This window comes from Mobula birostris, chromosome X (assembly GCF_030028105.1).
Source record: "Mobula birostris isolate sMobBir1 chromosome X, sMobBir1.hap1, whole genome shotgun sequence".
Lineage (NCBI taxonomy): Eukaryota > Metazoa > Chordata > Chondrichthyes > Myliobatiformes > Myliobatidae > Mobula > Mobula birostris.
This window is the reverse complement of record NC_092402.1, coordinates 36332000-36476178: the sequence shown is the minus strand read 5'-3', so window position 1 is coordinate 36476178 and position 144179 is coordinate 36332000. Positions and strand designations below refer to the sequence as shown.

The following is a 144179-nucleotide window of genomic DNA, read 5'->3' as shown; positions in this document are numbered from 1 at the left end:
GATACAGTAATAAATACTACTTCGTTATCAGAGAAAATAATTAAGTGATATAACTCTGCTGATGTTAGTTTACTTGTTTTCTTTGTTGCTGAAACTAACGGGATTTAGAGAGAGTTTACAGCACCTAAATAGGCCCTACAGCCTACTATGTCCGTGGTGACTCCTGTTTACATTAACTCCATTTACACTTTTCCTGCTAGCAACTGGGATATAATCTCAGACCACCTCACCGACCCCCCCCCCCCCCCCCACGGTAGCTCAAAATGACAACTCAATTATGCTGCTGGAAAATCAGACTAAAGCAGCAAGAATAAAGAGTTGGCGATGTAAACGGTAACTCTCAGGGATGTCCTGAAGCACTTCACAGACAATGAAGGAATTGTTCACTGCCGTTCTGCCCTCTATGCAGAACAAAATTTCACAAGCATCAATATGCCAATGGCTAGATATTGGTGAGAAAATCTATCGTGCCACACCATGTTTCTATGTCTCTGCTCTGATGATTTAAAATGTCCAGAGACCAAGGTTAGTTTCGTGTTTGCAAATGTGCTCTACACATACGAATTTCTATATTTGTCCGCACCGACCAATCTTGAGCCAAAGTGTGGTCTTGAGCCAAATTCATCACCCCAACAAATGAAATCCCCCTTTCACCTCCTCACCAACCCCGACAGTTGTTTTTCAATTTTATGCTTAAAAATAGAAGCCTAATCTGCTCATATCCTGCTTATGGACTGTTTATCCCATTCCCAACAAGAAAGAGGCGATGCAGCTTCCACATTAGACTGGAAACAGTCACTTCCCACAAGCCGTCAGGCTGATCAATGCCTCCACCTATTCACCCACCACACCACACCACACCCCACCACACCACACCACACCCCACCACCACTATATCCATGTCAGCTACTCCTCTCCAGAGCTCCTCATCACCCTTTACCCTCCCATTGCACTGCCACTTTACAGTTACTTATACATTGTTTTATATGAATGTTTTGATATTTATATTTATTGTGTTTTTATACTTTTTTTATGTTATGCTGCATTGGATCCAGTGTAACAATCACTTTGTTCTCCTTTACACTGGTGTACTGAAGAATGACGATAAATGATCTCGAATCTTGCTTCCTTCACATCTTCCTTCAACCTTTCTTTATTCCAGGGATCAACCTAGTGAATCTTCTATACACTCCCTCCGACATAACTATATCCAGGCAGCACCGACAGCAGAGATAAATCTCTCATGAAACTCGACCTCGGCAGTCAGGATTGGATCAGCATCACTGGCGCTCTGAGGTAGAATCTCTGGCGTCGGTGCTACCTGGAGACAGTTACACTGGAGGCAGTGTAGAGAAGGTTCACTAGGTTAATTCCTGGAATGAAGAAGGGTTGAAGGAAGGTGTGATGGAAGCGTGAGCAGATTAGGATTCAATCATTAGAGCATAGAATTGATCTTAAAATATAACGTAGAATCAGGAAATAGGAGAGTAGAAAAGTGATGCTGAGGTCAAAAATGGATCAGCCATGCTCTGATTTATTTATTTATATAGAGATACAGTGTGGAGTAGGCCCTTCCGGCCCAACAAGCAGTGCCAAATCCACCTATTTAACACTAGCCTATTTACAGGGCAATTTACAATGACCAATAGGACAGCACAGTAGTGTAGTGGACAGCACAACACTTTACAATACCAGCGACCCGGGCTCAATTCCTGCCGCTGCCTGTAAGGAGTTTGTATGTTCTCCCCATGACTGCGTGGGTTTCCTCCAGGTGCTCCGGTTTCCTCCCACAGTCCAAAGACATACTGGTTGGTAGATTAATTGGTCATTGTAAATTGTTCTGTGATTAGGCTCGGGGTAAATCGGGGGATTGCTGGGTGGTGCAGCTTGAAAGGCCGGAAGGGTCTATTCCGCGCTGTATCTCAATAAATAAATAAAAATTAACCTATAAACCAATAAGTCTTTGGAATGTGGGAGGAAACCAGAGCACCCGGAGGAAACCCATGCGGTCACAGGGAGAATGTACAAACTCTTTATAAGTAAAGCCAGAATTGAACTGAGAACTCTGACACCCCGTGTTGTTATAGTGTTGCACTAATTGCTATGCTACGGTAGCACCAATGGCTGAACAAGCTCGATTGGTCAAATGGCTGACTCCAGCTTCTGATTCTAATGACCTTACACATCTCCAGCTGCAGCGGCTTGAACTCTGGGATTTGGAGCCTGAGTGGTAGCTACACTGTAAGTGCAGAGAAGTAGTTACACTAGACCTTAAGAGTGTACAGACAAAACTGCCAGGGAACTGCAATGGGAACTGCCAGACAAACTGGGAGGTGCAAGCAGCTAGTACAGGAATGTCTTCATATGTTTTTGGACTGTGGGAGGAAACCAGAGCACCCAGAGGAAACCCACACGATCATGGGGAGAACATACAAACTCCTTACAGCCAACAGCGGGAATCGAACCATGATCTTACAGCTGGTGTGGTAAAGTGTCGCACTAACTGCTAAGCTACTGCACCATCTCAAGTCACGTTGATAGTCATATGCACAAATGCACGTGTTCAAGGGAACAATAATAAAATTACTGCAGCAGCATCACAGGCAGAAAGCAATAGAGACACAGCATTTACAAGAAAAACATAAATGAAACATAAATTATAAAAAAATACAAGAACACACAGAGAACAAAAGAAAGTGCATTGTAGTGCAAAGTGGTCAAAGTGATCACAGTGTTGGTAGTGATTAGAGTTGTGCAGGTAGATTCAAGAACAATAGCTGGAGTGTGACCTGATCCCAGGAATAATATACACCATCCTAGTTCCAGGATCAAGGATGGATTCTTGCACAGCACGCTGAATGAGACTGTGATAAAACAGAAGTTTTGGTCCGTATCCTATCCAACGACACAGGAGGAAACAGGAAGAAGACCTGGGGGTAGATTTAAGAGAACTGGGAAAAGGATTTAAAATAAGGACCTCATTGTCAGAAATCTCAAGATGAAAAAAAATGGCATATATTTACAAATAGAAAGATAGAGCAAATTAATGATTGGTAGAGGCATGGCTCAGGAGGAAGGGCATCAGATTTCTGGGGCAGGAGAGACTTCTTTAAATTGGGTATGTTAACCCTCAATAGACCTGGGGCAATATTTTTGCAAGGGGGTTGTGTGATTGATGGAGAGGGTTTAATCTAGTTTAGCTCAGGCAAGGGAACTCAGGGTGAATTCAGGAGGGAGAGAAACAAAATAAGTAGAAATTCGAAAAGTGCTTCATAGCATAATTGTTGTAGCGTAATAACAAAACAAAACAAACCTAATAGCACTCAACATTAGCACCATAAAAGTTGTATTAATGAGACAAATAGAAATAAATAGGCAAAAGTAATCAGGTAATTTGACATTGTCTATTAAAGTTATGTAACTTAATCTGAAACCAGGTACTTAAATCACAATAAAGGAAACCATAATGGTATGTGGGGTGAGTTGACTGTGGTTGAATGGGAAACTATGATCAACTCACAGATCAATAGTGAAACTAACTCAGCTTGGACCCTGATGAACAGAAAGAGATTCTGAGAGTCCAAAGGAAAGGATAGATCCCCAAAAGTCCCAGAACAAGTTCAGTGATTGTATTCATCTGAATTTAGAGAAAACAGTCTTGAGAGAGATGTTATATTTACATGATTTAATTTGTTAATTTGTGTATTTAATTTTTAAAAGCTGTTAAGTGTTTGTGATTACTAGACCACCATTTTAGTGTTGTGAAAGTGAAATTAATTTAGTTTTCTCCCTAGACTAGAAGCCACCTACCTAAGCTATTATCTCAATTGGCTTTCCAAAATGCTGGGTATTTCCAGCAATTTGTTTCTGGAACTCAAAATAAAATATCATAATATCAGAGTGTTAGGTTTCCTAGTGTATTAAATGAACATTGCATCTGGCATTAACAGCAAATCAGAAGTCCCCATTCACAACAATCACAACATAAGAATTTGCGACCATGGCTTTACTTCCTTTAACATCTGACATGTGCTTCACAGCCACTGTTGCTTGCATGCTTGCAAGATGTGTGAGAAATGGGTCACGCTGATAGTGATCTGACTTTTGTGGAGAAGAGGTCGGATGAGGGAAGAGGGTGCAAAGCAAGGTTGGAGGAAGGGGGAATATGAATAGAAAGGGGGTAGTATTGACAGAAAGTTCTCCTGGTTGAGGTCCCCTATTGTTGCAGGCTAAATATGCCTCATAGCCATAAGTACCATGAGCAGTTGCACCACTGAGACCACAGTACCAGTTCACAGAGGTTTTGACCTGCATGACTTCTGAGGACGATAGCTGACACATGAAAATATTATTCCAAGTAATATAAAGTTTAGCATGATATCCTTGTTGAATGGAGTGATTTTTAACCAGAGACCATAAGTCATGATCATTAACACCAATTTCAGTTGGTAAGTAATTAATGTGTGAAAATTAAAGAGTGAAAGAGAGGCAAGAGTGGATATTGGATCACTGGAAAGTTACACTGAAGAGGTAGTAATGGGAGACAAAGAAATGGCAGGCAAACTTACCAAGTATTTTGCATCAGTCTTCACTGTGGAAGACACTAGCAGAGCGTCAGGGGGCAGAAGTGAGTGTAGTTGCAATTACTAATGAGAATGTGCTTGGGAAGCTGAAAGGTCTAAAGGTAGAACTGAAAGGAGAAGGTAGGCCAAATGGACTACACTCCAGGGTTGTGTCTGTGATCGAAGTCACCAGAGAGACATTGAAGCTGGTGATATAGAAGTCTTTATTTGTCATAACAAGTGAGCATCATTCTGGAAACACACTCGGTAGTGTCTCACAACCTCAAAAGTTCATCACATTTTTATATCCTAAGATCAATAGGTGATGCCATACAGTTTCAATACTTACAATGACATCATTTACTTTAGTGGTTCCTTTGAATTGCACATTTACAGTGGGAGACATGTCTGACTGTTCAAATATCTTTACTATTTCCCTGAATTTATTTACAACGGTGCAAATTACTTAACCCCATAGTTGACTGGCTTGATGCAAGCAAATTAATACACCTAATTGTTTTAATGATTGGCTCATACATATGCAAACATCTCAGGGTAACCATTTTGCAAATCAAATCTCTTAGTCTGTGGGCTTTTAACCTTAGTTTACTGAATGCAATTTACAATAAAAACTGAAGACTGGCTCTTGCTTGAATTAATATCTGCTATATTCACATAACTGCAGAATACTCCCTAAAACCCAGGGTTCTAAAAGAGATAGCTCAATGGGAAAGTGAAGGCATTAGTAACAATCTTTCAAGAATCACTAGATTCAAAAATTCAAAAATCAGAGGTAAGGGTCTTGGGAGTCCTTGTGCAGGATTCCCTAAACGTTAACTTGCAGGATGAGCTGGTGATGAGGAAGGCAAATGCAATATTAACATTCATTTCGAGAAGTGTAGAATATAAAAGTAAGGATGTAATGCTGAGGCTTTACAAAGCACTGGTGAGGCCGTATTTGCAGTATTGTGAGCAGTTGTGGGCCCTTTATCTGAGAAAAGATATGCTGGCATTGGAGAGGGTCCAGAGGAGATTCAGGAGAATGATTCCGGGAATTAGAGGGTTAACGTAAGAGGAGAATTTGATAGCTCTGGGCCGGTACTTGCTGGAGTTTAGAAGAGTGAGAGGGGATCTCATTGAAAACTATCAAACATTGAATGGCCTATACAGAGACGATGTGGTGAGGATGTTTCCAATAGTGTGTGAGTCTAGGACTAGAGGGCACAGCCTCATAATGGAGTGATGTCCATTTAGAACAGAGACGAAGAGGAATTTCTTTAGCCAGAGGGTAACAGACCTGTGGAATTCATTGCCACCAGCATCTGTGGAGGCCAGGTCACTGAGTATATTTAAAGCCAAAGTTGATAGGTTCTTGATTTGTAAGGGTGTCAAAGGTTACGGGGAGAAGAATGAGGTTGAGCGGAATTATAAATCAGCCAAGATGTAATGGTGCAGCATATTTAATGGACCAAATGGCCTAATTCTTCTCCTATGTCTTATAGAGTGCTGTGTACATGATGACAGCTTTACATCCTGCAACATCAGAAGAGGATGAATTGTGAACAAGCTCAAATTCCAAATTTTAGGATGGAAATGAACAAATTATGTACACAATATGCTCAGAATTTCATTTTCTGCACTACCACCATATAAAAATGGGAACAGCTTCTAAACTAAGAATTCATAAGATGTCTAGAACATCAAGGTCAGCTAAATGGCCTACTGAGTTTGATGCTGGTGCTGCTCACCTGGTTCCATTCCCCATGGACTTTTTTTTTATTTTCAGAAAGTGATTATCACCACTGACTTATTTTCATTTTCCAGCACCCACAGTATTTGCATTTCTTTGTCACCTCACCTCAACAGGAAAACATTTTCTTATGTTCCTGTCTGAAATCTTCAGACTGTGCATAGGGTTCTAACTACCCATTACAGGAAATACTATCAGTCTAGTGGTTAAAGGTTGCAAAGGCAGACAAGAATTGGTGCAGCTACAAACGGTCAGAATGATGGATACATCACAGCTGTATGTTTAAGATCAGCTACTGGAAAGGGACAATGTTTCTGTGTGGTAAAACAATGCAAGATACTGTATCTTGGTATGTCATATTCGGAAAGAGATCACAAGAAAACCACCGTCATTGCTAAAATTATGGGAACTGCAAGCATTAGGATGGTGGAGATAAAAGTATTTTTGCTTTCATTTCTCTCCACTGCTAAAATAAACATAATGAAAGTCCCTTGCAAACAGCTTCGGACATATTGTATGAAAATCCTCCTGACTCCCACGCGTCGGCACAGTAGTAAAATGCTTAATGCCATGCTTTACAGTGCCAGTTCTAAAACCAGGATTTAATCCCCACCAACACACATCAAAGTTGCTGGTGAGCACAGCAGGCCAGGCAGCATCTCTAGGAAGAGGTACAGTCGACGTTTCAGGCCGAGACCCTTTGTCAGGACTAACTGAAGGAAGAGCTAGTAAGAGATTTGAAAATGGGAGGGGGAGGGGTAGATCCAAAATGATAGAAGAAGACAAGAGGGGGAGGGATGGATTGCCTTTCTCCCCGGACCTCCTGTCCCATGATCCTCTCATATCCCCTTTGCCAATCACCTGTCCAGCTCTAGGCTCCATCCCTCCCCCTCCTGTCTTCTCCTATCATTTTGGATCTCCCCCTCCCCCTCTCACTTTCAAATCTCTTACTAGCTCTTCCTTCAGTTAGTCCTGATGAAGGGTCTTGGCCTGAAACGTCGACTGTACCTCTTCCTAGAGATGCTGCCTGGCCTGCTGCGTTCACCACCAACTTTGATGTGTGTTGCTTGAATTTCCAGCATCTGCAGAATTCCTCGTGTTTACGTTTTTAATTCCCACCACTGCCTTTAAGGAGTCTATACGTTCTCCCCATGTCCACGTGAGTTTCCTTCAGTTGTTCCAGTTTCCTCCCACATTCCAAAAGATGTACGATTAGGATTAGTGAGGCGTGGGCATGCGAGGTTGGTGACAGAAGTGTGGCGACACTTGCAGGCATCCCAGAACAGTCCTCGCTGAATTGATTAGATGCAAATGACACATTTCACTGTCTGTTTTGATGTACATGTGACAATTAAGGTTAATTGATTTTAACCGAATCCTGTTGCTGCTTTCACTAAATAAACCAGGGGTCATTGTGCCTGCCAGTGAGAGCACTTTGACTTTGGTGGATGTATATAAAAATTAAGTGTGTGAACAGACCAATGATGCCATGGATTTGCTGCATCAGCGTTTCTAGAGACTGTTGTGCAATGTTCCAGAAAGCGACCTCCCTTAGCACTCCCCAGTAAAAATATTGCTGATTTCTTCATATGCACTATTTCTATATTGAACGGAAAATGCAATTATGCAAGGTTTGTAGTTTATCTAATTTCTCCTTGTATGTTTAGTCTCATGTGACTTACAGTTTTCCCATTTCAAATGTTGCAACTCCTCTAATTAGGCTACTTTGAAATGTATATACAGTTCTCAGTCTGAATATGGCCAACTTGGATAATTACTGTCCATCCCATGACAGATAGTTCACAAATTTTTCTCCATTTAGTTTCAGATTTGCAATTGGATGCTTGAAATTTGGAACATCTGAATTGCAGAAAATACTGTATTTAGCATTGGAAATGAGAAAGCTCCTGATGTCTGCAAACTTTATTAATTCTTCAAAATCAAAGTCAAAGTCAAATTTATTCTCCTGTACACCAGTATATGTATGTGCAGATGCAATAAAAAACTTAACTGCAGCAGCATCAAAGGCACACACAGCATCATATAAGCAACATTCACAAAAATACTCATAGATTAAATATATTTTATACAAGGAGGAACAACATTGGAACAAAAAGAAACAATTCTTAAAGAGCAATCCTGTTAAAGGCACAAGTTTTGATCACAGAATTTTATTCATATTCTCCAAAATTGAGAAATTACGTGGATTTGAATTTATAACTTCAGGTTGGTATTGTGGAAGATCATGTTGATAAATAGTTTCTACATAAATAAGACCATAGGACTGTAAGATAAAGGAGCAGAATTAGGCCACTTGGCCCATCAAGTCCGCTCTACCATTCCATTATGGCAGATATATTATCCCTCTTAACCCCATTCTTCTGCCTTCTCCTTGTAACCTTTGATGCCCTGACAAACAGAGAACCTATCAACCTCTCCCTTAAATATACTCCATGACTTAGCCTCCGCAGCCATCTATGGCAATAAATTCCATTAATTCACCACCATCTGGCTAAAGAAATTCCATCTCAACTCTGTTCTAAATGGACGTCACTCTATTCCGAGGCTGTGCTGTCTGGTCCTGGAACTCACTGTAGGAAATATCCATATCGATTCTATCTTGTCCTTTCAATATTCGATAGGTTTCAATGAGATCGCCCTGCAATTTTCTAAACTCCAGTGAGTACAGACACAGAGCCATCAATTGCTCCTCATATGTTAACCCTTTCATTCCTGGAATTATCTCCTGAACCTCCTCTGGGTCCTCTCCAATGGCAGCACATCTTAAGGAGCCCAAAGCTACTCACAATACACCAAGTACATTCTGAACAATGCATTATAAAGCCTCAGCATCACATCTTTGTTTTTACATTCTAGTCCTCTTGAAATTAATGCAAGCATTGCATTTGCCTTTCTTTCCAATGGCTCCATCTGCAAGTTAACCTTTAAGGGAGTCCTGCATGAGGACTCCCAACTCCCTTTGCACCTCTGATTTTTGAATTTTCTTGCTGTTTAGAAAATAGTCTATGCCTTTATTCCTTCTACCACAGCGCATGACCAATCACTCCCTACACTATATTCCACCTGTCACTTCTTTGCCCATTCTCCCAATCTGTCCAAGTTCTTCTGCAGATTCCTTGTTTCCTCAAGACTACCTGCCCCTTAAACTACCTTTGTATCATTTGCACACTTGGTCACAATGCCATCAATTCTGCCATCCAAAATCATTGACATGTAATGTGAAAAGAAGCGGTCTCAACACTGACCCATGCGGGACGCCACTAGTTACCAGCAGCCAATCAGAAAAGACTCAACCAGAAAAGGCTCCCTTTTTTCCCACTCTTTGCCTCCTACCAGACAGCCACTGCTTTATCCATGTAATACCATAGGTTCTTATCTTGTTAAGCAGCCTCATGTGCGGCACCTTATCGAAGGCCTTCTGAAAATCCATCTGGCCCAGGTGACTTATCTACCTTTAGACCTTCCAGCTTCCCAAGCACCTTCTCCTTAGTAATAGCAACTGCACTCACTTTTTTCCCTGACACCTTTGAATTTCTGGGATACTACTAGTGTCTTCCACAGTGAAGGCTAACGCATGATACTCAATAAGTTTGTCCGCCGTTCCTTTGTCTCGTATTACTCTCTCTCTCAAGCATTATTTTCCAGTGTTCCAATATCCACTCTCACCTCTGTTTTACTCTTTATATATCTGAAAAAAACTTTTGGTATCCTCTTTTATATTATTGGTTACCTTATTGTATATACTATAGAGAGTGTGCAGAGGAGATTTACAAGGATGTTGCCTGGATTGGAGGGTGTACCTTGTGAGAATAAATTGAGTGTTCTTGGCCTTTTCTCCTTGGAGCAACGGGGGATGAGACGTGACCTGATAGAGTTGTATAAGATGATGAGGGGCATTGATCATGTGGATAGCCAGAGGCTTTTTCCCAGGGCTGAAATGGCTAACAAAAGGGAGCATAGTTTTAAGGTGCTTGGAAATAGGTACCGAGGGGATGTCAGGGGTAAGTTATTCACACAGAGAGTGGTGGATGCATGGAAAGCACTGCTGGTGCCGGTGGTGGAAGCAGATACAATAGGGTCTTTTAAGAGCCTCTTAGATAGGTACATGGAGCTTAGAAAAATAGAGGGCTATGTGTTAGGGAAATTCTAGGCAGTTTCTGGAGTAGGTTATATGGTCGGCACAACATTGTGAGGGCCTGTAACGTGCTGTAGATGTTCTATGTTCTATGTTACCTTCATATTTCATCTTTTCTCTCCTTATGACTTTTTTAGTTGCCTTCTGTTGGTTTTTAGAAGATTTTCAATCCTCTAACTTCCAACTATTTTTTGCTCTATTATATGCCCTCTCTTTTGCTTTTATGCTGTCTTTGACTTCCCTTGTCAGACATGGTTGCCTCATTCTCCCTTTAGAATACTTCTTCATCTTTGGGATGTATCTATCCTGCACCTTCTGAACTGCCCCCAGAAACACTAGCCATTACTGTTCTGCCATCATCCCTATAACGTACCCTTCCATTCAACTTTGGCCAATCAACTATTCTGCTAAATTGCCTCACACTTCTCACTGTCCCATGCTGTTGAACCATCTCCCCTTCCTCCAATAGAATGTTATAAGAAGCCCTTAGATGCCACTGCAGGTAATAATGTAATTCTTGAAGTATCATCATCATTACAAAATCAATAATGTGGCAGATAATATTTTATTGGAGGCTCTTACAAGAGATAATATAATTAACACCTAATTTTGCTTTGAGATACTGCTTAAGTGATAAATATTGATGAGGATATAGAGTCAAAGAGTCAGAGGAATGCAGCATGGAAGCAAGCCCTTCAGTGCTACATTTAATAGCTTAAACCTGGGCTGAATCTGCAGCAGTCTGAAGGGGGTATAGGGGCAATTGGTTTTAGTGGCAACGTGGGGAAAAGTATGCGATAAAGCATATACTAGTGAGGTTTAGGCATAAGTTCCATGTTTATACCTAAAAGAATGCCAGGGGAATAGGTTTGGTGGGAAGGTTGTCAGGAAATGTAGAGGAGGCTTGACCCAAACGCACTGCAGCAGAGATGATTTAGCAGTGAGCAATAATTTTAATACGTTTGTAGTAAACTGTAAAGTAACAAGCATGAGGGGCCACAAAACAAGAGAGAACAGATACTTAACACAGCAAGGCAACAAGGTAACTGAAGGCTAGAAGCAAATGTTTGAGGCGGGCTGTTTTGATGAGTGAACAAGGGTTATGGATGAGAGGTGGGTTTAAATAGGCTGCAGGTGATGAGTTGGAAATGAGTGCCAGGTGACTAGTATTGGCTGGGTGGAGACTAGGAGGTGCCTGCCTAACACAGGTTGGTGGTAATTGGAGAAGAGAAGACATCTATGCCCATTATCCAAGGATCTAATTTCCTGTGAGTGTGTTCAGGATGTAAGTGGGATATTTATAGGCTTACCAGCTATTAATGAGCCTCTTTCATATGCACAAGTGTGAAGGATAGAGAAGGAGATTTATTAAAGCTGTCTAAAGCTCATGTATTATTGCTGCATCCATGAAATCGTGTATGTTTCCTCAATCCTTTATGAACACTAAGTCTAAATAAAGCCAACTTCAAAAGTATGAGATGGGAGTTGGCTATGGCGGATTGGGAAACTACATTACAAGGCACGTCAGTAAACAAATTATGGGTAGCTTTTAGAGAAGTGATACATAGTTTCAATAAAGACATATCCTCTTAAGGTACAAAAAACATGAAAACGACACTGAGAAATGATAAAAATGCAAGTAAAAAGAACATAAACACTTGCACAGAAATGTAAAGAGGAAATTACCAGTAAATGTTAATACAGGACCCATACAGACTGAGAAAGAAGAAATTATATTGGGTATAAATTGGCAGAGAAATTAAAGGTTGTTCCTGGTTTCATGAAGAGAAAGCAAAAGATCTCATGAAAATTGTCATGTGATTGAGAGAAATTAATAGGACATGATGACATGCATCACAAGGTTTGACAAATGTAGTTGTGGATATTGTGGCATTGCCATCAAAATTTAATAGCTTCAATAAAAGTTCTTGCGGAATTAACAAATATAATCCTGCTACTTAAATTCAAAAGCAGAGTGAAGTGAAGAACTACATGCCAGGATAGTGTTAGAGTCCAATGTAAAATATGTGATAACAGGACACTTTGTAAATATCAACAAGATAGGCAACTTTAACATGATTTACAGAAAGGGAATTGCGTTTGATTAAATTAAAAAAAATTAAGGATGTATGTACCTAGTAGAAATGATAAGAACATTCAAACAGATGTAGTGTATTTGGGTTGTCAAAAAATTACCACACAAAACAATATTAAACAAAATTAAAGCACATGGAATTGGGGTTAATACAACAGTGTGGTCTGAGGATTGGTCAATAGGCGGAGAAAATAGAATTGGAATAAGACACAAGGTATTCTGCAGATGCTGGATATCTTAAGCAATAGACACAAAATGTGGAGGCAGTAGTACTGATCTTTCAAAAATCACAAGATTCTAGAATGGTTCCAGAGGACTGAAAAATTGCGAAGGGAGGAAAGCAGAAAAGAGGAAAATATAGGACAGTTAGCCTGACTTCAGTGTAGGGAAGATGTTGGAGTCCATTTTTCTTTGAGGAAATAACAGGCAAGAGAGTCAGTGGATGTTGTTTACTTGGCAATTTGGCACACATGAGACTGCTAAACAAGAGCCCATGGTATTACAGAAAAGACATCAGCATGGATAGAAGATTGGCTGATTGGCAGAAGGCAAAGAATGGGAATAAAGGGCACTATTTCTGTTTGACTGCCAGTGATTAGTGGTGTTCCCCAGGAGTCGGTGTTGGGACCGCTTCTTTTCAAGTTATATGTCAACGATTTGGATGATGGAATTGATTACTTTGTGGTGAACCTTTCAGACAATACAAATATAAATGGAGGAGCGGGTAGTGTTGAGGAAGCAGGGAGGCCGCAGAAGCACTGAGGTAGATTGGGAGAAAGACAAAAAACTGGCAGATGGAATATAGTGCAGGGAAGTGTATGGTCATACAGTTTGGTAGAAGGAATAAAGGCACAGACACTTTTCCAAGCAGGGAGAAAATTCAAAACTGAGAGGTACAAAGGGACCTGGGAGTCCTCATGCAGGATTCACCAAAAGTTAACTTGCAGGTTGAATCGGTGATACAGAAGACAAGTGCATTGTAGCATTCATTTCAAGAGGACGAAAATACAAAAGCAAGGATGTAATGCTGAGGCTTTATAAGGCATTGGTCAGACCACACTTGAAGTATTGTGAGCAGTTTTTGGCCCCCTATCTAATAAAAGATGTGCTGGCATTGGAGCGAGTCCAGAGGAGGTTCATGATGATGGTTCTAGGAATGAAAGGGCTAATATATGAGGAGAGTGTGATGGCTCTGGGCCTGTACTTGCTGGTGTTTAGAAGAATGAGGGGGACCACATTGAAACCTATTGAATATTGAAAGACCAAGAGAGAGTGAATGTGGAGAGGATGTTTCCGATAGTGGAGGAGTCTAGGACTAGAGGACGTATCCCTAGAATAGAGGGACATCCATTTAGAACAGAGATGAGGAGTAATTTCTTGAGCCAGAAGGTAATGAATCTGTGGGATTCATTGTGACAGACTGCTGTTGACACCGAGTCATTGAGTATATTTAGGACAAAGATTGATAGTTTCTTGATTAGTTTGGATATAAAAGGTTATGAAGAGAAGGCAGGAGAATGGTGTTGAGAGGGACAATAAATCAGCCATGATAGAATAGTGGAGCTGTCTTGATGGGCTGAATGGCATACTTTTGCTCCTGTGTTTTATGGTCTTTTGGTCTTAAATTTCTGGAAGACCTCAGCAGGTAAGGCAGCATCTATGGAGGGAAAAGAACAGTCGAAGCTTCGGACCAAGATTCTTCATCAGGACTGGAAAGGAATCGGGGGAGGGGGCGGGGTGGAAACAAGAATAAGAAGGTGGGGGAGGGGAAGGAGTACAAACTGGGCAGGTCACAAACAAGAGAAAACCTGCAGATGCTGGAAATCCAAGCAACACACACAAAATGCTGTAGGAACTCAGCGGACCAGGCAGTATCCATAGGAAAGAGTACTGTCGACATTTTGGGCTGAGACCCTTCATCAGGACTGTACTCTTTCCCATAGATGCTGCCTGGTCTGCTGAGTTCCTCCAGCATTATGTGTGTGTTCCAAGCTGGCAGGTGATCGGTTAGACCACATGAGGAAATGGTGAGTGGGTGTGGGTCGGGTGATGCAGTGAGAAGCTGGAAGTGAGTAGGTGGAAGAGATAGAGGGCTGAGGAAGGAGGAATCCAGTAGGAGAAGACGGTGTAGTAAAGGGAAGTTGATGGGTAACTGAAGGGAGGTGATTGGCAGGACGTGAGTGCTGGGAAGGAGAAAGATGAGAGGGCCACCAGAATGTGGGAAGAAAACAAAAAAATGGGGAAAGGGAAAAAAGAGGGGAGTGGTTTCCAGAAGTCAGAGAAATTGATGTTCATATCATCAGGTTGGAGGCTACCCAGATAGAATATGAAGTATTGTTTCTCCAGTCTGTGTTTGGCTCAATAGTGGCAATAAAGGAGGCCATGAACAGACACGTTGGTGGACAAATGGGAAGTTGAATTGAAGTGAATGGCAACTGGGAGATTCTGCCTTTTGTGGCAGACAGGGTGAAGGTGCTCAATAAAGCATCTTCATAAACCAATCATTTTCAGATTGTAATTCCGTGACTATAGGGGTGCAACAGGGAGCAGTGCTGGGACCATCGATACAAATAACTTGGACGAAGGAACCAAGTGGTAATGTATTCAAGTTTGATGATGCTAAATTAATTGAAAATGTGTTGGTGTTCAGAGGTGTCTGTTTATCAGGTACAGCAAAGAATTAGAAAGGCAAATTATATAAAGGCTTTTATTGTAACAAGGTAAGTACAGGAATAAAAGTGCCTTATTGCATAATGCTGGGTCCAGCCGAGACTTGACTCAGAATATCATGCACGTGTCTGGTCTCCCTTCATAAGGAAGTCCTATTACAATGAAGAGAGAGCAATGAAGATTCACTTGACAGATTCTTGAGATGGCAATTTGTTCTGTAAGGAGAGTTTCAGTACGTTGGCCTCAATTCTCTTGAGCTTAGAAGAAAATTAGTTATTCTATTGAAATATACAGAATTCTTACTGGACTTCACAGGATTTATGCAAGGATGATATTTTTCTTGGCTGGGGTATCAGAGTCCCAAAATAAGAGGTTAACCATTCAGAACTAAAGTGAGAAGAAAGGTCTTCACCCAGTTGGTAGTGAATCTTTAGAATTCTCTAACCAGAAAAGCTGTGGAGGTTCAATTATTGAGTATATTCAAGATAAAAACCAATAGTGTTTTTGATACTAAGGGATAAAGGGGGATGAGGATAGTTCACAAAAATGCTGAGGTTAAAATCCCATTCATGATCTTATTGAATGCTAGAGGGGGATAAGTGGCTCCTGCCTTCGGTTCATTAGAAAGGAAGTAGGAAGAAGTAAATCAGAAATTGACCTGAACAGCACCAAGGATGAGAGTGAAAAAGTGAGATGAGATTTGACAGATATGTGCAATAACACAATGTGGCTAGTCAAAACAAACAGATTTTTATCCTAATATTAGCTAAAGGGAACTGATTTAAGGAGATTGGCAAAAGAACCAGAGACAACCTGAGGTAAAAGTTCTTCAAAAAATGAACAGTTAGAATTTAAATTCAATTGACTGTGTTGGAAATGAATGCACCATTGGATAAATAACTGAGGGAAATATAAGGTAGATGTATGAGAAGAGTTGGAATTGGGGCAACCAGAATTGCTCCTTAGCAGAATAGGAACAGGTTTGATGGGTGCAATAGACTCCCATGGAAATGTGCTCCTCTGCGACTTTACTCTGTGATTGTGATTGGGACTTCACTTACACCATTTATTGGCATAACACAACCAAACTCTGCAAAGTCTACAAAGTTCATTTGAAAACCTGACAGGATGTGGCTGTGGGAACCTGAGTCGACAATGCAGAGAAGTGGAGGTGTTGAAAGTATTGAATTGCCTTAGGTTATTGTCGCTGACATTTTAAGATCAATCTGGTTAGAATTTTGGCTTGAAAATATAACTGAATCCATGATTTTGGGTTAACGACACCTTGCACCTAAATCGTATTTTTTTAATATTGACAATCTTCCATGATGTTTCAAAGCGGGAAGTGAAACCACTAATTTCCAAGTGGATTGCTTGAGGATATATTTATTTCCTGGTGAATTTATAATGGGAATGTTCTTCCTTCCTATTAGAGCCAAAGTTTGACTTAGGCTAATTTGCCGAAATTGTACTATCTCTGGATAACTAAACAAAGGATGACTTTTTAATGGTTCAACACTTTACTTTATGCTCTTAATAAAAATTAAATGTTTTAAAAATAAGAAATCCTCTTTGCAAGTCATCCTTAAGTTGAAATCAGAAAACAATATACAGTAAAGCTTCAATAATCCTCTTTGGAATTCTTAATGATCAAAAACTGCGATGCTGTGGCCATTACCAAGGTTTGGCTGTCACAAGAGCAGGAGTGACTGTTTGATGTTCTGGCTTTAGATGTTTCAAAAGGGCCATGGAGGGAGGTAAAAGTGGGTGGGAGGAGTGGTACCATTCATCAGTAAGAGTATCACAACTGCTGAAAGGGAGAACATCATGGAGGGGTCATCTATTGTGGCAGTGTAGGTGGAAGTCAGCAACAGTTCAAAGTGGAAGTTCAAAGGAAATTTATTGTCGAAGTACATGTATGTCAACACACATAACCCTGAAATTTGTTATCTTGCAGGCATCTTCAATATATCTATAATAGAATAATAACCATAACACATCATCACATTTGATTTGGCCGATGACGGTGGTGTCGTCAGCAAACTTGAATATGGCGTTGGAGCTGTGCTTAGCCACACAGTCATAAGTGTAAAGTGAGTAGAGCAGGGGGCTAAGCACACAGTCCTGTGGTGCAACTGTGCTGATGGAGATTATGAAGGAGATGTTGTTGCCAATCTGAACTTACTGGAGTCTACAAGTGAGGAAATTGAGGATCCGATTGCATAGCAATGTATTGATGCCAAGGTCTTGATGTTTACTGATTAGTTTTGAGCGGATAATAGCATTGAATGCCAGGCTGTAGTCAGTGAAGACCATCCTGATGTATGTACCTTTGCTGTCCAGATGTTCCAGGGTTGAGTAAAGAGCCAAAGAGATGACGTCTGCTGTGGACCTGTTGCGCCGGTAGGCAACTTGGAGCTGATCCAAGTCACATCTCAGGAGGAGCTGATATGTTTCATCACTAACCTCTCAAAACACTTCATCACTGTGGATATAAGTGCTATGAGATGATAGTCATTGAGGCAGGTTACCACGTTCTTCTTAGGCACCGTTGTAATTGAAGCGACCTTGAAGCAGTTGAGTACCTTAGATTGCTGAAGAGAGTGGTTAAAGATGTCAGTGAACACTCCAGCCAGCTGTTCAGCACAGGTCTTTATTACTTGGTCAGGTACCTCATCTGGGCTGGATGCTTTCCGTGGGTTCACCCTCATGTAGGATGCTCTCACGTCGACCTCAGAAACTGAAATCACATGGTCATCGGGGGTTGTGGGAGATTGTGATGGTTCCTCCATTTTTGACAGTCAAAGTGAGCATTAAAGGCATTGAGCTTATCTGGAAGTGAAGTCCTGTTGTCACCTATGCCACTTGGTTTTATTTTATAAGAGGTAATGGCAAACAAGCCCTGCCACAGCTGTCACGCATTCTTCGTTGATTCAAGATTTGCCATGTTGCCTGTGAGATGGCTTTCTGGAGGTCGTACCTGGACCTCTTGTATCTTACTTGGTCACCAGACTTGAATGACTCTGATCTGGACTTCAGCAGGTTGCAGATCTCATGGTTCAAAGGTTTCAAAGGTATATTTAATGTCAGATTCATGTATACAATATACATCCTGAAATTCTTTTTCTTTTTCATCCAGGGCTTCTGGTTGGGGAAGACTCTGAATGACTTTGTGGGGACACACTCACCTACAACTGTTTTTATAAAGTCCGTGCCAACAGTGGCGTATTCATTCAGATCCACAGATGAGTCCTCGAACATGGCCCTGTCCACTGACTCGAAGCAATCCTGCAGCCACTCCTCTAACTCCAGTGACCACCCCTTTGTTGTCCTAGTCTCTGGAGCTTTGCTCTTTAGCCTCTACCTGTATACAGGTAGGAGGAAGACAACCAAGTGCTCAAATTTACTGAAATGCATTCTGAGTGTGGAATGGTAGGCAGTCCTTATCTTAGCATAACAGTGGTCTAGTATGTTGGGACCTCTAATGCTACAGATTATATGCTCATGGTAATTGGGTAGGGATTCCTTTAAACAAGCCTGGTTGAAGTCATTGACTTTGATTTGAAATGCGTCAGGGTGGATTGTTTCTTGTTTGGAGATTGCATCATGTCGTATCTGAAGCACTTGATTATAGTAGACCTCCTTTGATATTGGGGCTATTTTGTAACTACCGAGATGCCAAAGAACAGATTGGGAAGCAGATTTTGGAAAAGTGAAAATATAACATGTTTATTGTCATGGGTGACTTCAACTTCCATAATATTGATTGGTGCCTCCTTAATACAAAAGGTTTAGATGCAGCAGAATATCCAGGAAGGATGCCTGTCACAGTATGTTGACAAGCCAACTTGAAGGGAGGCCATGTTGGATCCAGTGATGAACCTGGTCAGCTGATAGATCTCTTGATGCGCGAGCATTTTGTACCTTTACTATAGCCTTGACCAAGGATAGGAGCAGGTGATATGGTAAAGTATTTATTTTTGGGAAGGTTAATTTTGTTGGTATTAGACAGCAACTCGAGACTATAAAATGGGATCAAATGTTCTCAGAGAAATACAAAACAGAAATGTGGAGGTTGCTTAGGAAGCACTTGCATGGGTTCTGGATAGGTTTGTCCCATTGAAACAAGGAGAGGAACCTTGGCGAACAAGGGATCATGGACATTTAGTCAAGAGGATAAAAGAAGTATACCTAAGGTTTCAAAAATAAAAATCAGACAGGGCTCTTGAGAATTATAAGGTTAGCTAGGAATGAGCTTACAAAGGACTTAGGTGAGCTACACACAAAAAATGCTCAAGGAACTCAACAGGTCAGTCAGCATCTATGGAAATGAGTAAATAGTCAATGTTTTGGGTCAAGACCCTTCTTCAGGACTAGAAAGGAAGAGGGAAGATGCCAGAATAAAATGGAGGGGGATGGGGAAGGAAGACCAGCTAGAAGATAGGTGAGCCCAGGTGGGTAGGAAAGGTAAAGGGTTGGAGAAGAAGGACTCTGATAGGAGAGGGGAGTGAGTTATGGGAGAAAGGGAAGAAGGAGGGGCACCAGGAGGAGGTGATAGGCAAGTGAGGGGAAGCATATCAGAACAGGAAGGGGCTTGAAAAGGACATGAGAACTCCTCAGTGAGTAGGATTAGCAAAAACCCCAAGTGAAGAACAGGAGGATGACTAGACTGAGGGTAGAACTGCTTAGGGGTAAAGGGGAAACATATGTATGGAGGTGGAGAAAGTAGTGGAGGCCATTAATGAATACTTTGTCTCGGTGTCCACCAGTGAGAGAGACCTTAACAAATGTGAGGTCAGCATAGAACAGACTAATGTACTGCAGCCTGTGTTGAGTAAGAAAGAAGCAATGTTGGAGTTTTGGTAAATAATAGGATAGATAAGATCCCAGCTGGTGGTGTACTGGCATCCACATCAGACTTTGAGGCAAGTGGTCTCGGGTTTGAATCCAGCCGCTCTGTGCTGCATTGAGCATGGAGCTAGCAACTCGGCTTCATAAAAAACAGACAAAAATGTGAAAGAAATAACAAGGTTGCCACCCAATGCGCCACAATAGATAAAGTACAGCAGTAACAGATAAGTCCCTGGGGCCGGACGGAATGTACCCCAGATTATGAGAGAAAGTGAGGGAAGAGATTGCTGGGGTGTTGACAATGATTTTTGCGTCCTTCCTGACCACAGGAGTTGTACCAGATGGTTGGTGGATGGGAAGTTTTGTTCCATTGTTCATAAATAGAGATAATCCTAGGAATTATAGACTAGCACTGAGTCTTGCATCAGTGGTGGGTAAACTAATGAATAGGGTTCTGAGAGACAGGATTTATGAGCATTTGGAGAAGCATAGTCTTATTAGAGATAGTCAACATGGGTTTCTGAGAGGCAGGTTGTGCCTCGTGAGCATGATTGAGTTTTTCGAGGAGGCAACAAAGCACCCCTGTAACCTTTGACCCCCTTACTAATCAACAACCAATCAGCCTCTGTTTTAAATATACCCATTGACTTAGCCTCCACAGCTGTCTGCGGCAATGAAAGGTCGCACAACATCAAAGTTCAAAGTTCAAAGTAAATTTGTTATCCAAGTACATATATATCACCATATACTACCCTGAGATTTGTTTTCTTGCAAGCATACTCAGTAAATCCAAGAAACACAATGAAATTAATGAAAGACCACACCTAACAGGATGGAAAACAACCAATGTGCAAACGACAACAAACTGTGCAAATATGAAAGAAAAAATAATATTAATAATAAATAAATAAGCAACAAATATCAAGTATATGAGATGAAGAGTCCTTGAAAGAAAGTCCATAGGTTGTGGGAACAGTTCAGTGATGGGGCGAGTGAAGTTGAGTGAAGTTATCCCCATCAGTTCAAGAGCCTGATGGTTGATGGGTAATAATTGTCTCTGAACTTGGTAGTGCAGTTCCAGAGTCTCCATCAGTGAGAAGAGAGCATGGCCTGGGTGGTGGGGATCCTTGACGATAAATGCTGCTGTCCTGTGACAATGCTCCATACAGATGTGCTCAATGGTGAGGAAAGCTTTACCCATGATAGACTGGGCCACAAGCACTACATTTTATTTAGGATTTTCTTTTCAAGGGCATTGGTGTTTCCATACCAGGCTGTGATGCAGCCAGTCAATGTACTCTCCACCGCACATCTATAGAAGTGTGTCAAAATTTTAGATGTCATGCCAAATCTTTGCAAGCTTCTAAGGAAGTAGAGGCCCTGCCATGCTTTCTTTGTAACATTGAACATCGTGGGCCAAATGGCCCATTCAGAACGGTACTGTTCTTTGTTCTATGTTCTTTGTAATCAGATTTGTTCATTGTCCAAAGTGTGGGCCCAGGGGCCCATAGTACAAGCTTAGAGCATAGCCAGAGTTGGAATACAGAATGCAACTTGGGCTGGGGATGGGAGTGTGGGCTGAGAGTATGACTGGAGTTGAATTATGGGTCAGGATTGTAGGAGTCCTGAACATGGGGAGCTTTGCAGCTAATGCTGGGGTCCAGAGTACCTGTATATTTCCAGCTTCCTTTAAACTGAATGGGTTGAGTAGAAATTTCATTATACTGCGTAACATGTAAAAACAAAGTGAAATAAAAGTATGATTGTGTATAATAAGAGTAACATGCAATAGTCCGGAAAATCTGCTGATCTGCTACTCATGGGTATCTAGTTATTGGAGTTTTACTGTAAATCAAAATGTGCAAAAATTGAATATACAGTACTAATATTTGAGTTTGTGGAAAATGGTATCCCTACTCAATACCTAGTGTCTGGGGGTATAGTTCAAGGAAAGAACACTTAACTGCAGATAAAGCACAGAGCGTCATAGGAAGTCCGAGATGCAGCACAGAGCATCATAGGAAGTCATTCCTGCCTGTGGCCATCAAACTTTACAACTCCTCCCTTGGAGGGTCAGACACCCTGAGCCGATAGGCTGGTCCTGGACTTATTTCATAATTTACTGGCATAATTTACATATTAGTATTTAATTATTTATGGTTCTATTACTATTTATTATTTATGGCGCAACTGTAACGAAAACCAATTTCCCCCGGGATCAATAAAGTATTACTATGACTACTATGACTATGACTATAAAGAAATTCCTGATGGTATCCATCTAATAGCCTTAGCATGAACGTTGGCATAGACTTATGGGGTTGTTTCAATACTGTATGTTCTGTCTAACATGGCAGATGTCACATCTCCAGACAGAACAGTCCACATTGTCCTTGTGTTAAATGTTTGGAAAGAGCTTGAAAAACTGGAGGCAGAATTTCTAGCCCATGTGCATTAGACCCAAGGAGAATCATTATCTGGTTCTAAATAATCATTTTCGTGCAGTCTTGACCTGAAAGGGCAGCTATCCTTTTATCGCCACAGATGCTGCTGAATCCCACCAGTATTTTCTTTTAAAGCTCCAGACTTCAGTATCTACAGTCTCCTCTGTCTCCAGAATAATTGTTCTTTTTCACTTATTATTTCAGTCATGAAAAGCTATGTGTGCTGTTGTGGAATGGTACGCCTATTTCCTATCTTCTTTTGTCGATCACTTAAAGGGCAAGCATAATTGGCAAATACCAGAGTTTTGATCTAATTCACACAGAAATTTTACTGTATATTGTTTTCTAATAAGAATGAATTATGGAAATTGAATCTCATTGAGAGTGTCCACTCTTAATTGAGAGGACCCACCAAATGTTTGATTGAATATGATCTATGTAGCTTGTTTTATTCATGTTTAAATGGGTAAATACATTCATTTGACATTGCGGGGGAGAAATAAAGTGATCTTCTACTTTAACTTATGAAGAATAAACTTTAACGAAGTTCAGTTTGGTTTAAAAAGAACATTTTTACCTCTTAAATGTAAATCTTACATAGTTTGTACAATTTTCTTTAATAATGTTTTGTTTCAATTGAAACTCCACAGAAGAAAATTTCTGGCATTACCTTTCTAAGTAAACAATGCTTTTATATAAGGCGTTGCAATTTTTTTTTGGTGCAAAGAATGCCCAGAATGCTTCTGATTGAAAGAGCTCAATAAATAGGCAGAGACAGGGGAAAACCTCAACATTAAAACCTGAGCATTCACAGAAAGAAGGAAATGAAACAGTCTGGCTGCAAAATGGCAGAAATTCAGAAGTTACTTCAAGATATCCCAGCAGATAAACAAGTTTTGGTGGAAAACTACACAAAACTCCAGCAAGTAGCAGAACACTGTGAAAATAACTATGTAGAGGTATGTGAATTCATTTGATGTACGTGCAACAATAACTGTCTTAACTATAGCTGCAATACATTCTCAATAACATTGTTCAACTGCTCACTCAAAACGATAGCTTACACTTCTGTGTGAACTTTGCTATATAGCCTGACCACTATGCAGTTCTCTGAAAAATATTATTAATTACTCTACTCATTACAACACTTTTTATCACTTCTGGCTCAATGTTTGAAATTCTGTTCTCACATACTCTAAACTGACAAAATACAAAGTAATATTTCAGGCACATATTTGAAAGATAAAATCTGAATGAAAAATTGACAGTTATCTCTTCATTTATTTATTGAACAGCATCAGAAATGATTTACTCACTCACAGAATTGGAAGTGTATTTGTCAAGCTCTGCTATGAGAATTTTAAACAGTGGTCACAGACTTGCGTACTAATCTACCTTCCTTTGCACTGGAGTGCTCTGGGTGCAAGGCTGGCAGTAGAACACACTTCTAGTTTCCGTGAAGTTGTGTGCTCTGCATTTCAATACCTGTAGCTAATGAATGCACATGACAATTTATTCAATGCTCATTGGATTATAACAGCTGACAAAAGTGCCTAGAGTTTTAAAAGTTTGTGGATTCGGATGAAGTAAATGATTAAGAAGTAAATGATTAAGTACTAAACGATTACTGCTGTCAATTTTGAAGTAATGGTACTACATATAATGGTTAGATTGCATTACTGTATAAGTCAGTTAAGTCTAGTACTGGAATTGCTCTTTCAATATTCATATTTTAATGGCATCTTCTCCCATTGAAATATTTTTAAGAACCCAGTAGGGCATAAATTATTGAAATTGTGGCCAAACACATAACTTCCTCACTTCTAACAATGCTGTCAGGAAGCTGAGGTTGCCAGAGAAATTTTAATTAATGTGTATAACAATGCAGAGCTAAGCTGGGAAACAGAGTTCTTCAAAATTTTGCATTAATTTTGAAACGCTGCCTACATCATTTTTTTAAACAGACTTTGACGTGACCAGAGATGAACTCTTGCTGAGTCCTTGAAAATCAGCATGAGAGCAGAAGTCATAAACTGCCTTCCCCATTATTTTATCAACTTTTGGACATCCCACTTCAGGATGAAAGTGGTAGAAGTGCAAATGCTGACATTTCTGGTACATGTCAATCAAATGGGTGGTATTTTAGAACTAATGAAGTTAAAAAGCAGAATTTATTCATGACATTTAATTCCTCATACATCTTGGATGTGCTACAGTTTTGGAAAAATAATTTTCATGTAATGAATAAGATTTTTCTTTTTGTTGATTTATTACACTGAAAAAGTTTTTTTTTCAAAAGTGTTGCTTCCTAGGAACTTTTTTTTTGTTTATGATAGACTGCTTGAAGTTGAACGCAAATATAATTTCAGACTACTTGGATCATGTAGGAATTTGGCGAAACAAAAAAATTAACTTTTATTGAATATAATGTGTTTAATTGCATCACAGTGCTGCCGCTTTGCAATAGTTCTACTAAGCTAAAAAGGTTTTGTTGATGATTTTGATCTGTACTTAATGTCTGAGGCTCCTCACTTAAGTGTCCAACAATAACCACCTAGCAGTCATGGATTCCAGTTGCCCTGATACTGTTTCTCCATGACTGTAATGTCCTGGTGAAACCTTTCACCATGCTTGTCGCTGACGGCACCAGGATTTGCAGGGAAGAAATCTAAATGGGAATGCAGATAATGAATCTTTAATGACATGTTGCACTTCATGGTCTTGTATGCTTGAAGCATGTTGTCAACCAGCTGCACATAGTTTGGTGCTCTGTAGTTGCCAAGAAAATTTTCAACATCTTTGAATGCCTTCCATGTGATTTTCTCTGGTCGCACTAGAAGTTCTTTGAATTGCTTGTCATTGATCACCTGTTTGATTTGTGGACCAACAACAATGCCTTCCTTAATCTTGACATCAGTAATTCTGGGAAATATCTGTCTCAAAAATCAAAACCTTTCATGGAAATTTATAGCCTTTCTAAAGCCTCTCCTGCCATGCAGCATTTGCCTTTCTAAGCATGCCCAGGAAGTCCTGGACAAGATAGAAGGCTTTTCATCTTACATTGCGGACACTATTTTATTTGACTTAAATTATGAATTGAAATAACAAATTCAGGTGATTTTCAAAAAAATGATGCGTGAAAGGGAAACTTCACAGTGATTTTTCATGATCAGCAGCCCAAAACCCATAAGGGAAAGGGACATCCAAAAGTAATCAGAAAGCAAAATCTATGTTATTGGGTGCTAACTTTAATGTGATCAAATTATGAAATAGTAAAAAGAAATGATGAAAATACTCACCAGACCAAATGTGTAAGAGAAGCATGATTAATGTTTCAGATCTATGAACTTTCATTAGAACTAGTTAAAATTGAAGATAGAGGTGCTAAGAAAGGAGAGGACAGAAAGGATGGTCTGTGATAGGACAGACTGCAGGAGAAATCAAATGTCAGAAACAGTGACAGTGCGAGGCAAAAAAATGCGGAAGTAGAGCCGACAAAATAACAAAAGGTGTGTTCAGGGGTGGTATAATTCAAACAGCATCATTAATTTATTACATAATAAAATATAAGAATATTGAAATCTCAAATGAAAACGGGACTTGAAAAAGAAAATTTATTTTCAATGTAAAAATATATACTGAAGAAGAACACACTACAATGTTCTTTACATTCTTAATGTTATTTGGTCTATACGTTCAGTGTGTCGTTGGTTCTGTACACAATAGTGTTTATATACCTTTCCTTCTGGTACATAGCACCGTTGCCACTTATATAGCCTCCTGGGTGAGACAACCCTTATTCCTTTTCCATGTTACTCTGCAATGTCAAGTAGTGGAAAGAAGCTACACTCTGGTCCTTCCACATAGACCCTTTGCATTGGCTGCACCAAGATTCAGTGCATCCCTCAGCGCTCCTTGACAGACATAGTAGATCGAGAAGACCTACAATTTTTGGGTAGACCAAAGGGCATCTTTTACCGTATTGATGATCTTCCAGCAGCACTTGTCATCCATCTCTATGTGTCACTGCAAACAGCCATAAATCAGAAAGCCTTTTATGCAGACTGAGTCTTTTTTGCAGTCTCTTATGCAAATGAACTGTGACGAGGACTCTCCCATCCTTCTTGAGATCCTCTGAGGAAGCCATCATTCTGCAAAGAGGCGGGCAATTGTCTCCACCCCATCACTGCTGTCCTGAGAACAGCGTGCATTGGGAGTGAGATTCCGCTGTACAGGAAGGATTTGACAAGGAAGGTTTCTCTCATGACCAGCCAAGTAAGGTTTTAGTGCTTGTTGGTGAGATCTGGTGATGAGGCTTTCTGCCAGATGGTTTGGACAGTTTACACAGGGAACTACCCTACAAGATCCGTCGAGTCTTTGTTCTGCGGTACCTAGAATATGTTCCATGTTGTTTATTGCCTGGTGGACTTGTGGACAAAAGTACGTGTCCAGAAGAACTTTTCCATAGGTAACGCAGCAATGTTCAGCTGACTGGGACATTGTGCTGCAAGGTTCCCAAGTCTGTCCTTCAAAAGACTGGAATGAACCTCAGGACATAGTGGAAATTGGCACCCACATACTTTGGTTCCAAATAAGCCTGATGCAGCCACACAACAAGGGGGGGGGGTCATCAGGGTGAGAGTAATGCTGGGTATACCTTTGCTCCAACTGTGAATCTTTTGGTAGAAGAGCTATGAGCATGTCTCATCCTGGTTTACAGAACAGACTCTGGATCGTAAGTCCCTAAGACATAGGAACAGAATTAGGCCATTTGGCCTATTGAGTCTGCTTTGCCATTCCATCATGGATGATTTATTATGCCTCTCAAGCCCATTCTCCTGTCTTCTCTCCATAACCTTTGACACCCTGACTAATCAAGAACCTATTAATACCCACTTTAATACCCAGTGACTTGGCCTACACCATCAGAAGCAATGAACTCCACAGATTCACTACCCTCTAGCTAAAGAAATACTTCTTCATCTCTGTTCTAAGTGGATATCCCTGTATTCTGAGGGTGTGCCCTCTGGTCCTAGATTCACCCATTATAGGAAATATCCTACCCACATCCACTCTACCTAGGCCTTTCAAAATTTGATAGATTTTGTTATGAGATCTCATTGAAACCTATTGGAATATGATCTTGTAAGAATTTGAGACACATAATGTAGTATGGTGGCTCTTTACATTTCGGAGCAACTCCCTCACATCCACACCTCTTGACTGAAGAGGGAAAAGCTGCTACAAGTATGCCTGGAGTTAGCAGAATTCTCTCTAGCTGTCTTACTTTCTGAACGCCTTTCAGGGTGAAGAACCACTTGATGTTCTGCCTGGTTGCTTTCTGCCAGTGCATCTGGGAATCAAACTGGGGCTTCATGCTTTCCCAAACTTCGTAGTTCCTTTTTAGTTCCTTGATATTCTTTGGTGTCAGCAGCTTCGCATTCAATTTCTAGATCCCCCTGCCAGCCTTCAGGTTCTCCTGCAGGTGACAGGAAGCCTAGAGGAGGTTGTTGTCAGAGAAGAACATTCCACAACATTTGTGAATCTAACCGTGACTGTCTTTGATACAAAGAGGAAGTTGGACTGCATTGAATCACCTGGTCATAATGAGGTGGGTTGTGGTGTGCTTCACTTGCAGGGCTGCTGAAGGCATTGCACATCTTTGCATCTTTGTCTGCTTCCATCACAGATGGAAATGACTATCTGAAGATGTTGAGTTCAAATGTAGATTCATTGAACATAGTCATCAAGTCTGTGTTGACTTTCTCCAATTTTGAGGAGACCAAATGAGATGATTGCTTTGATGTATCAAAATCAATATAAATCATTTAGTTGTCAAACAACTGGGGACTGAATCATGAAAGGGAACTATATTCTGTGATGGAATTTAGAAAATTGATCCAATCCAGATGCTTGAGACCTCTATTGACATACTTGAAAGAGTCTGACCCTGCCTACATTACTACCTGGAATCCAAGATGTTTATCCTTTACTAGATATGTGCCTTCCTTAGGTTTTCATAGTTATTGATTGCCTTCATCTCTGCTTGTCACTGCTGATATCCCCAGACATCCTAATTTATCTCTTTGTTACTCCTTCCTCCAAGAATCCTTGAACTAGCTGTTCACCCACAATCATCTTCCAGAACCGCCATGACCGTGTCAGAGCACTAACATGCACAACCAATCACCTCCAAAGTCAGCACCTCTTCTTCCACTGCCTTCGTAAGGGATTCTCTGACTCCATCAGCTCCAACGGGAACGTGCTGTATTAAAGTTTGGTTGTCCGCATTAATTACACTTTTTAAAAGAGATGAATGCTGCTCGATCCGTAGGATCTATTGGGCAGGAGTTTGCAACTTTGTCATTGGCCTTTCAGTGGTATACTTCATTCCAAAGTTATATGTGAATAAAATGCTAAACTATTGAAATGTGTGGTGCATTACAAAATAGTTAAGCTTGAGTGAAACCACAAAAATGAGGTTTAAGTAGTAGCTTGGTTTGCACATCGCAACTTGCCAGTTCTGCAATATGCATCTTTCTTTAATTTCTAGTTGGTTTTAAATATACATTATGAGAATTGCTGTACACTTTTTTTAATATTGTTCCTATAAAAGTTCACTTTTGTAGGGAGAAAGTGCCTTGTGGTGGCTTGTATTTTATACCAGAACAACTTGTCTTAACTATGTCATTATCAATAGATAAATTATCCACTTTACATGCTTTGACATATTGCTTAGCAGAAAATAATCCTATTCTAATTGTTTCATTTGAATTTGAAAATGGATTACAAAATTAAATACATTTCTGAAAATTGCATTGTTGCTGCAGGAACTTAAATAGAGTTGGAATACTGAACAGCTAAAAGGATTCTGTTATCTTGTCATATCTTAATGAACTCATTCCTTTGTTACATTATATAACCTGTTATCATATTGCCAAAAATTAGAGAAATGCTTTAATTGTATGAGCCATTATAACAGCTGCTATATACAATTGTAAAAAGAATGAAAAAATTAAGAATTGGTTTACTAGATTTGCTCCATTGACAGTGTGTTAATTGTTAATTTTTGCATTGTGCGCCAGGGATATGTTTAAATGTTAAACTGAAGCAAGAAGTGTAATAACAAAATTAATTTCAGCATTCTAAATCAATGTAATGTACCTTTCCTACATATTTAATGGAGGTAATTTAAGGTAGTCAATAATTTCTTAAAGTGAACAGATAAGTCATGGGGCATAAAATCATTATTTTGGAGCAGTTCAGTTAACTGTGGACACACGGTCTTCATCTTCTCCAACTTCTCAAAATGTGTCAATTGCCTCACAAAAACAGGCCCTTTGGCCCACTAAGCTTGAGCTGACCATTTTTACACTGATCTTACTCTAATCCACTTCCTTCTCCCCACATTCTCATCAACTCCCCCCTAGATTCCACACACAGGGGCAAGTTACAGTAGTCAACTAACTAGCATATCTATGGGATGTGTGAGGAAACTGGAACACCTAAAGAAAGTCCAGACCATGACAGAAAGATTTGCAAATTACAAACAGACAGCAGCAGAGGTCAGGATTGAACCCAAGTCACACTGGCACCAGCTCCATGAGCTGCACCAATGGACCCTCTTTTCCTGATTGAGGGATTGGATAATCAAACATTGTCCAGATGCACTGCTGCCAAATGTTTTGGTAGTTACACAAAACAAGCCTGGATAACTCACCCTCTTACTTATGTAACCAGTACAACCAGCCACTTTCCCACCTCCTTCCCACACCAGCCCATTGTCCAACCTGACTGGCCCTCACGGAATGACTTGAATTATAATGAGAACTGACAGTCTATGAATTTAAGTACTCTGTAGATGTACAAGAAGTTGTGATGAAAGCAATTTCATTTCTGCTTAAGGTACCAGAGATTCTATCATTGTAGAGGAGGTCATTTGGCCCATTTTAGCTAAATGTGAAAATGCTGATGTTTCAGCACTAAATTAAAATTTATCCTCCTATCCTATTTGCTCCCCACAACCTCTCTCTGCTTCAAATGTTTATCCTATTTTATTCCGAGAGAGAGAGAGAGATCTGTCTCAGCTATTATCCCCTGACTTCAAAGACTTCCCCTGACATTACCAAATTCCCTACTATTCATATCGTGGTGGTATCCATTGGCCAGAAACCAAACTGGAGTAGTCATTTTGGGTAACGTGATAGCATAGCCATTAACATAACACTATAACAGTGTCAGTGACCTGGGTTCAATTCCCGACACTATCTTAAGGAATTTGTGCATTCTCCCCATGACTGTGTAGGTTTCCTCTGGGTGCTCTGGTTTCCTCCCACATTCCAAAAACATACAGGTTAGTCAGTTAATTAGTCACATGGTTAATTAGTCACATTAGTCATAAAAAAAAGAGGCTGAGAATTCTGTGGTGAATAACCTACCTCTTAATTCCTCAAAGCCTCTCCACTACCCACAACATTTCAAGTCAGGCGTGTGGCACAGTACTCTCCACTTACCTGAATGAATACAGCTTCAACAACTCTCAAGAAGCTGGACACCATACAGAAGACAGCAGCCTGCTTGCTAAGCACCCATCCACAATCACTCTCCACTACCGATGCATAGTAGCAGTAATTTGTACCAGCCACAGCATGCACTGAAACAACCCATCAAGACTCCTTTGAAGCACGTTTGGAACTCACAACCTCTGCCAGCAAGAAGGACAAGGGCAGTAAAAGCATGGGGAATGCCCCCCTCCCCCAGACACACAGCACCCTGACTTGGAAATATATCTTAGTTCCTTCACCATTACTGATTCAAAAATTCTGGAACTTCCTCCCTAACAATATTGTGGGTCTACCTCAAGAACTGCAGTAACTCAAGAAGGCAGCTCATGATCATCTTCTCAAGGGCAATTAGGGATGAGCAATTAAATGCCAACTCAGCTTACAAAATCACTATCCCTTGAACAAATTATAAACAAAAAGCGTCTTGAAATGGAGATGCGTTACCATCTCTTTCCTCTTTTCAGGTACAGGTTTAGACTGATGACAACTGGATCTGCAAGAGAAGGGAATTGCTTGAATGGGAAAAGGGCTAGATCCGTTGAGAGGATTAGGAGGAGACATTATTGAGCTGGTTAATAAAGCAGCAAAGAGAGGGGATAAGATACAGAATTTGATAGAATTTAAAAGCCAGCTCGAATCAAGGATATGTAGTTGCAAAAATAGGATTTTGACATAGTAACTTGTCTGGTTCTGACCTGTCCTGTTGTGATTGACTAACTGAAAAAGGCATAGTTGTATTTCTTTAAGAACATAGAACAGTTCGGCACAGAACAGGCCCTTTGGCCCACAATGTTGTGCTGACCTTTTAACTTACTCTAAGATCAATTGAACCCTTCGCTCCCCCATAGCCCTCCATTTTCCGTTCATTCATCCATGGCCTATATGAGTCTCTTAAATGTCCTTAATGTATTTGCTTCTACTGCCACCCTTAGCAACATGTTCATTGCACCAACCACTCTCTGTGTAGTAAAAAAATACCATCCTCTGATATCCCCCCTATACTTCCCTCCAGTCACCTTAAAATTATGTACCCTTATAGTAGCCATTTCCATCCTGGAAAAATGTCTCTGGCTGTCCACTCTATCCATGCCTCTCATCCTCTTGTACATCCCTATCAAGTCACCTCACATTTTTCTTCACTCCAATATTTGTAGGAAAATGTTACAATGGATTCCCTACCAAAAAGTGGAGAATTAAGCAAGATACTTTATCTCACTTAAACCACTTCGTCAACCATGTTAGACATTCTTCAGATCATGGGGTTAGGTAGAAGGGTAGAGCTCAGTCAACATGGCTTCCTACTTGTGTTTTGAGCTCAGTCTGCATATCACGGGAAATTGTTGCAATTATAACAAAGTTAGGAACAGAGCAGTTTATGGTGTGCAGTAGAATGGAGCTATAATTGCATTTTCAAATGCGGAAAAAGTAATTTTCCATGCAGTCTGCTCAAATGAACTAATTAAAAGGAAAATGTTGCTATATTTTCTGTATAGTTGTACTAGTTGTATTTCAAATGGTACATATTGCAATAATAAAATCAGACTATGATTGCTTAATTTTAATATTCTCACAAATAAACAAATTACAATTTTCCATGATTTCTTTAGAAACATTTTAAAATAAAAATGGTGCAGCACAGTACAATAACATGTCTCAACATTTGGAGTGAACATCATAAAATCAGTCCAAAGTATGTTTATAGGGGAAGCCCTAAATGAATTTATTTCTCTTACAGTCTCAAGACAAGGCTCAAGCTCTTCAGGAGACCAAGGCCTATGCCACCCAATCTCTTGCAGGTGTGGTGTATCAAATCAATACACTGGCTGAGAAGGTGCTCAGACTACTTGACTTACAGGCTTCTGAAATCTCCCAGATGGAATCTTCTATCAACTGCATATCTCAGGTGAAAATTAATCTTCATTTGTTTGCCTTTCCAGTTTTGAAAACTGGAAACTCTCTCTCTCTCTCTCTCTCTCTCTCGCGCTCTCTCTCTCTCTGCCTCTGACTGTCTGTCTGCCTCTTTCTCTCTGTGTCTGTATGTCTGTCTCTGTCTGTATGTATACCTGCCTGTCTGTTTTTCTTTGTCTCTTCGTGTATGCTTTTCTCTGTCTGCTCTCTCTCTCTCTCTCTATTTCTCTGTCTGTCTGTATGTCTCTCTCTCTCTCTCTGTCTGCCTTTCTCTCTGTCTGTATGTCTGTTTGTCTGTCTGTCCCTCTCAGGAAACCTGGCAATGATATGAAATTTGCTTCAATGCTCATTGCTCATTGCAACCTTGAGGAACTAACATTTTTCATTTCAATGGCAAGTTTGCAGAACTTCAAATAAAATCCTTAAGGTTCTGGAAATGTTAACTAAAATTACAATTAAAAAATCCATATTCATAATGTAACCTGCAGAATGTTTTGGTTTTGTGTGTAAATTGCTACTTTTGATATACTCTAAAACTTCTTTATCAGCCCACTTTGAATTTTCTGCTTACCTGTTAAATCTTCCTTTAATATTTGCTGTTACCAACCATTGTCCTTATACTTTCCAATCATGTGGCTTTCTGTCAAAGTAGTGTTAAACAGTTTTCCAGAGATTAATGAATCGTATGAGTGAGGTATTCTGTTCATTGAAAAACAAAGTACTACAGCGAACAAATTTCTGCTCCATGCCATTCTAAAGTTCCATTTCAGAAAAAATGTTGTAAGGTAATATTTTCATTTAGCTGATTTAAAAAATGACTTGCATTTAGATATCACCTTCAACGAATATCATATACACTTTATAGACAATGAAGTACTTTCAAGAGTCCAGATGCAATATGCTGCAGATGTTGGAAATCTAAACTAAAATACTGGAAATATTCCACAGTGCAGCCCATATTTTTGGAGAGACAAACAGGGCTAACTTATTAGATCAATGACACCTCATCAAAGTCTGATAACCTGAAGCACCAATTTTCTTTCTTCAATATGTTGCCTGATCTGAGTATTTCCAGTATTTTCTATTTCATTTTTAAAGTGTGTTCACAATTGTAATAGATATACAGTATAATATTGATTCTAAAGCAATGTCACATACTGACCCTAAACAAAATTAATTTGTGTACAATAATTTCTCAATAGCAATGTGCTAAGACAAGATAATCAGTTGACTAAAGAAAAAGTATTAGCCAAGACATCAGCAATTCAATATTGTAAATCCATCAGAGATTAAGGACATTTAATTCAAAAGACTGGGGTCTAGAAGTTCATCCTTGATCAGTAGCAGCAAGACGTAACAGCATCTCTAAAATCCATACTTAGTGATTTTGGGCAAACTTTTCCAACAGTGTAATGCCACCTTACTGTAGTGATTTTCTCAGGTCTCTGGAGCAGGACTTCATCCCACAACCTTCCAGCTCTGAGGTGAAGCTGCTCCACCTTTAGGTCAAAAGTATAGCACTGTGGAATGGATATTTAGTTAACCAAATTCACTTTCAGTAAGATATGCAATTTTGTTGTCATGCTTTTAAAAACGAAAATAGACAAATTTGGCACAAGGTTCTTTCGGTATTCCTCAAACAGTTGAAAATACTCTGCTGTAATTAAGCACAAGATCCAGAACTTGTTCATGAACATCACAAAGAGGATGGTGTTAACAAAGTTTGTGGCACTGCTGGAGAGTAACAGCTTTGTGAATAAGACCCTTGAGTTTCCTTCCAAATACATACGCCTTACATAGGACAATGGGCTGAAATCCTTTTCCCAGCTCAATCTCTTTAGTGGAAAAAAAAACAGTTATTTGTGACACTGCCTCGAAATGCTGTGCATGTTGACTGGAAATCCACTTCTGTCCCAGTTTTAGAAATGCAAGATGTCCTAATTGCCTCTGTTTGTCACTGTTGCTTTGTCTACTTCCTCACAATTCATGAGAGACAGAAACTGGTGGGAGGAAATCTTACACACAACAGATAATTTCCATTTAAAAATCATTGTATGTGTTAATAAATGAACCCTTATAAAGATCTTACCTTGGTGTGCTTTTGAGTCAGTGTGAGTATGAATGGCACAGAGGTGCAGTCAGTAAGAGCTGTGGCCTCACAGTGCCATTGACCTAGTTCAATCCTGGAGTATGGGCATCCTTCCTGTGACTGGGTGGTTTTCTTCCCACATCTGAAAAACGTGTGTGTTGATAAGTTAATTGACAAGAATAAATAGCTCCTGGTGTCTCACTGTGTGGTAGAATCTGGTTGGAATTGATAGGAATGTGAGAAAAGTGAAATAGATAAGGGTAAGATTAGTGCAACTATCAATGCTCCAGTGGTAGGTCCAGACTGCTGTACCTCTCCATTGAGTATCAATTGTGTTTTTATAACAGCACACAATGCTCAAATCGCACAGCAAGACTGTCAGAAAATGGATGAGAAAGAGTTAAGGTTTTGAATGCACAAGCTTTAAATATTTCCTCTTTCATCAGTTTTTGCAGCTTTATAAGAATACTTAAGCCACATCTGGAGCATTGCATTCAATTCTGGTCACCCCATTGTAAGAAAGGTGTGGAGGGTTTGGGAAGGCTGGAAGGCTGCTGAAGAGGTTTACCACAGAGCTGCCTGATTTAGAGAGCATGAATTATTATATAAGGAGAGGTTGTACAAACTTGAGCTGTTTTCTCTGGAGCAGCGGAGGCTGAACTAAGACCTGATTGAAGTTCATAAGATTATGAGGACATTCAGTAGATATAGTAGACAGCCAGGGTTGAAATGTCTAAGACCAGAGGGTTTTAAGTGAGAGGAGGGTAAGTTCAAAGGAAATCTGTGGGGCAAGTATTTTACACAAAGAGTGACAAGTGCCTGAAGTGTGTTGCCAGGGAAAGCAAATACAGTAGAGGCATTGAAATGCTCTTAGACACATGAACGTCAGTGTATGGAGGAGTATGGACATTGTGGAGGCAGAAAGGAACAATTTACTGTGATGTTTAATTACTATTTTCATTAGTTCAACACAGCATTATGGGCCAAATGGCCTGTTCAGACACTGTTCTTTTAGGTGCAGATTTTTTAAAAAAGTTTCCTTCTTTCCCGAGTATGTGCACTTCCTTTCAAACGGTTTAGTACAGAAACTACTGCACTTTGATGCAGTTATTCAACATCGTAAGTGGCGAGCATTGTGCAACCTGCTCCATTTACAAAAAAAAGTTGAACTTAGAGCATAGATAATATTAAAAGGGAATTGGTAGTGTTATATGTGTGTTTGTGTGGGTGTTCAAAGGTTGCAATTCTTGGCTTTATTTCCTTTTTCTCGAAGCTGTAAAGGTCGCTGGAAGACAAAAGGGAGAGAAATATAGTAGTGATTTGTATATAAGATTTAGTCTGCAGCCAGGATGAAGGGCAGCTCCGGTGCAGCTATTGCCAAAAGATGGATGTAACAATCACCTAATGGGAAACTCCAGCGTTATTGCTATTATGTTGAGGGTCTTTAATGATTGATACCACCTTCTTGAGGCACTGCCTCTTGTAGATGTCCTCGATGGCATGGAGGGTTGTACCCGTGATGGAACTGGCTGTGTCTACAACCCTCTGCAGCCTCTTGCAATCCTGTGCATTCGAGGTTCCATACCAAACTGTGATGCAGCTTGTCAGAATGCTCTCCACTGTACACCTGCAAGAGTCTTTGGTGACATACCAAATCCCCTCAAACTCCAAATGAAGTAGAGCTGCTTGTGTGCCTTCTGTATGAATGCATCAATGTGTGGCCTTGGATAGATCCTCTGCGATGTTGACCCTCTGGTACTTGAAGCTTTGTTGTGGGTCAAAAGCTGACATACTTACCCAAGTCCCATTCATTTCTATAGATCACCTACTTTCATTTAAAAGGTAAGTGAACCTAAGTGGCTTGTTTTTAACCCATTTTTAAAAGTCATATTAACACTTTTTTATTAATTTGTTAGGTTAAATTGGTCCCAAATATATTATATATTTCATCGGTTGTGGACACAGCTCAGCACATTAAGGAAACAAACTTTCCCTCCATGGACTCTGTCTACACTCCCCGCTGCCTCAGTAGAGCAGTCAGCATAATCCACACACCCCGAGCGTTATCTCTTCTCATCCTCCCCCGTCGGGCAGAAGATACAAAAGCCTAAAATCACACCTCACCAGGCTTCTTTCCCACTTTTATGAGTCTACTGAATAGTCCCTAACTACAATCATAAATCAATTTACCATATTTTAAAATATATCGCAACCATTTTTTAATATAATCATCAAAGACAGTAAAAGCTAACTTCTTTAAAATTAATCAGCAGTTCATTTTGAGGGTCTACACTTGGCAGCTAATAGACAAAACTTAATAAAATGCTCTAGCTTGTATTGAACATCTTGCAGGGAAACATGCATTATTGATTGTGTTGAAAAGCATTGGTTATAAACACCACACAAAAGCATTAATCAAATAATCAAAGCATAAAATGATATTGTGTTATTACATGTGCATAATAAAGAGCTTCAGTTCCCAATGGGCAACGTGAGGGGTTCACCCGGAATTGGAAGTTACAATGGTGACCCGCCAGCAGTTCAGTAATAAAAAGATTCTAGCGTAAACCCACAAAGTTTGTCTTTAGTAAGAACAAACATAAACAGATATGATCCAATAAATGTAGATTTAGAAATTGTACAGTGAAATGCTTGGAAGTCCTGTCTGATGCAATTTCAATTTTAAAATAAAATATAATTACTAGCGAGAACTACAGACTAATTGTGAATTGTGTGTTTAAAGTTTCCTTTTCAAGATCCATACATGCACCTGTAGCCCCCCTGGCCACCCTCAGGGTCACTCGGCTCGCTGTCGTCTAGGGAAACAGCCTCGGCCCCGCCAAACTGGGTAATTAGTTTGTGTGGATGCTGTGTGAGGTACCCCACCCCGCCCAAATAACAGACAATACACCAGATGCAATTAAATGATTTACAGTTTATAGATATTACTGGAACTATATAATTAAAAGAGAATAAAATATAAAAGGGAAATAAAAGGCGCCACACTTATCAAAGTTCAATCTCTTCGTGCACAAAACCCGTTGGAGCTCAAGGACCTTCTTCTTCACGCTGCGACCCCTTGGACCACCTCGACCGGCCGCCTGGGACCAACAAAGGTGGTCGACCAGACGCTCCACACGAATCCGTCTCCGTCTCCTTGCCGAACGTCCCGCTCGGGGTCCGACCCCGTTAGTGAACTCACAGCACCTCGTCCATCCTCTGTCTCGCTCTCCCGCCTTCTGCCCCCAAAACCCCTTCGCAAACAGTATCTTCAAATACACCAAGACCATAACAACTATCCCAATTGGTTAATAGCACTTTCTTATCACCCTCTAAACCACAACAAGCTGCTAGCGCAAACTTTCTCAGCGTTTAAGGCAACAAAGCCGCATTCCCCAGATTAACATAACAAAGACGCCATTTTAATTAGCCTCCGCAGTAACAGAAAAATCGAAACCCCCTTACACATCCAATGCATGAATGTATGAAGAACCAGGAGCATGTATTGTAATGTGTAATAGACTTCTAGACACTACTTTGGTCCATTTCAGGATGAGAACCAGACACCATCCCATTGCCGCATATGTAGCCCGTTTTATCGTTGCTTGAAAGGATGCTATGTGAGCAGTCCTGTGTGATCTGGAGCAGTGGATTCAAATTCATGTAAAATAATCATCCTTCATGATGGCTCACTTGGGATCTCTACTCCCATCCTACCCTACCTTAGCTGTTCGTGCTTGCCATCTCCCTGAACTGCACATTCATATCATTCAAATCAAAGTGTCCCAATGCAATAGCAATGCCACTGTGATCTCTTTTCCCAGAAACTCTCCCCCCGCACCCTGCAATCAATGGACCAGACCCATCTGTTTTTTTTGTGTCCTTTACGATGGTATAACATGCATGAAAAGGTCCTTTCACTACATTGCTGGTGTGCAGGCTGCACAGTCATGCAAGAGGGCATGGGTCTCATGCAGCATAGCATTTTGCAGCATTGCACCTTGAAGCATATTGCTGGCTCACTGTGCACCATTGTTTAAATACGTTTTCTCTGTTGCCAAACAATTTCAAGGTCATAGAGATATCAGCAGTAATTTAGGATAGAAACTGTTTGTTTTCTTGAAAATGATAGAATCAACAAACACATTAGACGTAGGTCATAAGACATAGAAGTAGAATTAGATTGCATCTGTTCTGCCATCTGATCATGGGTGATTTACTTTCCCTCTCCACACCATGCTCCTGCCTTCTCACTGTAACCTTTGACACCCTTACCTAGCAAAATCTGCTTTAAATATTCCCAATGACCTGACCTCCGCGGCCATCTACGGCAACGAATTCCACAGATTCAGCATCCTCTGGCTAAAGAAATTCCTCCTTACCTCTGTTCTACTTGGATGTTCTTGTATTCTGAAGCTGTGCCCCCTGGTCCTAAACCCTCCCAACTTTTGAAGCATTCTCTCCATGCTTGCTCTATCTAGGCCTTTCATTCTCTTTTGGCTATCCGCTCTATTTAGGCTCTATACAAATGAAGTTCATTTGGTCCTTCAAGCTGATTTCCTACTAGGTAGTGTTACATTTGATAGCTCCTTGTAATTTTTTGCAGCCTTGCTGATAATATAACCATTTAACACAGGGTTTCTAAGTTCCAGAGATCCTAGATATTTGAAATCATGATTTACATTGTGTATTAAAGATAAGAGATTTTTTTTTTACCTTGCTAAACAATTAACATAGCTTGATTGTCTTAATTTTTTTCTCTTTAATACACACAGAGGGTGGAAATGCACAAGGAAAAGGTAGCTCGCCGAGAGATTGGAACATTTACTACTATTAAGACCACACCAAAGATTAACAAAATTATACCTCCTTCAAATCCTATACAACGTGTAAAGTACACTAGGAAACCTATTGTTTACACGCTTCTGGATGACATTGGCCATGGGGTTAAGGTAAGAAAACTGATTCAGCTTATTTTAGGAATAAAAATCTGCCTGAATTTTTATATGAGTTATTGCAGAGCATGAAAAATTTGATATTATATATTTGCTTCCTAATCAAAGTGTAGGAAAATATCTAGTTTAGATAAAAATCTATTCCTATCAATTCAGTCAAACCTTCCATAAGGGTTTTTATTATCTAATAGCTTGAATCAAGCATGGTAAATGAAAGAGCAACGTGAAAGTTGATTGCTTAAAAGCAAAATTATCAGAAAATTATTGTGAAGTGTCTTTAAATTAAGACAGTCAATGAGACAGAAACCATGGAGCACTTATGAGACAATTAAACACACTGAACGCATATTTGCTTGACTATTTCAAAGCTAAAATTATATACGAATATGTGAATAATATCATTATTTTACTGCAGCAAATAACATTCAGCAAAATCTCCCTCTGTCCATATTAGTAGTTTAATGCAACCTAATATTTCTGGGACATCCATAGTTAAGCATAGCACATGATTAACAGATATGGCTAATTTGCTTGTTCAATGACTGCGGTTTCTAAATTTTAACATAATTAGCAGACAATAAAGGAAATCCAATCCACACTGAACTGTCTATAAAGAATGTATCTCCTTCCTCAAGGGTACGGATAGTTAGGCAAATTATTATATTGCAATATCAACTTACTTGCATCTTCTAGTTTTAGCAAAAATGTTGACTGAATACTGAACTGTAATATTTTCTCCTTTATTTTATTTTAAATTCAGTGAGCATCACTGTCAAAGCCAACATTTATTTTCAGTCTTACAAAGTAAACTTGCTTTCAGGTATTACAGACTCTGACACCTGTCTTCTCACTTAAGTGCCCATGATGTTTAATATTCATTGGATTAATAGCCAAGGCATTCTTCATTTGAGTAAAATTTGGTAAATTGGTAAAAGAAAAATTGCATTGAACTAATAAATGCAGAAGCCCCTACAAAGAACTGTGAGAACAGCTGAGAGGATCATAGGGATCTCTCTACCATCCATCGGGGATATTTATCGGTAGTGCTGCATACGCAGGGCCCTTAGCATTATCAAGGATCCCATCCATTCATCCAGCATCCTCTTTGACTTCCTACCATCAGACAGGAGACTACGATGCATAAAAATAAGAGCGGCCAGGATGAGAAACAGTTTCTTCCCCAGGCCATCTGCCGCATCGTATTCGAAGTGTCACTGGTTAATCTGTTCCGTACCTTACAATATTTAATATTAATGCACTTCAGTTTGTTATTTACTCTATCTGTGATTTATCTGTAGACATTATCCTTACCTTCATAAGTTATTGTGTGTTATGTGTACTACTGTGCTTTACAACCTGGTTCGAAGAAACATTGTCTCATTTCTATATACATTACATGGTTATATACCTATACACATGTATATAGTTAAATGACAATAAGCTTGACTTGACTTGAAAACACTCATTAGGTCAGGCAGCATCTGTGGAAAGAAAAACAGAATTAATACATCTGGCTCAAGACCCTTCAACAGAACTCCATTGATTTTGATAAAAATGTAACTTTTGAGGTACTTTGTCAACCAAATTTTTATTGAAATATGTATGAGATAAAAAAAGGAAAAATCCACCCACTTTGGCATTGTTCTTAAGAAAGTAAGTCCAGTACTTTGGATGAATTGGAGTTGGAATGAGTATAATTAACCAAGTCATTTGTCATCTTGAAGTTTCACATTCCTCCTTATTTAAAAAACAGAAATTTACAAATTCTTTGCTCCCTGGAAAGCCATATTAAATAATGTATGATGGGCCAGTGAATATCTCTCAAGGGTTCACCTTTGATATATTTACAGTGCACTAGGTCCAGGCATTATCAATTATAGGATCAGTCCTACTCCTGCAGTTGAATTGAATTGAATTGACTTTATTACTTACATCCTTAAAATACATGAGGAGTAAAAATCTTTACATTACGTCTCTGTTCAAATGTACAATTATAGTAATTTATAACAAATATTATGTACAACAGGATAGTCAATATAACATGGAAATACAGCTGTGTCAGCATGAATTAATCAGTCTGATGGCCTGGTGGAAGAAGCTGTCCCAGAGCCTGTTGGTCCTGGCTTTCATGCTGCGGTACCGTTTCCCGGATGGTAGCTGCTGGAACAGTTTGTGGTTGGAATGATCCTTCGAGCCCTTTTTACACACCTGTCTTTGTAAATGTCCTGAATAGTGGGAAGTTCACGTCTACAGATGCACTGGGCTGACCGCACCACTCTCTGCAGAGTCCTGCGATTAAAGGAAGTACAGTTCCCATACCAGGCAGTGATACAGCCAGTCAGGATGCTCTCAGTCGTGCCCCTATAGAAAGTTCATAGAATGTGGGGGCCCATACCAAACTTCTTCTACCGTCTGAGGTGAAAGAGGCGCTGTTGTGCCTTTTTCACCACACAGCTGGTATGTACAGATCACGCGAGATCCTTGGTAATATTTATGCTGAAGAACTTAAAGCTGTTCACCCTCTCAGCCCCAGATCCATTGATATCTATAGGGGTTGGCCTGACTCCATTCCTCCTGTAGTCCACAACCAGCTCCTTTGTTTTTGTGACATTGAGGGAGAGGTTGTTTTCTTGACACCACTGTGTCAGGGTGATGACTTCTTCTCTGTAAGCTGCCTCAATATTATTTGAGATTAAACCAATCAGTGTAGTGTCATCAGCAAATTAAGCAGGTCTCACATATACTGTGAAGGCTCATTTCTACATGAGTGTCATGAGCATTTTGCTCATATATGAGAATTGCTGAAGTAATGCCCATATGTGCTTTATATATAGTTGATGCCACAGCACATGTCCAGGTGCTTCTTTGATTTGTGTGTCAGACAAATGGAATCCATGCAGTATGCCCTCAAAATTCAATTATGCTTCACACAAAAATGTAATATCTGCACATAATGCATGTGCTGATATGTTTGAAGGATTTGATCCCACCACTGACACATCTTCCTCTCCACATCGCTCTATTATTCACTATTCCATCCTCACCCGCCACTTCCCGTCCCATGGCATCTTCCACTGTAGCTGGAGGAAACACAGCTCTAGTCTATTCACCACTTCCAATCCCACCCAGGATCCGAAACCATCTTTTCAGGTGACACAGTGATTAAATCATAAGACATAAGACATAGAAGCATAATTAGGCCATTTGGCCCATCAAGACTGCTCCGCCATTCAATCATGGCTGATCCTTTTATTTCCCCTCCTCAGCCCCACAATGCTTGATGCTGTGTCCAATTAAAAACTATCAATCTCTGCCTTAAATGCACTCAATGACCTGGCCTCCATAGCTGCCTGTGGTAACAAATTCCACAAATTCATCACCCCTGGGCTAAAGAAATTTCTCTGCATCTCTGTTTTAAATGGACGCCCCCTCTATTCTGTGGCTGTGCCTTCTTGTCCTAGACTCCCCCACCATGGTAAACATCCCTTCCACATCTACTCTGTCTAGGCCTTTCAACATTCGAAAGTCTTCAATGAGATTCCCCCCTCATTCTCCTAAATTCCAGCGAGTACAGACCCAGAGCCATCAAATGTTCCTCGTATGATAACCCCTTCATTCCTGGATCATCCTTGTGAATCTCCTCTGAACACTCTCCAAGACCAGCACATCTTTTCTTAGAGGAGGAGCCCAAAACTGTTCACAATACTTAAGGTGAGGCCTCACCAGTGCCTTATAAAGCCTCAGCATCACATCGCTGCTCTTATATTCTAGACGTCTTGAAATGAATGTGAACATCGAATTTGCCTTCCTCACCACCGACTCTACATGCAAGTTAATTTTTAGGGTATTCTGCACAAGGGCTCCTAAGTCCCTTTGCATCTCTGGTTTTTGGATTTTCTCCCTGTTTAGGAAATAGTCTGCATATTTATTTCTTCTACCAAAGTGCATCACCATGCATTTTCCAACATTGTGTTTCGTTTGCCACTTTCTTGCCCATTCTTCTAATCTGTCTAAATCCTTCTTCATCCTACCCGATTCCTCAACACTACCTGCCCCTCCACCAATCTTCATATCATCTGCAAACTTGGCAACAAAGCCATCTATTCCATCATCTAAGTCATTGATATACAGCATAAAAAGAAGTGGTCCCAACATGGACCCCTGCGGAACACCACTAGTCACTGGCAGCCAACCAGAAAGGGATCCTTTTATTCCCGCTCGCTGCCTCCTACCAATCAGCCAATGCTCTAACCATGTTAGTAACTTCCCTGTAATGCCATGGGCTCTTAACTTGGTAAGCTGCCTCATGTGTGGCACCTTGTCAAAGGCCTTCTGAAAGTCCAAGTACACAACATCCACTGCACCCCCTTTATCTATCTTACTTCTAATCTCCTCAAAGAATTCCAACAGGTTTGTCAGGCAAGATTTTCCCTTAAGGAAACCATGCAGACTTTGTCCTATCTTGTCCTGCATCATCAAGTACTCCATAACCTCATCCTTAACAATTGACTCCAATATCTTCCCTACTACTGAGGTGAGGCTAACTGGTCCCTAATTTCCTTTCTGCTGCCTTCCTCCTTTCTTAAGGGGTGGAGTGACATTTGCAGTTTTCCAGACCTCTGACACCATGCCAGAGTCCAATGATTCTTGAAAGATCATTACTAATGCCACCACAATCTCTAACATTACCTTTGATTCTCCTGTACTTTCTCAAATTTGGTATAATGTATTTGTTGCTCAAGACATGGTCCCATTTTTCACATGGAGGGTGGTGAGTATATGAAATGAGCTGCCAGAGGAAATAGTTGAGGCAGGTACAATAGTATAATTTAAGGAGCATGTGGATAGGTTCATGTAGGGGCAGGGCTTGGAGAGGTCTGGGCTGATTGCAGGAAGCTAGGACTAGATGGGTCGGTGCCATGGTCGACGTGAACTTGTTGGGCCAAAGGCCTTGTGTCTGTGCTGTATTGCTCTGCGACTCTAGCTACATTGGAAAACCAAAAGTAGATTGGGAGACTACTTCACTGAACTCCTCCAGTCTGCCACAAGGCCACTGTAAGCCTAAGCTTTAATTCTCCATTCCACTCCCACCCTGAACTCTCTGTCTTTGGCTTCCTCATTGCTCTGACTATCCACCCTGTTTTTACCTCTCATTATTTTTGATACTTCTGTCAGCCTCCTTTGATCCAGGTAAAGCAAGCCCAGCATATTCAATCTCTCCCTTCAACTAAAGTCTCCCAATCCAGACAACATCTACTTTCTCTCCAGCACGATCACATCCTTCCTAAAGTGTTGTAACCAGATTTGCACATAATATTCCAGCGTTTGTCAAGGCATAAACTAACATCCCAACTTTTATGGATGGTTCTTGACCTGAAATGTTAACTCTTTTCCTTACCTTAAATGATAATCACCTTTCTTTGCTTTGCATGTCCAGCATCTCGAGTTTTTTTTTTGTTCCAATTTTGGAGGTGGGATGGGGTGGGCTTATTGTTGGGCTTGTAGCAAACAGGCCACAGTACAGTAAAGAAAGTATGGGCCTGAAAGGTTAGGACCCACAGGACCTCGAGCAAGTTGGTAAATTGGATCCAATATTGGCTTGGCAACGGAAGACAGAAGGTGATGGTGGAGGCCTCTTTAGAGGATTGAAACCTGTGATCAGTAGTGTTTCAGTGAGATTGATGTTTGTAAAATACTGTTTATAATATATATGAATGATTTGGATGTGGATGTATGAGGCATGATCAGTAAGTTCACAGATGACAGCAAGGTTGGTAGAATTGACAGTGTGGCTGATAGTCTTAGATTACAGGGTGATGTCTATGTGTCGATGAAATGGATTGAGAAATGCCAAATGGAACTTAATCCTGATGAATGTATGACATATTTTGGGAATATGACTGAGGTTGGGATGGAAGTCATGAAAAGTAAAGTCCTAGTGAGTATTGAAACATGTAAGGCCAAAGATCCTTGACAGTGGTTGTGCTGAAATTAACATGGTTATATAAGCACATATAACACTGGGATTCATTAGATAAGACACTGAACACAAAAACAGGAAGATTATGTGCCAACTTTATAAAATATTGGTTAAACCTCAACTGGAGTACTGCATGCAGTTATGGTCATCACAATATAGGGTGGCTATGATAACGCTGAAGATGATGCAGATGAGATTCACCAGGACGTTGCCTCTGATGGAGTGCTTCAGTTATGAGGAGAGACTGGAGAGGCTGCGTTTGTTAATCCCCAAAGCAAAGAAGTTTAAGATGAGACATGATTGAGGTATATAAAATTATGAGGGGTATATATAGGGTAGACTGCAGGAAACTTTTCCCCATAGGAGAGGTAGATAAGACTATCAGACATACAGTAGCTTTTGGGAAAGGGTGAGAGAATCAAAGAGGATCTGAGTGGGATTTTTTTCACTAAGTGAGTGATGAGTACCTGGAATGCACTGCCTGAGAGATTAGTGGAAGCAAAGACACTGACTGTATCTAAGAAAAGTCTAGACAAGCACCTAAATTGTCTCGGAGTAGAAGTTTACAGGAAGGTGGGATGAAAGGAATGGGTGTCCATTTGTTGGCATGGGTGTGGTGGGCCAAATAGCTTGTTTCCTTGCTCTATGGCTCTGTAAATAAACAGCAATTATTAGCACAAATGTATGAATCCATCCAATAAAATCAGATTAATTTTGACAGAATAATGGAATGTGAAGGTTAACTCCATGTAAATTATGGGCATGGAATGAATTTTAACCATTCAGTGAGATTACCAGGCCTGATTGACAGGGGCAATTACCTAGCCACCTGGAATCTGACTGGGAATTACTTTCACATTGTGTTACCTTATTGCCTTTCAAATAATACTTGGATTTGATATTATAATTTATAGAAAAACCATTACACAGAAACTTTAACTAGAAGAGCACAGAGGCATCAGTTTCACTTATTAATTAAAATAAACAGTTGAAGGGATTTCCTCAATTGAAACTTCCTCTGAGTTATATATTTTACTCTCATTTTGCCTACTTAGGAAAGCAGTAATAATTCAAGACTGGGAACTCTAACACGTAAGAATAGACAAGGAAGTATACCAACGTGCCCAACTGTACCTTCTCAAGGAACGATTGGGTAAGTGTGAATTATAAAGCAGGATACTTGTTAACATTTGGGAGAGTTAAACGTGGAGAAATCGTCTTTCTGCAATTTCATGCAATGGATTCAAAGACCTGCAACATTGAATGAAGTAACTAGGGAAGCAGAGGACGGAGAGGACCTCTTCCACCAGCAGGGTTTAAAGTCAAAGTCAAAGTCAAATTATTATCACAGTACATATATGTTCCCATATACTACTTTGAGGTATTTACAGGAAAATAAAGAAATACGAAAGAATTTATGAAAAACCATACATATACAAAGACTGACAGAAAACCAATGTGCAAAAGACAAGGAAAATGTACTAATAAAAAATAAATAATATTTAGAAAACGATTTGTAGAGTCCTTGAAAGTAAAGCTGTCGGTTGTGTAATCAGTTCAGAGCTGAGGGTAATAACTGTTCCTGAACCTGGTAAATCTTTTGTACCTCCTGTCCAATGGTAGTAATGAGAAAAGAGCATGGCCTAGATGGTGGGGGTGCTAATGCTAATTATGCTAATTTCTTCTGGCAAAACTCCTTGTAAATGTACTCAATGGTGGGGAGGGCTTTGCCTGTGTTGGACTGGGCTGTATTCACCACTTTCTGCAGACTTTTCCATTCCTGGGCACTGGTGTTTCCATATCAGGCTACGATGCAACCAGTTAGGATAGTCTCCACTGTGCATCTATGAAAATCTGTTGAAGTTTTCGGTAATATGCCGAACCTATGCAAACTTCTAAACAAGGAGAGGTGCTATCGTGACTCCTTTTACAGGATTACCTGTGGGCTTCTCACCTCTGCCACTCTGCTTTATGTAGGACTGATGGTAGTGCAGTAGGAAAAGCAGGAAATCAGTTGGCTTTATTAACTCAATCATCATTTAGACACATCTTGGCACTGAATGGGCAGAAGAATTGACAAAGTTTGGGTGCTCGCTTCAGAGGCAAAGCAATAAATGCAGGCAATAAATGTGTTTTCCAATTGTTTCTTCTTTTTCTGCTGGATTTCTGTCCAGAGTAGTAGAATGTGCGTATGCCTAGATTTCTGTCTTCAAACCCTTGAAGTGGAAATTGTTCCAATAACAAAATTTGGCAAATGTACTTCAAAATATAATCATGGAATTTTACAGGGATGAAACTTTATATATATACAATAGTTATCTCAGGACAGATGTTAACAGGATATTTTCTTGCGATATTTAATGGAAATATACGATAGCTTGAATGGAATAAATTTCAGAACATGTTTCCGTTCATGGTAGTTATAGAACAGACAACAGACATTTAAGGTAAAACAAACAAGATGTTAGAAGAACTCAGGGGGTCAGGCAGCATGTGTGAAGGGAACTGGAAAATCAATGATTTGGGTTGGCTCTTTCATCAGTTTAGACAAAGGCCCTCGATATGAAACATAGAACACCTATTTCCCTTCAGAGATGCTACCTGACCCACTGAGTTCCTCCAGCAGCTTGTTAGTTGCTCCAGGTTCCAGGATTTTGACAACAGATATTGCAAGGACAGCAATCTGTAATTGGCAACAGATCCAGAGCAGAGATGCGGAGAATTTTCTTTCAAGCATGGAATCGTTATGATCTGGGTTACACTCTCTAAAGAAATGGATGCAAATGCAATAGCAACTTCCAGCAGTTAATTAGTTGTAAATGAGAAAATTAAGAAATAATACAGAGTTACTAAGAAAGGGGATTGACTACCTGGACTGCTTTTTAAAGACTCAATGTACATTTGATGGGCTCTTCCTTTCCTGTAATAATCAACTAGAATAAACTAGACTCCTCTTTAAACTAAAGGAGGTTATGCCGGTATGGATGAGAAAGTCTTTCTTTAACTTTTTATCCTGCATGCTCATCATCATGAACAACAGTTAGCAAAAGTTAAGGAATTACACACAGCAGGAAGAACCACCACTCCTCTGCCCCTTACATACAGTATTCATATAAAGCAGAGGCTTTCAAATAGGATTCAAAGTACACTTGGCAGAGCAAGTTTGTTTCTACATCCAACTCATTCGATATGCTCTCAGAACGAGATCCCCATTTTGATGTTGTAAGCTAATGCCAGCAGATACCAATTTGAAGCTGTCCACATCTGTTCAACCAGCAAAGAAAAAAGTTTGTCACTAGTCTCAGTCCAAGCTTAAAGCTTTTATCGCCTACTGTACTGTTGCATTCTTAATTTCCATTTATTATGTTCTGTACTTATAAGTCTTTCTGCTTCTGCCATTTTCAGAAGACGCGGTAAGGTCCCTGCAGTGGTTCAGCCTCCCGTTGCCCCAAGTGCATACAACAGTCCTGTGACTTGCTCTCCATCACCAGATGGATCTCAGATGCTTGGGTAAGCGCAGTCAGAGCAATTATAAAACTTGGGGAGTTTAAAGGTGAAAATGGAAATTCTCATGATTATATTTCCCTTTCTTCTTTGCTCTTTCCTGCTTTTCGGAAGGAGTGATCCAAGTAGAAACAGGTGTAGCTCCAGAGCCAGTGAGGTGGGAGTGCTTCCTCCTCCACCAGCACCACCCTCCACACCAGCCCCACCTGCCCCAGTAATATATGAACCAGGTCAGTATTGGTACATGTGTACACTTTGGAATCATTGTAAGTGGATGCATTGGACTATTATATATTAACCAATCTGTTGTTTGTAATTTAGCTTCAAAATTGCAGTCTTGTTTTCTGCTGTTCTAAGAATGTACAAATTTACTTTAAGTATGAATTTAATTTAAAAATATGTACATCAACAAAGTTGAACTTAAGGCATTATAGTGGAACTGAATGCATCAATATTACTTGTTCTGGAAAGTATGTAGGAATTAAAATTGTCAGCTTTTTGAGGGTTTGAATGCTATTGGTCATAATTAAAAATGAAGACAAGGGAATCAAATTAGATTAAGTTGTGCAAAAAAGAAATAAGTTAGAAAGAGATGTGATTGAAGCAAATGATATAAAGATTTCCAATGATAATGAGGTGTCCCTTGAGCGATAGAAAAATTAATTGATGGATATGTATAATTATTGTCTAGTAGACGGGAGTAATGAACTGAGTTCTGTGAACAAGTGTGCCAAAATTCATATGTATTTAAAAATGAAATTTCAAAGTGGGCTTAATGTGGATTAAGTCATTTTCTGGGGTTTAACCCTACTTTATCAATGTGACATATTAAATTTTTAAAATTAATCCAGCATACAGGAATAGCTTTTGCAACTATTCATTTTAATTTTAACAGGTCAATGTTTTTATTTAAATGAACTATAAAAGCTAGTGCCACTGAACAGAGCCCCCATGTGGCTTATACAGTTAGAAGCCTTATACCGTAAAATGAAACTGCAGGATATTATTTGCAAATGTCTCATGTGCTGACTTGAAATCTATGGCTCTGCTAACTTAAGCTTGAACCAGTTTCAGATAAAGGAGGTAGTGGGGATAATTTCAATGTGATAGCAGCAGTGGAAAGAAAATTACATGGCACATGTAAATGGCAAAGTATGAGATAGCTCCTGTTTAATATCAAGTGATAAAATAACAAGTTTAATTGTCAGTATAACTCTGAGAGGATTTTAAACCATTATGTTCTGTATTGATTTTGGAATAGGTACCCAAAGATGTGCTTACGATCTGAATTTTGCTGCAATAGAATGTAATTGCTAGAGAATGTTATTGTCCTTAACTAACACAAGACTAATTTGCTTAAACCTGCATAGAGTGGGATTAATTGTAGTTATTATGTTTTGAAGATGGACTTGGCTTCCCGAGCAAACCAGTTCTGTCCTCAATGGGACTGCCCCCTCCTGCTCCTCCACCCGAGGTTCTCATTGAGGACTCTCTCCCTCCTCCTCCCCCCTTAATATCTGATGCTCCTTCATCAGGTAAGGAATCTTCAGGTTTACCTTATATTCACTCACATAAAATAATGTTATTTAAACTAATCTGAGGGAATGTTTAAAATGTCAAGTTCAAATTCAAGTTTCCATACATGAATGCCCATTAAGACAGTCAAATGAAGCAGCATTAATCCAGGGCTAAGGTGCAAAACACAGTATCAACAGTCATACACAACACAAGATACATATAACACATAAAAGATATCAGTAAAATAGAGTCATACAAAAAAAAAGACCAAATCCCTGAGTCCACAAATGTTTCAGCAGTCTGCAGTCAAACACAATACAGCTTGTCTTCTGCCGAGTGAACACTGGGGGCAGCACTGACTCCAGCATGGACGCTGCGCCACACCACCTCTGGCAGTCTGGTGGAGCACCCGACTCTGACATCTCCTCCTGGGCAGTTGCAAACAGGTAACACCATAGCTCAAAGCCTAATCCTCGCTATGACTGAGGCCACACAGCTACCCCGTTCTCCGCCCCCCACCATTCACCAATAAACCAATGAATTGGACGCAGTATCCCACACCACCAATGTCCAGTAGGGTCTTACAATCACAAAAAGAGCGACTAAGATGATCACTCAGTGTTAGACTGCACACCGCCTTCATGCACTGACACCTCGCTGTCGTTGGCAGCATCACGGTCCAGACCAAGTCCAGCTCCTTCAGTTTTTCTGCCAATGAGCAACTTGCTGATGGGGTAGACCTCTTATCGTTCAGAACGGTATTGTGATCATAAAAAATATGTTTAAAAAAGACAATAACATCTTTGGTTGGCCCCATAGAAGCCGTTGTGTCCAAGCGCGCCACCATCTTACCGGAAGTAAGATTCTATGTGTGAAACCAAGAAAATATAATTTGATTCTGCTATGGGTTTGACATGCTTCTCTGGGTTTGAAAAACAGCATGAAACTTTCAAGCAGTCAATAAGATGTTAAATAGATATTTGGTTTGTCCATCCATTACTTGAACCACCCCATATAGAACATAGAACATAGAACAGTACAGTACAGGAACAGGCCCTTCAACCCACAATGTTGTGCCAAACCAAATAAATTAGTAATCAAATGGGCAACTTTATGCCTACACAATGTCCATATCCCTTCATTTCCCTCACATTCATCTGCCTATCTAAACATCTCTTAAAAGTCCCTCATGTATCTGCCTCTACCTCCACCCCAGGCAGTGTGTTCCAGGAACCCACTACTCTCTGTGTAAAAAAAACTTGCCCCTTGTATCTCCTTTGAAATGATCCCCTCTCACCTTAAATGCACACCCTCTGGCATTAGACATTGCTACCCTGAGAAAAAGATACTGTCTGTCTACTCTATCTATGTCTCTCATAATCTTATAAACCTCTATCAGATCTCCCCTCAGCCTTCACCACTCTAGAGAAAACAACCCAAGTTTGTCCAACCTCTCGTTATGGCTCATGCCCTCTAATCCAGGCAGCCGAAGCCTCAACATCCCTCCTATAATGGGGCTACCAGAATGGTATGCAATACTCTAAATGCGGCCTAACTAGAGTTTTAAAAAGCTGCAGCATAACTTTTGAACTCAATAACTTGACTAAATAAGGCAAGCATGCCACATGTCTTCTTCACCACCCTATTAACTTGTGTAACCACTTTCAGGGAGTTATGAACTTGGGCCCCAAAATCTCTCTGGTCATCAACACTTCTCAGGGTCTTGCCTGTAACAGTGTACTGTCTCTTTACACTTGACCTACCAAGGTGCAATACTTCAAATTGGGCTGGGCTAAACTCCAGTTGCCATTTCTCCACCCATATCCATGTCTCTCTGTGTTTTCTTGTGTTTCTCTGCACCTCTCTGTTAAGAGGCAGCTTTCACCATCTTTTATGTCTCAAAATTGTGCAGCAAGAGTCTATTAACAGCTCACTGTCTGTCTCTATTGTAATGATATTAATAGCCCTGTGCTTGGTTATCCAGACTGTCATTCCACTCTTTGATCTGCTGAGATGTCAATGGGAGAAAGAAGACATTTTTGACTGGGCAGGCTGATGTGATGTATTCCATGATCTGTGACTTATGGACACAACTAGACTGTGGATTCATCTTGCATTTTCCACTTGTGGAGCAGATGGCCCCATCACTCATTGGCTGAATGGTTCCTGATGACTGTCTTTGGAGGAGAGGATGTCAAAGCCAGGAACCTCTGTTGTAGGGTCAGTGATGAGGTATATGTCAGTCATTGAGTTGGAGATGGAGCAAGAACACATGGAAAGCCACTTATTCCAAAGCTATTGCAGTCTATGGAAAGTAAAGTAATCGAAATCTGTACCCAACATTGACTACAACAAATAAATATCATGCTCAAAATGTCAGAAACAACTCCAGATAAAACCAACAGAATTTTTCTAACAAATTACACATTTAGTGAGATATAGTTATGTCATGAGATCAATCCCAGTCATTTACAGGATGTATAATTGGTGGAGTAATTACCTGGTCATGTCTAAGCTTGTCAGAAATTCTCAAGACACCAGAATGAACTTGTTTTTGTGAAACTTGCTGAGCATGTGTACAGATTGGAGTGCCAGCTCTGAGGCATCTCCACACCCCATACAGAACAAGTGAAAACACAAACATTATAAAGGATAGATAAAAGCAGTGAATTAACAACCAACTGCATTATTCAGAATACTGTGTTAGAGTTCTAAAATGCCAATGGAAAACATTGTAATTGATTTTTGTGGATGGTACATGTTGATGGATTTATTTCCTGCTCTTCTCTCTCTGCTTCAGCCTGTCAGCACCATCTTATGTGGCAGGGCCCTCGGCAAGGCCATAATGCGGCAGCTTCTGCAAGCCTCAGGTGCAGGCACTCTTCAAGCTTTCCTTCTATACGGTATCCATTTGTAAATGGTACTCCTCTCTCCTCCCCACTCTCACGTAAGATCTCTTCTGCTTTGTGAATTTTAAAATTCCACTTCATGCAGTTTAATCTGATTCAGTTGCTCTCGTGACTTACAAGGGCTTTTGCATGTCTCTACCACTCCCTTAGTCTGCTCCCCAGAACCTGTCCTTTCTCCTTTATTGCCGTCTATTCCACAGATCCCCCTGACTGGCTTTGTTGCACGCTTTCAGGAGAATAGTAAGTTTCTGAATTCTTTGCTTGCATACCTCTTGACTAGGTGAATTCCAAACACATTTCAAAGTTGTCATTTGTCATTATAAACTCAATAATTAAATGTAAATAAAATCAATAAAGGCAACCGTGAACTTACTAATTATATCTAATATATCAAGACAGAGAGCTACCTTGGTAGGCCTATTTGTTGGTAACTCTTAAATGTCCCTGATATGACTAGATACATTCAGGAGTTAATTAGGATGAACAATAAATATTGGCTTTCTTGTGACATTCACATTCTATAAATGAATCAAGAAGTATATTAGCAATATCAAAAGAACAAATATATTAATGGTTTTATAACTCGGTAAACTGTTAAATGGTCACCATGCCCAGGACATTAGTTATTAGATTGAGTGTTCAATTCAATCCAAATTTCAGCTGGTAGAGGCAAAGGAATTATTCAGCTCATCATTTTCTAAATTCACAGGCAGGTTAGTAAAAGCAATATTTGATCCACAGTGAAACTGACTTTACACATTTATGTTAGGAATAGATTTTCTTCCTTCAAAAGGTTTTTGATGTGTTACTTTGTTGGACTCGATCTTGTTGGCTGTTGCCAATTTGTTCTGAATGGACCCGTCAGCATTTGTCTATTTAAGCAGTTATTGGATCTTGGACTTCCAAACATGGAATATCAAAAGGCACAACTCCAGAACTTAGTCTGCTGCTAGAGAGTTTCCAGATGAAGAGGTGACTCCTACTACCATTCCCCAGCATTATACCAAACGATTACCTCCAGGGCTTAAAGCCAGATTAGATTTCAATGGGTTTGGAGAATGATAGTTTAGGAGATGAAGACGAAAGTAGATTAGCTGTTTTACAAATTATTTCATTTTACATCCATGTCTTTATAAATGTAGTTATTAATGATTATTTGTAAGTGGTTTTGTAATACTTTAGTTACTGAATTTCTACACTCTTAATAGCATACACTTATCTCAGCTACATTCAGAAATGATTGAAATATACTCACAGAACTTACACTTGTCAAAACTGGATTGGGGGTGATGCTGGCATTCAAAGTTTTCATAGAGCACAGAACAGCACAGGAACAGGCCATTCAGCCCACAATGTTGTGCTGAACCAGCTATAAGGCAAATCAAAAACACCCAAAACAGTAATGTCTCCTACATAGACCATGCGATATGCCTCCATCTTCCTCACATTCATGTGCCTATCTACACAACTCTCAAAAGTCTCTCATGTACTTGCCTCTACCACCATACCAGGCAGCACATTCTGGGCATCTCTGAGTAAAAAAAGTTACCCCTCACATCTCCCTTGCACCTACCCCTCTCAGCTTCAATACATGCCCTCTGGTATTAGACATGTCTACCCTGGAAAACAGATACTCCCTATCGACTCTAGCTATGCCTCTCATAATCTTATAAACCCCTTCAGCCTCCGGCACTTCAGAGAAAACAACCCAAGTTTATCAGATGAAGAGACGAAGCAGGATACCACATGCCCTTTAAATCAGGCAGCATCCTGGTAAACCTCTTCTGCACCCTCTCCAAAGCCTCAATATCCTTCCTATAGTGGGGGCAATCAGAAATGTATGCAATACTCCAGATTTGGCCTAACCAGAGTTTTATAAGGTTGCAACATAACCTCCTGTCTTTTGAGCTCAATGCTTCAACTAATAAAAGCTACCATTCCATAAGTCTTCTTAAACCCCTTATCGACCTGTGTAGCCACTTTCAAGGAGCAATAAGCTTGGATCCCAAGTGTCTCTGCTCAGCAACACTGTGAAGGATCTTGCCCTTAACAGTGTACTGTCTCCTCGCACTTGCCCTACTGAGGTGCAACACCTCACATTTATCTGGGTTAAACTCCATCTGACATTTCTTTGCCCATATCTGCAACTGATTTATGTTGTACCGTATTCTTTGCCAGTCTTCTACACTATCCACAATTCCACCAATCTTGGTATCATCTGCAAATTTACTAACACACTCATCTACATTTTCATTCAGGTCATTTATGTACATTACTATCAGCAGAGGTCCCAGTTCAGATCCCTGCGCAACTCCACTAATTACAGACCTTCAGCTCGAATAAGTCTTTGAGATAGTGAGATTGGCGTTCTGCATTCAACCAGATATGCGCGGCCATGGGAATAATGTGAGTGTGACTCTGGGCAGAGGCATTGGGTCAGCAAGACCAGGACCATTGCTTACAAATGATTCACCAAGACCCCATTAGTGAGTGTAAAACTAGTGGAAAAGGAACAAAAATAAAAACATTTCTGAAGTGTTCTTCAACTGAAATGAGCAATGGATTTGCACAGATGAATTTATTTCATTACCTGAGTTTCATACTGTTCTAATAGTCAATGTAAAAAAATTCAGTTCAATCAGCTCCTTTTGAAGCCCCATTTTTTTTCTTACCAATGTAAAACTCGTTAAACATATGTTTAGAACATAGAACATAGAACATTTAACATTACAGTACAGTACAGGCTCTTTGGCCCATGCTGTTGTGCCAATCTTTAAAAATACTCTAAGATCAATCTAAACCTTCCTTTCTTCATTTTTTCAAACAAGCATTTGCCTATCTGAGAGTTCCTTAAATGCCCCTAATGTATCTGTCATTTCTCTAAAGTTGCAGATGAGCTCCCAAATAATAAATACAAGCAGCATAACTGTTTATATATAAACACAAGAAATTCTGCAGATGCTAGGATCAGGAGGTTCACAAAAATAATTCCAGTATTGAATGGCTTGCCATATAAAGAGTGTTTGATGGCTCTGTGCCTGTATTCACGAGAATTCAGAAGAATGAGAGGTGTCCTAATTGAAACCTATTGAATGGTGAAAGACCTCAACAAAGTGGATGTGGATAGGATGTTTCCTATGGTGGGAGAGTCTAAGACCAGGGGACACAGCCTCAGAATAGAGGGGTGTCCTTTTAGAATGGAGATGAGGAGGAGTTTCTTTAGCCAGAGAGTGCTGAATCTATGAAATTTTTGCCACAGGAAGCTGTGGAGGCCAAGTCTTTATGTATATTTAAGGCAGAGGTTGATAAATTCTTGATTGGTCAGGGCACGAAGGGATATGGGGAGAAGGCAGGAGATTGGGGCTGAGAGGAAAATTAGATTAGCCATGATGAAATGGTGGAGCAGACTCAATGGGCCAAATGGCCTAACTCTGCTCCTATATCTTATAGTCTTATATGCTTGACCTGCTGAGTAACTCCAGCAGTTTGTTAATGTAGGATTGTTAAAATGTAAGGCGTAGCCAACTGCAGGCTTTCGTCTCAATCAAACACCCTTCCAACTTAGAAATTGCCCTCCCTCATTGGTAGGTCTCTCCGAATCATAGAAGCAGAGGAAGTAGCTGTAGGAGTAGGCCATTCAGCCCTTCAGGCTTCCTCTGCTATTCACCTTGATCGTGGCTGAGGTTTAGGGGGTGCAATTGCATAGTAAGGATTTCGAACCCTGCTGCTCATTATTCTCTTGTTTACTGTGATTTGGTTTAAATGCTGTAAGAACAAACTTCTGCAATGCTCAAGCTTACCAACAATTATTCCACGTTCTGATTTTGATCTTTTGCTTTCAGTCACTGAGTGTCCACCCCCACCTCCTCCTCCTGACTACATGCTTGACTTCGAAGAATGTCCACCCCCACCTCCTCCTATAGACTACTTAGATGACCATCACTTGATCCCACCCAACTACATCGAGAAAGGTAATGCTGGGTTTTTGTTTAGTTTCCATAACATTCATTTTCTTCTAAATGCAGAACCAGAACCAGAATCAGGTTTATTATCACCAGCATGTGATGTGAAATTTGTTAACTTAGCAGCAGCAGTTCAATGCAATACTTAATCTAGCAGAGAGAAAAAATAACAAATAAAATTAAACATAATAATAATAAATAAACAAGTAAATCAATTATGTATATTGAATAGATTTTTAAAAAGTGCAAAAAACAGAAATGCTGTATATCAAAACGAAAAGTGAGGTAGTGTCCAAAGCTTCAATATCCATTTGGGAATCGGATGGCAGAGGGGAAGAAGCTGTTCCTGAATCGCTGAGTGTGTGCCTTCAGGCTTCTGTACCTCCTACCTGAATAAAGGGCATGCCCTGGGTGCTAGAGGTCCTTAAAAATGGATGCTGCCTTTCTGAGACACCGCTCCCTGAGGATGTCCTGAGTACTTTGTAGGCTAGTACCCAAGGTGGAGCTGACTGGATTTACAACCCTCTGCAGCTTCTCTTGGTCCTGTGCAGTAGCCCCCCATACCAGACAGTGATGCAGCCTGTCAGAATGTTCTCCATGGTACAACTATAGAAGCTTTTGAGTATATTTGTTGACGTGCCAAATCTCTTCAAACTCCTAATGAAGTATAGCCGCTGTCTTGCCTTCTTTATAATGGCATCGATATGTTGGGACTAGGTTAGATCCTCAGAGATCTTGACACCCAGGAACTTGAAACTGCTCACTCTCTCCACTTCTGATCCCTCTATGAGGATTGGTATGTGTTCCTTCGTCTTACCCTTCCTGAAGTCCACAATCAGCTCTTTCGTCTTACTGACGTTGAGTGCCAGGTTGTTGCTGCCTCACCATTCCACTAGTTGGCATATCTCACTCCTGTATGGCCTCTTGTCACCACCTGAGATTCTACCAACAATAGTTGTATCGTCAGCAGATTTATAAATGGTATTTGAGCTATGCCCAGCCGCACAGTCATGCGTATATAGAGAGTAGAGCAGTGGGCTAAGTACACACCCCTGAGGTGCTAATGATATTTTACATCACAATTGCTGTATTTGTAAAGTGAATTAACAATTAGCAAGATTAATCTAGAGCAGAGGTTTCTGACCTTTTTTATGCCATGGACCCCTATCATTAACCATCATGTCGGTGGACCCCAGGTTGGGAAGCTCTGATCTAGTGTTTGACCAGTGGTAAATAAGTACTGTAGTAGATAATTGATGATCTATTTCATTTATATTCATATTTCCATAAGTATAAACTCTAGTCGTTCAACAGTAATGCAAGCTGAAAGTGTTTATTAAGGGCTAGGTAATTAGATTTAAATGTTGTTGGTTTGGAGGCCACTTTCAAGTAAAGCCCCACAGAATGCATATGGACCTGGTGCAGTGTTGACTTAAAATGTTTCACTGGACTGGCTGTTACCTTTTATTTTTGCTTTATCATCATTCCTTCCCCCAGCCCACTTCTCTCCCCATTCCCCAAAACCTTCACATCCCTGGCTTCTTAAACTTAATGCTCTTCTATTTTTCACTGAGTGCCTTTGAAATTTACATCAATTTAACTTCTTCCCAGAAAAATGTTATTGATGTCTCTTTATGTGTTCCCATTAGCTATAGTACACTTCTGCTTATCCTTGCCTGAATCCGCTTTGTAAAATTAAAGTTAGTTATAAAAACTATCTCCTATCTATTTTGCCTGTCTGATTAATACAGAGTTTATACTAATAACATACCTTTCTCTGCCATAGAATAATACATTAGAACGCAAAAACAAACTGGATTCAGGCAAGACAGTATCAGCAGTAAAGCTTTTTTTCTGTGTTAGTGTAGGTATCTTTTGTGCAGATATTTCTGCTTCAATTTACCCTGGCTGGTTTCTTGAATCAATACTTTGTGTCACACAACACTTAAATATTCTTCTGCTTTCCCCCATCACCCCAACCCCCACCTCTCTCCACACCTCAGTTGTTGCACTCTTTGCCTACAAAAAGAGCTGTGAAGAAGATTTGACGTTTGAAGAAGGAGAAATTATCTATGTCATCAAAAAGAATGAAAATGGATGGTATGAAGGTGTCATCAATGGTATAACTGGTTACTTTCCTGCAAACTATGTACAATTGATCAACTAACACAGTGAGCCACAGGAAGGCCTTGTAAGAATCACCAGCAATTGGTGGAATTAGTCATGTAAAACAATCCATCTGTTTAGTTTATCCATGTAACCTTTCCCCTAGAAGGAGCATTAGTGTTCTTTATATTTTATGGGCAAGGTTGATGCCTCTTATATTTTTTAGCTGACTGATGTCTATAAATTACAAATGCCACTTAGCACAATGAAGCTTGTTTGCTTGCTGTTCCATTCTCAATGTTTCTGTTTTCCAAGCATGAGATAACCTTTGAATGGTGCAGAGTGATTATAAACTCTAAGCCAATAGCAACCTCACAATAACTAGGACATTAATCTGAACTATACTTTCTCTTTTAAGGACAAAGTGACAGTGTGTGATACCACCTGTTTATTCTATATCTATAAAGTCAGGTCTGTAAAAGGTTAAAAGAGAACGCTGAGTCACATGCTCCTATAAAATACACTGAAGAAATGAAGATCTTTGTCTTTTAGTATATACAGTGGATTCCGGTTAATCGGGGCAACTGCTTATTTGGGCCAACTCTTAAACACCAAAAAGTAATTGAGTAATTGTCATTTGTGTGGCCATTAGAAACTACAACATGCTTAGAGTGAGCAGTTTTTAAATAGTGTCAGTTGTGTGTATTTGTGTTCAAAAAGCAGTCATTTTTGTCACTGATAGTTGGTGAGAAATAAGCAGTAAGACAATTCAGAACTGTTTTACTTACTGAAGTTTCAAGCATTCAGGCTTGGAGATGACAGAAACAGCCAGGAGTGAAAATGAAACTATTTCACTGCTTCAACAAGTTAGGACCTATGAAGAATTTGAAGGTATTGACAATCATCTACATACAATGTTATTGATGATTGCATCCTCCAAATCTTCATTTTCATTTGTTACTCAGTTAAACATTAGTTTGTCTTTTTGATACATTTTTAACTATTTCCATGCAACTTAGTCTGATTGGGGCAGTCACTTAATTGGGCAAAATGTAATGGTTCCGATATATTGTATCCCAATTAACTGGAATCCATTGTAATTTGAAATGATAGAATGGGCCATTAGATCCTGGATATTCTAAATACAGTAGTTTGAGTTTGTAAAGGCTGAATGAAGTAACATTATCATTGCAACCCAAAGTGGAAATGATTGGAAATTCTTTTGTCAATCATGCTTGGTTGACAAGAGCTGTAAGCAACCAAGTCTCATTTTATTCACGTAATTTATATGTTACTATTCTGCACTTATCATAACTTTCTGGAGAAGTTACCCTGCTTTTACTGTATTAGGAGGAGATGGTGATATTTCTGAATAAATTGGCTTTGCTCTTTATGATTTCTGTGAGCCTTACTCTTCACCTATCCTCCAGCTAATTGACTGGCATATTTTTGTCATCAAATGTTCCACATAATGAAAATATATTCAATGGTGATATTAGTGATAAATCAAGGTTAAGTATTCCTGTATAGTTCTTCACCATATGAAGTTTTTTGTATCTAGCACATATTAAAGAAAACAAGGTACTTGCACTTATGTAATGCCTTTCACACCTTCAAGATGTTCAAAGCACTTTAAATCCAGCAATCTGCTTTTTGAAGTGTAGTTATCGTTGCAATGCAAGAACCAGAACATTTGCATACTCCATGATTGCAAAAATAACAGAAAGATCAAACCAGATAGCTTGTTATATTGAAGTTGGTAGATAATACATATTGGTCTATGTGCCAGTATTCTGCTGTTGCTATTAAATTTAAGATTTACTGTTGTTTTACAACATTTGTGTCCAGGGAGAACTCCCCAGCAATTTATAACAATGGTATAAGGTCTACTTTTATCTGAGCGGGCTCAATAAACTTGTTAACCCGGTGTAGCAATCGTCAACAACATGCTAGATATTTCTATCTAAGCTATGTGTTTAGTTCTTAGAAATGTGACTTGAACCTAAAAAGCCTTGAATTTCTGAATGAAAAGAACTGAACTTGTTCCACTGAAAGCACAACTTTGATGTGTGTGAATCAGTGTAGAGGTGCATTAGTTTTATCAAGGGAACGTATGTCACCAACAAAGTAGAATGATTTCAGTAAGGGTTAATTCAAGGAAGATCTTAGTACTGATGTAGATTTGTAGCAGTAAGTCTACAGTCTGCGACACATAATGGTAACTTTCAATGGTTAAAAAGTGGAGGCTTTCATTATCCTTGATGTGTATAAGAACAAGGAAATATTATCCAAAAATATTCAATGTTATTTAGCGTACCAGATATTAAGAGTAGCGAATACAAAAAGTTACAACAATCACATTCTTATATTGAAATACAAAATTATCTAAGTACACATGCTAATTGTTAATCTATCATGATTATTTTACTAAATTTATAACTTTTAATATGCTCTTTAATTAATAAATAAATATTCAAAAATACTCTATTGCAATATCTGTCAGTTTTAATGCATTGCCAGTATTGGGTAAAGTGTGACTGGCTTTAATACTCTTATTAACCAGAGGTGAGCTTTACCTAATGGTTGTTGAAGAGATGGTGCATTCCATTACTGTTAATGTTATGGCTGTTTCAATGATACAATGTTTTCTACATTTTATCTTCAATATCTAGGTTTCCTTTCAGTTAACAGTTTTTTCTCATATTTGTACATTTACTGTGAATTTAATGCTATTGTTATTGAGCAGTCAATAGAAGAATACTTCATCTGGGTTGCATTCAGTGGCACCATGATCATGTGTCAGAATGGAATTGATAGGGTAATTCTCTGTCACTCATATCTCGACATTGTTCACCACTGTAAGTGAATGGTTTTATTTTATGAAAAAAATCCTGGCATGAGATCCATCCATTTTTACATATATCCCATCGCAGTCTAATTTTGCTTTATTTTAAAGTGGACTGTAGACAGTGGTGTCGTTGTTTGATTCACTTTCTGGCCTGCCTTGGATGGCCCAGGCTCTGAAAGCAATGGCCCCTCCGCCCTGAATTCTCCAACTGACAGATTGTCTAAGCCGCTGACCTGCAGGGGGCCCTTGAATGAATGGCAGTTGGCCCACTGTGAAATGACCCTTCATGACGCCCTTTTTGATGCACTTCATTGCCTGGGCCTCTGTGTGCTTTGCACATCGCTCTGTTTGGTTCCTAGTGGCTGACAGGGTGCAACAATTGCCAACAAACACTTCTGTGTTTCTGTTAGGAGAAAGATATATTTCTTTATAATACAAACTAAAATGTGAATCATCTTTCTTTCCATATTTTTGGCTACTTTTACTTTTCTGTCTTACTGTTCACCTGGTGAAACGGAATGTAATTTTTAAAAATGCGGAACTAAGACAAGGCCAACAGTTACTGTTGGCATTCTTCCTGTGATTGAATACTGAATACTGCTGCAGAAGATTCATTGTTTTAACTTAAAGGTTAATCTTTGCTAGCCAAAATAATGTTTACCAGAATATCTTATTGTCATATCAAATAATTACAAGCTGAAAATAGTCAACTATAATTTCTGTATAGTAAAATTATTTTTTTTTATATTTGGTTGACTCACTGAAAAATTACTTTGTATCTTTTTATATAACATTTGCAAAATATTCTTTTCTGAACATGTAATTAGATCAATGAGTTATTGCTTATTTATGGTATGCTTTAAAAATAATTGTGACAAATGAAATTAAGGGGAGATTTAATGCTGGTGCATAGAGGAGTAATATGGTGAATACTGAGGTCCTATTTCCCTTAGAAGAGAGACATTTAACCAGGAGCCTTAACCTCAAGTGAGTTGGCGAAAGGATTAGTGAGGAGTAGAGAAAAAGATATTTTATTTAACAAGTGATAAGAGAATGCAAGTTAATGCCTGGAAGTGTGGTGAGGGCAGTCACTCTCACCACACTTGGAAAGTATCAGGAACAAGAGGTGTGAAATGAGACTAAGCTTGTGGAATAACATGGACTCAATGGATTGAAAGGCATCTTTCTGGACTATTATATATTATGTATATTACATAGCCCTCTCCTTGCAGGCTTATGTGTGGAGTTATGGCTGGGTGGAACTAGGATACTTGAGTCCTTCAGTAATCGTTAGAACTTCAAGGTTGCAAGTACTATATGTAGATGATTTTTTTCTATGTGTGCGATTAATGTGGCCCTTCAAAGTGGTCAGAGCTAAATACCTGTGCATATCCCTGTGTCTGTCAAAGGGGTAAAGGCTTCAACAATACAGCTTCTAAGGTTTTCTTTTCTGCTGAGCTAATGGATTTATTGTAACATTTTAATGGTGGCAAAGATTCATATCTTTAAGAACTTGAAATAAAATAAATGCTGTGATTTTGCCAATACAGTTTACAATGTCTATCTTTATATTACACACAACGGCTGGTATAGGGCAACACACACCAAATCCTGGAGGAACTCAGCAGGTCATGTAGAATAACATGAAGAAATGGAATAAAGAATCAACGTAGGCCAAGACCCTTCATCAGGACACAGTTTTCTTCTGTCCTGTAAATTTTATGATTCTATGAACATACTCGACAGAAATTTTTAGAACTAATGGTGTTTCTCAGAATCAGAATCAGAAACAGAATCAAAATTAGGTCTAATATCATTACATCTGTCGTGAAATTTGTTGCTTTTTTAAATTCAATTAAATAAGTAGTGCAAAATGAGAGCCAAAAATAGTGAGAGTGTTCATTGTCCATTTAGAAATCTGATGGCGGAGGGGAAGAAGCTGTTGCTAAAACACTGTGTGTGTGCCTTCAGGCTCCTGTGTTTCCACCCTTCACGGTAACAAGGCAAAGAGGGAAAGTCCTGGGTGATGGGGGTCCTTAGTGATGGATGCCACCCTTTTGAGGCATTGTAAACAACAATAACAACAACTACAGGGTGTCCCAAAGAACTTCCCAGGAATATAATCAATATTAAGTCAGATCATACTTGCTTGTGAGCAGTAATTCATTGGCGACCAGCTGGTAAGTCTCAAGTCTTCGTCACTCTTCTGACTTCTATACACATGCATGTATACGAGCTTGAGATTGAATTGTGATTCATCTGATCCCATTGTTCTGCTGCTGAGCTCAGTACCAAGGCTAATGGTGGATCACTGATCTCCCAAGCTGAAGGCCCAGACCCATTTAGATCTAGGCCTTCAGTTTTATATCAGGGATAGTTAAAAATGCAGCAAGGCTCCAATTATTTATTGATCTGAAGTTAAAAGGTAAGTGAAGCAAAATGGTTTATCTATTTTGCATTTTTTTATTGTGGTAGATACTTGTTTTAGTGAAGCCTTTTTACTTCCTCTTTCAAGATAAACTGACAGTTGCAGTTCTAATAATTTCCTGACAGTGGCAGTGCAGAGCTATTATAAATCTCAGAGCCGCCATTATAAAGAAAAACTAGAAACTAGAATGCATTTTGTTTTGTTTATTTTGTCATAAAATTAAGTTGAAAGGTTAATTATATATTATACGAACAGTCATTGACCAATCTTCTAATAAACTATCTGTAGTTCTTAGATGTGATATTTCCAATTTATACTAGGAGCTTATAAGAGGTAATTTTGGATATTAAAACACAGATTAAAACTGTTTTACTAAAATAAATGATAATGCATTGAACAAAAATAATTTGAATGAAGAATAGAATTTGTTTGGATCATTTGTCATAAAACCTTGTTAAACTTTAAGTTTTAATACATCGAGTTTACTCCCTCATTACCTCTGCATTCCAAAACCGAGTTCACATTTTAGATTAGATTAGATCAGATTAGATTAGATTCAACTTTATTGTCATTGTGCTGAATACAGATACAAAGCCAATGAAATGCATTTAGCATCTGACCAGAAATGCAAAGAATAGTGTTATTTACAAAATAACTGTGAATAAAAAAAGTGCTACAGCACACAAATGTAAAAGTACTGAGACAGAATAATATGGGTGCAATACTGCTCAGCGCTGTGATGTGAGGTTCAGCAGTGCCACAGCCTCAGGGAAGAAGCTCTTCCTGAGCCTGCTGGTGCGGGAGCGGAGGCTCCTGTAGCGCCTACCGGATGGGAGGAGAGTAAAAAGTCCATGGTTAGGGTGAGATGCATCCCTGATAATGCTTTTCGCCCTGCCCAGGCTGCGTTTACACCAGACTGTAGCCAAGGAATTACTTCTCCTTCTTGGGGAGTTCTTCAGGGCTCTTTCCAGTTTAGTTCTGAGGACCGGACTCTTACGTGAGTCATGATATTTGAGGTGTTAGCTCCATGTCTCAGAAACATACATGGGGGTAGCAATCATTGTTATTTTGTTTATTATGAGTTTTGTGCAGGCTTTTAGGACATGATCTTCAAACCAATTTTTCTTCAGATGGCCAATTGGCTGTGCTGAAAGAGAATGTCATTATGATTTTTTTTGTCAAATACGCTTATCAGAAAACTGCAGTCCAGTAAATAAGAATACAGCTGTTTGAACTTTCAAAGGCAGAAATGCTTGAACTTTAAATTTTCTGATATTCCAAAGATTTTCTAATCAAACAGTCTATTAATATGTTGCTAACCATCTCATTGATAATGACAAGAACACTTCATAATCATAAATCAATCAGAAAATGCTGGAAGTTTTGATAGGTTAGATATGATCAGTAGAAAGAGAAACAGAATCACCAATCTGACATGTTGATTCCCATTTCTGTGCCGATGCTATTTAACCTCCTGAGTACTCTCAGTATTTTATGGATTTAATTTTAGATTTCCAGCATCTGCAGTATTTGACTTTTGCATTACTTTATAGTTATGGACCAACGGACTCCTTGCCTTTTCCCTTCATGCTTCTTGACCCTCTGTGTGGTGAATCGGGGCATCATTTATTCCAGTTCCTACCTCTGCCTCCTACGGGAGTCATTGGACTGAGACTAATGTTAGATGGAGTATAGAACATTATATTCTCCTTTTGAATGGCCACAATGTCAGAAACAAAAGGTACAGAAAAGCATGAACTGAATGTTTTGGATGACCCACAGGAGAAAACAAGAGTTGTTATCCTTTCAAATTCATGTTTCCAATCGAAACACGCAGGTTCGCCCAACAACAGTAATGCAATTGCATTGCATGTTTGTCTTTCTTAAAACAGCACAGACCATCAAATAGATCACATGTTGAACATACCTTTCTATAGTTTAAACCATCCTACCGTGAGCTGTTAACCAATGGAACGTTTACCCTGAGAATCTCACTTTCGTCTTTGAGTTCTGGAGTGAACAGAACTTCTAGAGCACAGTGGTGATGGATATTTAAATTAACCAGCTGTTAACATAGAGGCCTGAACTAACAATGCAGAGAGGTGGTTCGAATTCCATCAGGGCAGCTGTGAAATTTTAAGCTCAGTCAATAATCTTGCATTAGGTAAAGCACCTAAAGGCCAGAAGGGCCTGTTCCACGCAGTATCTCTAAATAAAAGTAAAAATAAAAAATAACTTTCCTCTGGGCCATGAAGGTCCTTCAGTGGAGAAAACCTGCCCTCCTTAACTGACCTGATTTTATGCTACTCCAGATCCATACCATGTGGCTGAGAGTTAAAATATCCTCTGAAGCACACACTCAACTGTTCATCATCACCTTCTGAGGTGCAATCAGTGATGAGCTATAAACGTTGGCCTTGCTAGCAATACCTAGATCACAAAAAGTGAACAATTCAAATAAAACACCATGGCTCCAGTCTTGACATTGCTTTTTTGTCCAATATATGAGTAAAAAAAAATCATAAGCTGTAGACAAAAAGAGAAAGAGGCAGCAAAGCCTCTTGAGAATAAAGAGACAGTAGCAATTGAGGATCAGGCAGACTCAAGCCTCCTTTATATTGCAATGCACAATGTCATCAAAATATGTAGGAATAAAGCACTGGTGAAGCTGCAGTCAGGGTTTCACATTGCTTTTTTATGTTGTTTTTTCTTAAGTCTCCTTTTAAGAAGAATAAGATCCAGATAAACAATTCGCCCTAAAACGGCGGAGGCGTAGATGAGACCTCCATGCATAGCTCCAGCTACCCCATTGGAAAAGACATCCTGACCTGCAAGAAAGTAAGGCAAGATAAGTGGATGATCACAGTTCTTGAAATAAAGGAATCAGAACCTGAGAAACTACTCGTGATGATTTTGAAATTTGCATCACTTATTTTTAGAACATCTAAATTCTTAAACATGTATAACCATTGAGGTTGCTATGGATGAATTTTGACAGGACATAACTATTGTTTCTTAATTATTTTATGAGTTTGAACACAACAGGTAAATAATTAGGGCCTGAACCACACAATTAATTGGAAGTTTGACTCTTCTTAACAATCACCATGAAATCAATAATTTTATGAAATTGAAAGAGAAAGAACTGGGGATATTCAACATTTGCAACTTACTCTTTGATCTGATGAAACTAGTTTGTCTCAGCTGCAAGAAAAGTTTAGTGAATACGTTCAAAACTTTTACCAGATCTGAGACAGGTAGTTTTATTTATCTATGCATGGGATATCTAGTCTTGGCAAGTATTACTTGAATGGGACAGAAGGTACAAAAAGGCAAATATAAGCAGCAAAATTGAGTGGGGTTCATCTACCTCACAGTCCTGGGTGGCTCTAGTGCACTGAGTTCTGAGACACAAATAACTCACGTTATTTTCTCATTATGGAACAACAGTTGTGCCATTCCTGAGATTTAAAAAAAAACTATATTGTGCAAGCTGTGATGGTCATAGTAATAAAGGGAAGCAGCCATAGAACAAAGGTCAAATCTGATATTCAGTCTGTACACAGTATATAGGGACAGTATACAGTAACTAGGGACAGTATACAGACAGGCAAGTGGATAGTGGGTCTGGGCAGAGAAAATTGCACTATCCCATTAATGCAGTTTGAAGGATTGCAGGGTGGTCAGTGCTGCCAATGGCCCATGAGGCCTTTTCACTGCCAATATTGGTGGCTCCAAACACAGAAAGATCTGCATTGGAGAAGGAGAGTACTTATAATAATAAGATATAGGAGAATCATTAGGTAATTCGGGTTTGTTGGCCCATTGAGTTTGTTCTGTGATACATTCATGGCAGATTTTTTAACCCCATTTTCCTGCCTTCTCTCCATAATCCTTAATTCCTCTACCAATCAAGAACCTATCAATCTCTGCCTTAAATACATCAAAGACGGCCTCCCCAACCCTCTGTGGCAATGAATTCTGAAGAAATTCAGTTTTACAAGGACACCCCTTTATTCTGAGGCTATGCCCTTGGATGCTACACTCTCCTACTAATGGAAGTATCTTCTCCACATCCACTCTGTTCAGGCCTTTCTGTATCCAGTAGATTTCAAATGAGATCCCTCTTTATCCTTCTGAACTCTATCGAGTTATAGGCCTAGAGTAATCAAATGCTCCTCGAATATTAATCCTTTCATTCCTGAGATTATTTTTCTAAAGCTCCCCTGGACTCTCTCTAGGGCCTGCACATCCTTCCCAAGATACCAGACCCAGAGTTACTCACAATACTCCAAGGTGATCTGACCAATACCTCATGAAACATCAATAATACATCCTTACTTTTATATTCTAGTTCATAATCTTGTAAGTTCATTTTCAATTTTGTGTATGCAAACACAGGGAGACATGTAACCAACACTCTTTCTTGACTAGCATAGACTCAGTGGAATACTCACCAGTGAGGTAAAGGTTTTTCACGCAAGTTTTTGCTCTGATAGAGGCTAAAACTTCAGGTGTGTACCGAGCGAGGTCCTAGTTGATACCATACATCTCCCCACGAGGAGCAGCCAAATAGTATTGATTAGTGAGTGGAGTTGCAGCTTTGAAGTATTCAATCTAGAATTTGCACATATACATATTAAATAATTAAATCTCACTGGTATGACTGCATTGGCTTTCATTACCAGACAACTTTGTTAAAAAATGTCACATTACCATCATATTGGTGAGCAGATATGACCATAATGTGACATTATGGTGCTGCTGCTAGTAGAGCTCCTTCTTCTCAGCTCAAGTGAACCAGATTTAGTCCGATATCTGGTGCTCACAGCATCCTAGTAAACCTCTTCTGAATCATCTCAAAGTCTCCACATCCTTCCTACAATGGGGTGGCCAGAACTGCATGCAATACTCCAAGTGCAGTTTTATATAAATACATCATGACTTCCCAATTCTCAGACCCTATGCCTCTAGTAATGAAGGTAAGCAGAGAGGGCTGAGATGCTCAGTCAGTGGTATGGTGGCTAGGTTAATGGACAATCATCCAGGAGTCATAGGCCAATGGCAGACATGAGTTTGCTCCCTGACAATTCAAAGTCAAAATTGAGCTTATTGTCATTTGCAGCTGGGCCATTTAAAATTAGAGCCATTAAATGAATCTAGATCAACTTTAAAACAACCAGATTATTGTGCTATCCCATCCATTTCACTAATATCCTGGCCTGGTCTATATGTGTCTCTACACCCTCTGACATGATGGGGCCTTTATTGCAGTGGTCCTCAATCACCAGGCCACGGACTGGTACCGGGCCGCGAGGAAACGATATGAGTCAGCTGCACCTTTCCTCATTCCCTGTCACACACTGTTGAACTTGAACATAGGGTTGCCAACTGTCCCGTATTTTCAGGGACATCCCATATATTGGGCTAAATTGGTTTGTCCCATACGGGACCACCCTTGTCCCGTATTTCCCCCGCTAAGGTAGAGCGTTCCTATGAAACAGTTCATGCCAAAATGGTGTAAAGAGAAGAAGCAATTACCATTAATTTATATGGGAAAAATTTTTGAGCGTTCCCAGACCCAAAAAATAACCTACCGAATCATACCAAATAACACATAAAATCGAAAATAAATAACACTAACATATAGTAAAAGCAGGAATGATATGATAAATACACAGCCTATATAAAGTAGAAATAACGTATGTACAGTGTAATTGGGAAGATTAAGCCAAAACCGATTTGTGGGGAAAAAAATCACACACATGCGCACAGCACGCATGCGCACAGAAGTGCCCGTGCAAGGCTTCATGGTCATGGTAGTCCTTCTCGGGGTAAACCCAACTGTCCCGTATTTGACTGCTACTTTTGTCCTTTATTTGGGAGTGAGAAGGATGGCAACCCTAACTGTAACAGACATGTTGGGGTGAGTTTAACCCTACTTGAATACCACCTCCCCCCACCCGGTCCGCAAGAATATTGTCAACATTAAACTGGTCCGCTGTGCAAAAAAGGTTGGGGACCCCTGCTTTATTGCACCCTAAATGTTGCAGTAAGGCATTCAATTCATCAGGTGATGAACAATTAATACTGGCCTTGCCAGCAACAAGTTAAAGAAAAAGCATCATAGTTATACCTTATCCTTCAACTGTGGAAATAAATCTATGGCCCAGTCTAATAGTTTCCTGGCAATGTCCATCTTCCATTTTTCATAATCTGCTCCTCTATTTTTTACTCTTTTGTCCTTCCATTCCTCGAACCACTCATAGCGAGCTATGGTCAGAATTGTCATGCACGAATTTCCTGACAACCAGAAACATGTGCAGTTATTCTCAGCAAACACAGGACATTTTGCAAAGGCTGGAAATCCAGAGTAAGACACAAAAAATGCTGGAAGAATTCAGCAGGTCAGGCAGCATCTATGGACAGGAATAAAAAGCCAACATTTTGGACTGATATCCTTCATCAGTACCCTGGAAGGGCCTTGGCCCGAAATGTCAGCTTTTTATTCCTCTCCATTGATGCTGCCCGATCTGCTGAATCCCTACAGTATTTGTTGTGTGTTACATTTGTTCTCCAGATAGCGTGTAAAGACCAAACATTAAAACCTGTCACTATCATCTGAAGCAATTCCATCCATTACTGCCCATTTAATCAAAAGTCAAGCCTACATGTGTTCATCTGCATTGTTAGTGTGAGAAAATCTCTCACCCTTGAATGCGTGTCTGAAGTAACATTCAGTCACCTTTAGAACTGGGAGGGAATAAGATATAAATAGAAAGATAATATAATGCTAAATAGTGCCAGTACATAACGAATGCTGGGATGTCCAAAAATGTCAACACTTTTTGGTGCCTGCACTTAAATGACAATTATATCAGATCTGTTTAAATCTTCTTGTGCTGTTACTTTATTACAAATGTTGTGGCTTCATTTGCAACACCTTTGTAATAAAATAGCCCAATTAACAACATAAATACTTGTAAATAATTGCTATTGCAAAGCATAACTCAGGAACGACAAAGGTGGGAGCTTGAACATTTGAGTACTCCAGAAATTATAGGTGGTTTTAATCCATATAAAAAGAAAGAAAATGAGTGAAAACAAAGAAAGATTCCTTACCACAGGAGAATTATAATGGTGAACAAAGAAATGGAAGAGCAATTAAACAAAAATTGTCCAAAAACATCAAAAAGGCACAAGTAAATTGATAGAAATGTTGGAGAACAGGGTTAAATTAAAAGGAGGAATTAAAGGAAATTACAAAGAGTAAATATGATAGGATCAACTTTATTCACCAAATATATCTACATGTATTAGGAATTTGTTGTGGTGTGTTAGTGCAGCATGCAACAAAAAACAACTTTCAACAATAAAGAATTAAGGTATATAAAACATAAAGATAGAGGTTAAAGTGCAGATAAAACATACATAAAACATACATAAATAAAAAAGAGCTAGAGGAATTAACAGGGCTGAAAGGCAATACACTGCCAGGGCCTGATAGTTTGCATCCTGGAGAACTGACAGAGGTAGCCATGGATGCATATTGTCATCTCCCAAAAACTGGAGGGTGGCAGATGTAACGGTAACATTAAAACAGAGAGAACACTTGGCACTTCAGGCAGGGAACATGCTGGAGTCTATTATGAAAGATTCGATAACAGATCATTAAGAAAATATAAATTAGATTAGATGAAATGATCAGGGATTTATGAAAGCCAGATAGTGTTTAACCATCCAATGGATGTTTTGAGAATATTACTGTTAGAATTAATATAAAAGAATGACTGTGTATAGTACATTGGAATTTTCAGAAGGCCTTGCATTAAGTCTCACATGAGCAGAGAGTGTGCAAAATTAAAGTACATGAGATTATGGATAGTATACTTGTATGAATTAATGAACTGGTTGACAGATAGAAAACAGAGACTAATAATAAATGGTAATTTTTGGGGGTAGGCAAGCAGTGAGCAGTGCAGTATCAGAGCAAGTGTACTTAATATTCTTAAGTTTGCCAACAGTACGATATTGGGTGGGATAGTAAATACCAAGGGAGATGCAAGGAGGCTTTAAGATGATTTAGATATTTTGAGTAAGTGGGCAGATGTAGTAAAACATGAATAAATGTGAAATTCCTGACATGGTTAAAAAAACAGAAATACTGAATATTGTTTAAATAGTGATAGATTGGGAAATGTTGACATTATTGTACAACAGTCATTGAGAGTAAACATGTCAGTGCAGCTGATTGCATTAAGAAGGCAGTGGTATAGTATATTGGTTTTCATTGCAAGGAGCACGGATGTTTTACTAAAATTATAGAGGACTGTGGTGAGAGCACATCTGGAGTATTGTGTGAAGTTTTGGTCTGCTACCCGAAAAAGTGTTACACTTATCATAGAGGGAGTGTAGTAAAGGCTTACCATACTGATTTCTGGGTTGGCAGGACCGTCACATGAGGGAAGATTAGCCTAACTAAGTCAATATTCTTTAGAATTTTCAAAGGTTCAAAGATTCACTTATTGTCAAAGTATACAACTCTGAAACTCTTCTTCTCTGGATAGCCACGAAACCAGGAAAGAGAAGAACAGCAGCACGATCATCAACCCCAAATCCCTCCTCCCTGCATAAAAGTCAAACAAAAATGGAACAGGCACATCGACCCCCAAATCTCCCTCCTGGTGAATACAAAAGAACGAGAAAGATCAGGCTAAAACCACAGAATATAAAAAAACTATCAGTCTGAAAGAAAAAGTCTATAGTCCATGTCCACATCCAAAATGCAGAAAGACTGGGTAACATTCCCTGGACACAGTGGCAGGCCTTTCCCTTTCTGTAGCAGAGTGATCCCACCAGCGAATGAAAAGCAGTCTCCTCTCTCCGGCAGCAGAGTGATCCCACCAGCGAATGAAAAGCAGTCTCCTCTCTCCGGCAGCAGAGTGATCCCACCAGCAAATGAAAAGCAGTCTCCTCTCTCTGGCAGCAGAGTGATCTCATCAGCGAAAGAAAAGCAGTCTCCTCTCTCCGGCAGCAGAGTGATCCCACCAGTGACCAAAAGTCAGGCAGCCAGCGCTCACTATCGGCATTTGTCTCAATGTTTCAATCTTTCTCGTCGTTTTAATCAGCGAACAGTGGAAGCTTGAATCAGTAAAATGGAGTTGAACATCGGCTCACAACCTTCTCGCCATGAGGTTCGCACACGCTACCTCTGCCTCCGGGAATCCTCTCGGAGACTGCAGAGCGCTGGAACACCCAAAGGATCTCCAAACTGCAAATCACAGACTCCAACAGTTCCAGAGTCACATTCAAAATGATAAGCAAATGTAAAAGATGTGAAAGGAGTTAAATATATGGTTTCATGATCTATCCAGAAGATGTTAACTGAAAGAGCATTGTATGCCGGCGCCATCTTGATCGGAAGAATGAGAGATGTAATGGAAATATACAAAATTCGTTCAGGCCTGAAAAGTTGGATGCTGAGCAGATGCTTCCCCTAGCTGGAAGCGTCTCAAACCAGGCATCATAGTCTCAGCTTATGAGGTCAGTCATTTAGGACTGAGATGACAAAACTTCCGTTCACTAAGAGAATGGATTTCTCTATGACAAAAGGCGATGAATACTAAATCACAGAATTTATTTAAAAGTGTGATGAACAGACAGTATCAAGGGGTATGGAGGGACTGTAGTATTATGGTATTGAGATAAGAGAAATGTAAATCAAAATGCAGGTATCAAAATCCTATTGTGAATGCTAATGCTAATGACTGAAAATCATAGGGTGCTTTATAATAGCAGCAGGCTAACAAATATCTGGTGATAGTATTTGTTCCCAGAACTTCTGGAGAATATTTAATACGCCTGTCTTCATTTTGTTTTTATTTTGCTTTTTGCTTTTTGGATATGGCCAGCACTTACTGTCCATATCAATTGCTCTCTTTAAACTTGTAAACTCCTCTCATGAAGATACTCCCATATTGCTACAGGGAGGGAAATTCAGAATCAGAATCAGGTTTTTTAATCACCAGCCTGGGTTGTGAAATTTGTTAACTTAGCAGCAGCAGTACAATGCAATACATGGTAATATAGAAAGAAAAAAAGTAATAAATAAATAACCAAGTAAGTCAATTACAGTAAATATATATATATATATATATATGTGTGTGTGTGTGTGTGTGTGTGTGTGTGTGTATGTATATAGTTAAATTAAAAAATAGTGCCATCCGATTCCTAAATGGATATTGAACCCATGAGCACTACCTCACTTTTTTAATATATATTATATCTGCTTCTGTCCCTCCTACCTGATGGTAACAATGAGTAAAGGGCAGGCCCTGGGTGATGTGGGTCCTTAATAATGAATGTCACTTTTGTGAGACACTGGTCCTTGAAGAAGGCTTGGATACTATGGAGGCTAGTATCCAAGATGGAGCTGACTAATTTTACAGCTTTCTATAGCTTATTTTGGTCCTGTGCAGTGGTGCGCCCCCCCTCCACTCCCCCTGTATACCAGACAGTGATGCAGCCTGTCAGAATGCACTCCACGGTACATTTATAGAAGTTTTCGAGTATTTTAGGAGACAAACCAAATCTTCTCAAACTCCTAATGAAGAATAGCTACTGTCTTGCTTTCTTTATAGCTGCATTGATATGTTGGGATAAGGTTAGATCCTCAGAGATCTTGACACCCAGGAACTTGATATTGCTCACTCTCTCCACTTCTATTCCCTCTATGAGGATTGGTTCCTGTTCCCTTGTCCTCCCCTTCCTGAAGTCCACAATCAGCTCTTTGGTCTTACTGATGTTGAGTGCCAGGTTGTTGCTACAACACCACTCAACTAGCTGGTCTATCTCACTCCTGTACGCCCTCTCGTCACCACCTGAGATTCTACCAACAATGGTTGTATCATCAGCAAATTTATAGATGGTATTTGAGCTATGCCTAGCCACACAGCCATGGTTATAGAGAGAGCTGTGGGCCAAGCATACATCCCTGAGGTGCGTCAGTGTTGATTGTCAGCAAGGAGGAGATATTATTAGTAATCTGCACAGATTGTGGTCTTCCCGTTAGGAAGACGAGGATCCACTTGCAGCGGGAGGTACAGAGGCCCAGGCTCTGTAGCACATCAATCAGGATTGTGGGAATGATGGTATTAAATGCTGAGCTATGATCAATGAACAGCATCCTGACATAGGTGTCTGTGTTGTCCAGGTGGTCTAAATCCATGTGGAGAGGCATTGAAATTGTGTCTGCCATAGACCTATTGTGGCAACAGGCAGATTGCAATGGGTTCAGGTCCTTGCTGAGGTAGGAGTTCATTCTAGCTATGACCAACCTTCAAAGCCTTTCATCACCGTAGATGTGAGTGCTATTGGGCGATAGCCATTAAGACTGCTCACACTACTCTTCTTGGGCACTGGTATAAGTGTCACCCTTTTGAAACTGGTGGGAACTTCCAATCATAGCAGTGAGAGGTTGAAAATGTCCTTGAATACATCTGCCCCTTGGTTAGCTCAAGTTTTCAGAGCCTTCCCTGGTACTCCATTGGGTCCTGCCGCTTTGTGAGGGTTCACCCTCCTGAAAGACAGCCTGACATTGGTCTCCGAGACAGAGATCACAGGGTCACCAGGTGCAGCAGGGATCTTCACAACTTAGTTATATTCTCCCTTAGAAGATGTTAAGCTCATCTCGTAGTGAAGCATCACTGCTGTTCATGCTATTGAGCTTCGCTTTGTAGGAAGTAATGTCCTACAAACCCTAGCAGAGTTGTTATGCATCTAATGTTGCCTCCAACCTTGCTCAGAATTGTTTCTTCACTCTTGGAATAGCCTTCCACAAGTCATACCTGGTTTTCTTGTACAGACCTGAGCCACCAGACTTAAATGCCACACATCTAGCCCTCGGCAGTTGACAAACCTCTTGATTCATCCACGGCTTTTGGTTTGGGAACATACAGCAAGTTTTCACAGACACACACTCACCCACACAGGTTATAATGAAGTCAATTCAAAACAGGCTTTAAGCACTCCTTCTTCATCCTCAGTCTTCATTCTCTGCCTATACTCAGGGAGCAGAAGAAAGCCAGGTGATCAGACTTTCTGAAGTGTTGGCGTGGAATAGCACGGTAGGCATTTTTGTTGATGGTGAAACAGTGGTCCAGTGTGTGCTTCCTCTAATACTACAAGTGATGATAATTATTTAGTGACTTTTTCAAGCTAGCCTGGTTAAAATCCCCCAGAATGATGGTGAAGGCATCCTGCTTTGTGCATGTTGATCACACCACTCATATCATCCAGAGCCCATTTGATATTGGCCTCAGGTGGAATGTACATCACTACCAAGATGATCGCTCAAATCTCCCATGGAAGGTAAAATGGCTGACACTTCATTGCGAGATGTTCCAGATCTGGTGAGCAGAATTGGGAAATCACTGACACAATTGTGCACCAAGAGGAATTTCTCATGAGGCATACACCTTCACCTCTACTCTTCAGAGACCTGACAGTCCTATCCTAATTGTGTATAGTGAACCCATCAATCTGAGTTGTTGCATCTGGTATGGAAGGGGTTAACCAAGATTCCATAAAACAAAGGCCACACATGGTCCTAATTTTAGACGTAAAATTCATGGTTTTATCTCTAATGAAGGAATGGTGATTTATTTCTTAATCAGAATGGTGTGCAAGCTGTAGGGCAGCATGCGAGGAGCCAAAAGGCCCAAGGGTACATAAGTCACCCGGATCAGATGAGCTGCATCCTAGGGTTCCAAAAGAGGAAGTGCAAGAGATCGTGGAGGCATTAGTAATGATATTTCAAGAATCACTGGACTCGGGCATGGTTCTGGAGCACTGCAAATATCACTCCACCTTTTAAGAAAGGAGGAATGCAGCAGAAACAAAATTATAGACCAGTTAGCCTGACCTCAGTGGTTGGGAAGATGTTGGAGTCAGTGTTAAGGATGAGGTGATGGAGTACTTGGTGACACAGGAAAAGATAGGACAAAGTCAGCATGGTTTCATTAAGGGCAAATCTTGTCTGACAAACCTGTTTGAATTCTTTGAGAAGATTACAAGTAAGATCGATAAAGGGGATACAGTGTATGTTGTATATTTGGATTTTCAGAAGGCCTTTGACAAGGTGCCACACATGAGGTTGCTTACCAATTTAAGAGCCCATGGAACTACAGGAAAGTTACTGGCATGGTTAGAGCATTGGCTGATGGGTAGGTGGCTGCCAGTGACTAGTGGTGTTTCACAGGGGTCGGTGTCGGGACCGTTTCTTTTTATGCTGTATATCAATGATTTAGATGATGGAATAGATGGCTTTGTTGCCAAGTTTGCAGATGATACAAAGATTGGTGGAGGGGCAGGTAGTGTTGAGGAAAGAGGTAGGCTATAGAAGGACTTAGATTAGGAGAATGGGCAAGAAAGTGGCAAATGAAATACAATGTTGGAAAATGCATGGTCATGCACTTTGGTAGAAGAAATAAATGAATAGACTATTTTCTAAACAGGGAGTCCTTGTGCAGAGCATTCTAATGGTTAATTTGCAGGTAGAGTCGGTGGTGAGGAAGGCAAATGCAACATTAGCATTCATTTCAAGAGGTCTAGAATACCAGAGCAGTGATGTGATGCTGATGCTTCCGAAGGCACTGGTGAGGCCTCACCTTGAGTGTTGTGAACTGTTTTGGGCTCCTCATCTAAGAAAAGATGTGCTGGCATTGGAGAGAGTCCAGAGGAGGTTCACAAGGATGATCCAGGAATGAAACGTTATCACATGAGTAATGTTTGATGGCTCTGGGTTTTTACTCGCAGGAATTTAGAAGGACGAGGGGAAAATCTCATTGAAACCTTTCGAGTGTTGAAAGGCCCAGACAGAGTAAATGTGGAAAGTATGTTTTCCATGGTGGAGGAGCCTAAGACACGAGGGCACAGCCTCAGGTTAGAGGGGCGTCCATTTAAAACAGAAATGCGGAGAAATTTCTTTCGCCGATGGGTGGTGAATTTGTGGAATTTGTTACCACAGGCAGCTGTGGAGGCCAGGTCATTGGGTGTATTTAAGGCGGAGATTGATAGGTTCTTGATTGGTGGCATCAAAGATTACGGGGAGAAGGCTGTGTAGTGGGGCTGAGGAGGGGAAAAAAGGATCAGCCATGATTGAATGGTGGAGCAGACTCGAACCAAATGGCCTAATTCTGCTCCTATGTCTTCCGGTCCAGTAGCGTTTTCATGTACACGAAGGCATCATTCTTTTTGGTGGCAGAGGCTATTTGAGTGGTGCTACTGGAGTGGCCTAAGAAAGTTGATGCATCAGTATTGGAGAGAATGAATGTATATGGTGGTTGACAGGGTGCCAATCAGGCGAGTTGCTTTGCCTTGGGTGGTGTCAAACATCTCGAATGTTGTTCGAGCTGTACCCATCCAGGAGAGGATTCCACTACAGAATAGTATTGTGTCTTGTGGGTGGTGGAAAGTCTTTTAGGTGTCAGGAGGAGAGTCACTGTTAGGACATTGATGTTGGGGAAGTCAATGATTGTAAAGCCGTTGAATGCTAAGTGTAAGTGATTATCCTTCTCATATTGGAGATGGTCATTGCTTGCTACTTATGTGCAGCCCAGTATTAACTTGCCACTCAATGGCACATTTAATCTGGGTCTTGCTGCATGTAAACATGAGTTACTTCAATTACTGATGAGTTGTGAATAGAATTAAACACTGTGAAATTATTAACTATCAGTCTCACTTATAACTATATTGTCGAGGGAAGCTCCAGGGAATTTTGGGTCCAGTCTCTTCTCTGAGGAGCTCCTGGAACTGGGGTGATTGACCTCGAGCCATCTTCTTTTCTGTAAGGTATGACTCCAGCCACTGGAGTATTGTTTCCTTGATGCTGTTGCCTCAAGTTTCACTGGGTCACCTTGATATCACCAATTGTAATATGCAAACTTGATGTCAAGGGCAGCAACTCTCACCTCACCTCTGGAATTCAGCTCTCTGCTCCATGTTTAGGCCAAGGCTAAGTGGTTCTGGTGAAACCCAAATTGGGCATCAGTGAGTAGATTATTGGTGAGTAAATGCTACTTGATAGGACTATTGATGACAACTTCTATTACTTTGTTCTTAATTGAGAGCTGACTGATTAAGCAGCAATTAGTTGGATAGGATTTTTTTTTTTGATCAGGGCATAACTGGCCGATCGCAGTGTTGTACTGGAACAGCTTAGTTTCAGGTGTAGCCAGTTCTGGAGTGCAAGTCTCCGTCCCTACAGCTGGGACAGTGTATTTCTCTAAAGAATATGCGGCTGTCAACGCTCTCTGTCATTTGTTTATATCACAAGCGAACTAACTGGCTGAAGATTGGCTACTGTGATGCTGTGGATCACAGGAGAATATCCAGAGGGATCGTTCACTATGACTGTTTTGATTATCATTTTGTCATAAAGGTACTTTGCATAAATGTACACAAATTATTTTAGAAATAAATACGTAGATAGTATTTCAAATTTTCATTTAAATTTCAATGGCTGTGTACATTCACACACCACACTCTTCCTTTGATAAGGCTGCATAAAAAAAACATTCAGTGAAGCAATTGTGTAACCGAACTATGTGGATCCAAAGATCACAGGTCTTTGAACTCCATACTGTGAGGAAGCATCTGATATCCGCCCAGATGCCTGGGGATTTCCACATTTGGCTGCAAAAGCTCTGCAGGATTCAGGCCAGGTTCCTGCTCTTGCTCAATACACACAGACTTCAAGCTGAAATCTTTCCAATTTGAAACTATGGTCACCCGAAACAAGTTGTAGAAAACCAAATAATTCAGATACGAAGGAGACATCACATACACACTGCTGCTCTTATGCAAATGATATAAATGTGAAATAATTGTTGCTATTCTAATCAACAGAACAACACCTTGCTTGGTGGGGGTCGTCATGTACTGCAGGAGACACCAGACCGTCATCCAGAGAATGTAAGCAATAGGGAAAGGCTAAGGGTAGCAACATGGAACATGGGTACACTTTACCAGAAAGGAAAGTTGGACAACACATTAAATGAAATGAAAAGGTTGGAAGTTGATGTCTTAGGCCTGTCAGAAATTAGATGGACCGATAGTGGCAAATTCATTAAGAAAAGTTCTCTGATAATGTATTCAGGGGTTAACAGCATATGTATGGAGTTGGAATTATTTTAAACAAACAAGTATCAAAATGTCTTATGGGATACTGGGCGATATCCGACCAGCTGCTTTTAGTTAAATTAAGGGGTAACCCTTTTAACATTAGCATAATCCAAACCTATGCGCCAACAAACAATGCGGATGAAGAGGATATCAACAAGTTTTATGAAGATCTCGACAGCGCTTATGAGCAATGTAAATCTCAGGATATAAAACTAGTCATGGGAGATTCTAACTCCAAAGTTGGACAGGAAAGGGTTGATAACATCAGAGGACCTTTTGGATTCGGGGAGAAAAATGAAAATGGAGAAAGGTTTACTGATTGGTGTGTCAGAAACAACCAAGTGATCACCAATACTTGGTATAAAAACCATCCACGTAGATTGCGTATTTGGATTAGCCCTGGAGATAGAACAAGGAATCAAATAGATGTCATTACCATCAATGAATGCTTTAGAAATAATATCACAAATTCTAAGCCTACCCAGGAGCAGACTGTGGTTCAGATCACCATCCAGTAATACAGTAGCTACCATTAAAACAAAATTAAAGAAACTGAAATGTAGAAAAAAGAGAAAGAAGTATATGTTGGGAGAACTTAAAAAAGATAGCATACTTAAGCAACAATTCAAAACAGCACCTATTTGGGACAGAGTTAAATTTGCTATACAGCAATCAGCAGAGGAGATAATCCCAGTACAAGAAATCCAACACATCAACAAGGGGTGGATAGCCCAAGAAATTCTAGATCTGATGAAACAAAGAAGGTTAGTGAAGAATAATGAAGTGCAATACAGAGAGCTAGACAGACAGACAGGCAAACCAGACAATTGTGCAATATTGCAAAGGAAGAACAGCTGAATCAGAAATGCAATGAAGTAGAAGGCCATATTAACAACAGCAAAGAAATGCACAGGAAAATTAAGGAAATTACTGGAAATTAAGAAAATCTCCTTTACAGGATACATAAGATCAGCAGACGGATCCATACTAACAGATCCAGATAAAGTATGTGAGAGGTGGATTCAGTATATAGAGCAGCTTTTTGAAGATAATAGAGGGGAACCCCCAGCTATTAAACACCCTAATTCTGGCCCACCTTTTACCAAAGAAGAAATAACTAAAGCAATGAAAAGCATGAAACATGGTAAAGCCACTGGACCTGATGAAATTTCAGTGGAAATGATACAAGCCCTAGGAGATCTGGGCATAGATATTCTTTTTGAACTGTTTAATGGCATATATGAATCTGGTGATCTACTGAAATCAGTATTTATAATTCTGCCAAAAATTCCTGGAACTATTGACTGCAAAAATTATAGAACAGTCTTATGAGTCACATAATAAAGATTTTGTTGAAAATTGTTCTGAGTCGAATTAAAAACAAGTTAAGACCAGAAATTTCTAAACTGCAATATGGGTTTATTGAGGATAGAGGAACTAGGAACACAATTTTCATACTACGAATGCTTTCAGAAAGGGCAATTGAATATCAAAATGATTTCCTTTTATATTTTATTAATTTCACCAAAGCATTCGACAAAGTGCAACATGAAAAATTATTTCAAATTCTCGTTAAGCTAAACATTGACAGAAAAGACCAACAACTGCTTCAAAATTTATATTGGAACCAAACGGCGGTGGTAAAAATTGATGATAATATAAGCAGTTGGACTAAAGTTCAAAGAGGAGTTAGACAGGGATGCATTGCCTCACCAGAATTGTTTAATATCTATAGTGAAATGATTCTCAGAGAAATAGAAGACCTAGATGGGATAAAAATTGGACATACAATCATCACAGCAATATGTTGTTGATGTTAACAACAAAAATTGTTGTTAACATCAACAATATAAGATATGCAGACAATACCACCCTAGTAGCAAGTGCTGCAGAAGACCTACAAATCCTCCTAGATAAAGTAGTACAAACAAGTGCAGATTCTGGTCTAACCATCAACTGTAAAAAAACAAATGTATGGTAATATCAAAACAGCAGGATACTCCCAACTGCCAGTTGTACATCGGTAACCAAGAGATTGAACAAAAGACCAGCTTTAATTACCTTGGTAGCTTTATATCACAAGATGCTAGAAAAGTAAAGTAGAAATAAAGAGAAGAATTGCCATTGCCAAAACCAACTTCCAAAAAATGAAACCCATTTTTACCAACAGACACATTTCTATGACAACAAGGCTTAGGCTACTAAAATGTTACATCTGGTCAATCTTGCTGTATGCTTCCAAAATATGGACTATAACACCAGAACTCCAAAGAAACCTAGAAGCAACAGAACTGTGGTTTCTTAGAAGAATGCTGAAAATATCATATAGACATTTTATTTCTCAGAGTAGGAGAGAGGCCAGACTGCGCAGGCGCGTGACGTCAGCCAGCTGAGCACGAACAGTTTAAAAAGAAAACCGCCATACCCAGTGGGCAGCATCGGAGCGGGCTGCGGAGTGAGAGAGTGCAGAGTGAAAGGGCTTTGGCTCAACAGGCTTCGGCGGAGACGGGAAGAGGCTTCCTGCAACCGTTGAGTCTCATAGTAACGGAGTAAGTTACAGTTTTTTGGTATTTAGTACAAACAGTAGCATTAGAGGTATGCATCTAGGATTAGTGTTGTGCTTGGAGTGCCAGATGTGGGGACCCTGGGAGACTCCCGGCCTCCCCAAGGATTACATCTGCACCAGGTGCACTGAGATGAGGCTCCTGAAGGACCGTGTTAAGGAGCTGGAGATGGAAATTGATGACCTTCGGCTAATTAGGGAAAGTGAGGAGGTGATAGATACTACCTATAGAGAGGTAGTGGATAGCACCCCTGTGACAGTCCCCCTCAGAAGTCGATAATTCATTTTGGATACTGTTGAAGAGGTAGACCTGACAGAGGAGGACCACAGTGAACGAGAGTCTGGCATTCTGCCCAGTGCCGAAATCAAGAGAGCAAGAAGAAATGCGGTAGTTATAGGGGATTCCATCGTAAGGGGGACGGACAAGAGATTCTGCAAGCCGGACAAGGATACCTGGATGGTGTGTTGCCTCCCTGGTGCCAAGGTACGGGATGTCTCAGATCGAGTCCAGAGTATTCTGAGGAGAGAGGGCGAGCAGCCGGAAGTCTTGGTACATGTTGGTGCCAATGACATAGACAGAAAAAGAGAGGAGGTCCTGAAGAAAGATTACTGGGAGCTAGGAAGAAAATTGAAAAGCCGGACCTCCAGAGTAATAATATCAGGATTGCTGCCTGAGCTGCGCGCTAATGATGGTAAGAATAGCAGAATTAAGCAGATGAATGTGTGGCTAAGTAACTGGTGCAGGGGGCAGGACTTCAAATTCTTGGATCATTGGGATCTATTTTGGGGGAGGTATGACTTATACAAAAAAGATGGATTACACCTGAACTCAAAAGGTACTAATATCCTGGCGGGATTGTTTAATATAGCTGTTAGAGAGGGTTTAAACTAAGTTGGCAAGGGGAAGGAAACCAAGGTGTTAGGGTCGAAGAAGAGGAAAATAGAAATAAGTCAAAAATACTGTGCAGCAAAGATGGCAAGAAGGACAGGCCAGTGAATATACAGGATAATTTGCTGCAAAATGGAAATATAGCAAAATCGGCAACAGATACTGATCTAAATGTACTGTACTTAAATGCACGCAGCATTAGAAATAAAGTGGATGACCTTGCTGCACAGCTGCAGGTTAAAAGATATGACATTGCGGCCATCACCGAGTCATGGCTAAATGATGGATGTGACTGGGAGCTGAATATCCAAGGATACACAGTGTACAGGAAAGATAGGAAGGTAGGTAAAGGGGGTGGTGTGGCCCTGATGGTAAGTAACGATATCAAATCAATAGAAAGAAGGGACATAGGATCAGAAGAGGTAGAATCCTTATGGGTAGAATTAAGAAATGGCAAGGGTAAAAAGACACTAATAGTAGTTATATACAGGCCTCCAAACAGCAGTCGGGATGTGGACTACAAGTTGCAGCTGGAAATAGAAAAAGCATGTCAGAAGGACAATGTCAAGATAATTATGGGGGATTTTAATATGAAAGTGGATTGGGAAAGTTGGAAAGGTAATGGATTTCAGGAGAGGGAGTTTGTAGAATGCCTACAGAATGGCTTTTTGGAGCAGCTTGTTCAGAAGCCCACCAGGGGACCGGCTGTTTTGGATTGGGTGCTGTGTAACGAACCTGAGGCGATTAGAGAGCTAGGGGTAAAGGAACCTCTTGGAAGTAGCGATCATAATATATTTGAGTTCAGTTCCAAATTTGAAAAGGAGAAGCTGGTATCAGGTGTATCGATATTTCAGTAGAACAGGAGAAATTACAGTGGTATGAGAGAGGAACTGGCCCAAGTCGATTGGAAAAGTAAGCTAAATGGAGGGACAGCAGAGCAGAATTGGATGAAATTCCTACAAGAAGTAAGGAAAATGCAGGAAAAATATATTCCAAGAAAAAAGAAAATCATGAATGGAAAAATGGCACAAATGTGGCTAACAAGAGAGGTTAAGGCAAAAATAAAAGCAAAAGAAACGGCGTACAAGGAAGCAAAAATTAGTGGGAAAAAATGAGGACTGGAAGACTTTTAAAAACTTACGGAAGGTAGCTAAGAAAGTCATTAGGAAAGAAAAGATGAATTATGAAAGGAAGTTGGCGATTAACATAAAAAAGGATACTAAGAGTTTTTTTAAATATATGAAGAGTAAAAGAGTGACAAGGGTAGATACGGGACTGATTGAAAATGATGCTGGAGAAATTATAATGGATAACAAAGAGATGGTGGAGGAACTGAATGAGTATTTTGCATCAGTCTTCACAGTGGAAGACATGAGCAATATACCTGATAGCCAGAGGTATCAGGGAATAGAATTAGGTACAGTCAAGATTACTAGAGAGAAAGTGCCTGGGAAGCTAAGTGGACTAAGAATAGATAAGTCTCCTGGTCCGGATGAGGTGCACCCAAGGGGTCTGAAGGAGGTGGCTTTGAAGATTGTGGGAGCATTGGAAATGATCTTCCAGGAATCAATAGACTCTAGCATGGTTCCGGAGGACTGGAAGGTCACAAATGTAGTTCCGCTATTTAAGAAAGGAAGGAGGCAGCAAAAAGAAAATTACAGACCTATTAGTCTGACATCGGTAGTTGGAAAGATATTGGAGTCAATCCTCAAGGACGAGGTTATGAAATACCTCGAGGTGCATGACAAGATAGGCCGAAGCCAGCATGGTTTTATGAAGGGAAGATCCTTCCTCACCAACCTATTGGAATTTTTTGAGGTAATCTCGAATAAAATTGACAAGGGAGAGGCTGTGGATGTTGTGTATTTGGATTTTCAAAAGGCCTTCGATAAGGTGTCGCATATGAGGCTGCTTAATAAGATGAGAGCCCATGGAATTATAGGAAAGATATTGAAATGGATGGAGCATTGGCTGATAGGCAGAAAGCAAAGGGTGGGAATAAAGGGATCCTATTCTGATTGGTTGCCGGTTACTAGTGGTGTTCCGCAGGGGTCGGTGTTGGGGCCGCTTCTTTTTACGATGTATATCGATGATTTGGATTATGGATTAAATGGTTTTGTGGCTAAGTTTGCGGATGACACCAAGATAGGTGGAAGAGCAGGAAATGTTGAAGAAACGGAAAGGTTGCAGAGAGACTTAGTCAGTTTAGGAGAGTGGGCAAAGAAATGGCAGATGAGATACAACGTTGACAAATGTACGGTTGTACATTTCGGAAGAAGAAATAATCAGGCAGATTATTATTTAGATGGGGAGAAAATTCAAAAATCAGAAGTGCAAAGGGACTTGGGGGTCCTCGTGCAGGATATCCTAAAGGTTAACCACCAAATTAGATCGGCGGTAAGGAAAGCGAATGCTATGTTGGCATTCATTTCAAGAGGAATAGTGTATAAGGGTAAGGAGGTGTTGATAAGGCTCTATGGGGCATTAGTGAGACCTCATTTGGAATACTGTGTGCAGTTTTGGGCCCCCTATCTTAGAAAGGATGTACTGATGTTGGAGAGAGTTCAGAGAAGATTTACGAGGATGATTCCTGGAATGCAGGGGCTATCGTATGAGGAGCGTTTGTTGGCTCTTGGATTGTATTCATTAGAGTATAGAAGAATGAGAGGGGATCTCATAGAAACATTTCGAATGTTGAAAGGGTTGGACAGAGTAGATGTGGAAAGGTTGTTTCCCTTGGTGGGTGAGTCTAGGACAAGAGGCCATAGTCTTAGAATTAGAGGGTACCCAGTTAAAACAGAGATGAGGAGAAATTTTTTTAGCCAGAGAGTTGTGGATTTGTGGAATTTGTTGCCACATACAGCTGTGGAGGCCCGATCATTGAGGGTGTTTCAGGAGGAGATTGACAGGTATCTAATTAGTCAGGGTATCAAAGGATATGGGGAAAAAGCCAGAAATTGTAACTAGATGGGTGAATAGTTTAGCTCATGGGGGAGCTGCGGAGCAGACTCGATGGGCCGAATGGCCTACTTCTGCTCCTTTGTCTTGTGATCTTGTCTTGTCTTGTGAGATAGGGTAACTAATGAGACAGTACTCCAATGTGCCCATACAAAAAGATCATTAATGAGAACATTAAATAAGAGAAGCTTAAATTCCTGGGCCATGTCATCAGAAAGGGAATGCTTAACATTACAAGGCTGTATGCCTGGGAAACGCGGAAGAGGAAGGCAAAGAAGAAAATGTATGGGCACTGTGAAAGAACTAACAGATCTAAGTGTGTGAGATATCATTGACGCTGCGTGGGATCATTCGATGTGGAAAGCTATGATCGCCCAAGCGTGTAACGTGCAAGACACATGAAGAGAGAGATTCTACATGCACAACATCCATACAAAAAAAGGATAGTGTTATATGTTGATATTTATGTTTAATGTGGTAGAAGGACAAAGACCATGCTCTACACCCAGCTGCCTGTGGCATGGAAATGAACCAACGTTCTAATACAGTGAATAATAAGGTGGAAATTCAGAGTAACAGATAACTAGAAGAACTCTGCTCATGTTGCTCAGTATGTAGAACCGATTGCCCCAGACCGGGGAAAAGCCTATCGTTATGGAAACTCACCAGACAGCCCAGACGGCGGTCACAGATGGAATTTCAATCTCTTTCTGGGGAGTGGTTCAGCAGCTACTAGTTGGTGCTTATGCACATGGCTCTTCCACACTGCTCCCACCAACTGATTGGCTTTTTTTTTGCCCTGAAAGATGTAGGAAGGCCTTCAGTTTTGCTGTATCTGCTGTGAAGATTGAGCTCATCTGTGAAGCCCTCCATATCAAAAATGTTGACTCTCAATTTTACTTTACTTTATTGTCGTAAAACAATTGATACTAGAACGTACAATCATCATAGCGATATTTGATTCTGCACTTCCCGCTCCCTGGATTACAAATCCATAGTAAATATTAAAAATTTAAATTATAAATCATAAATACAAAATAGAAAAATTGAGAGTAAGGTAGTACAACAAAAACCGAGAGGCAGGTCCGGATATTTGGAGGGTACGGCTCTGATCCGGGTCAGGATCAGTTCAGCAGTCTTACCACAGTTGGAAAGAAGCTGTTCCCAAATCTGGCCGTATGAGTCTTCAAGCTCCTGAGCCTTCTCCCGGAGGGAAGAGGGACAAAAAGTATGTTGGCTGGGTGGGTTGTGTCCTTGATTATCCTGGAAACACTGCTCCAACAGCATGCAGTGTAAAGTGAGTCCAAGGACGGAAGATTGGTTTGTGTGATGTGCTGCGCCGTGTTCACGATCTTCTGTAGCTTCTTTCGGTCTTGGACTTACAAATTTGCAAGTTTCTCTGCAGAATGGCCCAAAAAACCACTGGAGATCAGTAAACAAAAGCCGTGCAAAGCATGGCATACCAATTGGATGCCATTTATTGCTGCAGATCGAAGTTCAGAGTGACCTTTTCCCTGAAGCTTGGCATGGTAAAATGAAGACATTGTATGCTTAAAGATAGCACTGCAGGGTCAGTGTAACCTTTCCTCAACAGGAGGGCATGCAATAGGGAGAAAGGAAAAACTAGTTTAAAATCAACATAAAACTTGATGATTGTATAAAAGCTTCCTTAAGCGAGCCTTGAAAAGAATACAGCAGCCTAAATGTAGCCAGTAAGAATTTTACAAACCACATAAAGCGAGCCTCACATTTTGGGAGAGTAGATGTCTCTCTACTATGCACAGGGAAGGTTTGTTCAATCCACACTCAGTGGCCACTTTATGAGGGATCTCCTGTACCCAGTAAAGTTGCCGCTGAGTGCAAGTTTATGGTTTTCTGTTGTCATAGCTCATCCACTTCAAGGTTCAATGTGTTGTGCATTTGGAGATGCTCTTCCGCACACCACAGTTACTGGATAACATGTGGTTATTTGAGTTACTGTCACCATCCTATCAGCTTGAATCAGTATGGCCTTTCTTCTCTGACCTCTCTCATTAACAAGGTATTTTCGCCTACTCACTAGATTTTTTTTTTTTTGTTTTTCTCACCATTCTCTGTAAACTTTAGAGACTGTTGTGCACGAAAATCGCAGGAGGTTGGCAGTTTCTGAGATACCCAAACCACTCAGTCAATCATTCCATGGTCAAAGTCACTTAGATCATACTTTTTCCCCATTCTGATGTTCAGTCTGAGCAACAACTGAACCTCTTGACCATGTCTGCATGCTTTTGTGCATTGAGTTGCTGCCACATGATTGGCTGATTAGATACTTGCATTAACGAGCAGGTGTACAGGTGCACGTAATAAAATGGCCACAGTGTGTACATATCCATGCCTATCCATGTATCCTTCAAATACTTAATGATTATTTAATGGGTCTCATGCTCTGTTTGTCCGCATAACTTCCTCAGCACACATTGCTGATAATTACCTGGATGTCGTTCCTTCCAGGTGAAATCCTTGGCGGATGGAAAGGTAATGAATAACATCGGAATAGATTTGATAAATTCCTCCTTGCTTGCTGAAATGGTGTGGCTCATCTTGAAACATACAACTCAGGAATAGAAACAATATTTTACTTAGTGATACAGCGTGGAGTAGGTCCTTCAGACCCTTTGAGCCACGCTGTCTGAGTAATCCCACAAACCTGATTAACCCTGACCTAATCACGGGACAATTTACAATGGCCTACCCAGTCCGACTTTGGACTGTGAGAAGAAACCAGAGCACTGGGGGGAAACCCACTCATTCTACGAGGAGGATGTACAGAGACTCCCCACAGAGTGGCACTGGAATTGAACTCCAGACTGCCCTGAGCTGTAATAGCATCGCACTAGCCACTATGCTACGATGGTGCCCTGTCGAGCCCTTTGCCCAATACATTTAATCATTTTCAGAACAGCTTTGGAAATGTTTGTGATTTCAGGTAAAGTGGTTCCACTTATTTTCAATGAGAAAAGTTAGAGGTCTGACATCTAGTTATACCTTCTCTGAAACAGAAAGGAGTATGCTGGAAATCTGAAACAAAAACAGCGAATGTCATAAACGTTCAATGGGCCAGGCAGCATCTTTGAAGAGGGGCATAACGAAATGTTTCAGGTCAATGCCCTTTAATCAAAGCCAGAAATTGGAGAAAACAAGTGAATTTTAAGTGATGCGGGGTTGGGGGTGTGGGGGAGAAGGTAGAGGCAATGAAGGGAATATTATGTTCGGGTGGACTCCAGAGTTGTGTATGTAATAGAATTGTTTATGGCATCATGTAATTAATATAGGAATGAGGGTGTTAAGATAGAGAGAAAAGAAACAAGTGGAAATGGTGAACTCTCCATGTCAGTTGTTCCCACCCACCAGCTTCCTACTTATGTGAAGGGAATTTCAAGGCAAGATGTCTGTGACCTGGTTGGTGAGGACCATGGGACACAGGGTCACCCATCCATGAAATGTTTAGGCACTCTATTGTGCCATGTAATTTTCAGGTGAACATTGTGTTGATACTATCAAAGAGTTTGAATCACACCAATAAATGATATTATGATTTAAAATGAAACTTTAAACACAAAATACACTTAAATGATTAATTACGTTTAAGGTAATGCAAAAAATATAAATTACCCTTAATATACCTCCTTCCCTCACAACCCTTCCTCCCCACAAAATAATGTGCTGGTCCAAAGAATTCCCCACCAGGGCTATGGGAAATTATAGGATGGCATCACTCAGTTGCTAATTAAGTTTGGAGTAAAATTAGAATGACCAACTCTGATAGTTAGGGGCTTCTATAATCACACATGCTAAGATAGGAGTCACAAACCTCCAGGAATTACATGGGGAACTGCTAGCATTTCTCAGGAAAATCCAGACCTTTGGAGATGATGGAGGAAGGCTTAAAGGGGGAAGAAAGGGGTAGAGATGCAATACATTTTAGGAAAGAAATTCTAGGTATAGGAACTGAAATGGGTGAGTGTTGCATGAAATTTTGGGGTGGGAATGCCTTTACAAGTGCTGTTTTATTGGGCGTATTTGCAATCGACACTGGTGTACTCTGTTGTGACACGTGGCCAAGTGGTTAAGGCATCAATCTAGTGATCTGAAGGTCGCTAGTTTGAGCCTCAGCTGAGGCAACGTGTTGAGCAAGGCACTTAACCACACATTGCTCTGCGATGACACCGGTGCCAAGCTGTATGGGTCCTAGTGCCCTTCCCTTGGACAACATCAGTGGCGTGGAGACTCGCAGCATGGGCAACTGCTGGTCTTGTATACAACCTTGCCCAGGCCTCAATCAACATCAAAAATCGATGGACAGCTGAAGAAGGTGTACTCTGCAAAATAATGTTGCATTCCCCAGCACAACCCCTACCATCACTTTCCTTCAATCATTTACTGCCATTGGGACTGACATAGCTGGATGTTGTAGTGACTTACAGCTCATCCACATTGTTGTTTTGATAAATCCAATAACTGGTTGCCTTCAATCCTAACTCTTCTTCTGTACCTTTGAGACCAACGAAAACAAGGAATGATCTCATGCTGTGCTGCACCATGTCAAGTTGTGACTGAATGGCTACATGAGGTAAAAAAAATACTGATCAACATTCACGGGTGAAGCCTGACACCCATACTCCTGTATCCTGTGGTTACCTGCTCCAAGACTGTATGGTGGATCTTGCTGGCACAGACCATCTTGAAGTGAGGCACTGAGCATTGGCAGGACCTTAACAGGTGCGACCAATTCCTTCAGTCCATTAAACCAAGCCCTGCCCACAAAACTGAGACATAGGAAGTTTTGCAGATGCTGGAAATCTCGAGTAACACACACAAAATGATGGAGGAACTCAGCAGGTCGGACAGCATCAATGAACAGTCGACATCTCTGCCTTTTTCCTTTCCAGTCCTGATGAAGGGTCTGGGCCCAAAATGTCAACTGTTCATTTCCCTCCATAGATCCTCTCGATCCGGCTGAATTACTCTAGCATCTTGTATGTGTTGCTGCCCACAAAATTCCTCAAGAAACCTGTGACACTCAGCAAAGTCTTACTGTATCACAGTCGTTATTGGATGTCAAGGGTGCATGACTTCTCAATGTTTCTAAATGTCCCTAACATTGATCAACATTTAAAGACAACTAACAATAACATAAGCAATCGGGAAATTTAAAAAATCCTATCTTAAAAAAAATCTCTTAAATAAAATACTCTGAATTCTTTTAAAAAGGCAAACACAAACAGTTAATAATCTATCTTATTTCATTCTTAGCTCTCTTCTTCACAGCTATGCAATTTCCACTTAAATACATAGATTTGCAGATGCTGGATCAGGGCTATTTCAGAGTAGAAAGAGGCAGTAGATTGCCTAGTGCTGAGGAATGGCAGCAAGCTCCTGTTCCACTGTTGGACTCCTATAGAGATCCTAATGGTAGGACGCAGTCAGGAAATGTCCAGTGGAACACAGCTACAGTACATGCAGGAGAGTGTCTGGACCTTCCAGTGCTAAGAAGTTTGCTTATAAATGATAATTAAGCTATAAAGGTTGGCTGTGCTGCAGGGATGATAAGTATAGATATTCCAAGGGAGGAAAATTCCTGATACAATAAGATGTGCTTGCCACAGGTGATAAAGTAGCTTATCCTCTTACCAGGTTTGGCTTGGATTTCTTTTGGTAAAAGATGCTCATAGGTGTTGTATATTCCAGCATCAGAGATCACTGAAGGTGCATAAATACATATTTCCCCTTGTCCTTTATTGACGGCCACACCTACAAGAATTTAAGGTTATAGTAAATCAAGTTCACAAAAATATTATAGCTGTTGATAATATTTTCTTTAAAATTAAATTCTGCAAGGATGAAGAGATCAACTATAATGAAAACTGCAACTTTCAGTCTTCTGTAGCTCAAACTCTTGATCGATATTAGCCATGTAGGTGAAAACTCTAAGTGCATATGAGATTGTTGGTGTGAATGTGAATTTTCTGAGAAATCAGAAGACCTGACCTTCCAACAGTGTAGATGGGAAGCCATTAACAGAATAAAAATGGATTAAGGAAATAAAATCTTTCCATTATGTCCATTAAATCTGATGCAACGAATGCCTCTATTTCATTTATGTTTACATGGTCTGTGGAAAACATTTCCAAATAAGTGCCTGGAACACACACACAAAATGCTGGAGGAGCTCAGCTGGCCAGTCAGCATCTATGGAAAAGAATAAACGGTTAACCCTTCATCAGTACTGGAAAAAAAGACGGTCTTTTTCAGTACTGCTCAGATGTTCTCTCTATAAATCTACAGAGCAATTTGATCAAGGGGAATTTCTCAATGTCAAGTGCTCAAGTCTCTTACACTATAAACTTACAGGGTATAGAGTAACTTCACTCTTTTACCAAACTGCTCAATATCATTCAAATTTTTCCTTTTAACATGATCATTTTAAAGATTTAACTATTCCTAATATTCCCTCTCATGAATATGTTTCTCTGCTCTGACAGCTATATTTAAGGCTGAAAAGTCAGCCTTTGAGCAAAGTACCAGGAGAATCCAGGTAATCTGTCTACTCAATATTAAAATAAAAGTCAAGGATAAGGAGTAGAAATACCAATGATAAAATGGTTAGGTTTTGGACTTCCAAAGTGAAAATCAGAGTTGCATTCTTAGTATTTGTTTCAATTTCTCATGCGAGTGAAAAGCTGTCCATTTGAGCAGGATAGCCTCCAGATGAAATGCAAGTACTTCTGAGATGAAGAAGGAATTGTCCATTTGACAGGACCAAAGGTAAGTAGGCCATTTAATACACATAGATTCATGAAGGCTACATTAGACCATAAGACCATATGATATAGATCATAAGATATACATACAGAATTTGGCCATTCAGCCCATTGAGTCTGCCCTGCCACTCAATCATGACTGATTTATCTTCCTTCTCAACCTGATTCTCCTGCTTTCTTCCTGGAGGTTTATGGCAGGGAGTTTCTCCCTTTGCCGCCTGCTATTGGGGGCTCGGGGGGAGTCGATCGACTCGGGGCTTTGAGACTTTTTTTTACCGTGCCCATGGTCTGTTCTTTATCAAATTATGGTATTGTTTTGCACTGCTGTAACTATATGTTATAATTATGTGGTTCTGTCAGTGTTAGTCTTTGGTTTGTCCCGTTTTCTGTGATATCACTCCGGAGGAACATTGTATCATTTCTTAATGCATGCATTTCTAAATAACAATAAGTGAGGACTGAGTGTTCTCATAATCTAAAATCTGACACACTTACTAATCAAGAACCTATCAACCTTCACTTTAAATGTACCTAATGACTTGGCCTCCACAGCTATCTGTGGTAATGAATTCCACAGATCCACCACTCACTGGTTCAATAAATTCTTCCTTATCTCTGTTCTAAAGGGACATCTGGTCCTTGACTTTTCCACTGTTGGAAACATCCTCTTATGTCCACTCTACCTAGACCTTTCAACATTGTTCTTCCGGTGTGTGTAGGAAGGGTCATAGAAGAGGTAATAGAAAGGATTGGCTTTAAACTCACCACAAGCTTTTCCATCTTCACTAATTAAGATTTGTTGCACACGAGCACACACAAGAACAGCTCCACCTGCTCTCTGGATAACTGGAATACAATGAAAAGCAATCTGGCTGGTCCCTCCTTTGGGATACCATGCTCCACGCTTATAGTGGAGTACCAGTAATGCATTCATTACAAAGCTGGTGTCTTTGGGAGGAACAACTAGAGAGGCAAAGGGACTGTGATTTTTCCCGTAAGTAACCTGCACATTCATGCAATAATTTTGTTCTTTCTGAAATCATTACTCCAGTAGCATAACATTGCAAGCATATATTAAACTCCACGATAGAACAGAATTGCAAATTGACTGGAGTTTTAGGTTACATCCACAGAAAGGATTTGCTGATCGATTTCTCATCTTCAGATGATTATATTTAGAAATATAATATAATAATATAATTTCTCTGCATGACATTAGTATGAACTCTTAACTGTCTAGAAATCCACCCCTAATGTGCATCACCAAACATGATATTTGGCAGTTACTACATGTTTTAGCCTGTTTCTGAAATTTGATTTCATTGAATTGAATTCAATTCAAACTTTCAAAATGCAGCTACAACTCTACAGCACATTTTTCACTTTTGACCAGGGATGAATATCAAAGAAAACATGTTTTAATGATACTTTGTCTACCATTTTAACTATTTGGAGGCATATTTACATATAAACATCCAAGCATTCATTTGCTAATATTGCACAGTACAGATCCTAAGCATTAATTATTTTTTTTTAATCAAACTTACTGTTAAATTATTGCATATGCAGTTAATTAGCCTGAACAGTTGACTTCAAATCCCACAGAAGTGGGAAAGTAATTAAGTACATATATAAAGAGATTAAAATCTAGAACTTTAAATTAAATGTTATTGTTAATAATAAACAAGAAACATTTATCAGTGCCTAATCTTGTCAAGGCTAACATGTGACTTCAGATCAATAGCAACATTGCTGGATTTTAACTGCCCTGTGAAATGGTCAAGCAAGCCAATTCAAAAGTTCTTTTTTTATCATTTTAAAATTGATCACATATATCTCTTATAGTATATTTTACATGTTGCTCTGGATTGCTGCCACAAAAGAACAAATTTCACGACATACAGTACATCAGTGATAATAAATCAAATTCTGATTCAAGGGAAATAATTGAGGGACATCAATAACTGGCCCTGCCAGCTACAGAGTTCCAGGGCTAATCCAGAGCATTAGGTATGTACAATGAAAGAAATTTTTTAAAAAACATTTTGCCATGCTCCTAAATCTGCTGATGAATAAAAACAAAATGAATTGTAAAGATAGACAGGATGACAAGTGAATCTGCACAGGAGAGGCATTAGGAGGTAAATGTGATAACTTTACAAATTATTCTACCTGAGATCTTATAGTTGTAGCAAACACGAAGAGCGTGGTGGAACATAGAATCATTCTCTTACCCGTGAACATATAGCAAAAGACGGCTCTTAGATCTGGGTTTTCCGTCAGCTCATTAACAACATGAGTAACACTTGTGCTTGCCGCCTTAAATATCGTGGAGATCCAATGGATAATGCCAGTTCTGACAAGAAATTTGGCCAATGGAAGGGGAATCATTTTCAGGATAGCCATCAGGGGTACTTGTTTTGAAGCTTGCTGCAATGTCAATAAAAATGACCCTATTTACTATTCTTGGAACTGTGTGGTCTTTACGACATTTAGAAGCAATGTGTTGAACAGAAGACCACTACATCTTCCTTGTCTGTGAGACAACTTCAATTAGATGTGCATTGAAGAAGTCATTGGATGGAGTATTTCTTATGTACCATTAATTGAGCCAAAACATGCTGGTGTGAGCCTACTGACCACAATTGACCTGCAGTCACTTTGTGCCCGAACATACATTACCTGATACAATGTAGAGGTACTCACCTGCTGGCCTGTGCCTTCCCAACCTCCAGCGGTGAAGCATGAGTGGTGGCAAAGCTTTAAACTACACATTGAACCAACCCCAAAATTCCCTTAAGTTTTTCAAACATTCAGCTGTTTAAAATGTTCCTGCATTCTTTGACATACAGCAACCCTTAACAGCTAGCAAAAAAAATGAAACACATTAACTTCTTTATGAAAGGTGACTTGATAGTCGTGTACAAGATGATAAGAGACATAGATCGAGTGAATAGCCAGAGACCTTTTCCCAAGGCAGAAATGGCTAATACGAGGGGGCATAGTTTGAAAGTGATTGATCGAAGTATAGGAGGGATGTTAGAGGTGGGTGCGTGGAACGCCCTGCCTGGGGTGGTGGTAGGGGCAGATCCATTAGGGGCACTTAAGAAATTCTTAGATAGGCACATGGATGATAGAAAAATAGATGACTATGTGGCAGGGAAGGGCTAGATTGATCTTAGAATAGGTTAAAAAGTTGGCACATAAGACCATAAGACATTGGAGCAGAATTAGGCCATTCAGCCCATCGAGTCTGGTCTGCCATTCCATCTTGGCTCTCAACCCCATTTTCCTGCCTTCTCCCCCTTACCCTTGACTAAGAACCTGTCAGCCTCCACTTTAAATAAAGCCAATGACTTGGCACACCAGCCGTCTGTGGCAATGAATTCCACTGATTCATTATCGTCTGGCTAAAGAAATTCCTTCTCATCTCTGTTCCTAATGGACACCCCTCTATTCTGAGGCCGTGCCCTCTAGTCTTAAACTCCTCCACTATAGGAAGCATCCTCTCCACATCCACTCTATACTTGAGGCACTCTGTTGGTCAGGGTTGACGATGGATATTGCTTTCTAGATGTCTACGTGATACACAAGCCAGTAAGTGAGGCAGGGCAATACAATATGGGGACTAAGTTGCGGCCTATGCAGCAACCTCCCCTTCTCCGCACAGCAGATGAATTCAAACGGCAGTTTGGCAGCAGAGGCATCGCAGGAGTTTCCAGTCAGTGTTAAACTCAGTGTAAGACTGCCTTAGGGACTTCAGCTCCAGATTTTTCCTCGGGGTTTACTCCCAAAGCCTTCCCCATGAGTGGGTGTAGCCGCAAGGCAGTAGAGGTTAGAGATCAGATTTCTTTCTCCTAGATGAGTTTTCCTTCTCCTCGATGAGCTGCCAACCACAGCTGACAAGCCCAATCTGCCCAAAGTGACTGGTTTTAAGGTGCCAGTAACCTGCCTTTGCCCCTTCTCCTGTCAATAGCAATGGTTCTGCCGGATTTAATAGCTAAGACAGTGGTCCCCAACCTCCGGGCCACGGACCGATACCAATCCGCGAAGCATGCAGGGGTAGAGTGGTAGCCAGAACGCACCCAGCACATCTTTAAGAAAAAAAGCCAAAATAAACAAGCTAATTAATTAGGTGCTGCCCGGCACGTAAATGTCGGCCCAGGTCATGAACTTCCTCTGGATCCTCTCTAATGCCAGCATATCTTTTCTTAGATAAGGAGACCAAACTGCTCACAATACTCCAAGTGCAGTCTGACCAATGCCTTAGAAAGCCACAGCATTACATCCTTGCATATTCTAGTCATTTCAAAATGAATGCTCACATTGCATTTCTCTTCCTTACCACTGTCTTGATCTGCAAGTTAATCTTTAGGTAATCTTACACAAAGACTCCCAGGTCCCTTTGCACCTCTGATTTTTGTACTTTCGCCCCATTTAGAAAATATTTTATGCCTTTATTCCTTCTACCAAAATGCATGATCATACACTTCCTTACACTATATTCCATCTGCCCATTCTCCCAATATGTCAAAGTCCTTCTGCCAACTCCCTGCTTCCTCAACACTACCTGCCCCTCTACCTTTTGTGTCATCTGCAAACTTGGCCACAAAGGCATCAATTCCGTCTTCCAAATCATTGATGTTTAATGTAAAAAGAAGTACTCCCAACAACAACCCCTTCAGAACCCACTAGTCACCAGCATCCAACCAGAATAGGCCCACTTCATTCCCACTCTTTGCGTCCTGCCAGTCTACGATCTTCTATCGATGCTCGTATCTCTCCTGTAATATCATGGGCTCTTATCTTGTTCAGCAGCCTCATGTGTGGCACTTTTTCAAATACCTTCTGAAAATTGAAGATTACAGCATCCACTGACTCTCCTATGACTATCCTGCCTGCTATTACCTCAGAGAATTCCAACAGATTTGTCAGGCAAGATCTTCCCCTCAAGGAAACCATGCTGACTCTGGACCATTTTATCAAGTACCTCCCAGTACCCCCAAAACCTCACCATTTATAATCTAATCCAACATCTTCTCAACCACTGAGGTCAGGCTAATTCCCTTTCTTCTGCTTTCCGCCCTCTTGAGGAGTAGAGTGACATTTACAATTTTCCTGTCGTCCGGAACCATTCCAGAATCTAGTGATCCTTGAAAGATCATTACTAAAGCCTCCACAATCTATTCAGCTACCTCTTTCAGATCCCTGGGGTGTAATCCATCTGGGCCAGGTGATTTAACTACCTTCAGATGCTTCAGTTTCCCAAACACCTTCTCCTTAGTAATAGCAATGATACTCACTTCTGCCCTCTGACACTCAAGTTTCTGGCATGCTGCTAGCGTCTTCCACAGTGAGGACTGGTGCAAAACATGATTCACATGACTGCATGGGCCAAACACCCGAGCAATCACATTGTCAAGTTTGTTGATGCCATGACAGTGGTGGGACTCATCACCAACAACATTGAGATAACCTACACCAGAACTCAAGATGTGGTGCAAGGCAAATAACCTTTTCCTCAATGTCAACAAGACAAAGGAGATGGGTATTGACTTCTGTAGAGCTCGCACCACTCACACCCCTCTTTACATCAGTGACACAGCGGTGGAAACTGCCAGCAGTTTCAAACTCCTGAGAGTACACATCTCACACAATATCTCCTGGTTCCAGAACACATCCTACACAATCAAGAAATCTCACCGAAGCCTCTAATTTCTGAGGAAGCTGAAGAGAGCTGGACGTTGCACATCCATACTCAGGTCATTGTACAGATGCACAGTAGAGAGCATCCTGTCAGGCTGCATCACAGCATGGTACAGAAACTGCACTGCAGCAGACTGGAAGGCTCTACAACAGATAGTTAAAACTGCCCAGTGCATCACCAACACCAGCCTCCCCACCATCAAGGGCAAGTACACAGAAAGGTGCCAGAAAAGGGCCACTAACATCATGAAGCACCTACCCTGCTCATGGACCATTTGCCCGACTCCCATCAGGGAGAAGGCGACGACGTAGCATCCATGCCAGGTCCACCAGTCTCAAAAAGTTACTTTCCCTAAGCAGTAAGGCTGATCAACACCTCCACCCACTAACCCCACCACTACTTTATTATTTCCCATCAATCACCCTATCCATAGCCTAGCGTCACTTCACAGACATACGATCACCCTATGTACATAAGCTATCTTATGTATTGATAATTATTGCGTGTTTTTCATTATCTTTATCTTTTGTGTTTTTTTTTGTGCTGTATTGGGTCCAGAGGAACGATTATCTCACTCTCCTTACAATTGTGTACACAGAATGAATCTTGAATCTTGAATCTTGAAAGTTCATCCACCATTTCTTTGTCCTCCATTACGACTTCTCCAATGTCATTTCCAGCAGTCCGATATCTACTCTCACCTCTCTTGCATGAACATCATGCGCTGAAGGGCCTGTACTGTGCTATGTTCTATGTTCTAAAACACTTTAAATTAATAAAATGCACTGCACAAATCATGAGTAATTATGTAAAGGAAATTAATTATTTTGCCGTCTCTTCCTTGCAGCCATTACCATTTCCTTGAAGTCAACGGGTTTGAGGACCCCATTTCAGTCCTCACTCAGCACCAGCACAGAGTCTGGGAGTCAATTCCTCAAATGGAGAATCTCAGTGAGATGAAACTCTTTGGGGTGTCCACCAGCAGAGTGTGCCGTAGCATAGAATCATAGAATTTTACTGGAGGCCATTCAGACCTTCAGGTGCATGCCAGCCACTATGATTACTCAGCAAGTTCCAGTCTCCTTTTCTTGCATCGAGATCATGGAATGATTACCATTTAAATATGTGATTATTAATGGTTCTTTATTTTTCTTTTTATTTACTTATTGATACACTGTGGAGTAGGCCCTTCCAGCACTTCAAGCCACTCTGCCCCGGCAACCCCACAACCCCAATTAACCCTAACCTAATTACAAGACAATTTATAATGACCATTTAACCTACCCGGCATGTCCTTGAGCTGTGGAAGGAAACCGGAGCACCCAGGGAAATTCCACACATTCCACAGGGTGGATATACAGAAACTCCTTACAGTACGGTGCTGGAATTGAACTCCAATCTCCAGTTAGCCCCTAGCTGTGATAGCGTTGTGCTAACTGCTACACTACCTCTTCTTGCATGAAATCATGAAATGATCACCATTTAAATATGTGAATATTTATGGTTCTATTCAGTATGGCCATCTTTTATTGGTAAAACACAGGCCATTATGTCTCAGGACTTACTACATTACTCTTTCAAAGGAGTATGACTATCATTGTTTTTCAAAGGATGAAAGTGGTTCACTGCTATCCTTTTATCAATTTAATGGAATATAGTTAACAGCCTCTGTGAAAGGTTTCTAAATGCCTGATACACTTAAAGTAGCCACTAGATGGAGCTGAAGGACTAACGAGGGATGAACAATGGCTCAAACTGAAAGCTCAAGCCACTGAGACTAAAATCACATGAGAAGAGCAACCATTTATGGTAAAATATCCACAATGTATTTGATCAGTTTGCTTTATTTTGTTTAAGACATTCATGACCAACTAGTATTATTGAAACGGAGAAGAAATTCCTTGGAGGATGATACATTCTGCATTCAATGCCATTAGTACTGCAGAATTAGCACACAGAATGAAGCCTTTGGCCCATTATTCTTTCAATGACCAGTCACACCCATTCTTAGTTTGCTGCTTTCTGTCTGAATTGTTATAAATTTCGTGGCTGAGATTACCTGTCAATTTTCCCTCTTCCAATTTATTGATGCTTTTGCTTAGAATCTAGCAAACTCCAATTTCTTCCAATAAAACTTTGGTAAATTAAATATTTGACATACTGACTGTGAATTAATTGGAAGTTTATATTGTCCACGTTTTCACTTAAACAACGAGAGGAAAGGAAACAGAAATATTTTGGGGTAAACAGAAATACTGGTTCTTGGAAGTCCCTTAGTTTTTCTGACACTAACATATCAAAAATAAAATCTAATATATTTAAAATTACCTTTACAAGTGTCATAAATTTCTCTATTGCTTGCTCCTCCTGAGGAAATTGCCTCTTCAAAGCATCAATAAACCCCTGTTTGCCTCTGTGAAGTTCATATTTACGAGAGTTGTCACCTTTACCCAGGATTATATTATCATATTGATCATCCATTCGAAGCCACTCCACCTGCCCGTCAGTGATTTGGTCCATGATGATACGCAGCATTCCACACTCATGCATTTGTCCTAAATAATGGACACCTGAGGCCAAAGGAAGGAGTTAGTAAACCTCATGAATTTTATGCCATGACAACCAGAGCTCAGCTTTTCTGATTTCTCATCTGTGCTGTTATCTAATTCAGTTCTACCAGCAGATGGAGAAATAAAGCAGCTTCCTGCTCCTGCCCCACTGAACCTGTGCCCTCATACCTTGACTCCATGACTCCATTCTATCCCCCTTGGTTCAGTCCCTTTCCACCTACATCCAAGACATTTCTCATGCTCTCGATCTCCTCACTAGCTTTTAATTCCCTGTCCCTGATCACCTCATTTTCACCATGGATGTCCAGTCCCTATACACTTCAATCCACCATCATGAGGACCTTAAAACACTCCACTTCTTTCTCAATAATAGAACCAATCAGTTCCTCTCCACCACTTCCCTCCTCCGTCTGGCAGAACAGGTCCTCACCCTTAGCAATTTTTCCTTCAGCTCCTGCCACTTTCTCCAGGCTCGAGGTGTAGCCATGGGCACCCACATGGGCCCAAGCTATGCCTGCCTTTCTGTTGGCTACGTATGATAGTCCATGTTCCAAGCCTTCACCGGTAATGTTCCCCAACTCTTCCTCCGCTACATTGATGACTGTATTGGTGCTGCTTCATGCACCCACGATGAGCTTGTCAATTTTATCAATTTTGTCTCTAACCTCCACCATGCCCTTAAGTTCACTTGGTCCATTTCTGACACCTCTCTCCCCTTTCTCAATCTTTCTGTCTCCATCTCTAGAGACAAACTGTTAACCAACATCTTATAAATCAACTGATTTCCATGGCTATCTTCACAATAACTATTCCCACCCTGCCTCCTGTAAAAGTGCTGTTCTCTTTTCTCACTTCCTTTGTCTCTGCCGCATCTGTTCCCAGGATTAGACTTTCCTTTCCAGGTCATTAGAGATGTCCTTCTTCAATGAACGGGGATTCCCTTCCTCCACCATTGATGCTGCACCCACATCTTGTCCTTACCTACCACCCTTGGAGCGACGGAGGATGAGAGGTGACCTGATGGAGGTGTGTAAGATGATGAGAGGCATTGGTTGTCTGGATAGCCAGAGGCTTTTCCCCAGGCCTGAAATGGCTAACACAAAGGGGCACAGTTTTAATGTCCTTGGAAGTTGGTACAGAGGGGATATTAGGTGTAAGTTTCTCACAGAGGGTGGTGGGTGCGTGGAATGCATTGCCGGTGACCGTGGCGGGGGCGCATACAACAGGGTTTTTTAAGAAACTCTTAGATAGGTACATGGAGCTTAGAAAAATAGAGGGCTATGCAGTAGGTTGCATGGTCAGCACAACATTGCGGGTCGAAGGGCCTGTAATGTGCTGTAGGTGTCTATGTTCTATATTCCACCACCCCATGAGTCTCTGAATCCAATGCATTATCCTCCGCAACTTACACCATCTCCAAAGGGATCCTACCACCAAACATATCTTTACTTCTCCCCATCTCTCTGCTTTCCACGATCCCCTTCTCTATTCATCCCCCCCATTAATCTCCCTCCTGGCACTTATCCCTGCAAGCGGACAAAATGCTACACCTGCCCATTCACCTCCTCCGTCACCTCCATTCAGAGCACCAAACAGGCAACACTTCCCCAGCAAATTTGCTGGACTTGTCCATTGTGTCTGGTTCTCCCAGTGCAGTCTCCTCGACATTGGTCCAATGTCCTTGCCTGTCTGATTCTTTCCTCTCCAGCCCTTTACATTTCCTACCCACATGGCTTCATCTTTTTATTCTGCCGTCTTTCCCCTTCCTTCTCAGTCCTGAGAAGGGCCTTGGCCCGATACATCAAATGTTCATTCATTTCCATGGATGCTGCCTGACCTTCTGAGTTTCTCCAGAATTTTGAGTGTGTAGTTTTAACTTTCCTTGGCTAACTTTGGCTCAGTTGCCAGAGTTTCTGCTTCAGAATTTGAGTCATAGAGATGTATGGCATAGAAACAGACCCACAATTTCAATGTTGACATTATCTGTATCTATACCAATCCTATTTTCCTACCTTCATTCCATATCCTGGTAATTCCATAAGAGGTTGCCAGGTTGCGATGTCCTTTGAGGCTCTGGTTTAGTTGTTTTTTAGGTTCTGAGGGAAGGTTTTGGGGATAGCAGGTGATAGGTGAGGGTTTAGGGACAGGGACGAAGGTGAGTTATAGGTCAGGGCAGTAAATGAAGAGTCAGGGGCAAGAGCCAGTGGTCGGACTCCAGGTCAGAGTGCTATGTGGTTGAAGGTCAGTGATTCCCGTGGACATATGTTGAGTTGGCAGGTGCTGAGGACGAAGACCAGCAATCCCCGTGGTCAACATGCCCCATAGATGAGGCCTGGTGACTTCCTCCGGTTGCTGAGTTCCACCAGGTCAGCATCCCAGGGTTGGAAGACCATGCGCGCAGGTCCCCCAAGGTCATTGAGCCGCGTGCAAGTCCAGAGATCAAGGCTTGGAGGTCATAGCCCCATGATTACTGAGTTCTAGAACCCAGAGGTCGATGAAGTCTGGAAGTTGAAGCCCAGGGATTGACAAATCCAGAGGTCGAGACCTGAAGTTTGAAGCCCCGGATCAGCATGTCCTGAGGTCAGAGGTCTGCGAGGCTGCAAGCCAGGGCCAGGGACTGGAGGTTGGGTGCCCATTTTTGTGAGTCTGTGAGCCTGTGAGTCCGGACCCAATGGCTTGTGGCTGGAGGCTTGGAGATGGCCTGTTCTGGAGTTAGAGACCTGCATGTGTGTGTGAGGAGGATGCTAAGAGGATGCAGGGTTACTTGGATAGGTTAGGTGAGTGGGCAAATTCATGGCAGATGCAATTTAATGTGGATAAATGTGAGGTTATCCACTTTGGTGGCAAGAACAGGAAAACAGATTATTATCTGAATGGTGGCCGATTATGAAAAGGGGAGGTGCAATGACACCTGGGTGTCATTATACACCAGTCATTGAAAGTGGGCATGCAGGTACAGCAGGCGGTGAAAAAGGTGAATGGTATGCTGGCATTTATAGCAAGAGAATTCGAGTACAGGAGCAGGGAGGTACTACTGCAGTTGTACAAGGCCTTGGTGAGACCACACCTGGAGTATTGTGTGCAGTTTTGGTCCCCTAATCTGAGGAGAGACATCCTTGCCATAGAGGGAGTACAAAGAAGGTTCACCAGATTGATTCCTGGGATGGCAGGACTTTCATATGATGAAAGACTGGATCGACTAGGCTTATGCTCGTTGGAATTTAGAAGATTGAGGAGGGATCTGATTGAAACATATAAAATCCTAAAGTGATTGGACAGGCTAGATGCAGGAAGATTGTTCCCGATGTTGGGGAAGTCCAGAATGAGGGGTCACAGTTTGAGGATAAAGGGGAAGCCTTTTAGGACCGAGATTAGGAAAAACTTCTTCAGACAGAGAGTGGTGAATCTGTGAAATTCTCTGCCACAGGAAACAGTTGAGGCCAGTTCATTGGCTATATGTAAGAGGGAGTTAGATATGGCCCTTGTGGCTAAAGGGATCAGGGGGTATGGAGGGAAGGCTGGTGCAGGGTTCTGAGTTAGATGATCAGCCATGATCATAATAAATGGCGGTGCAGGCTCGAAGGGCCGAATGGCCTACTCCTGCACCTATTTTCTATGTTTCTATGAGTCAGTGGGTGGGTAGAAGGGGGCTTGTTTTGTTGTTGCTTGTGTTGTTCTGCTGAGCATGATGGGTATGTTATGTTGGGGCTGCAATGTGCGGTGAAACCTTAGGGCTGCCACCAGCACATCCTTAGACTGCTTGGCTGTTAATGCAAATGTCACTGCATGCGTGATAAATATAAGAATCTGAATATGGTTTTCTCATTCAAGTTTAAATTTTGGGCAGCTCACTCCAAACTACTATTTACTATGCCGCAACAGACTTTTGCACCCCTTGTTGGGCTTGTGTGTTGCTATTTCTGCAACCCCTCCAGTCCTAGTCCCAGCTCTTCTCCTGCCTTTGAATGGTGCAATGTACCTTCCTCATTTTCGGGTAGAACTGTCAGAAATTCCTTTAAACTCATTCCTGGACCTCTTCACCATCCCTGCAGTTTTTTCAAAGCTCAGGCATTTAGGCATACAGTGCTGTGCAAAACTCTTAGACACACACAGTATATATAGCTAGGGTGCCGAAGACTTTTGCACAGCACTGCATTTGTCAACGTGGGAATGGCGAGGGCAGAGTGCCATGGAAGGAGTGTGGGACAGGTGGCAGAGAAGGAATGCCAGGGCGGGGGTTGGCATGAGTGCAGACACACCCAGCCTGAGACACTGGGCAAGGTAATTTGATTCCAAACTACTAGTTTATTGATGATTACAGAATGTCTCTCTGGTGCTTCCCACTCCCTCCCCTCTCCCTGCACCCCTCCCACTCTCAGTCCACAACAAAGACCCAATCCAGAATCAGCTTTAACATCACTCACACGTCATTCAATGTGTTGTGTTTTTTTTGTGGCAGCAGTACAGTGCAATACACAAAATTACTACAGCACTGTGCAAAAGTCTTAAGCATCCTCGCTATATACTGTATATGTGCCTAAGACTTTTTCAACTCTTTCTCCTGTTCTAAGGGCACATGTCCCTTCTTTGTGAAGTTCCAAGGAACATAGATCATGTAATTTCTAATTCTTTCATTAAGTGACAAAACTGACATTGGATGAAAGTGATCAAGCCACCAGGCAATGTGTTCTGAGAGCTCTATAGACGTTTCTTAGAAATGGCTTACCGACGTCAAACTCGAATCCATTTTCAATGAATGTGTGACAACAGCCTCCAGCCTGATCATGTTGTTCCAGCACCAGTACACGTTTGCCTGATTTGGCCAGCACTGCTGCCACTGTAAGTCCTCCAATCCCACTGCCGATCACGATGGCATCGAGATGAGCGGGCACTCCGTTTGCGGTAAAGCCTGCAAAGACAGGACGTGGTCGACTTTTTAACAATGACTGCAGTCGTAACTTTGCTTTGGATTAAAGGAGTTCAGGAGTCAGAATTGCAAAGTCCTTCCCAGTTTCCTGATATCCAAAGCTATCGTGTATACCAGGACACTATTGGTGGTTCAGTGTTACAGTGTGAAGCCAAATGTATCATTGGGAACTAGAATGATGCATGTAAGAAGAACTTATTTAAAACTTAGGAAGATCCATAGCACATATAATTGAGGATGAGTAATCGGACCTCGGTGAATCAGCTTTACAGGAGGTAAATTATATTGGGATCAAGAATTTATAACAAGTAGGATTCGGGAAGGAATACTTTTGGGCTCCCTTTTATGTTTTCCACAATTCATTTTTTCAGACTCTCTTAGCCGCCTTAATTTCCTTTTTAAATCTCGTGAAATTTCCATAATCGCCCTGGTTTCCTCTGGTGAAGGAGCATCTCCAGGCATAACTAGTCATGTTTTCTCCAGCTCTTTTCTACTCCCTATCCTTTCGGTTATCCATCTGTTCTGGCTTTAACTTCCCTATCATTCTCCCCGATGGGAATGTATCTGGACTGTAACTTAAAGGCATCTGTTGCGGCAGATTCACACTTAAGTTACTGTTAACTGGTAAAAGGTTTAATTTGCTTTTCTCAACCTCTTCTTGCAAGTTATTGCAGCTGTATTACTTTCATTTTCCACTTAGTTATTGATAGCATCTTAGTTATTGGTGCAGAGATAGTCAATTATCAAAAGTACATGGAATTGATTTCTCCTGGTAGTTCATAAAGTGATCTCACTGTCCACATTGTTGTGCTAATTTAGGCCTCTAACTGGCCATCTGGAGCTGCACCTTCATGACCTTCGGCTCGTATGGGAGAATGAGAAGGTGATAGACATGAGCTTCAGGGCGATAGTCACGCCCAAGCTGCAGGAGGCAGGTATCCAGGTGACTGTCAGGAGATGGAAAGGGAATAGGCAGCCAGTGCAATGTATCCCTGTGGCCATTCCCCTCAATAATAGGTATACTGCTTTGGATACTGTTGAGGGAGACGACCTACCAGGGGGAAGCTGCAGCAACTGGGTCTCTAAGCACTGATTCTGGCTCTATGGCTCAGGAGGACAGTGGGGAGAAGAGGAGTGCAGTAGTGACAGGGGATTCTCTAGTTAGGGGAGGAAACAGGAGATGCTCTGGATGTGAAAGAGACACTCGGATGGTATATTCCCCCCCCAGGTGCCAGGGTCAGGGAAGTTTCAGATTGGTACACAACGTTCTAAAGGGGGAGGGTGAACAGCTGGAGATCGTGGTACATATTGGGGCCAACAATATAGGTAGGAAAAGGGATGAGGTCCTGAAGAGACAATATAGGGACTTAGGTAGAAAGTTGAAAAGCAGGAATTTGAAGGTAGTAGTCTCTGGATTGCTGCTTGTGCCACATACCAGTAAGAGTAAGAGTGGAATTATTTAGCAGATGAATGTGTGGCTGAGGAACTGGTGCAGTGAGCAAGGTTTCAGATTTGTGGATCATCTCATCTGGGGAAGGCATGAGTAGTACAAAAAGGACAGGTTACATCTGAACCCAAGGAGGACCAGTATCCTTGCAGGCAAGTTTGCTAGAGCTGTTGGGGAGGGTTTAATCTAATTTAGCAAGGGAATGGGAACCGGCGTGAAAGGACTGAGGATGGGGCAGTTCGTATACAAACACAGGCAGTGTGTAATGAGACTGCTAGAAAGGACAGGCAGGTGATAGAGCAAATTTGTAGTCGGTGGGATGAGTTGAAGTGTAACATGAGGGCAAAATCAAAAGGGAAATGAATACAGGACTGAAGGTGTTATATTTGAATGCACACAGTATACAGAGTAAGGTAGATGATCTTGTAACACAGTTAGAGATTAGCAGGTATGATGTTGTTGCCATCGCTGAATCGTGGCTGAAAGTTCATAGTTGGGAGCTTAACATCCAAGAATACACATTGTATCAAAAGGACAGGCAGGTAGGCAGAGGGGGTGGGCTGGCTCTGTTCGTAGAAAGTGAACTCAAATCCTTAGAAAGAAGTGACCTAGGATCAGAAGACGTAGAATACTTGTGGGCAGAGTTAAGAAACTGTGCGGGTAGAAAGACCCTGGTGGAAGTTATATACAGGTCCCCAAACAGTAGCCAGGATATGGGATATAAATTACAATAAGAGATAGAAAAGACATGTAAAAAGTGCAATGTTAGGATGGTCGTGGGGGATTTCAATATGCATGTAGGTTGGGAAAATCAGGTTGGTTCTGGATCACAAGAGAGGGAATTTATAAAATGCATATGAGATGGCTAGAGCAGCTTGTGGTTGAGCCCACAAGAGAAAATACAACTTTGGATTTGGTTTTGTGTAATGAGCCAGATTTGATTAGGTGGGTCTTGGGAGGCAGTGATCTTAAAAAAAAGGCATCCATTAGTCTTGCGAGACCATGGATCTGCACCTGGAAAGTCTTCACTCTCCAGGGCGCAGGCCTGGGCAAGGTTGTATGGAAGACCAGCAGTTGCCCATGCTGCAAGTCTCCCCTCTCCACGACACCAACGTTGTCCAAGGGAAGGGCATTAGGACCCATACAGCTTGGCACCAGTGTTGTCGCAGAGCAATGTGTGATTAAGTGCCTTGCTCAAGGACACACACGTTGCCTCGGCTGGGGCTTGAATTCACGACCTTCAGGTAGCTAGTTCAATGCCTTAACCACTTGGCCATGTGCCCACACATGATCATAATATGATAGAATTCACCCTGCAGTTTGTGAGGGAGAAGCTGAAATCAGATGTACTACACTGTACTAAAGGGAATTATAGAAGCATGAGAGAGGAGCTGGCCAAAGTTGATAGGAAGGGATGCTGGCAGAACAGCAATGGCTGGAGTTTCTGGGAGCAATTTGGAAGGCACTGGATAAATACATTCCAAAGAAGAAGCATTCTAAAAGGAGGTTGGGTAACTGTGGCTGACAAGGGCAGTCAAATACAGCATAAAAGCAAAAAGGAGGGCATAAATTAGTGGGAAGTTCAAAATTTGGGAAGCTTTTAAAAACCAATAGAAGGCAACTAAAAAAAGTAGTAAGGAGAGAAAAGATGAAATATGAATATAAGCTAGAGGATACGAAAAGTTTCATCAGATATAGAAAGATTAAAAGAGAGGTGAGAGTGGATATTGGATTGCTGGAAAATGATGCTGGAGAGGTAGTAATGTGGGACAAAGAAACAGTGAACGAACTTAATAAGTACAGTGGATACCGGTTAACTTGGACACATCAGGCCAAGTCCATTTTCGTGCAAGTAAGCAGCTGCCCCAATTTGCCGAAGTTTCATGGAAATAAAAAAGACAAGCTACCATTTAACTGAGTAACAAATTATTTATTTAAATGGAATACAGAACAAATAAGAACACTACTAATACTACTATAGTACTATAAAACTATTAGTTCTTATTAGTTATCAATAGAGAAATTCATCCAGTGTACACTAATGTGTTCTTTTGATTGATTGTAAATGAATAAAATCAGTGCAGACATCCGGTGTAGATAATTGGATGCCTTTATATAATGCTTTCGATGAGTTTATCCTCCAAATCTTTATTTTTATTGCACCATTCAAGATGATTGTCAATATCTTCAAATTCTTTGTCATTTCCGCTTGTTGAAGTAGTGAAATCATTTTATTTTCACTCCAGGCCTGAATGCTTGAAGCCACAGTGAGCAAAAGAGTTCTGAATTGTCTTACTGCTTATTTCTCGCCAACTATCAGTGACAAAGATCACTGCTATGCCAGTGATGGTACTTAAAAACTGCTCACTCTAAGTATGGTGAAGTGTCTAATGGCCACACAAGTTGACACGACTGACACTAGTTAGAAACTACTCGGCAACAGTCTTCTGTCCCAATTAAGCAGCATAGTGTCCCTAATAAATGAAGGGAATCCCGGCTATTTTCTAAATTACTTTTTGTTTTTTAAGAGATGTCCCAAATAAGCAGCTGCCCAATTAACTGGAACCTACTGTATTTTACAGCGGTCTTCACTGAGGAAGACACCAGGAGTATGTCAGAAATTCGAGAATATCAGGAGGCAGAAGTGAGTGTAGATGCTATTAGTAAGGAGAAGGTGTTTGGGAAGCTAAAAGGTCTGAAGGCCCCTGGACCAGATAAACTACACCCCAGGGTTCTGAGAGAGATAACGAAGAGATTGTGGAGGCATTAGTGGTGATCTTCCACGAATTACTAGACTCTTTTAAGGGTCTTTTAAGAGACTCCTGGATAGGTACATGGAGCTTAGAAAAATAGAGGGCTATAGGTAACCCTAGGTAATTTCTAAAGTAAGTACATGTTCGGCACAGCATTGTGGGCCGAAGGGCCTGTATTGTGCTGTAGATTTTCTATGTTTCTATTCTGGAATGTTTCCAGAGGATTGGAATATTGCAAATGTCACTTCACTCTTTAAGAAGGGAGGATCAATATCATTGTCCATCCTGCCTTCACCTTGTCTGCCAGAGTAACCTCTTGTCTTATTTTAGCCCTCCTGAGTTTCCTCTTAAGTGCTCTGTTAGTGAATGGCCTTTTGCTAAGATTCTCAATGATTAGACTTTGGCATTCCTGGACAGATTTCCTGGACAGGGGTACGTTAGGGATTATTAAACGCAGGGTCTTCAGGAATTGATAGCAGGCTTTAAGAGAAATGAGAGCCAATGTTCACGCAAAGCCTGTTCAAATGTAAACTACAAGTGATAAATTGATAATGAAAAGGAGAGCTTTGGAAGCAAAGATTATGGTCAACAAGAAGAGATACCACTGGTGCACAACAGATGGCCATTCAAAAGATATGGTTAGTAAACTGACATGCCCATCAATCATTCTCATCTGCATCAGGCAATTTAAGACAATAGGGCCATGTTAAATGGCCTTCAGCAAATCAGGCATCTGATATCTTCAGCTAAGTTATTTTGCATCCTTGTGACTGGGATGAAAAAAGTTCACAGATGAGATTCAAGTTGTCACTTAGCACATCAAAGTCACAGGCCTATTTTTTTCCATGAATAATTAAATGTTTGGTGTACCCAGAGGTGGGGCCCTGACAACACTAATTCCGGATGTCTGAGGTTCTTATCCTGAAATAATCTTGGACCAGTCATGTGAATTACTTTGTCCCAGAAAAGTGTTTGAACATTCAGAGGTGTTTTGTCAGTTGCAGTGTACTCCCATTGCAAACAGAACTATTTGACAGACACAAAATATTAAAGTAAACAATATCATTGTAGCAATTGAAATTTTATCTTATCATCTGCTGATCCCTTTATTCTTAAGAGAATAAAAACCTAGTGTACAAAGAGTTCCAGATGATTTTCAAGAGTTCCTCCAAAGTTTCTCCAAGAGAAAAAATATTTTCCAGTGTGCCTACTTAAACTGAATAAAGACATTTTACATCTACAGCTCCCGTTTCCATTTGGCTCATTCAGTACAGTTCCTGTCTTGACCACATCCTTTCAAGCATCTCACACAAAGGCCACCTGTCATTATCATAGGCACAATTTACAATTTTGCTTTGTGGATGAGCAAAATGTAATTTCTTAGTCTTCTGTATATTAATGCAATCTGACATGTTAGTGTTCAATTTGTAGAGAAATTCAGAATCACATAATAATTTTTACATTTAAAATTAATCTTAAATTTTAAAACCTAACAAAATGCTTGAAGTAACACAGGACAATAAAAACATTGAAATACATTCCAATCAAGTACTTCAAATAATAATAAATGAGAAGATATCTTGTTCTTAGACTCATTGAGTTATACAGCGTGGCAACAGGCCATTCAGTCCAACTGGTCCATACCAACCAAGAGTCCCTCCGAAGCTAATCGCACCTGCATGCACATGGCTCACGTCCCTCTAAACCTTTCCTATATACTTATCTGTCCAAGTACCTTTCAAATGTTGTTAATGTGCCTGTCTCAACCACTTCCTCTGACAGCTCATTCCAGATACGGATCACTCTCTTGGTGAAAAAGTTGCCCGCAGGGTCCGGTTAAAACTTTTCCCTCTTACCTTATGTCCATGTCCTCTAGTTCTGTGCATAGTCACCTTATCTGAGGGAACGCAATTCTCTGCAGATATTCTAAGGGTTAAAGTGGAAGATCTGCTCGATGAACCTGTGCCAATCGAACCTGCCACAAGAAGAGGCACAGGTTGGTCGAGCAGATCTTCCACTTTAACCCTTAGAATACCTGCAGAAGATTGACTTTCCCTTGGAGGACAGCATGGTGCAGTTATCCCAAGATTGGTTGTCCTCCAGTAAAAGATTGTCATTCTGAATGGAAATGCCAGCTTTTAAATGAAAGACTTACACTTTTCTGAATGTGTAACCTAGAGAAGGAAATCTCCACCCAACAACATCCTAATCACTTTGTCATATATCCTACGTTTCTACAGCTCCACTTCATTTCTTAGCTTTGATGCTGACCCTTCCTCAATATCGGAAATCAGGTCTCCATGTTACTATTAGGTTGGTGTGGTTAGGTGCGCAAGCTAAAGATCCAAGTCCAGACTAGACAGTACAGTTAGCAATTAACAGATCAAAACAGGTGAATAGTTATAAATCCAGAAAGCAATTGGACTCTGCACTTGGTACAGCAATGTACTATTAATGGCAGATACATATTTACTGATCAATTCTCCTGGTAACTATTCTGTCTCGAAAACTCTTAATTATTAAAAATCCAAATACCACCCCTTAAAAATAACAGTTTGACTGGCCATAATGATAGTACAAGACTTTCTTTCATTAAAGCCTTCACATTTATCAGAGTAATATTTCATTCTGTTTCAAGGGGCTGTATAGTTTTAATGATTTGCACAATGTAATCAAAGTTAAAGCAACATACCTTGCTTAATGATTTTGTCCCTGGCATTCTGGTCCAGCACCAAAGGTTGAGGTGGTTTTCTTGCATCAACAGCAAAAGGGTTAGGACTTGAGCCAAGAAACAAATAGAAGAAAACAGCTAAAATTCAACAAAAACCAAGGGACAGAAATAGCAGCATACCGATTGAATGTTGATATCAAACTAACAAGAAGTCAAAATCAAACAGCAACTAAGGGCAAGGGCCAACCAGCTAAAGATAATTGCTGGAAGTACAATCGTGGACTTGTGCTTTCTCTGTGATGAAAACGTGGTATTTAAACAAAAAAAATCTTTTTTTTACATAATTCAATGTCTTATTTTCCATGCTGAAGGCTGAAAAACTAAGCATAATTTGAAGACAATCAATGCTTTGTTGTCAAAGTGCAGCTCAAATTGCATTAGAATCAGAAGTGTAAATAAACCAGGCCTTAAATTTAAACCTTCGATTTGCACTAGCTATTCTTCCCAAATATCTGAAACATCAGCAGATAAAATCTAATCCAATATCCAAATTTTTTAAAGAATTTATTAGGGACTGATAATTACTGAAAATATTGTGCTAGACTATGTGTATAGGTCAGGTGAGGGAATCCAATGTTCTAATGCATGTTGGGGCAATTATGTTTCAGTAAACTGTGTCATTGTGTATGATTTCAATAGTTCTGCTCCTGATTCATCTCTTTCCACCTCCCATGGATATCTGGTTAAGAGTTGTGCACACAGGTCAGCACATCACAGAAACCAGCCTGGATTTCCGATACATAACGAATACCAATATACCAACAAATATTGAGCCTATGAGGAATAATTAGGGCTGGACAATTTCCTGGATAGCCATCCAAGGTGACAGTCTCTTGTCAAGTTGTGGCTCAGACTGAGTTGTTTAGTAGGTTTTTTTTAGATTTTGTAGGGATGATTTTGGGGACAGAGAGGGGGAGTTAGAAGTCAGGTTAAGGTTTAGCTACAGGGATGTGGGGGTATTAGAGGACAGGCCGGAGTCTAAGCCTCCGCTCTGTGTTTGAAGGCCACCGATGTGGATGTGGATGTGGTTGGACATCGGGCTGGCAGATTAGTGAGGATGAGGGTTGATGGCTCCCCTTGCCCCTCACCAGGTCAGTGAGTTGTCATCAAGTTCCACTATTACAGCTGTGTGGGCAAAGGCATGAAGGCCACTGGCTCCTAAGATGCGTGAATAGGTGAGACTGGAGTTTGAGGCCTAGTGTTTGGGTCCCATCATAGGTGAGTCTAGTGATCAAGGCCTGGAGTTTGGGTCATCATCCAGGGTCCTTATTTGTCATTACTGGTGGATCCTGGGTCGATACCAAAGATCGAAGCCCAAAGGTTGATCAGAAGTCCGGATTGAGGCCCAAATATTGATCAGAAGTCTGGAAATCGACCAAGTTTACAAATCTCTGCGAGTCCACTGGGGAATTCAAAGACCAAACATCCGTGAATCCATGAGTCCGCTGGAGGATGGAGGCCAAAATCGATGGCCTGTCCTGGGGTTAGAAGACTGTGTATGTTTGTGGGTGGCTGGGTGGGGTGAGGAAGAAAGGGGCTTGTTTTGCTATTGTTTTGTCACCTGTTGTGTTCTGTGTTGTTTACTGAGCATTGTGGGCATTCTATGTTGACACCAGAATGTGTGGTGACACTTGCGGGCTGCCCTCAGCACATTCTTGGTTATGTTGTTTGTTAACATAAACAACATTTCACTGTGCGTATATTTCACTGTAAATGTGGGGCGGTGTTCTGAGTTGGATGATCAGCCATGATCATAATAAATGGCGGTGCAGGCTCGAAGGGCCGAATGGCCTACTCTTGCACCTATTTTCTATGTTTCTATGTTTCTATGTAACTAAAGGGGAGCCTACTGTTCCATCCCTAGACGGCATTTCGATAAATCTGGTCAGCTGGCTGTCCTCCTTCTACCTGCAAACATACAGAGACTAAAGAGCAAGGCTGCAGAGGTAAGGGCAACAAAGAGATGGGCGCTGAGGAGCGGCTACGGGATTGCTTTGAGTCGATGGACTGGACCATATTCAAGCACTCAGAGGATCTGAACAAATATGCCACTGCTGTCAAGGACTTTATAAGATCCGTTGTGAATGACTGCGTCTCCACAAAATCATTCACAGTCTTCCCCAACCAGGAGCCCTGGATGAACCTTGAGACCTGCAATCTGCTGAGAGACAGACCAGTGGCATTCTGGTCTGTGGACCAAATAAAATATAAGAGGTCCAGATACGACTACCAGAAAACCACCTCACATGTAAAGTAACACACATCAAAGTTGCTGGTGAACGCAGCAGGCCAGGCAACATCTCTAGGAAGAGGTGCAGTCGACGTTTCAGGCCGAGACCCTTCGTCAGGACTAGTCTTCGAAGGGTCTCGGCCTGAAACGTCGACTGCACCTCTTCCTAGAGATGCTGCCAGGCCTGCTGTGTTCACCAGCAACTTTGATGTGTGTTACTTGAATTTCCAGCATCTGCAGAATTCCTGTTGTTCACAGGCAAAGTGGCAATTCTGGACCAAACTTGAATTACAGAAGGATGCTTGGCATCTGTGGCAGGGCTTTAATGCTATCATCTCTTACAAAGTAAAACCAAGTGACATCTCTGACAACAAGATCTCATTTCCAGAGAAGTTCAATGCCTCTGACTGACAAAACATGGAGGCACCTTCACAAGCTCCCACAGCCCCTGGAAACTCTGTGATTTCCGTCTCTGAGGCAGAGGTGAGTGCATCCTTCAGGATGGTGGATCCACAGAAATCATCTGGCCTAGACAGCGTACCTGGCTGAGTAATGAAGACCTGTGCCGATCAACTGGCTGGAGTGTTCACGGATATCTTTAACCTCTCGCTTCGGCAGTCTGAGGTGACCACCTGCTTCAAACAGTGTTCAGTTATACCGGTGCCCAAGAAGAACATGGTGACCTGCCTCAACGACTATCATCCATTAGCGCTTACATCCGCTGTGATGAAGTGCTTTGAGAGGTTGGTGATAAAATATATGAAATCCTGCTTGAGAAGTGACTTGAATTCAGTCTAATTTGTCTACCATTAAACAGGTTATTTCACTGGCTCTCCACTCAACCCTGGAACATCTGGACAGTGAAGATACATACATCAGGAAGCTCTTCATTGACTACAACCTGGCATTCAACACTATCACCTCAAAACTAATCAAAAAACTTCAAAACCTTGGCCTCAATATTTCCTTGTGCAATTGGATCTTCGATTTCCTCACTTGCAGAACCCTGTCAGTTTGCATTGGCAGCATCTCCTCCACAATCTCCATCAACAACAGTGCACCACAAGGTTGTGTGCTTATCCTCCTGCTCTATTCATTTGATACTCAAAACTGTGAGGCTGAGCACAGTTCCAATGCCATATCTAGGTTTGCTGATGACACCACTTCTGTTGACTGAATCAAAGGTGGTGATGAATCAGCTTATAGGGAGAAGATTGAAAATTTGGCTGAATCGTGCCGCAAAAACAACACCTCACTCAATGTCAGCAGAATCAAGGAGAAGATTATTGACTACAGGAGGAGGAAACTTGAGTTTGATGAGCCAGTCCTCATCAGGGGATCAGAGGTGGAGAGGGTCAGCAATTTTAAATTCTTTGGTGATATCATTTCAGAGGATCTTTCTTGGGTCCAGCACATAAGTGCCATTATGAAGAAGGCATGACAGAGGCTCTACGTTCTTAAAAGTTTGCAAAGATTTGGTAAGTCATCTAAAACTTTGACAAACTTCTATAGATGCGTTGTGGAGAATATACTGCTTGGTTGCATCACAACCTGGTATGGAAATACCAAGGCCCTTGAATGGAAAATCCTACAAAACGTAATCGATGCAGCCCAGTCCATCACAGGTAAAGCCCTCCCAACCATTGAGCACATCTACAAGGTGCACTGTTGCGGGAAAGCAGCACCCATCATCAAGGACCTCACTAATCATGCCATGCTCTCTTCTCGCTGCTGCCAACAGGAGCCTCAGGTCCCACACCACCAAGTTCAGGAACAGATATCTCCTCTCAACTATCAAGCTCTTGAAGTACAGAGGATAGCTTCACTCGCCCCAGCACTAAACTGATTCTCAACCTATGGACTCACTTTCAAGGACTCTTAGAACCATAGAGCAGTACTTTCAACTTTGATTAACCACACAAAAGCTATTTTGAACCTGGAGAGTCTCCACCAGGAAATAAGATAATTACGCACAGCATTCCTACAGAATGGCTACAAGGTGAAGGAAATCAACTGGGCCCTTAAAAGGGCCCATGGAAAAACCATGGAACCTAACAACTAGGAGGAACCGATTGCTACTGCCTGACTTCCCTATATTTCCTTGGTTTCTGGAAGAATTGTCATAATCCTGAATAAAATACCAGATTAATACCATCCACAAACCTGCGGGGAAGCTGGAATCGCAGCCTATGCAGGCCATAGGTGACCTGGGACTTAGAACAACTGGTGTTTACAGGATCTCCTGTGAATGCAGAGCAACGTATATCAGCCAGATGGGATGCACGGAGGAAACCTGCATCAAGGAACACAGGAGGTTTATCCACTTCAGTGGTAGCAGAACGCTGAATTCACAATAGCCATAGGATTGACTTCGATGGCAGAAAACTACTGAGCCATGCCAATGACTTTTGGGACCACCTGGTGAAGGAAGCCATTGAAATAAAAGAGGAAAAGAATTTTAACAAAGATGAAGACCTCACTCTAAGTAAGAGATGGAATTCGATTGTAAAGAAGGTGGGACAGTGAAAACCTGATTGGATAAGGACTAACCTATCAGGAGGGATGCTTGGTAGGGGTATAAATTTTGAGCCTGGGGAAAAGTATACACTCAGGACAACAAAGACTTTTTCGGGTTTTAATTCCTTTATTGGTTTTCGATGTTTAAGTGCCAGAAGAGGGTCGCGAAACAAAACGAACGAATTTATAACCAGTTCTTGCAGTTACAATCTCAGTTTAACTTTCGATCCACACCCTTGTGTATGAACAGAATTGTGTATGCAGTATAAAAATACTAGAACTACACATTTGTAATATGGTACAAATACGGTATTGGCAATCTTGGATGGTGAGGAACTTTGCCCAAGCCACGCGATCCAGCATTGAGTCATTCACTCCAGAAAATCTTTCCTCACCATGCCCAGCACACTCTGGAAGAGACTAGATTCCAACGCACCACCAGTGTCTTCAGCCGGAAGCGAAATTTTCTCCCCACTATCCCACGCGTTCATAATGACATCACTGTCTCCCTTAAAGGCACGGACAACTATTGGTTGGCAGACAGGAAGCAAAGAGTGGGAATAAACGGGACCTTTTCAGAATGGCAGGCAGTGACTAGTGGGGTACCGCAAGGTTCAGTGCTGGGACTCCAGTTGTTTACCATATATATTAATAACTTAGATGAGGGAATTAGATGCAGCATCTCCAAATTTGCGGATGACACGAAGCTGGGCGGCAGAGTTAACTGTGAGGAGGATGCTAAGGGGATGCAGGGTGACTTGGATAGGTTAGGTGAGTGGGCAAATTCATGGCAGATGCAATTTAATGTGGATAAATGTGAGGTTATCCACTTTGGTGGCAAGAACAGGAAAACAGATTATTATCTGAATGGTGGCTGATTAGGAAAAGGGGAGGTGTAACGAGACCTGGGTGTCATTATACACCAGTCATTGAAAGTGGCCATGCATGTACAGGAGGCGGTGAAAAAGGCAAATGGTATGCTAGCATTCATAGCAAGAGGATTCGAGTACAGGAGCAGGGAGGTACTACTGCAGTTGTACAAGGCCTTGGTGAGACCAAACCTGGAGTATTATGTGCAGTTTTGGTCCCCTAATCTGAGGAAAGACATCCTTGCCATAGAGGGAGTACAAAGAAGGTTCACCAGATTGATTCCTGGGATGGCAGGACTTTCATATGATGAAAGACTGGTTCGACTAGGCTTATACTCGTTGGAATTTAGAAGATTGAGTGGGGATCTTATTGAAACGTATAAAATCCTAAAGGGATTTGACAGGCTAGATGCAGGAAGATTGTTCCCGATGTTGGGGAAGTCCAGAATGAGGGGTCACAGTTTGAGGATAAAGGGGAAGCCTTTTAGGACCGAGATGAGGAAAAACTTCTTCACACGGAGAGTAGTGAATCTGTGGAATTCTCTGCCACAGGAAACAGTTGAGGCCAGTTCATTGGCTATACTTAAGAGGGAGTTAGATATGGCCCTTGTGGCTAAAGGGATCAGGGGGTATGGAGGGAAGGCTGGTACAGGTTTCTGAGGTGGATGATCAGCCATGATCATACTGAATGGCGGTGCAGGCTCGAAGGGCTGAATGGCCTACTCCTGCACCTATTTTCTATGTTTCTATGTTTCTATTCTAGCATTACCCGGATGGATGCCTAAGTACACTTTTAACGATACTGAATAAGATCTGATGGTCACCTGGTTACATAAATATCACTGGACTAGACTTGCCCAGGAATCATCCCTGATGAAGATGGTAGAGCTTGTAATTGAAATGTCGGTTAAAGTCCATACCTGTACCTGGCTGAAAGCTCGAGAAGAGTTTATTCATCAAATACGTCGGGAAAGCATTAGATCCTTTTTCAGACTGGTAATCTATGTGTGAGGCTAAAAGAGAAGGGGGAGATCTTAAGTGGATTTTTTGCAACCGAATTTATTCAGGAGACCAACACAGAGTGTATAGAAGTGAGGCAAAGCGCTAGCGAGGTCAAGGACCCTGTACAGATTACAGAGGAGGTGGTGTTTGCTGCCTGAGGCAAATCACGTGGATAGATCCCCACAGCCTGGCAAAGTGATCCCTCGGATCATATGGGAGGCAAGTGCAGAAATTGCAGGGCTCTAGCAGAGATACTTAAATCATCCTTTGTGACAAGTGAGGTACCAGAGGATTGGAGGATAGCTAATGTTGTTCCACTGTTTAAGAAAGGCTCTAAGAACAAACCTGGAAATTATGGACTGGTGAGCCTGACATCTGTAGTGGGAAAGTTATTGGAAGGTATTCTAAGGGACCGGATATATCAGTATTTGGATGGACAAGGGATGGTTAGGGATGGTCCACTTGGCTTTGCGTGTCGTAAGTCATGTCGAATCAATCTTATAGAGTTTTTCAAGGAAGTTACCAGGAAAGCTGATGAAGGCAAAGAATTGGATGTTGACTATATGACTTCAGCAAGACATTTGACAAGGTCCAGCATGGGAGGTTGGTCAAGAAGGTTTAGTTGCTTGACATTCAAGATGAGGTAGTACATTGGATTAGACATTGGCTTTGCAGGAGAAGCCAAAGGTGGTAGTAGATAGTTGCCTCTCTGAATGAAGGCCTGTGACCAGTGGAGTGCCACAGGGATCAGTGCTGGGTCCATTGTTATTTGTCATCTATATCAATGAACTGGATGATAATGTGGTTAACTGGATCAGCAAATTTTCAAATGGCACCAGGATTGGGAGTGTAGTGGACTGCGAGGAAGACTATCAAAACTTGTAGCAGGATCTGAACTAGCTGAAAAAAGGGGCTAAAAATGGCAGTTAGTCCTGACGAAAGGTCTCGGCCTGAAACGTCGACTGTACCTCTTCCTAGAGATGCTGCCTGGCCTGCTGCGTTCACCAGCAACTTTGATGTGTGTTGCTTGAATTTCCAGCATCTGCAGAATTCCTGTTGTTTGCGCTAAAAATGGCAGATGGAATTTAATGCAGACAAGTGTAAGGTGTTGCACTTCGAAAGGACCAATCAGTGTAAGTCTTATACAGTGAGTAGTAGGGCACTGAGGAGTGTGGAAGAACGAAGGGATCTAGGAATACAGATCCATAATTCATTGAAAGTGACAGCACAGGTAGATAGGGTTGTAAAGAAAGCTTTTGGCACGTTAGCCTTCATAGGTCAACGTATTGAATACAGAAGTTGGGTTGTTATGCTGAAATTGTATAAGACATTTGTGAGGCCTCATTTCGAGTATTGTGCGCAGTTTTGTTCACTTACCTACAGGAAATATGTAAGTAAGGTTAAAAGAGTACAGAGAAAACCTACAAGGATGTTGCTGGGTCTGGAGGACCTGAGTTACAAGGAAAGATTGAATAGGTTAGGACTTTACTCCTTAGAACATAGAAGATTGAGAGGAGATCTGATAGAGACATACAAAAGTATGAGGGGTTTAGATAAAGTAAACATAAGCAGGTTTTTTTCCACTGAGATTGGGTGAAACTAGAACTAGAGGTCATGGATTAAGGGTGAAAGGTAAAATGTCTAAGGGGACCATGAGGGGAAACTTCTTCACTTAGAGGATGATGAGAGTGTGGAATGAGCTGCCAGCGCAAATGGTGAATGCGATTTTGATTTCAACATTTAAGAGAAGTTTGGATAGGTACATGGATGGGAGGGGTATGGAGGGCTATGATCTGGGTGCAGCTCAATTGGACTTAGCAGTTTAAATGGTTTGGCATACACTAGATAGGCTGAAGGGCCCTTTTCTGCGCTGCAGTTTTCTATGACTCTATGAGATGACTTTTTGAGTAACTTGTAGTTGAACACACTTAGGGAAAGGCAGTTCTGGATTGGGTGCAGTGTAATGAACAGGATTTGATTAGGGAGCTTAAGGTAAAGGAACTCTTTGGAGATAATGATCATAATATGATAGAATTCACCCTGCAGATTGAGAGGGAGAAGCTGAAATCAGATATTTTGGTATTATAGTGGAGTAAAGGGAACTACAAAGGCATGAAAGCGGAGCTGGCCAAAGTTTATTGGAAAGGGACATGAGCAGGGATAATGGCGGAACAACAATGGCTAGAGCTTCTGGGGGCAGTTTGGAAGGTGCAGGATAGATACATCCCAAAGTTGAAAAAGGGAGAATGAGGCAATTTTGACTGACAAGGGAAATCAAAGACAGCATAAGATCAAAAGATATAACATACCAAAAATTTGTGGCGAATATGATAGCTTCTAAAAAGCAACAGAAGGCAACTAAAAAAATAATAAGGAGAAAAAAGATGTAATATGAAGGTAAGCTAGCCAAAATATAAGAGGATACAAAAAGTTTTATCCGATATATAAATAGTAAAAGAAATGACAATGGATATCGGACCGCTGAAAAATGACACTGGAGAAGTAGTAATAGGGGACAAAGAAATGGCAGACAAACTCAATAAGTATTTCGCGTCAGATTTTACTGTGGAAAACACCATCAGTGTGCCAGGTATCCAAGAGTGTCAGGAGGCAGAAGTAAGTGTTGCTGCCATTACTAAGCCAGAAATTCAAGAGTGTACAGGGGCAGAAGTGCGTGTAGCTACCATTGCTAAAAAGAAGGTACTTTGGAAGCGGAAAGGTCTGAAGGTAGATAAGTCACCTGGACCAGGTGGACTACACCCCAGGGTTCTGAAAGAGGTAGCAGAAGAGATTGTGGAGGCATTAATAGTGATCTTTCAAGAATCACTAGATTCTGAAGTGGTTCCAGAGGACTGAAAAGTTGTAGGTGCCAACCTATTCTTTAAGAAAAGAGGAAGACAAAAGACAGGAAATTTTAGGCCAGTTAGCCTGAAGTCAGTGGTTGGTAAGATGTTGGAATCGATAGGTAAGGTTGTGGTTTCAGGGTACTTGGAGGAACGTGATAAAATAGGTTGAAGTCAACCTTAAGGGGACATCTTGCCTGACAAATCCGTCAGAGTCCTTTGAGGAAATAACAGGCAGAGTAGACAAAGGAGTGGAAGTAGATGTTGTTAACTTGGATATTCAGAAGGCCTTTGCAAAGTGCTGCCCATGAGGCTGCTAAACTAGATAAGACCGCATGGTATTACAGGAAAGATACTAACATGGATAGAAGATTGGCCGACTAGCAGGAAGCAAAATCTGGGAATAAAGGGGGCTTTTTTGTGGTTTGTCTGTCGGTGACTAGTGGTGCTGTGCAGAGGTCATTTTTAAGACCTCTTCTTTTCACATTATATGACAATGAACTGATGACTTTGTGGCCAAGGTTGAGGATGATACAAAGGTTGATGGTGCGGAAGATAGTGTTGAGGAAGCAGGTAGTCTGCAGAAGGACTTAGAAAGAGTGGTAGAATTGGCAAAGCAATGGCAGATAGAATACAATGCAGGGAATTGTGTGGTCATACACATTGGTAGAAAGAATAAAGGTGTAGACTGTTTTCTAAATGGGGAGCAACTTCAGGAATGAGAGGTGCAAAAGGACTTGGGAGTCCTTCCCTAAAGGTTAACTTGCAGGTTGAGTCAGTGATAAGGAAGGCAAATGTAATGTTAGTCTTCATTTCAAGGGGAATAGTATATAAAAGCATGGAAGTATTGCTGAGGCTTTATAAGACATTGGTCAGACTGCATGCACTTAAAGTATTGGGAGCAGTTTTGGGCCCCTTATCTAAGAAAGGATGTGCTGACATTAGTGAAGGTCCAGAGGAGGTTCACAAGAATGATTCCAGGAATGAAAGGATTAACGTATGAGGATTACATGCCTGAGGGCCTGTAGACGCTGGAATTTAGACAAATGAGGGGAGATCTCATTGAAATTTATCAATTATTGTAAGGCCTAGATAGAGTGGACATGAAGAGGATGCTTCCTTGTGGGCCAAATGGCCCAATTCTATTCCAATGTCTTATGGTTGTATGGTCAAAGAGATTTTCCAGTATTAGTTTGGGCTAGGTTTTGCCTGTGCCATTTTACAGCTTTTGTGCAATGTATTTGTTGATTAAAATTATATTTCAGAACATTCTGCTTCTGGTCTTTTACTTCTATCATGACTCACTAAAACTATGTTCTCATTAAACCACCTTTTTCTTTCACTTGGTCTGCCATGAGTGTAAAAGGGACGTGAAGTATTTCTCTTTCTTGTGTGTTCCAAGTTCAGCTGCTCTGCTGAGGTACGGGGTAGTCGTTGTGCAGCTATCAGCCTCAGTAGTCACAATCCCTTTCCACGTTTCCCAAGGGAAGCAAAGCCATTCTTTCCATTTGCGCATAGTCGTTATTTATAAAAACAGAAAAGAAAATGTGACTTTGTCATTACTTTAAGTTTCCCAATCTCTGTTGCAGAACTTCTGATTAAATGACTGACCCCTATTCCAGTTTTTGGACACCTGTGTCCTCCTGACCATCTCTCGAACCCTCTTTGATGGGGCTCAATCTTTTCTCTCAGGTCTACCACAGCCAGAAGCTCTAATTATTCTCTCACAGCTACCTGTGTTCATCCTTGTTTTGTCCCAGCACAAACAAAGTTTTGCTCCACAAACTAGTCTACAGTGCTGATTGCTCACACTTGACAAAGCATGGTAATCAAATTAAACCATGCTTTACTAAATGTTCCAACTGGTACTAAATAGATGTACTTCCTCGCATGCAAAAGGGGAAAAAAAACAATATTCTTATCTGTAACTAAATCATAGAAAGCTTTTTTCAAAGTACTACAGAATCAGAAAATTAGTTAGAGTGCTAAAAATTCAAATGACATGAAGGAAGAGAGCATCTCGGATTACCCTCACTGTCCCTAACATTTCACAAAATGTCAATCCAGAATTACTAATTTCAGTATGTCGGAATCTTGTATCAGAAGTTAAAATATCTTATTTCATTCATAATGTTAACTGGAATTGTACATGAACGTTGTGAAAATTAAGGATTTATTTCTTACAATGCTAATTCAGACAACATTAAAAAGCAACAGATATAAAAGGATACCAACCAGGCTGTTGCTTTCTTTCTTTATGAAATTTGCAAATAACAGTATAACTTAAAAATGGCTCATTCTTTTGTGAAATAAATCTTTAACAGTCATGCCAAAGAACAAGAAAAGGTGGAGCTTCATGAGTTGTCATGTTCAAATAGCTTTTCACTGCCCTTAAGAGTCAAGAAGTCCTCCACATTGATTTAAATCTCATGCTTAAATATATCCTGTATACTAGAATATAGGACTAATCCTTCCTGACGTATGCTTAATAAAATCTAAATTATCCTTAATTTCTATCTCCTCCTTTTTCTCTGTCTCTGCTTCTGTTTCGCTTTCACTCTCTCTACCCCCCTTCTTCATTTTCACTCTCTGCATCATTCTTTCTGTCTGTCTCACATTAAGATGTAAACGTACAGAAGAGGAGTACGTTCTTCAGCCCGCAATGTTGTGTCGAACTCCGTTCACTAGTAATTAAATTGCTAACTAAGCTAATCCCTTCTGCCTACACAATATCCATAGCTCTCTATCCTCTGCACATCCATGTGCCCATCTACTAGCACCTTCAATGCCTCTATGGTATTTACCTGCACGGCCACTCCTGAAATGCAACTCAAGCAAAACCCCGCTCTGTGTAAAAACTTGTCCTGTATACTGCATCTCCTTTGAACACACCTGTAATGTACGGTAAATGCGCCTTAAGTCAACGGCCCCTTGCATCAGACATTTCGACCCTTGAAAAAAACTATTGGCTATCTACTATTTCTATTTTTAAAGACTAAAGTCTGTCATGAGCCTTGTGGCCCATCAGGCCGGTGCTTATGCCGGTTTCCGTGGCATGAAGCGACTGAAAGAACGAGACTTCCCCCCAGATAGGACGCCAGTCAATCTCGAGGTTAACCCCCAGCATTTTTGCCGGTACCCATTCTCATCTGGGTAGACTGGAGCAGTGTGTGGTTAAGTGCCTTGCTCAAGGACACACACACTGCCTCGGCTGAGGCTCGAACCCACGACCTTCAGATCGCTAGTCCAATGCCCTAACCACGTGGCTACACACCACACACTATTTCTATACCTCCCCATAATCTTGTAGACTTCCATTAGGTCTCCCCTCAGCCCCATGGCGCCAGAGAAAACAGCCTAATTTGTTTAACCTTTCCTTACAATTTCTAAGGTAAGGACATGTTCGGCACAGCTTTGGGGGCCTATATTGTGCCGTAGATCTTCTGTTTCTACAACAAACCCCTCTTCTCCATGCAGCATCCTGATAAATCTCTTCTACCTCATCTCCAAAACCTTCCCATCCTCCCCATAAAGGGCCAATCAGAATTGAATGCAATATTCCAGATGCGGCCTAATTAGAGTTTTATAAACCTGCAGCATCTTTTCCTGATTCTTCAACTGAATGCTGATTAATAAAGGCATGCCATATGCCTTCATTACTACCTTATCATTATGTGCAGCTTTCTGTCTGTCTCCCTGCCTCTTTCTCTGACTTTCTGCCTTACTCTCTCTCTGTCCCCATATCTTTCTGTCTCTCTTCTTGAGCACATCAGTAAAATCTGATGCCATGTTTTACATTTTACAGATAATTCACACATTAAATGTTAAAAAACAAAGTATGACCACACTCAAGCTTCAAACAGATAATATGGCTTAAAGCACGATCATGCAAACTTTAAGGAGACTTCAAAACTTCAAGGCTCTACAATGAAAGAATGTTTTATGTTGTTGATCACGTAAGCACATTCATTCAAAAATCCCATGTAACGCAGATCTTCAGAAACTTCCCAGGCCCCACCTTCCATCACCTGATCTACAATAAAACCAATTTCAGAAGACTTGCTTGTTCTGCAATCTAGGCAATATCTTTTGGCTTCTCACAATTGAAACCCTTTCTTCCAGAGCAATCATTTATTTCAAATGCTTTTTGCTTTCACTTTTTTTGTGGGATAGTCATTATGTATTTTTTTTTATCCTGAATGGCTTTAATTCCTAGAAGTTTTCAAATTATTGGTAGCTTTACAGTGCTGGTGGGGTTGAGGTGGGAGGTGATATTTATAATGTATGTCTGTTCTCCCAGAGCAGAATTGACTACATCAACACTTCAAGTTATCTGATCCCTCTCTCTCTCTCTCTCTCTCTCTCACACACACACACACACACACACACACACACACACACACACACACACACTCATTTGGTGAACTAACACAGCTAATTTACTCCTATTCAAACATAACTTTGGAAAACTTCACCTTTGGTGGGTAATTTCTCTGTTTGCAATTGATAATATAGGATTGAAGTTATTATTTCACGTTAGTCAGACTGTCTTGAAAAACTTCACTGTCCGCTATAGTATTTCCAAACTACTTTGATAATTCCAGATGCATTTCCTGGAATTTCCAGAAATATCACAAACTGTTTTACCATTCTCCTGTCTTTAATTTCAAAATCCCAAGTCTCAACATTGCTGATTCATTTTTTGAAGTTTTCTTTTTATTTTTGCCAAAGTATACCATTTTCTTTTGATAAATTCTTGGATTAACAGAAACAAGGGTAAAAATTAAAGCAGTCTGCCAAGCTGGTCTTTTCTTTCTTTAGTTTCCACGGTGAAGTTAAACCTTAACATTTCTGCTTTAGTCAAACCCTATAGCAGTTATGTTCAAATGGTAAACCGATATGAAATGTACATTGACCAAAACATCTACTCCAGCAACTGTGGGTGACCAAAGGATTCAAAGTTGAGTCGTTCAAACATGCTTTCAGGCTGTCAGGGAATCCTGATGAACTTGTTCAAATGAACTTCTCCCTGAACCATTGCTGTTCGGTTATCAACAAAGAGTTATTAGTGAGCAAAATGAGCTGATACCCAGGCCCCATTAGCTACTTCCTCTTCCCTCACTTCTCACCTACTTCAGTAAGTACCCCACCCAGATCTGCAACTGTTCTGATGTCCAGTTCCTGAACCTGAACTAGTCCTTGTCTGTGGCCTTTTCTTGGCTCTGCCCACAGACCTAATCACATATCTGACAAACCAGCATCGTTCCAGCTCCATCTCTGGCCACACACCTGACCATGTTACAGATATCCGCTCTGCTCGCATACATGATGCTCTGTGGCCACTGGCAATGCTGAAGCACTCCAATTGCCTGAAACAGCTTTTGTGTCAACCGCACGACCAAATAACCAGATTATCATGACTAAAACTTCTTCCCTTTCTCGCAATTCTGAGCAGTAACAACAAGTAGAACAGATAAAAGCTACCCAGGAGCTGTAGTGTATTTGGACTTTCAGAAGCACACAAGATTCTGTAATACAAGATGTCCTGATGAAGGGTCTCGGCCCAAAATATTTGCTGTTTATTCCTTTCCATGGATGCTGCCTAACTTGATGAACTCCTCCAGTATTTTGCGTGTGTCACTATAAGAGATGCTGGAAATCCAGGGGAAGGGTCTTGGCCTGAAACGTCAACTGTTTATTCCCCTCCACTGTGGCTGCTGGACTCTCAGAAGGTCTTTGGTGAGGTACCACACAAGTTATGAAACAAGGTTAGACCACATTGGTTGAGGGTAACATATTGACCTGGCTTTAACACTGGTTAATGGACAAAAGTGGAATCAACACATTACCTCTGTGTTAGGAGGCTGTGTTAGAAGCTAGTGGGATTCTGCAGGTACTGGTGCTGTTAATAATTTTGGATGAGGAAGCTAAGTAAAAAGGGTCCAAATCTCCTGATGTTACAAAGCTGGGTGGCAATATGGGCTACGCAGAAGATGCAAAGAGGTTCCTGGGGGATATAGAAAAGCTGTCTGAATGGATGAGATTGAGGGGTGGGTGAGTGGGCTAGTGCAAATATGTTGACTTGATAAAACAAAAATCAGGGTATTTTTTAAATAGGGCATACATATGCTAAGGCATCATGTGGAGATGGATGACTGAGTAAATAATAATTTAAGAAAGAGAAAGGCAGTCCAAAGTAATTGAAAGTCCTGCCAGTCTTTACGACTATAACTGTTGCATTGGGACCGGATGGTGTGAACCCCAAGGTCCTGAAGGAGTGTGCTGAGCAGCTGTGTTGAGTTCTCCAGCACATTTTCAATCTGAGTCTCATCCTGGAAAGGATCCTAACTGTGTGGAAAACACGTGTGGTTCCAGTACCCAAGAAGGGCCGACCAAAAGTCTTGAGTGACTACCGTCCAGTGGCCCTGACCTCACGCATCATAACAACCCTAGAGAGACTGGTCCTGGCTCACCTCTGACCCCTGGTCAGATCAGGCCTTGATACCCTGCAGTTTGCCTACCAGGATCACACTGGAGTCGACAATGCTGTCATCTACCTGCTGAACAGAGCCTACTCCCATTTGGATAAGCAGGGTAGCACAGTGAGGACAATGTTTTTGATTTCTCAAGTGCCTTCAATACCATACAGCCCTCATTGCTGGGGGAAAAGCTCAATTCAATGGCACTTCTATTGTATTCTGGATAATGGACAGTTTGTGTGGCTTCAGAGCTGTGTGTCAGACATGGATACAAGCTGCACTGGGGTCCTACAGGGAACTGTACTGGCTCGCTTCCTGTTTACCTAGTATTCTTCAGACTCTAGATGCAACATTGAGTCATGTCATCTGCAGAAATTCTCCGATGACTCAGCAATAGTTGAGTGTATAAAGGGAGGGCAGGAGGATGAATACAGGGCCTGGTGGAGGACTTTGTCAAATGGTGCAAGCTGAATCACCTGCAGCTCAACATCAGTAAGACAAAGGAGATGGTGATGGACTTCATGAAAACTATGTCTGCACTGCTCCCTGTTACTATTGATGGTGAGGACGTGGATGTGGTGAGGACCTATAAGTACCTGGGGGCGCACCTGGATGACAGACTTGAGCGGAGCACCAACACAGAAGGGCCATCGTCACTTCTACTTCCTGAGGAGATTGAGGTCCTCTCCTTCACATGTTCTACCAGTCTGCTGTTGCCAGGACAATCTTCTATGCGGCAGTGTGCTGGGGCATTGGCATCAACACAGGTGGTGCCAACAGGCTCAATAAACTGATCAGAAAGGCTGACTCTGTTATAGGAGTCAAACTGGATACAATGAAGGCTGTGGCAGAATAAAGGACCCTATGGAAAATCCTGGCAATTCTGGACAATGTTTCTCACCCTCTGCATGCTACCTTGACTGAACAGAGGAGCACTTTTAGTTATAGACTAAGACAATTGCACAGCTCCAAAGAGCACTATACCCTTACCCTTGAGATCACTCTTACCCTTGGCCACTAGGCTCTATAGCGAGTCAACCTATACCCAGGGAAGTGATGACTCCCTCCTGTTAGACTGTTTGAGGTAACTTATTTTTTATTCTTTCTTACTTCTCTTCTAATAGTTGTACGTCAGTGCACTTGTAATGCTACTGTGACACTGTAATTTCCTTTGAGATCAATAAAGTATCCATCTATCTACTCTTGTCTTAGTAGCCTCGCATGGAGACTGGGAATACAAGAAATTGAGACTGCAACACAGAACGATTTGCATCCCAGGATTAAAAAGTTCCTTTGAAGTGTGAATGATTGCTTTTAAGTGTCTTGTTTGTTCAATATTTTACATGTAAGTCATTTTGTTAAGCTCTGTGAGGTTTGTGGATGCTCTCACTTATAAGAAGCTGCAGGAAGCTTAGTATTCTTTGAGTTTCATGGGGGTGAGAGAGAGAGAGAGGGAGAGAGAGAAGGAGAGAGAGAGGAGAGAGAGAGAGAAACTGAAAGACTTGTGGGTTAAGTAAGAAATAGTATCCCTTCAAACACATCCCTTAAAAGAAAGCTTACACTTCTAGAGTTATGCTTGTCTTTGTTGTGAGAGGTTTTTGTGTTATCTTTAGGAAACAAAAATGTTAATAGCTTTCTTTCCAGTTGTAATTTAGCTTTTAGTTATCCAGCAGAAATCAAAGCCATCCAAAGATGGAAAAGCAACAAGTTGTAATTCAAATTCAAAGTAAATTTATCATCAAAGTACATATATGTCACCATATATAACCCTGAGATGTATTTTCTTGCAGGCATTCATAGTAAATACAAGAAACAAAATAGAATTAATGAAAGATTGCCCCCAACAGGATGGGCAAACAATCAATATGCAAAGGACAACAGATTATGCAAATACAAAAAGAAAAAAAAGAAATGATACTAAAAATAATAAAGTTGGGGACCTCTTCCCAGAAACAGAGGGGTTCCTTGTGGTATTGCAGGACCAGGTGGTTCACACAAAAAATTATCAAAAATGCATAATAAAAGATCAACAAATTGAAAATGATTTGAAAATGCCAAGATAAACCAGAAACAATCCAACACATTACCCAATTGTGCAGCAGTTTAAGTCAACCTGATTACTTACACAGGCATAACCGATTGGCTAATAACATTCACCAAAATCTTACTTTAAAATACAAACTCCTTTGTTCTTGTAACACCATATGCTATGATAAATACAAGCCTGATTCAGTTTTAAAGTCAGAGTCCTACAAATTAAGTTACGACCAATCCAGTTCAATGGAATGTGTGCTGTCGGAGGTCTGGTAGAAGAAGCCCAGACCACCTTTGTTTGTTCTCTTTTCTTTTCCTCTCATTTCCTTTGTTCTTGTAACACTTAATAAAATGATTTTAAGCACCAGGTTTATGCCTCATTCTTGAATTCTGAAGAACTTTTGGATCACCAAATCATCAGAATCCAACACCACGGTGTCACCCTGTACCTGCATGTTCAGGGAGCTATGGATTTAGGCACCAAGATCTCTCTGTACATCAACACTGTTAGGACTCTTGCCACTTACTGAAACCTATAGTCTGATCTGCACAAAACAAATTGATTAAGGGTATGGAATTTCTCCCTGCACTTACCTTGAGTGACTAACTTGGGACTGTTGTGCCTTTGTGACCATCTGTAATTATTAAGGATCCACCAGGTATGGAACATCCATTCCTCCTTCAATCTTTCCCCCACCACTCTCTCCCTAGTCTCCCTGGTGCAGATGAATGCATCTCCCCATCTCCACTTTGTCCTGAAGCACATGCAGGCTCATGTCTGTGATGGCTATGGGCATATAATTGACAAAGGATGCAGGTAAGGGTGATTTGGATTATGAAATAGTTGAATTTAGGGAAGCTGGTAGGAAGTTTGGGAGAGATGAAAGCTGAAGATTTCATGGAGGAATAGAACAGTACTGGAAAGAACAGGGCTTTTGACCCACAATATTGTGCTGACTAAGATCAACCTAACCTTTCCCTTCTGCATGGCCCTCTACTTTTCTTTCATTTATGTGCCGCTTGATTCCTTAAGGTTGTCATAGCCCCAGAGTAAGAGTGGGGATATGCTCCCACTACCTATTAAATGTTCCCGTGGCGTGCGTCTCAAATAGCTATATATACCGTACGTGCCTGAGGCTTCTGCCCAGTACTCTACCTCTGAAATCCACCCTATACTTTCCTCCAAGCACCTTAAAATTATGACCCTTCATATTAGCCAATCCCACCCTGGAAAGTGTCTCTGACTGTCCACTCTATCTGTGCCTCGTATCATCTTGTACACCTCTATCAACTCACCTCTCATGCTCCTTCGGTCCAATGAGAAGAGGCAGAGCTCACTCAATCTATCCTCATAATCCAGGCAGCATCCTGGCAAATCTCCTCTGCACCCTCTCAAAAAGGCCAAAGTCAGCAAGGTTTCTTTAAGAGGAAATCTTGCCTGACAAATCTGTTGGAATTCTTTGAGGAAATAACAGGCAGGATAGACTAAGGAGAGTCAGTAGATGTTGATTACTTGGATTTTCAAAAGGTCTTTAACAAGGGGCTGCTAAACAAGGCAAGTATCCATGCTGTTACAGGAAAGGTACTAGCATGGATAGAAGATTGTTGACTGGCAGGAGACAAAGAGTAGGAATAAAGGGGCCCCTTCTGGTTGGCTGGTGGTGTTCTGCAAGGCCGGTGTTCGGACCACTTCTTTTTACATTATATGTCAACGATTTGGATGACAAAATTAATGGCCTTGTGGCCAAATTTGGCTACAAAACGTCTATCATATTTTCCTCTATTATCACTTGTTGCAGTGCATTCCAGACACCCATCCCTCTATGTGTAAACACTTGCCCTGCTTATCTTTTGAAAGTGCTTCTCTGAGATCACTCTGACTGTCGTTTGTTCACCTTAAAGAGTTGCAAAACAAACAGTAAGTTAGTCAACAATTGAAAGGACCTTTCTGCCAGGTCATGGATAGCAAATGAAGATATGTTCCATATTGACAATAACTAAAGGAGAATTTTGAATGTTTCTGAATGGCACAACCAAATGGAAAGAAAGATGAAGTGATTCTTGGAATGGGCTTAATTCAAGCAGATATAATAAGTAGCAGCTTCTGTCATGTGACTGGTTACACAACACATCAAAAGACTCAAAATATTCAGTGGGGAGTTGCAAGTTTGCTCGAAGTTAGAAGGATGTGGTTAATTGGGGATGAGTTGAGCTTTTGTAAAACTTGTTTGTTCAGAAAGGTCACGTTCATTCTCCATCCCACTGACAGATTGATCTATATGCTACTGTGGTCTTTTAGTCTGAAACAAAGTCCAATACAACTTCAGCAGCAACTCATATTCTGTCTGGACACATTGTTGTCTTCTGAACCCAATATTAAATTTTCCATCTTCAGTGAAGTCATTCTCTCCAACTGTGGTGACTTGACGTGTAAGAGCGTGTTTGGAGAGAGTTCCGAGCATGCACCGGGATGATTCTTCTTTGGTTGTCCATCAAAATCCAATGATGATGTCTACTCCTTCAACGGTGAGATCTTTGATGACTATACAGTCCTACCCTGGACCCACAAGCTCTATTGCAGGTGGGACATGTATATGTAGTAGTGGTGGCAACCATGGCTACATTTCTCCTGCTCTCTTCTGGTTGTTCTTTCCATCTCCAGAATACGAACTCCGTCCCTACACAGCTGTCACCAAGTGGTACAGTCAGCAGCAACATCATCCAGGTCCTCGGGTCTGATCTTGCATTTCCTTAAAGCGTTCTTCATCTGATCCTTATAGTGCTTCTTCGGCCCTCCAGCTGAGTGTCGACCATGATATAGCTGGCCGTATAACACTCTGCGGGGTAGCCGACATGGGGGCATCCTTATCACGTGCCCCAGCCACTGCAGCTGATGCTGGGTGATCATGGCCTCAATACTTCTGCAGCTGGTCTTTACAAGTATTTCAGTGTGAGGCACCCGCTCACGCCAGGTAATTCCCGGGATGTGCTGGAGGCAGCTTATGTGGAAGTGCTCCAAGGACTTGATGTGATGGCTGTAGGTTACCCAAGCTTCACAGCTATACAGGAGGGTGGTGACACAGACCGCTTGGTATACGGCGACCTTTGTGGAGGGACGAAGGCTCCTGTTCTGAAAGACTCTACACCGAAGTCTCCCAAAGGCAGCTGATACCTGTTTAATGCGGCTCTGGATGTCGCTGTCAATGCTGCTATCCTCAGAGAGAATGTCCCCAGATATTTGAAAGATGGCACTACTGACAGCTTTTCATCACCAACGGTGAAGGCAGGCAGAGTGGGTGGGACACTGGTACTCCATTGGCAAACCACTTCTGTCTTGGTGGTATTGACGGTCAGCCCCATCCTGCTGTACCCTCTCACCGCCACAGCAAGGACAGTCTGAAGATCCTCCGGAGTATGGGCCACAAGAGCACAGTCGTCTGCATACTGCAGCTCCAGGACCCACTCTCTATGGAGTTTGGTGGTTGCGTGGAGCCTCCTGATGTCAAAGAGGTTGCCATCTAATCTGACATCCACTGCCACACCACTGCTGTCTTCAATCTCGTTGTGGAGAAGCTTGGTGACACACAAGAGGAAGATGTTAAAGAGCACTGGTGCTAGTACACACCCCTGCCTCACCCCTGTGCGTACAAGGAAGGGCTCGGACTCTTGTCCTCCAATGGTCACCCAAGCAGTCATCCCATCGTGGAACTGGCGGAGGATGTTAACAAATTTATTGGGACAGCCAAACCTGAGGAGAACATCCCATAAGAGCTCTCTTTGCACAGTGTCGAATGCCTTGGAGAGGTCTACAAAGGCCATAAACAGTTCCTGATGTTGCTCCCGGCACTTTTCCTGAAGCTGCCGGGCTGTGAAGATCATGTCAATTGTGCTCTTGTTCTTCCTAAATCCACACTGCGATTCAGGCAGCATGGACTCGGTGATGTTGCTGATGAGTCTCTGAAGCATCACCTTAGCCAGGAACTTTCCAGCAACAGAAAGGAGTGATGTGCCCCTACTATTGCCGCAGATGGCCTTGTCACCCTTGTTCTTATAAATGACAACGATGTTTGCATTTCTCCATTGCTGTGGGATGTTCCCATCAGTCCCGGCCTTGGTGATGTACTGGTAGAGGGTGCGCATACACATGTACCCTCCGTTCTTCAGTAACTCAGCAGGGATATTGTCAGTGCCAGGGGACTTGTTGTTCTTAAGGGAATGGACAGCTAATCGAACCTCCTGGAAGTTTGGTGGGTGACAGAGACCGTGGATAGAAGGAAGTTCAGGCAGTTCGTCCAGGATGTTGGGGTTTGCATCAGAGTCCTGATTAAGTGGGGTGTTAAAATACTCAGCCCACCTTAGTAGAATGATATTCTGATTCTTCAGAAGTGTCAGACCATCTACTGTTTTCAGGGGAGTAACGCATCAATTTATTGGGTCGTAGATGGTTTTGACAGCATTGTAAAAATTATGCATGTCATTATTATCGGTAAAGGACTGGATTTCATGTGCCTTTTCAGTCCACCACTTATCTTGTATGGCACGTATTGCCTTTTGCACTTTCCTCCGAGCTGCCTGCCAATGCTGCCTGATGCTGGTGGATGACGGGTTGTCTGAAGTTGCCCAGTGTGCTTTGTGCATGTCCTTAAGCAAGCTGTGGATGGTGTCTGAGTTATTGTCAAACCAGTCTTAGTGGTTCCTACTCTTATGGCCGATGGATTGGGCTGCTGCCTCATAGAGCGCAGAGCTGATATAGGTCCACTGTTGTTCCATGGTATTTTCTGAGCTCAGACAAGGTTCCAGCTCCCTTAGTTTCTCAGCTAGGATGCGTCGAAACTCATTTCTTGCTTCTGTGTTTCTCAGGTGGTTGCAATTTAGCCGCTTTTTATTGGGTTTTTGCAGCCGCAAGGGGGGACGCACTTTCATATGGAGCTTGGCCACAATCATACGGTGGACAGTCCAGCACTCTGCACCTCTCATGGTACGGGTGATAAGAACATCCTTGATGTCACTATGTCTCAATGATGAAGTCGATCATGTGCCAATGTTTCGAGCGAGGGTGCATCCACGAGGTCTTATATTTTGCCTTCTGCTGGAAGATAGTGTTGGTTATGGTAAGGTTATGCTCAGAGCAAAGAGTAAGTAGCCTCATGCCATTTGCATTCACCTTGCCAATACCATGCCTACCTAGCACTCCACTCCATATCCTGTGGTTCTGTCCCACCCTAGCGTTGAAGTCCCCAAGCAAAAGGATCTTATCATTCTTAGGGATCTGGCAAAGAGCTTCATCCAATACCTGATAAAAGCATTCCTTGGCCTCATTCTCAGATGGTAAATTTGGTGCATAGGCACTGAGAAGCGTGGCATAACGTTTCTTTGCCAGGGGGATATGGAGGGTCATCAGTCTTTCACTAATGCCAACAGGTGTTTCTGTGAGACTTGGTAGAAAGGTGTTCTTGATGGCCAAGCCTACTCTGTGGAGATGTTGTCCACCTGGGGGGAAACCTTTCTAGAAGAAGGTGTAATCCATCCCTTCCTCTGTTAAAGAGCCTTCATCCAGGAGCCTGGTCTCACTCAGGGCAGCAATGTCGATGTTGTAGCGCCTCAGCTCAGCAGCGATCAAGGCTGTTCTCCGGTGAGGTCTGTCAGAGATGCCATACGAGTCCAGGAGAGTCCTTACATTCCATGTTGCCAGTTTTAGGTTGTATTGTTTCTTATCTCAACTGCAGTAGTGGAATAACCCGATAGGCACGGTAACCTATCCAGGTGAGTGATTGAATGGGCAATTTTTAGGCCACCTTTTCTAGGCCCTTCCCCAATTCGGGTGAGCAGTGCTGTCCCTAAATAGGGCTGCTCAGGGGTTTGCTGAAAACAGCTGCCACTCAGTCCCAGCTACTAGCGACCAAATACCCTGTGCCACTGCCGTGCAGGGTTCTGACTAGGAGCTCCCAGTCCATTCGTACCTGCTCCCGTTGCCAGATGCCCCATCGCCTTCAGACTTCAACCATATGTAAGGTCCAGGTATTGTTCACCATGGTCAGAGGTGGAGATCTGTGCAAGGAAGATTTTAAAGTGCCACAGGGCGTGCAATCTTCACCATGATGAGGTAAATCCCGGTGGCAAGGGTGATCTCAGAACAACTGGTCCCACATCTTGGCTGCAGGAGGCTGCCGGGTCCTTTGTCTGTTAAGGCCCGCCTATTTGCATGCCGCCAGCGCATTGCTTTTCTGACAGGGTGTGCTCCCTTAGCCTTGTCGCAACAGACTTACCACAAGGCAGTAGGGCTATTTGTCCATAGCTGGGACAGTGGTTGACGGGTGCCAGGGCGTGTTCACACAGTGGTGGGCCTGCACGCCATGTCTCTGGGGCCCACTGCTGCTCCGAGATCCCCTGTAGTTTAGCCTGAGACCGTAAGATACCCAGTTTCTGTGTGTGGCCCTGAGGAGGCACTGCAGGAGTGTTGGTGGTGGAGAGGCGCTTTACTGGCAGGAGGAGGCTTACACACTCGGCTCCTCTTTTCACCCTCTATTAAGAATGCTAACCAGCGGCAATAGCTGTAAGCAGAGAGCAGCAAGCTGAGAGCACTATGTGGCATACAGCATGCAGCATGCACTAACTACAAGCACTACTGTACTACTGCACTAGCTGCTTCACACACACCCCGTGAGCAAATACTCCCACCCACACACACTGAGAAGGCATATGAAATCCAGTCCTTTGCCAATAATAATGACATCATAATTTTTACAACGCTGTCAAAACCATCTATGGCCCAATAAATCAATGTGTTACTCCCCTGAAAGCAGCAGATGGCCTAACACTTCTGAAGAATCAGAACACCATTCTGCTGCGGGTGGGAGTATTTACAGGGATGATAGAAAGATCGAGAAACATGGTATTGTAAGAACATTGTGGTTGTTGTTAAATAAAAGTTCTATTTCTTCCAGAAGATGGTTCTTTATTAGTAACCCACAGTACGCATGAACGTAAAGAACACAACATGGTGTCAGAAGTTGGTCTGGAAGAACAATACATTTCCTAACGTGGGAGAACCAAAGATAATTTTCTGAAAAAAGAGTTCGTACTGTTTTGGTGTTTGCTGACAGTTTTACAAATGGAAGGTTTGCAGTCTCCACTGACACTTCAATTGTCTGGGAACGTGGCTGAGAACCGGAGAAAATTTAAGCAACGTTTTGAATTGTATTTATCAGTGATCGATGCGGATTGAAAACCAAAAAAAACCGAAAGCTGCGCTTCTACTCCACGTAATAGGTGATGACGCAAATGCGGTATATAATCATTTTATTTTTGAAAATGGAGATAATTTAAAGTTAAAATCAATAATGGACAAACTTGAAGCATTTTGTATACTGAAGCGTAATGTGACGTACGAGCAGCATAGATTTTTTACATGTACACAGAGAGCTGGTGAAACTATTGATCAATATGTTACTGAGTTGAGACACCGGAGTAAAACATGTGAGTTTGGAGAACTGACAGACTCTCTCATTAAGGACAGAATTGTTTGTGGCATTCTGGATAATAGTCTGAGAGAAAGACTGTTAAGAGAACAAGACTTAGACTTGGAAAAAGCTTTGATGTTCTACAAAGCTTCAGAAACCATGATGTCACAGGCTAAAGAACCTTTCATTGAGAGCTGCAACGTAGATGCTGTGAGGAAGCGTGAATATAATAGAAAAAATAATAAAACAACAACAAAATCGACAGAGAGCAAGGCGTCATCTGAGAGAAAAAAGCTATGTGATGGCTCTGGGTGGCAGCATCGGCCAAAACAGTGTACAGTGTATGGGAAAATGTGCAATGACTGCAGTAAGAGTAATCATTTTTCACGCTGTTGCAGAAGTAGAAAGAAAGTAAAACAAGTAAATGCAGTGCTTGAAAATGAACTGGACTATTCCATTGCAAGTGAACCAAAACAATATTCTGTTTAAACTTGATACTGGAGCACAAGTAAATGTTCCTGCAGAATCTGAGTTTAATGTATTAAAGCCAAGACAAAAGTTACATAAGACAAATGTAAAAGTGACTGGGTATTCAGGTGCAGACATTCCAGTTAAAAGAACATGTGTGGCAAAAGTATCTCACAAAAATATTGTGCACAGGCTTTCATTTGTGGTGGTGCCAAAGAATGTATAGTTAATACTGGGTTTATCTGCCTGTGAGAGACTGAATTTGGTGAAAAGAGTATAAGTTCTGGACAGTGACACAGAGTCAGAATACAGTGACTTGATGAAAGAGTATGAGGACTTGGTTGGAGAGCACACGATTAAAATTGACAACACAGTGCCACCCGTAGTACATTCATGTAGAAAAGTGCCTTTTGCATTATGTCATCAACTGAGAACAGAACTTGACAGAATGGAAAGGCTAAGAGTCATAAAAAAATTGATGAACCGACTGAATGGGTCAATTCATTTGTCATTGTTGATAAGAAAAATGGAAAACTGAGGATTTGCTTCGATCCAAGAGACTTAAATCAAGCCATGAAAAGAGAGCATTTCAAATTGCCTACTAGTGAAGAAATTGTGTCACAGTTTGCTGATGCAAAGTACTTTAGTAAATTAGATGCATCCTCTGGATTCTGGCAACTTAAACTAGATGAACCGAGTTCAAAGTTGTGTATCTTTAACACTCCTTTTGCCAGATACTGTTTTATTCGGCTCTGTTTGGAATCGCATCAGCTCCTGAAGTGTACCATAAAACCATTCACATGCTATATGAGCATACTGCAGACAGCCCACCTCTCCCGGAAGTTCTGGGGGTCTCCCGCATATTAATAGTGGTTCCCTGATGCCCGCAAATTCTATACAATGTCCCAGAAATCAATTTTTTTGAGAGCGAACGAGCGAGAGAGAGAGAGCGAGCGCAAGAATGGCCACGAGAGAGAGAGAGAGAGAGAGAGAGAGAGAGAGAGAGAGAGAGTGGGAGGGAGTGAGCGAGAGAGAGAGGGGGGAGATGGCGGGGGAGGGAGAGAGGGAGCGAGAGAGAGAGAGAGAGAGGGCGCGTGCCATGGGAGAGCGTTCCAAAAAAAGAAAATATAAAACATACTTCACCCCAGACTACACTAAAGTGTACCCCTGCCTAATAGGGGTCAAGAATAATGACAGTGTTGCTCACTGCACTGTTTGCAACAGTGACTTTTCTATTGCCCAAATGACTGTAAAAGACATGTTGAGGTGAGTTTAACAGGTGTCATTCATTCATTAGCATAGCTAACATTATTTAAACTAGCTGGCTAGCTGCTAAGGAGCTACTCTATTGCAGACATCCCACCTCTCCCGGAAGTTCTGGGAGTCTCCCACAAATTGATAGTGCTACCTCCTTGAAACGAGTTTTTGCAGGATGGGATGTCTGACATTGAGGGCGTGGATACATCCAGGGATGATATTATTGTTTGGGGATCACCTAAACAAGAGCATGATGCCAGACTCAGACAAGTCTTTGAGGCAACACACAAGGCAAACCTGAAGTTGGATAAAGACAAATGTCAGCTAGGAGTGACTGAACTTACCTTTGTGGGTGATATCATCAGCAAGGAGGGTGTGTGTCCTGATCCATTGAAGCTCTCTGCTACTGAGAACATGCCCAATCTTTTGGAACAGCTTGCTCCATTGAGACAGCTAACAGAAAAGAAAAACAAATGGAGCTGGAATCATGAACAGGAGAAGGCATGGCAAAATCTCAAGAAAGTGCTCACTAAAGAACCTGTGTTGAAATTCTATAATGCTGAGCGATCCATCAAAATCTCATGTGATGCATCTCAAGCAGGCTTAGGGGCAGTATTACTCCAGAAACATGATCAGGAATGGCTATCAGTGGCATACGCATCTCGTTCATTATCTGATCCAGAAACAAGGAATGCCCAAGTTGAAAAAGAATTGCTCAGCATTATGTTTGCTTGTGGGAGGTTTCATCGGTTTGTGTCAGGGCAATCTATTGATGTTGAAACAGATCATAAGTCTCTGATTGCATTGTTTCACAAACCTTTAAGTGACTCTCCTTTGTGAATTCAGCAAATGATGATCAAATTGCAAAGATATGCATTGACTGTGTCATATACACCTGGAAAATTCATGTACACAGCTGACACACTTTCCAGAGCTGTGGATGCAACAACAAAAGACAGTCACAGGGATGCTGTTGATGTTCGGGCATTTGTTGATATGATCATAGAGACTGTACCTATTGCTGCTGAGAAGTTGGAACTGCTGCGTCTTGAGACAGAGAAGGACAAAATTCTCAGTCAGTTAATACAAGTGGTGATGGATGGATGGCCAGATAATAGGCATGACTGTACTTCAGAAGTACAAGAATATTGGAACCACAGATCAGAACTTTCTGTTGTGGACGGGATATTGTACAAAGGTAGCAGAATTGTGATTCCTAAAAGTCTCTGAAAGAAATGCTTGGGAAAATTCATGAAGGCCACCTAGGTATTGAAAAATGTAAGAGAAGGGCACAAGAAGTGATGATTTGGCCCGGGATGAATCAAGAGATTGCAGAATTGGTGTCTTCTTCTCAAATATGCCTTAAGTACCAACCTAGCAGCCCTAAGGAGCCACTGCATCCACATCCTAGTCCTCAGAGACCTTATCAGAAGATAGGCATTGATCTTTTTGTAACTGACAACAAAGATCCTCTATTAATAACAGATTATTACTCCATTGTATCCTGAAGTATGTGGTTTGAGCAGAACAACTGCAGAGAATGTAATTACATGCATGAAATCAGCTTTTTCCAGACATGGTGTACCTGATGAAGTTTTCACAGACAATGGTCCACAATTCAATGGTGAATGCATGAGATATTTTGCTCATGAATGGGGCTTTGTTCATACAACATCTAGTCCATTTTTCTCTCAGTCCAATGGATTAGTTGAGAAGTTGGTAGGAATTATCAAGAAATTGATGCACAAAGCAAAAGATAGTGGAGGTGATTTTTATAAAGCTTTGTTAGCCTATCGCAGTACTTCAGTTGAATGTGGATTTTCACCTGCTCAGCTCTTGATGGGATGCTGTTTGAGATACAATCTGCCAATAGATGAGAGCCTTCTGAGAACAGAGGGAGGTGAACAAGTGAAAAGATGGAAAGATGAACACAAAACAAAGCAGAAAATATACTTTGACAGATGTTCTCATCCATTACCTGAACTGCACCATGGAGATGAAGAAAGGATACAAGACAAAATGAACACATGGACACAGAAAGCTACAGTACTTGAAGAAGTACAACCCAGATCATACATGGTCCAAACAGAAGAAGGAGCAGTGTTAAGAAGAAATCGCAAAGACCTCAAGAAAGAGCCAACTTCAGAGTTTCAGTTAACTGATGCAGACCAGACAAAACATGGAAATAACA

General features: G+C 41.0%; 2 protein-coding genes across 2 annotated transcripts; one reads left to right on the top strand and one right to left on the bottom strand.

Moving 5' to 3' along the window:
- Positions 1-23273: 23273 nt before the first annotated feature.
- LOC140191632 (abl interactor 2-like) lies at positions 23274-64398 on the top strand. The gene is made up of 9 exons (XM_072249211.1): positions 23274-23487; positions 32828-32995; positions 39865-40041; positions 47080-47177; positions 49430-49534; positions 49643-49758; positions 50932-51063; positions 57798-57926; positions 59921-64398. Exons 1-9 carry the CDS (start codon positions 23353-23355, stop codon positions 60082-60084), a joined length of 1224 nt encoding a protein of 407 aa, XP_072105312.1. The 5' UTR covers positions 23274-23352; the 3' UTR covers positions 60085-64398.
- Positions 64399-67981: 3583 nt separating this feature from the next.
- Positions 67982-114947, bottom strand: LOC140191425 (all-trans-retinol 13,14-reductase). The gene is given in 11 exon segments (XM_072248839.1): positions 67982-68127; positions 69757-69916; positions 71436-71602; positions 90365-90473; positions 92352-92494; positions 93565-93684; positions 95460-95657; positions 96929-97124; positions 102730-102971; positions 107698-107880; positions 114791-114947. Coding segments are annotated over 11 exon segments (1821 nt in total).
- Between the last annotated feature and the right edge of the window lie 29232 nt (positions 114948-144179).

Coding starts and splice junctions, on each gene's coding strand:
- LOC140191632 (XM_072249211.1), top strand. CDS start 23,353: ATGAAACAGTCTGGCTGCAAAATGGCAGAAATTCAGAAGTTACTTCAA. Junction 32,996..39,864: donor CTATCAACTGCATATCTCAG/GTGAAAATTAAT, acceptor TAATACACACAG/AGGGTGGAAATGCACAAGGA. Junction 51,064..57,797: donor ATCTGATGCTCCTTCATCAG/GTAAGGAATCTT, acceptor TTTTGCTTTCAG/TCACTGAGTGTCCACCCCCA.